Source organism: Peromyscus maniculatus, chromosome 4, assembly GCF_049852395.1.
Source record: "Peromyscus maniculatus bairdii isolate BWxNUB_F1_BW_parent chromosome 4, HU_Pman_BW_mat_3.1, whole genome shotgun sequence".
NCBI classification, from domain to species: Eukaryota; Metazoa; Chordata; class Mammalia; order Rodentia; family Cricetidae; genus Peromyscus; species Peromyscus maniculatus.
Genome location: NC_134855.1, coordinates 94,628,515 through 94,772,693, shown reverse-complemented (window position 1 = coordinate 94,772,693; position 144,179 = coordinate 94,628,515). Strand labels below are relative to the sequence as shown.

Sequence of the window (144,179 nt, the reverse complement as noted above, 5' to 3'; positions counted from 1 at the left end):
CTATGTGTCAGTGAAAAGCTTGTTGTATTTCATTCTGATTTTAGAACAGTCTTCATGAAAGACAAGTTTATTGGGAGAAAGTAAAAGAAAACATGCAAAGTAAGGAAAGCAAGCAATCTGAAGCAGGACAGGAAGACTGAGATGTAAGAGCCCAAACCTTCAGTGTAGAAAATGTCAGAACAGTTCTATTCCCTGGGGACCCTGGCCCAGATTAGAGTAAACAGAAAGCCAATTCCATAGACAGGAACCCATTGATCTGTGCTTCAACTTAAATAAAATAAAAAATTAAAGAGCTTAAGAAAACAGAGCATGTAGGAGGGTTAAACACAAGCCAGAGGAAGCATATCTTCCAGGACTCTGTCCACCAATCCCCTGGGAAGTTTGAATGATGGTGATCAGACTAGTTTTACATAGTAAAATGTACTAGTCTACATTTTACAACCCCTAATGTAATAAAAATGTGGCAATAGTAATCAATAACGTGCCTAAACCATTACTTAAACACAGATGAAATGGATGGGATTAGCTAACACCATCTGAACTCAGGGATCAATCTCGACATCACACCACAAGAGACACCCGGCCAGTGTGGACTTCCTGACATGACACAGCAGGAAGTACATAGCACTGTGACCTAGGAAATAATCTTACAAACTATGACACTGGAATATGACCTGGCTTTAAGGATCTGCCTACTGGAAAACCCAGGATAAAGAGAAACATGATGGATGCTATCTTGGGGGGTAATCAGCAAAATTGGGATTTAATGAATCAATATGAGTAGCCTCATATAAAGGAAACTTACCACCAGATGCCATCTGAGGACCTAGCTTGAATTCCTTAACCAAATTTAAAACCAAAACCCAGTTATAAACAGGCATCTATGAGACCCAAAAGGAAATTTTGACATTAAAATATTGGTTTTATGACCTTAGTTTAAGCAATAACTTTTTTAATATGATACCAAAAAACAAGAAAATATAGGGCTAGGGAGGTGGCTTGGCTGGTAAAGTGCTTGCTAGAGACATGAGCTGAATCACAAAACCCCACACAAAGGGAGAAGAAGAGAACCAACTCTACAAGGTTGCCTTCTGACCTCCACATATGTATGTGCTGTGACACACACACACACACACACACATTTTTTAATAATTTAAAGAAGGTATGAATTCGAGTTCACCAATATTTAAAACTTGGTGCACTAAAATATTAGCACACATCTTGGAGGTGAAATAAATCCACAGAATAGAATAAAATGTTTTCAAATCGTATCTGACAGGGCTGTGAATCCAAAATGTATAAAGAACCGAAAATGAGCAGTAAAAATACAGTTCAATAAAAAATATGCAATAAAAATGGACAGCAGAGTTCTTTTCAAAAATACTTATATAAATGAATAATGAACACCCAAAAGATATGCCTGCATATTCAATAGTGGCATGGATACTATATGAGTAACCAACCACTATCTAATTGGATTGAAGGCCTACTGCAGGAGTAAACTCATGCTTTGTATTGTAAGCTCTTGTGACTAGGTGTTGTATAATATTAAAGATGTGCTACATTTGTTTATGTTGTGGAATATTTGTTTAATGATGCAAAGATGTGTTGCATTCTTTTGTGTTGCATTTGTTTAACTCTGTGAAGCTGTGTTACTGTGCCTGCCTAAAACACCTGATGGTCTAATAAAGTGCTGAATGGCCAATAGCTAGGTAGGAGAAAGGATAGGCGGGGCTGGCAGGCAGAGAGAATAAACAGGAACAGAAGAAGAGGAGCAAGAAAAGGAGAAGGAGAGGAGGAAGCAAGGAGCCAGCTATCTAGTCCCACAGTCAGACACAGAATAAGAAGGAAACAATAGATATATGGAGATAGAGAAAGATAAAAGCCTACAGGCAAAAGGTAGATGGGATAATTTAAGCTAAGAAAAGTTGGCTAGAAACAAGCCAAGCTAAGGCCAGGCATTCATAAGAAAGAATAAATCTCCATGTGCTATTTAGGAACTCGTTGGCAAGTCCCCCCAAAGAGTAAAGAGTGGAAAAAAAACCCAACTACAACTAGGGAGCTCATAGGCCATAGGAGTGAATCTACTACTAATATTTTGCTAACTGGACATAGTGCAAACAGCCTTTTAAATGCATAGATTAGTAGAGCTCTCAGTCATCATCAGAGAAGCTTCAAAGTGCAGAGAATGACTGTGGAGTGCTGAGCTATAAACAGGACATCTATTTCATAGTCTCCCCTCAGTGTTCAGGGAATATCATGGGAGAGGGGGTGGAAAGATCTGAAGAGCCAGAGGTTGGGGAAGACTCAGGCAAAATAATGTCTTCTGGACATGACAGAACCTCTGCACTTATGAACTCACGGCAGCTGTGGTTGCCTGCACAAGACCTGAGTGTATATGCTCAGAGCCCAATAAAAGCCAGGAGTGGCAGCACTGGGTAGAGCAGAGAGAAACAGTGAAGCTCACTGGCCAACTAGTCTACCTGACCATTGGTCTCTAGTTCAGTGAGACAATGAGCCTCATAAATTAGGTGTGGGGCAATTGAGGAAGACATCAACCTCGTTTAGCCTCCCAATGAACATGTACACAGGTGCACACACATGAACATGTAGGCACACATGCAGCAGCAGCAACACACACACACACACACACACACACACACACACACACACGAGCCATCATCTCTTGGGGAGATCTATACGGTATTTGTGATGACATGATGATGAGCTCCAACTCAGCCGGCAATAGGTGATAGTGCTTGGGAATGGCGAAAATCCGGATGAAACAAGACTGGCCTTGAGTTCGCCTGTGTTGAACAGTAGGTGTGAAGTCCATAGGGGGTTGTTAGCCTCTCCTCGTAACTCTTCCATGTGTTTGTAATTTTCCATAGCCAATGGTTACAGTCAACAAGTTGGTTGCTGTCAGGGCACAGATGAGTTGGACTGTGACAGTAGTGGCACAATCAGAGCATGTTCGACAGAGGCAGAACCTGAAAATCTATCTAAAACCTCCTTTTCACAAAAATCCCCAAGGAGGAGGAAGAAAAGTGAGGACGGTGTAAAACAGGAATCTGTAATTTTTAAAAAGTTGTTTTCAGAGCTGCACAGGAGAGCAGAGAATGATGTCCCCAGCCAGCCATGCTCTTCAGCTGAGCTGTGAACTCAGCTGACAAAGAGAGACTAACATGAGAAAGCCCACACGGAAACACACATGAACTCAGCTGACAAAGAGAGACTAACATGAGAAAGACCACACGGAAACACACATGAACTCAGCTAACAAAGAGACTAACATGAGAAAGCCCATACTGAAACACGCATGAACTCACATTGCTCATCACCCACAGTCAAGTCCGCCTCGGGGCTTGTGACTGGGGCTGTGCTTTCCATGTGTTTGGATAAGTGTGGAACAACAACGACTAACCACAGCAGAGCCTGCCATTCAGGGGATGCTCTCTGCTCATGCTCAGTTACATGAATGTGTGAGATGAGGGAATGGATGCAGGGTCTCTTCCTCTCAAGTATGCTGTTAGCTTAAAATATTCACTTAAACTTTAAAAATACCCTCTTTGCTCCATCTCCTTGTCTCTTCTTCACCCTTCCCTCAAGTATTTGATCTCTTTATTGCCTTTTCATAGTTCTACATTTTCCCAAAGTGTCCATGTAGCCAGGATCATACAGAGTGTGGCCTCCTCCAGCTGACTTCTTCAATTCAGTAGCATGCCTTCAAGCCTCCTTTACATTTTTTCATGATTTCATAGATCATTTATTTCAAGCTCTGACTAATATTTCATTGTGCGAATGCATCACAGTTAACTCATCCACTTATCTACTTGAAATGCTTCCACGTTTCCAAAAGAAAGAACACAGCTAACACAAACAGCCATATGCAGAAGTTTGTGTGGACACTTGTTACCTCCTGTGATAGTTTGAATGTAATGGCTCCCAAAAGCTCATAGGGAGTGGCACTATTAGGAGGTGTGGCCTTGTTGGAGGAAGTGTGTCACTGTGGAGGTAGGCTTTTGAGGTCTCATATATGCACAAGCCACACCCTGTTGCAAGGTATTTGCTTACACTGTGTGAAGATATGTCACTGTGGTTGGTTTAATAAGAAGCTGAATGGCCAACAGCTAGGCAGGATTTCAAGGTACAGAGGATGCTGGGAAGAAGAAGGATGGAGACACCAGGACTGAAAGGAAGCAGCACGGGCAATACAGAGTAAATGTAACCAAGCCACATAAAAGAACATAGATTAAAAGATATGGGTTAATTTAAGTTATAAGAACTAGTTAGAAACACGCCTAAATTATCAACCAAGATCTCATAATTAACAAGAAGTCTCTGTGTTGTGATTTGGGAGCTGGCTGGCAGGACAGAGAAAGACTCACTACAAATGGCATCCAATGTGGGAGAACATATTTCCACATAAGACCTGAGAAAGCTCAAAAAAGGTTCCAAATACAAAAGCAGAGCCAAACATGGCTTCCTGGTCCTGCAGTCTCTCATGAGGGCCACAGTACAGAGATATGTCTCCCAGCCACTGTCTGTGGGCTTGAGCTGCCAGGAGCTAAACTGCACAGCAGTGTAAGATTTTGCTCATGCAGACAGAAAAGGTTACAGATACATAGTAAAGCAGGTTCAGATGGAAAAATAAAACCTCTAAACAGGTTACAGTGTGTTTAACAATGTGAGCAGGCTTAAGAAAAGAGAAAAGAAAAGAAAAAGAGTATATACAGTTAAAATAATTAAGTCTTTAAAAAGAGTAAATAATTAAAAAAAGAATAAGCTTGTGAAGATGGGAAATACATAAAGAGTCTGGATCCTGTATGTTATTGTATTATCTTTGAATTTTTTTGATTGCTGATAAACAAGCAACAGCTGCTGGGAGACATGGTATTGTAAAAGGGACTGCTAAAATAAACCAGCTTAGAAACTTTAAGAATGCCTTCACTTTAAAATGGAACTCAAAAAATGTATTGCTTTGGGGAAGAGGTTATGCTTTTGTTTCCACAGGAAACTAAAGGCTGTGTACTCATTCAAGGTCGATATAGATCAGATTTGATTGAAGGAGACTCTCTGAAAATCTAGTTATAGATGTAAAAAAATATACCTAAAAAAAAGAAAAAACAAAACAAAACCCTATAAGACAGGTGATGTGTGTGTATAATATATATATATATATATACACATATATACACACATATATATATATACTTTCACATATATATTTACCTGCTCAAACATAAAACAAAAAAATCATCTTTGGCTTGTGTACAACGTACAGTCCATACTTATATTAATGCAGATATCATGTATGTTACCTTTGAAAGTTAGTTTTCAGAGCAGGGGACCAAACACTAATAAAAATGTGTGCCCCAGGTGATCCAGCCTCTCAAAGTGAGTCTGTTACAGTTTCCTCAGAGTTCTGCACCTGAATAGCTTCAAGGCTGCTGGTTGAGATGGTCCAGCCTCACAGACTATTTTAGCCAGGACTTGACTATTTTCCTAATTTTCTCAGGGTTCTCCAAAGATTTCAGTACCTACAGACAACAGGAAGCAGTCTAGAGAAAACAGCACCCACATTCCCAAGAGGTCGTTCAATGGGTTATGGATTGTCATCATTTAGGGGGGTGGTTACAAGTTGTTTTTAATAATGGTCAGGAAAAAAGCTGAACAAAGATTCAGGGATCTTGTTCTGAAAAGAAAAGGGGAATATAGAAATGATAGGCTAAAAGGGTAAGTTATTGAATCTACTTTTAAACTAAAAAAGCAACTACTAGTCTTAAATATTTTACATTGGTATGGATTTTTGTATACTGATACAAATTTAAGGTTATTTTTGTTAGAGCATACTGTATATATGTTTCTATTCTTGTTTAAGATATTGTACCTCAACAGCTCATTTAAAAATGTAATGTAAAATTTTAGCCTTTGAAAGCTATTTAGGATAATAAAGAAATTCATCTATAATAATCAAACTTGTAGTCATGTTAGAAATGTTTTCAAGATTAAACAGATATACTTAGATAGATAGATGGTCATCAAACACTTCAAAGACCCACAGAATATGGCATTTAAGATGTTTAATAACCTGACACTTTTCATGACTGTGAGACATGTCTGCTCCTGACAGCACCAATTTACTTCAGAAAGGATGATGGGCATCGAAGGAACTCCATATGGAATTTGCTTTCAATTTGGCAAAACTAGCCATTTGGGAAAAAACTGTTCATGTGTTGAATGCTCACCATATGCTTGTCCAAACTGGACAAGCCGGACACAAAGGAAAGAGGCTGCTGAATTTTACCAAGATAAGGTAGGACAGGCCTTCAAAGCTCCTGCTTCAAAGAAAAGTCTTTCAGATATTCTAGGCCTGTAGGCCAAAGATGGATGCCCCACCATTACAGAGGAATCTTGGGATATCTGTCCGGGCAGCCAAATGTCTCTGTCATTTCTTAGTTTTGAAAGTTGCTTGCACTGCACTTCCTGTTTACTCAGGTAATATTATATCCTTCTGGGGTCTTTGATGGAATTGAAGACTAGATTGTTGCTGGAGGGCTTCTCTCCAGGTTCCACCAAACCCCGCAGTCCCACAATCCATGTATAAAATAATCACTCAGATGCTTATAATACTTATAAACTGTATGGCCATGGCAGGCTTCTTGCTAACTGTTCTTATATCTTAAATTAACCCATTTCTATAAATCTATACCTTGCCACGTGGCTGGTAGCTTACCGGCGTCTTTACATGCTGCTTGTCCTGGCGGTGGCTGCAGTGTCTCTCCCTCCTTCTTCCTGTTTCCCCAATTCTCCTCTCTCCTTGTCCCACCTATACTTCCTGTCTGGTCACTGGCCATCAGTGTTTTATTTATATAGAATGATATCCACAGCACTAGATAGTTATAATTATACTTTTCCTTAGTTATGATAGAAGGTAAATTAAGTACAAAGCTTTGGACTCATCAAGATAAGATAAAAAAAAATGGAGTATTTTCTTTGAATTTGCCAAATACATTACATTGTAAGTGTAATTCTTATGTCATCATTGTTCTTATTGTATGTAGTTGTACTATGTCAGAGTTAAAAATCCTTTCCTTTTTATTTAGACAAAAAGGGGGAAATGTTGCAAGACATTTGAGTACACTGTGTAAAGATATGTCACTATGATTGGTTTAATGAAAAGCTGAGTGGCCAATAGGTAGGCAGGATTTCCAGGCACAGAGGATGCTGGGAAGAAGGGCAGAGATACCAGGACTGAGAGGAAGCAGCATGGGCAATACAGAGTAAATGTAACCAAGCCACATAAAAGAACATAGATTAAAAGATAAGGGGTTAATATAAGTTAGTTAGAAACAAAACTAAGCTATCAGCTAAACTTTCACAATTAATAAGAAGTCTCTGTGTTGTGATTTGGGAACTGGCTGGTGGGACAGAGAAAGACTCACTATAACACCCAGTGTCTCAGTTCACTTCCGTTTGCCTTCAAATCAAGATGTAGCTAGCACCATGTCTGCCTGCATGCCGCCATGTCTCATCATGATGATAATGGACTAAACCCCTGAAGCTGTAAGGCACCTCAATTAAATGCCTTTCTTTATAAGAGTTGCCGTGATCATGGTATTTCTTCACAGCAATAGAAACCCTAACTAAGACACTTCCTTTGGATTGTCCTTTTATAGGCTAAGAGTATTTTTATATTTAATTTCAAAAAAGCCACCAAACTATCTTTAAAAAAAAAAGTTATTCTATTATGTATTCCCATTAGCACTGAATAAGATTGCAGTTGTCCAGGTCCCCGCAGCATCTGGTATCATCAGTGTTTTGGATTCTTGCCATTGCCATATGTGTGTAGTGAATCTCAGTGCTATTTAAATTTCCATTTCTTTAACAACAGATGATGTATCTTATTGTTGAGTTTCAAGAGTTCCTGTCTTTAAAAGATTTAGTTTTACTTTAGGTATATGAGTGTTTGCCTACAGGTATATATGTGTACCACATGCACACCTGGTGCCTACAGAGGTCAGAAGAGGGTGTTGATCCCCTGGGACTGGAGTTACAGGCAGGTGTGAGCTGACATAAGGGTTCTGGGATTCAAAACTAGGTCCTCTGCAAGAGCAGGAAGAGAGCTCTGTGTGTATTTTGAACAGGTCTTTTCTCAGATAAACCTTCTGCAAGCATTTCCTCCCCGTGTGTCACTCATCTCCCTCTCTACAGTGTTTCCCCCGCTCCACCCCCAAGCAGAATTTTTTGAAAGTTAATGACATTTAGCTCACTGGTTCTTTCCTTCATGGACCTCAACTTCAACGTTTCATCAAGAAAAAAGTCATCAGCAAACAGAAGATCACTAGCTGCTCTCCCATAGTGCCTCTTAGGAGTTTTATCATTTTGTACTTTACAATGAGGTTTGTGGTCTATTTGTAGTTGTTTTTGTGGAGTATAATGTCTTATGTCTAGGTTTAGTTTTTACCTTTGGATATTCAGTTATTTTATTGCTTTGCTCCTGTATAAAAACAAACAAACAAACATAAAACCATTGGCTTTATTTCATGGGCCTGTTTCTGAACTGTATCTATTGTATGCATTGGTCCACACAGTCTTGATTATTGTTGTTTTCATGTGTCCAATGGCTGGGTAATGTCAACCCTACTTCAGTACTGCATTGTTCTTCTGCTTTGGGATTCTACTGGTTGCTCTTAGGTCTTTTCCTTCTCCACATAAACTTTATGACCAATTGTTGATATCTACAAAATGACCTACTTGGATTTTGATTGAGATTGCACTGCTTCTATAAGTCAAATTTGGAGTATGATATTTTCTTCTTAGCCATGAAATATCTCTTCGTGGATTGTCTCTTCGTTTATTTAGTTCTCTGATTTCTTTCCTTCCATCTTACAGCTTTCCCAGATGGATCTTGTGTGTTTTTCAAGATTTTTACTTAAGTATTTTATATCACAGGATACCAAGACAAATGGTATTTTGTTATAAGATGCCCAGGACTTCTGAGAGCAGGAGAAGCAGTCTTCCTTAGGGATGACTTCCCTCGTTGTATATCCAATACCAAATGGTCAGTCCTGAAATCATATACATACAACTAACAGTAAATGGACCCAGCTGGTTATATTGATTTATTAGGCATTTGTGTATATACATGCAGCAACAACAATTAAAGGAAAAGAGGCCATGAGTTTGAGAGGGAGCAAGGGGGGGGCGATGTACACAACAGGAATTGGAGAGAAGAAAGGGTTAAATGATGTAATTACATCTTAATTTTTAAAAATAAAGAAATTGAAAATTCTCTTTGTTCTGTGACATAAATAGCATTAAAACAGAACACATGGACTAGAGCTTTAGATGAAGTTCCAAAGGAGGAAATGTTTCATCAGTAGTTCTGGGCATAATTGTCTTTGAGCCAGTCAGGTTTTAAATACTTCAATGAAACGTGAATTAATCTGGGGGCCAGAATCATTAAACAAAGTAATTGAGTGGGTAAAAAACATTGTCTAACATTTAAAGATCTTTCTGTTTCTCTCTGGCACATGGGTGCAATACCACAAATCTTACAAAGGCTCGGAGAGTTTCCCCACTACAGACCTTAGACAGAGCCGTATGGGTTGTGGATGAGTAGAAGGTAAAGGACAGTGGGCAGACAAAGACAGCCAAAATCCTAGGTCTCACCAAACTGCAGTGCTTACCGGCTTTTGTTTTTGTTTTTCCTGTCTGGTATTCCCTCAGACTTAAGAAAGGTCTGAGCAACTGAGGAGTGAGCACTGGATGACCAGAGAGAGCTAAACACAAACCCAAAAGCCTTGTATGCTTAGCCCAGAAACAGAAAAGGGAACTGCCCAAACTCAAAGAGGATGCTGCCCCCTTCCTCCCCTTTCTGTTTTCTCACACCTGCACTACCATGACAGTAATGATGGAGGCTGTGAGGCCACAGAGCTGAACCTTCTTTTGCAGTCCAGGGAGATGGGGTTCCAAGAGGATGAGGCAATCAATCACACACCCTGTCTCTCTCTTTGCCCCCAGTCATCTTCCCCAGGTGGTCCCATGGGCAGGTAACTAAAGCCTCAGCATCCTGGCAGATGATGATATAAGAAGAATTCAAGAAAATACAGTTCAGGAAAATGATGACCCCCGCCCCCATGCTGTTTTTGAACCACTGGGGTAACTGCCTAGCTGCAAATGCATGGAACTAATCCTCATCAACCTTCCAAAGACATGGGGGGGGGGGGGGCGGGAGATGGGATGATGGATGGCTACCTAGACTACAGACTGACCAGAAGGTGAGACCCATACAGGAGAACGAGCAGACTGACTCCAAAGAGATCACAGGAGGGAGTTGGCCAATCACACAACTGTTTCACAAGCAGACAGAGCATGCACTAGTCAGGTGGTAAAGCTCCTAACAACATGTGCTCGAAAAGTACTTATTTTCCACGTAATAATTTTAAAACAAAACATACAACAACAGGATGGCCAGTGTTATGTCTTAAGGTCCTTGGGCGCAAGCATCAGAAATACCCCAGTTCACTTAGGCAGAAAAACATTTTGTTTGAAGACTACTTATTGCCTCAGGGAATTGACAAGAACAGAGAACTAGAACAGCAAGGTGATGAAAGATCCTGAGGAGGACCTCTCACTGGCCTTGTCATCAGGGCCACTCAGTTCCAAAGGGCTGCTCAGGCTTGGCCTTCCAGGGCGGGAGGGTTGCTGGATGTTTGGATTTCCATGGGGATGTCCAGAAGGACTAGGGGACAAGTGCAAACCAGAGAGATGTTTCCTTGTCAGCTGTCAAAAAAAAAAAAAAATAGGTAAAATACAACCATCGGCCTGTCCTACAGATGAGAAAAGCAGTGTAAAATGCCTAGAACGTGTGCTCCCGACTGCCAAGGAATTGCTGGAAGAGGCTCTGGCCTCCAGGGAGCTTCGTACAAACCATGGTGCCCCGTCTGAAACAAAGAAGGGAAGTAATTTGAAGCAGAAGTTCCCATTTGTGCCTCACTCTGCAGTTAAAACAAACCGTAACCCAGTTTTGTTTTTCTGTTTGTCGTTGTTGTTTTTTTAACAGTTTGGGGTTTTATTTTGTCTTGGAAATATGAACAATAATTTCTTTTTCAGTCTATACTGCCTCTGATATATCCCTAAAAAAGCAGTATTTGAAGATTTTGGCCACATATCCATCAGCAATATTTTTGAGGCTCGGTCCTTGCATGTCTATGTTCTTTTGTAAACTATGTCTACTACAATATTCATTCATTGTGTGTGTTCTCAGTAACATGTTAGAAAGAAAATGTTCAAAAACATTCACACAGTACAAAATCACCATTTCCTTAGTAAACTGCTAACGAGTCAGTTGATGAATGTGCTTCCAATATCTGGTCCTACGTTCAAATGATTTTTAGACTTGATGCTAATAGCTGCTCTAATTAGAAAAAAATAAAACAGACATGTAAATCCAAAGGTGAAAACTTCATCTTTGGCTATGTTCATTAAATTACAAGGATGGGTCTTGTTTTTGTAAATCCGAGCTATGCAAATGCCAAGGGTTTGGACGGTGGGAGTGTAGTGGAAAACTGAGTAACTTTCCATTTATGCTGCTGTTAGGCAAAGAAGGAGAAGACGTTACATTGTTTTATTTTTAGCAGATGGCTTCAAGACTCCGGTAACTTGTTTTGTTTTGTTTTGTTTTGAGCTAGAAAGCTTAAATATATTAGAAAGCTAGGAGCCCTACTGTTCAAGGGTTGGGCAGATATAAGAGTTTATAGGAACTAGCCTGGCATGCGAGAGTTCATAAGAGCTCGGCAGTCATGGGAGGCTTTGGAGAATGTCTTAGTTAGGGTTTTTATTGCTATAAAGAGACACCATGACCATGGCAACTCTTATAAAGAAAACATTTAATTGGGGTGGCTCACTTGCAGTTTTAGAGGTTCAGTCCATTATGATCATGAAGGGGAGCATGGCAGCACACAGGCAGATGTGGTGCTGGAGCTGAAAGTGTTACATTTTTACAGGCAACAGGAAGTCAGCTGACACACTGGGCGGTGTCCTGAGCATAAGAAACCTCAAAACCAGCCCCCACAGTGACATACTTCCTCCAACAAGACCATATCCACCCTGACAAGACCACACCTCCTAATAATGCCACTCCCTATGAGATTATGGGGCATCAATTACATTCAAACTACCACAGAGAAGCTAGCCTGGAATGGGAGGTTTCATAGGAGCTAGCCTGGGGTAGAAGAGTGGAGGCTAGCCCAGCATGGAACAGTTTATAGGAGCTAGCCCAGAATGGGAGGATTCATAGGAGCTATCCCAGCATCCTCTGCAGTAGTGAAACCATGACAGGATGGAAGTGCATTGGATGGAAGGCCTTTGCAGGTTGGAAAGTGCCTCAGCAGGGCAAGTTCTGGCTGCCCAAGCATGGGGACCCATGCTGGAATTCTTAGCCACCACCTAAACATGGGTGTGGTTGTCCCCACATCTGTACCCCAGCACTGGAGAGTAGAGACGGGAAGATTCTGGAACTCACTGGCCAAGCAATCTAGCCAATAGGTGAATGTCAAGTTCAGTGAGAAACCTTACATCAAAAAAAAAAAAAAAAAAAAATGAAGTGGAGAAGAAATCCAGTAAAAAAATCCATCTTCAGTCCTGCCCTTCAAGTACATGCAATGTACATTTTACACAGACACATGAATGCATGGAAACCCATCTGCACACATACAGCACCTAGGCTCCTTTGCAAATTTCTTTCTCCATAGCACTTCAAAAAAAAGTGGGAAAGAGGGCTGGGGGTGGGAGGAGGGAGGATGGGGGATCTGTGGATGGTATGTGGAGTGAGTAGAAAATTTCTTAATAAAGAAAAAGAAAAAGAATGTGGCTCCTGTCTCTCTAGTAGACTTCACTTTTACCTTAAAACAGTAGATTCAGAATGTTCTTTGACAGTCTGCAAGGGAGCATACTATCCATAAGTATATGACAGGGAAAATGGCAAACGCAGCAAGTCTATTTGATCTTTTATTAAGTAAAAACATTTATACTTCTTCTTCTCAGTGAAGCTTTCCTTCCAGCTTTGTTGCATGGGTTTCGTCAGAAGTATTTTCCTCTATACATGTTTAAAGAAAAAAAGTAAAATAAATTTCAAACTGAAGGCATCAGGAAGTTCATTGAGTGCGGGGAGGGGGGGGGCAGGCAGTGCAGTTAGACCTGCTTCTCTCTCTAAGAAGAACCAGGCTGAAAGGGTCAACAAGCTCTCAGCTCTGCTGACTGTGATGCTTGAGGCAGTAGAGCCTAGGGGTAAGCTGGTGGCTTGGCTACTGTGGTGGCTGTGCTGGTTGTCAATTTGAGTACTTCTGGAATTAACTAGAACCCAAGCAGTGAGGTATACCTGTGAGGAATTTCATTTTTCTAATTTAATCATTTTAAGTGGGAAGGCCCACCCTTTAACCCAGGTTTTTTTTGAGGTGAAAAGATACACCTTTGATCCAGATCTTTTGAGGCGAGAAGAGCCACCTTTAATCTGGACCATACCTTCTACTGGCAGCCTATGTAGATGATGTGGAAGAAGGAAGCTCTCTCTTTTTGTCTGCTTGCTCCTCCTGTTGATCTTGCACTCTTGTGTCTGTGTGACAGCATGGAGCTCTTGACCACAAGTCCATTCCTTCCCTGGCATTGGAGCCTACTTCTTTGGGATTCCAACATATAATGAAGACCAGCTGAGACATCCAGCCTTGTGGACTGAACTGGACTCTTAGACCTTCTGTTGGTAGACAGCCAAAGTTGGACTAGGCTGACCACAGCCTGTAAGCTATTCTAATAAATCTCGTGTGTGTGTGTGTGTGTGTGTGTGTGTGTGTGTGTGTGTGTGTCTGTGTGTGTATGTGTGAATATATATGAGATTATATATATGTGTATATGTGTGTATATACATACATATATAATGTATATATGTATATATACATATATGGTGTATATATGTATATGTAAATACATATATATACTCATTCTGTAAGTTCTGTTCCTCTAGAGAACCCTTACTAATGCAGTTACTTTTCTGTTGCTGTGATAAAATATCCAACAAAAACAACTTAGGAAAAGGAAGGTTGATTTTGGCTCACAGTTCCAGGATGCTGGCCCTCATGGTGGGGAAGGCATGGCAAACAAAGCTCAAAGCAGCCCACATCATCACCAGTCTTGAATCTGAGATGGGTGAATGTACAACGCAGCTGACCTCCTATTTCTTTTCCATTTGTTCTGTTCAGGACCACAGTAGGTATGTCTTCCCACATTAAATAACTTAATCACCACAATCCTCCATAGGCATGTCCAGAGGCTTATCTCCCCAGTGATTCTCCATGCTGTCACACAGACAGCAATAACTATCACAGCTGGATTAGCCTTCTCAATAACTCAAGTCCAGCTTCCAATCTTTCCAATCTCTATGTGAATCAAGGTGATCTCTAACTACCACCCTTAATTGCTTCCACTTCTACTTAAGCAAAGGCTACCTTGTTGGAAGAGGAGCACATAAGCCAGAGATTGAGACAATCTGATCAATGTCAGTCTTATTAAAGAATTACTAGGTCCTCAAGAGCAGAAAACATAATCAAAGATAGAAGAATGTAGGCAGAACATTTTGTCCCACCACTCAGCTCTGTCCCACCAGCCAGCTCCCAAATAACCACACAGAGACTTATTTTTAATTACAAATGCTCAGCCAATAGCTTAGGCTTAGTAATAAGCTCTTACAGTTTAAATTAACCTATATTTCCTATCTATGGTGGTACCACATGGTGGTACCTTTCTTTAGCACAGCATGTTCATCTTGCTTCTCCCTGTGTCTTCTGGCGACTCTGCCCTCCTTCTTCCCAGCATTCTCTCATTCTGGATCTCCTGCCTAACCTCTTCCTGCCTAGCTATTGGCCAGTTGGCTATTTATTAAACCAATGAGAGCAACACATCTACACAGTGTACAAAAGGATCATTCCACAGCAGAAGAAAGAACACATGACAGATATAAATGTACAAGGGATCCAAATAATGTGGTTATTAGCTATGAACTTAAAATACATATGACTAACATGCCCGAGTCATTAAAAGATAACTCTGAAAATATTGGCAGAGATTCAGGAAGCATAAAATAATCAAAATCTGGAGGAAAACACAAGTAAGACTTCAGTGAATGGACTGAACACCAAATTAGGGACAGCTTCAAAAACTATAAGCTGGATGTAGATCAGAGGGAAATGTTTAGACTGAAGCATGAAGAGATGTCCAGAGACACAGAGTGGAGAAGAAAAAAGGGGGAAGAAGCAGAGAGAAAATAGGTAGAAGAAGAAACATTTGCAAAGAGAATGAGCTTCTGCATGCTGGTGACGGACATGAGACTTCAAGTTCAAGCTGCCTAAGACATCCTGTACAGGCTAATGCATCTTTCAACAGGTTTTACTGGTACAAAATTCACCTCACTAGTGGTAACTGGTGGCTCTCTGTAGAGGTCTGCCTCGCCCATCTTTAGAGAAGCCAGTGAGTGTTGTGTGGAATGTGTTTCAAACATCTAATTGTGCTTGTGAGTCCCGAATCTTTTCTCTCGTCATCTGGGTCACAACGACTATCTCCTGTCCATGGTGGCTGCCTGTCCAGAGGCTTTGTATTCACCTACAGTTTCTTTTAGGTTTCAATTACTCTAAGCAATTACACATAAAGATTCACACAAACAGACTTTGTACATTTCATTATTAAAACATTCCAGGGCAAACAACAAATATACTTGAATCTGCTAATTCAGAGCAAGCGCAGCAGACTTTTCTATAAAATGATAGAGTAAATATTTGAGCTTCCTAGGGCACTTACAATCTCATTTGTACCTATAAAGCAGCACCATCATGGCACAAAGTAACCTCATACAGTCCATAAGCTATAGGCATGGCTATGTCCCAAGTTTTATTACAGCCAGTATTACAGATGGGCCATAGTTTACCTGCCCTTAATTTAACTGAATAGCAACTTCCCACTCTATAGAATTTGTTATTATTATTATTTTTTTTAGATCTTCACTGTAATGGTTAATTTTTCTTGTGGATTGGATACCTGCAGGATCACCCAGGGGAGGAATCTCAATGAGAAAATGTCTAGATTGGCCTGTGAACAGATCTGTGAGTGACTGTTCTTAGTTGGGTTAGCTGAAGTTGGAAGACCCGCTGTGATTATGAATAGCATTGTTTCCTAGGCTGGGCTTGAAGGGGAAGAGACCTAGGCAGGCAGGCAGCAGACCACTGCTCTCTGCTCTTGACTGGGGAATATAATGTGACCAGGTGTTTCAAGTTCCTGCCACTTTGTTCTCCCTGAAATGATGGACTGTCGCCTGGAATTGTGAGCCCTTCCTTTCTTAGTCTGCTTTTGTTGGGGCCAAATTATCACAGCAGCAGAAAGGAAGCTAAGGCATTCATATTGCCAGCAATATCTTCTAACATCACAACACAGATTAGGCCATTGCCAGGCTAGTCTCTATGAATCATTTCTGACATATTAATATAGCAAAAGTTTTCCAGTGACAATTTTTTAAATATTCTATTAATAGAGGAGCATATTTTATATGTTCTTTGGGTTTAGAGATACTGAATATGCTGTTGAATTGTGCATTTCAGAATATAAATTTAAACACAGCTGAAAAGAATGTAAAGGTTTCTCATTGTGTTGGATTGCAAGTTTTTACAGCTTAATCATGTTGGCAATATTTGAAATAGCAGTGCAGGGTGGAGTCATTACTGAGGATGAAGAACACACATTCATACATGAAATGAGTTCCTAGTCTTTAGGTCTTTGGGTTGCCTTTAAGGTACTCCATAACATTATTGAATGAAAATATGTAGTGACATCCAGTATAGTCTTCTATCTTCAGTTTCCTTACAGATATCTGCAAAGCTCTTTTGCACATTTCATCAAAGCTTGGGTTTTTTTTTAAAGCTAAATAATACTATCTGTTAGCTTGGTTCCTATGTAATGTGACCAACTCTCCTGCAGATCTCAGACCAACTCTCCTGCAGATCTCACTGTCAATAAATATTTGGAGCACATGATTTTTCCAATTTTCAAATTTAAAAAAAGGGTGCATGAAGGTTCCATTATTTTCTTCTCCTCTAAGCCAGTCATTATTTACTGTCTGGATGGCTTGTCTTCCATGCCAACCACAGTTCGTCAGAGCAGCAGTCCCCTGCTCTTAACAGACAATCCCTAACTTACATTGTTACAAGGGCAGAGTACACTCAGCAGAAACTGTACATCAAAAGCCTACATCACTGTACTGTCCTGGTTTCTTCTCCTATGGCTGTGATAAAATATTTGACCAAGCAACTTATAAGAGAGAAAGGGTTTGTTTCAGCTCGCCACACCGCATCCATCAGCAAGCAGAGAGGAGAGAGGCTCACATGCTAGTGCTCAGTTCACTTGCTCCATTTTATACAACCCAGGATCCCCTGTCCAGGGAATGGTCTCGCTCATTATTAAAATAGTTTTTCTAGCATCAGTGAATATAATCAAGATACACCCCCCGCAACACACACACACACACACACACACACACACACACACACACACACACACACACACACACACACAGGCATGGCTAGAGACCCATCTCCTAGGTCATTTTAGATTCTGCCAAGCTAACACCACCAACTATTGAAACAACCATTCTGGGTTTCATCTCAACACACGTATGTCATGAGAAATTTGATATTCTATCCTAAAACATGTTTTATGCTCTTTGTGCTTTGTAAGTTTTGCCAACTCCAGGCTAGTGTAAGAGTTCTGCATAAGCTCAAGTAGGCTGGGTTAAGTGATGGTATTTGTAGGCTGGATGTATTTGCACCAGCATAGTTTCAGTTTATAATGGATTCATCAGGATATAATCCCATCACAAGTCAAAAGGTGTTTGTAGTGTTTGCATCTGAGAATTCAAAAACACTTGACTATATCCTTATGAGTACTGAAGTGATAGGCCAAAGCCCTCTCCCTACCTGGACTATTAAAGAATATCTAGTTCTGTGGAATTCTTTTTCTATTTTTAAGGAATTTTAACCACCCCCCTCTTCTCTCCCTCACATCCCCTCTCTGAGTCCACCTCTCCCATTTTCTTTCCTGACCCTTCCTAGACCTTTCCTGCTTCAATGAGAAGGGTTTTGAAGGTTAGGGAATGGGAACAATAAGATGTACCTGGTATCCCTGGGTGTGTCAGAGGACCGTTTGAAAATTATGACAGTGAGAGCAGCGTGATGGTGGGCAGAGGACCAAAGGAGCTGAGTGGGATGGAGGAAGACAGAGTACGTGAGAGTGTGATGTAAATCTCTCACTGCTAAAGGACAGGTATAAACAAAAGGGGAGACTTGAACCCTTCATGGCAGACTGGAGAAGAGCTGGTGAATGGCTCAGCAGGTAAAGGCACTCACTGCACAAGCCTGATGACCTGAGTTCAATTCCCGGATCTCATAGTGGAGAGAGAACAGACTCCAGAAAACTGTCCTCTGATCTCTGATCTCCACTTGTTCTCTGTGGCATTAAACACACACACATACATACACACACACACACACATACCAATAATAATAATAATAGTAATAATAGTAATAATAAACAAGTCTAAAATAAACAAAAAGAATGAGCTTGAGCTTTTTTATTTGTATGTTTTTAAAATAGGTAGGCAGATGGATCTAAAGATAATAGATATTCAGCCAAACTGACAGATGGATGTAAATGCATGAGCATGTGTGTATGCATATGTACACACCTGTGCAGGGCAAAGGCAGACAACTACAATACCTCAGTAGCAGCTCACATCTAGTGCCTTTTCTAATAGTGTCCTCCATTGAAGCAAATTGGAGACTTGGATGGGAAATGCTGGAAACAAGCCTGGAATATCTATGGTGCTAGATAGTAAGGAAGTGCTCAGAGAACGGAGGGCATGTGATCACTGATTGGCCTGTGATGGGAGCTCTTGGCACAGGCTCAAGTGGACAAAATTGGGGGCAAAGGAACAAATGATGGTGATAACAAAGGGCGTCTTAAAGCCCCTTGAGGAACCCCAAGTCCACACTTATATCATGGTGTGAATAATAAGCAATTACAGAAAGGGGGAGCTTTCAGCTCATAGAATAACAAACGCAGGTAGAGAAAGGCATGAAAACAAGTAGGAAGTAGGGGAAGGCTTGATTATTGAATAAATAATGGTAAGTTCAGCAGCAGCAATAAGGCAGACACATCTGGGCAAGCCAAACTGTATCTACTAGACAAACACAGGGCAATGTGACCATCAGCAAAGCCAGTACTGGTCATGGATTCAATCAAACACATCAACTGTGGTGCAAGCTAGGATTTATTTACTCACTTCAAGCTTCGCTGGTATCTTTGTGGAGCTTGTGAGAACCCACCTCCCTCTGTTGGGAGTTGGCACATAATGGAGAAGAGTGGAGAGCATTGCAGCGCGCTAGCATCTGGGGCTGAGGACATAGCTCAGTCCACTTGTCTAGCACACATCAGGTCTTGGGTTTGATCTTCAGCACTGAATAAAAACTGGCCATCGTGGTGTATGCTTGTCATTCTAGCACTCAGAAAATGGAGGCAGGATGAGCAGAAGTTCAAAGTCATCCTCAGCTTCACAGACAATTCAAGGCCAGCCTGGACTGAGACTTTGTCTTAAAAAGAAAGAAACAAACAAAAAAGCTAGCATCTGGCATCAGTTAATACAGGGCCACCACACACAGGTGAAGGTAAGCAGGGGCAGAAGCCGCCTTCATCCCCCTTGCCAAGCAGTTTGCCTTGGTGGGCAATGGTATCATCGGGAGGAAAGAACGTGGCTTTCTGAAGGCCACACTGAGAGCGGCAGGCTTGTGATGAAACAGCCTTTACGGTGACAAGGTGGTGCGCGGTGGCCCTAGGCAAGAGTGGCATTTGAGAACTAGTCTCCCTGAGGACAACTTCCCTGATGTGGACAGCTATAGTAAGACTGTCAGAATGACAGAGGCGCCAGCAGGGAAGCCTGTGACAGCATGAGAGAGACTCCATGAGCTGGACCCTCCAAGTGCAATGACATGACAGCAAAATACAAGGACCCTGTCCTAAGCAGTCACGGCCACTGGGAGGTGCATTAGCCTCACCAAGGGCTCACTCACCGTAATGAGGGGGTGGAAAGCCCTGTTTCCAGGAAGCGCTTTCAATGTGGCTCAAGTCCGCCTTAGAATTGTATTCAAGTTTGTGTCCCAGAGGTGGGAATGGACTGAGATGTAATAACCACACACTATCCTGCGCCCAGGGACTCACAAATTCTCAACCCCCTCAGGATGCTGACTAACATCCTGCAGTGGACACTCATGGGTTCTAGCCATGGGATTCTGGGGAGTTACAAGCTAAGTGAATGAATGCTTAGAGGCAAATACACCTTTGCCTCTAGATGCATTTCAAAAAGGTGATTTATGCCTTTTCAAGGACTTGTAACACAGAACGACTAAAAACATACTTAGTTGCTAAGATGTGCCTGGCAGAGGGTTGGGCAGTTGATTGGAAGGCAGCCTTGTCACTCACAGTACCAGTGACTTCTTCACTCAAGCCCAGATGCATGGCCTCCCACACTTTCCCACGCTGATGGCATACAGACTTAGAAGAAGCTGTTCTCAGACTCACTGCATGGGGAGTCTGACTTCTCGGCTTCCTCCCTGGTGACTTCCCAACTTGGCTTCTGTAGGAAGAAGATCTGCTTTTCTCCCAGAGGAGGCCAAATGTCATGACAGGGGAAAAAAAAAAAAAAAGCTGCTAGCAACAAGGAACCCCAGTGCAAGAGCAAGAGTAGGTTGGACCCAAGACCCTGACTAGATCCTTCTACTGGAATGGAGAGGGGGGGAAAAACAAAGGGTTTCCTAATCTGATTCACTCACTCAAGAGACTTCTCATTCCAGTAGCTCTGCATGCCTTCCTTGCTTCCGTCCCCACCCCTGTACACCCCCTCACTGCTAGTTCTGCAAGTCAGTGAGTGATAGGTTAGCATGGTGTTCATCCCATGGTGTCACCTAGCAACGTGCTGTTCATAAATAGCCACAATCATCTCTTCTCCAAAAATGGCTAAAACTTCTCTTAAAGGCATCAGGAAAAATGCTTAGCTCTTTGGAGCTGGTGTGAAATATTCCCATCTCAGCCTTATTCCCAGCCTTCCTCTTCCTCTGCTCACACTGACCTCCCAGTATGTTCATTGTTTACACTTGGCCTTTTTTTTTTAATGCATATTTCCTCCTAGGAGCCACATCGCAGCTGTTCATGTAAATCTCCCAGTTCTGTTGCAAACTTCATTGAGCTAAAAAACAACTCAAAAGCCAAAGCCAGCCCTTTCTAATCTTGACCTTTTGCACTTGAGAGGAAATCACACTGAAAGGAGTAGAACTAGAATATTAACTCTGAGAAAGAGTTGCCTCTGGGAAAATTAAAAGTGTAATAGATGTCCAGTGCTGTCCGGTGAGGGATTTCTCTTTCTATTACAAGTTGGAATTCACAATAACACAAAGGGTCCACTGCCAACCATGTCGGGGCACACCTGTAGTCTCAGGACTCAGGGGGCTGGGGTCAAAGAATTGCACTGAGTCTCGCCTGGGCTATATAGTAAGACTGTTTTTAAAAAATAGTAAAGGTAGGGTTGCTTCCATTAGCTAGGTCAATATGTAATAAAGTCTAACTAATATTTCCAATATGCCTTTCAGGGTTGCCTACAATATTCCAAATACTGACCTAGGTAACAATACAAAAATGGATGAACCTGTGCTGTTAAGTTAAACGTATACAGAGAAATGTGGGAGATTTCTCACTGCAAATGGAATAAACAATACTTGAGACAAATATCATAAGGAAGTGTGTCTTACGTTTCTGGCTTGAACAATGTGGTAGATGTGGGTGCCACATATTACAATAAGGAGGACCGGGAGGTGGAGGATGAATAGGAGTCTCCTTTGGGGTGCATTGAACTTGAGGTGTCCTGGAGACATCTGTAGAAGTCAGGGTCAGACAGGAAATGGATGCACCCCACACTAAGTAACTGAGCAGAGAGAAAGGAGACCAACCCAGGGTGACCCCAGGACAAGCCAAAGTAGAGTGGGTTGGCCTTCTAGCAGTCTGAAGGAGTAACTGACACTGGGGAGCACTGACATCAGTAGAGGAAACCACTTCTCCTAATAGAAGTTCCTCAACTTCCCATCTCTTGGTTAGGCCTTCCAACAGGCAGGGTTGGGATTAAGAGGGGGTATCAGGGTGGTACGGTTATATCATAACAGGCAGGAAGGAGATGGACTGAGAATGATCTGGAGGAAAAAATGGAAAAAGATCAGAACCACAGCCAGTGTGGATAGGAGAAGGGGGCAGTGGTTAGGCAAGCCTGAGAGTTAGGAAAGGGGTCTAAAGCTGGACATCCTGGAATTCTTTAGCTAATGATTGGCAAATAAAGCCATGTCTCCAGATGAAGTCACTCTGAGAAGACAGAGGGCTCAGGCCTTCACATGAGGACATCAAGTCCCTAGGTAGCATGAGCTAGCAAATGGCGCTGAGAAGGATCAGCCAGTTGAGTCTGAAACACCACAAAGCTCCATCTTTTCCCCTGGGACTTTCAGAAAGGATTTGGTCTCTGTGATGGTAGAGTGTACTCCCTCATTTTTTATCAACTTGATATAAGCTAGGTTCATTAGGTAGGAAGAAACCTCAGTTGAGAAAATGCCTCCATCACATTGGACTGAGAGCAAGTCTGTGGAGGGCATTTTCTTGATTCATGTATAAAGTCTGCAGTTTGGATGCTCAGAACCCATGTAGAAGCTTCACAGTCCTGGCAGCTCACCTGTAATCCCAACACACGGGAGGAAGAGACAGCTGATGCAGAGTAAACTGGTTACCTACCTAGACTATTCAGAATTGTTGAGTTCCATGAACAGTCAGAGGCTCTGCCTAGATAAATGAAATGGAAAGCCATTGAGGGGGATAACTACCATTAACTTTGGGTCTTTGCATGCAAGTGTACACAGGTGTGAACACACACACACACACACACACACACACACACACACATTCAAAGACCAGGAAAAAAATACCTTTAATCAGAACTCATAGAGTACAGTAAAAAAAAATATATGGATTCCTTCCTCACAGTTGTAGTGAGCTGATTTAGCCCAGGCTCATGATTTTTCTGGCCATTCTCAGGTAATTATTCCGTGACTACTTGATTATTTTCTCTTTTTGTTCTCTTGTATGGGACTCCAATCCAGCACAAGGACTAGTGGGAAGATGCAGTTTCCAAGCAGCGTTTCCAAATAGGTAATCAGCATGCAAAACTAGCCCTGGGCCTAGAGGAACAGTTAGGTCCTTCAGTCTCCAGCACCCCTCTTGCCCACAATACCAGGCATCCAGTGATGGCACTGCCCTCTAAGTGGGTATTGCCACTGATGAAAACATAACCTATCACTGTGGGTGTTCTGATCTTAAGAGTACTGTGTCTCAAAGGAGGACCAAGGAAAGAGGAAAATGCCTAATACTATGTGTTCTTTATTTTTTAAGGTGTCCCCAGGTTTGCTGAAATACTGCAGAGCTGCAGGAGAGGTTTGAACAGCTCCACGTGGTGTTTTGAAATCCATCCCAACTGTAGGCTGACTGACCTGAAATGGGATCGACTGTCAGAATCCAGAAGCTTCAGCCATTTCCTTGGTGTCAGGATTCTACCTTAATGATCTCCTGATCCAGGCCTGAGACCTCAGGAACACAGTTATCTCTTCCTCCTTTTGCAACTTGGTAGAAATACCTCCGAAAGGACCTCTCTAAGCCCACTTTATCAGATGTGTGGCATGGCCTGCTATCTTATTTGGGAGCTTCTTGACAGACATAACGGCAGTTTCCTCACAACTAGAGCTTGTTTGTGTGGAAGATGATACCCAGGTGCATACAGTACCTCTCAATGATGACCCAGGATACCCTCATAGTTTTGGTGTAAATGTAGTCCATGTTGGCAGGTCCTGGTACTGTTTTATTTACTGAGCTCTTGTCTGCTAGGGGCCAGGGGGATAAACCTGAACTCCTCTCAGACAACTTAGTTTATGATTATTAAATAGTCACAGTCTTTAAGAGTCCAGTGCACACCCAGAGCTGTGAGCAGGCATGACTGCTAGCCAGAGCATCCTAGGAAGGCTTTCCAGGGGAGGGGATGTGGCAACTGCTTGAAGCGCTGATGGGGGAGGTGGTTAGGAGCAGCCAGCGGTGGCAGCTGTCAGGCGTGGAGATCTCATGTGCCTTGTGGTGGGAGGAAGTGTGGGCTCAAAGACTAAGAGAAGGCCAGAGGAACAAGCTGCAGGGCTGAAGGCCAAGAAGGGTGCTGTGTCCCGGCGGCCCCAATTAGAAGTTGTGATTTTGCCCTATGAACAATGAGAAGCCACCATAGCAGATTTGAAGGTCCAGAGAACAGATTAAGAGACTAGATAAGGCACCCAGGATGCAGGAGCAATAGACAGATGCAGAAGTCTGTCCTGAGCTGAAGTCTTGAACTAAAGGGGTGGGACTGAGCCTTCTATTCTTACACCCTCTAGAAAGAATGTTTTCTCAGCATATGTTCCCTTTGGGCTAGCATGGGTACAGAATACTCATTTTTGTTTAGGAAATAGGGAGCTGTTGAAAATAGTATTTCACTTTTCTATATAGGCATGGCTTCATGTTCAAAGCATATTCACATCCAGCTTTTCATTCTGTCCTCAACAAAATTTATCATTTCGACTCATCCCTTATTTAAAGATCCTTGCATTCACAATCTTGATCCTATTGCGATGTGTATTTCCGGGCACATCATCAAAAACCTGCAGCTGCTAAGCCCATTATGAAATCCTAGACTCTCTGAGGTTTGAGGGAACATTGGCTCTCAGTTACTACCATCCCACTTATTTTGCTGAGGCCCAAAGAGCTAGCTGGAGGAAGAACGGGGGGTTCCAGTGAAGTAAAACAAGCACAAATCCAATCGATACTCAGGCTTCCTAGTAATTACTGTATGATTTTCATGTTTGCTTTTATTTCAGTGCTTGGGACCCAATGCAGAGTCCTGTATAGTCAGTCTAGGAAGTTTTCTTCTACTGTTTATCTCAAGCCTCTCAAAGGAGTATTTATTTGTTTATTATTCTGTGTGTGCATGTCACATGTATGCAGACACTGGTACCACACATGCATGTGGAGGTCAGCAACCAACTTTTTTCTTTACATGGGTTACAGGGATCAAACTCATGATGCTACACTTGCATGTCAGGTGTTTTTACCCAGTAAGCCATCTTGCCAACCCTCATAAAGGAGTTTAGAAGAATTAAAATGACAACCACGGGTAGTATATGTATGCTTGTACACCTGTGTGCACACGTATGGGAAGACACCAGATGAGGTTAACAGGGCATCCTCCCCTATTGCTCTTTAGAAATAGTCTCTCGCTGAACTTGGAGCTCAGTGATTTCTTCCATAGGCTATTCCACCCCTGCCCCTACACTGAGGTTAAAGCTGCATGTGGCTACACCTGGGTTTTGATATAGGTGTTCACTCTCAGGTCCTCATACTACAGCAAGTGCTCTCACCCATAGAGCTGAATGGCAATGTTAAGACTTTAATGTAGCTCAGTGTATCCTGATTGTGCTAACATGACAACCCAGTTATCACGTCTGACAAGGATATTATCTCAGTCATCAAGTGAAGTGTGGCTCAAGGCCATGCGTAAGACGCTTCAAGATGGAAGTGGCCCAGTCTCCTCATCCTGCCTCTCCAAGTGGGAACCAGTGCACACCAAGTACTTTCCTCAGCTGTCCTGCCTCCGAATTCAATGCCAGGATAAAAACATCCAAATGGGTGGAGTGAGCAGGTAAGTCAGAAATGTCTGCTCTGGCAGGGACCCAGGGCAGCTCTTCTGAGAGAGACTAGAAAGTTGCACATTGCCTGGAATTTAATGAACACCAGAAGCCTGTTCAATAGAGAGGAGAGGGTGGGCCGTGCACTCAGGCAAACAAGCCAAACTCCCTAGCCTTAAAATCAGCCTCAAAACTCCTATGATGAGCTAGGGATGTAGCACAATGGCTAGAGTACTTGCTAAGCATACACAAGACCCTGGGTTTGATTCCTAACACTACATAAAACGGCGTGGTGGTGTATGCCTGTAATCCCAGAAATCACAAAGCAGAAGGAGCAGTGTAGTCATTCTCAGTTGCATGGTGAGTTCGAGGGCAGCCTGGGATATGTGGGATCCTGTCTCAACAAAAACAAAAAATGGCTTGGAAAAGTCAGTAAAGTGCCTGCATTGAAAGCACAAGGACCTGAGTTCATATCCTCAGAACCCACATAAAAAGCAGGGGGTGGTATGGTGAGCAGATGGAGTTCTGAACTTGGCTAGGTCAGGGACCCCAATGCCTCAGACCCCTGGGAATGGTTAGGCCTTCTCCAGATGAGGCTCAGAAGAATGGCAAAGCCTCTCCCTGGTCCTAGTACGGATGCAGACCCTGTGTGTAGAAATTGCCAAGCACAGCTTCCCCTCTCAGAGGACTGCATCCTGAGGCTGCTCCCTGAGACCTCCTACTGAGATCAGCTAGCCTAGACCTTCCCCCTACCTACTGTGTATAATAAATTGGCTGAGTTTCCCTACTGCTGCTGGTATACCAGCTTTAGCACACATGGCCTACCCAATCCCAGCTTCTGAGTGCATACACCTGTTATTTCTTCACTCCATGTTACCCCAGTTTGGTCAGTTTCTAAGCTGTGCAGGTAACAGCAGAACACTCCTGTAAATCTTGGTGGGGGAAAACAGATTACTGAGGGTGGATTCTGGAACCTCACTGGCCAGGAAGCCTAACAGAATCTCTGAGGTCCAGGGCCATTGAATGATCCTGCCTAAATAAATAAGTAAATAAATAAATGCAGATTTCCATCAAAGACGTGTCAATCCTGAGTTATTTACATGTATGCATGAATAGCCACACACGTGTACACACACACACACACACACACACACACACACACACACACACACACACACACTTTTAAAAAGAAATCTTTAAAAGCCTAGGCAGTGAGTGCTTTGTGGGCTGCTGAGTCTGCCACAGCTACTCAGAACTCCTCTATGGTGGATGTACAATGCAGAGCATCCTACGAACACAAATACACATTCTACAACGCCAACTTTACAGACGCTGGCATTTGAATTCTAAGCCATCTTCATGTCATAAGCTCATCGTTTCTCAACCACATTAACATGTAAAAAACCTGAGATTGCAGGCAGAATGGAAGCAGGTGAGCTAGCCTTGGCTGGCAGGGTTGTAAAGAAAGATGGCCAGTCTGGTTGTCTGCTGGGAACTGGAAACATCGGTTCTGTGCTCAGGAAAACTGAGCTACCACTGCAGAAGTGGTGCCACTGTGTTTTGTGGTTGATGCCCCTCAAGCCGGTAGTATTCCTCCAGTGTGTGCTGAGTGGGGAGCTCAGTCAGTAAAGCACTTGCCTTGTACGCAAGGGACCTAGGTTTACCTGTATATCCCGTGCGTTTGTTGTTTGCTTTTTAAGTGTGCTGTAATGTGCTTGCTCCACGGCAGTCAGCCTAGCTTACCTGTCCACTTCCAGAACAGTGAGAGACCTTGTCCCCTCCCCCCAAAAAACCATATTTTTGGATGATGCCTCAGGAATGATGCCCAAGGTTGACCTCTGGCTTCCACATGCAGGAACATATATGCACCTGCACACATATTAGCATGTACACCCATGCACACCTGTGAATGTACACACACACACACACACTTCCACCTATTTTCTCTGGTTCTCAATCTCCTTGTTTGTGCTTCCTTTCTCTGATCCCCACCCCATCCTCCCACCCTTGCAGCTTCCAATTGTAAGTAGAAAGGTGTGAAATATGAAGCACACTTTTCTGTTCTATTCATTCATACAAAAACTGCATGAACTACTTTATTAGTGATATCTTGTTATTTATCTATGCATTGGCTTTAATACATGGAAGTGAACCATGAGGAGAAAGAGACAAGAAACTGAACTCCATGGACCATTATTTGCAAACAAGATGGTTTGTACCAGCAAGCAAGGTCAGTTTCTCTAAAGACAGCACTCAATAGATGGCTAGAAAGCCCAGTCTCCCACATCATGAATGAAAAAAAGAAATAAAAAGGACATGACTGCTCCTAGGTATGGTGGAGATTTATTGCAGATATGAGGGAATATGGAGATTTATTGTAGATATGAGGGAATAAATAGCCAGAGGCAGAGAAAGAGATATCTGAAAGAATCTAAAGTGACATGACCAACAGACTGAGCTGGGCCATGTATATGTGGGGGATAGGCAGGAGCCAAGAGGTCAAAATGTAAACAGGACCAGTGTAGACAAAATGGCTGGCTTATACAAAGAGCAGTTGTGGGGAGGGCAGCCCAGTCCCTGGGGGTAAAGTTCAGGGGAGGGGGCAGGGCGTGCCAGCCAGCATCTGCTTTGATGTTAACAGGCACCTCAGCCTGTTGTTCCGGGTTGAGACCTAACACACTGTATGCTTACTTTCCTGTTTACTAGGGTCTAATCTGAAATTCTCATCTCCTTTCCTTACTTTCTTTGGCCTTATTAAGCTACTCCTTCTTGGGTTTATTGCTTTGGCGTTTCAATTAGGGCTCAATTTTACTTTCTTCTTTTAAAAATTAAATGTTAAAGGTACAACATTTTCTGAAGTACTGCTTTGGCTGTACCATACATGTTTCGATATTTGGTATCTGTTATTATTCAAGACCAGCCCTGGTCTACAAAGCAAGTTCCAGGACAGTCTGGGCTGTTATACAGAGAAACTGTCTCAAAAACAAAACAAAACACAAAACAAAGATAATTAACTTCTTCCAAAATTTTACTATTTGCTTCATGTTCATACACACACACACACACACACACATATGTATGTATGTATAGGCATATATATGGGGGTCTGTCTGAGGACAACCTGTCCTTCTACCATGTGGGTCCTGGATATAGAACTCAGATCCTTAGGCTTGGTGGTAAATTAACTAACCCTTGGTCCTTTAACAACTGAGTCATCTCCATAGTGCTAATCTTAAATTTTTATTATAGGTCTAATTTATTACTTTTGCAGTGTTCTTAATGTTTCTTGTGTGTGTGCGCGCGAGTGTATTCCTGTGTGTGAGTGTGGGTGCACAAGTTTGAGTATGGTGTCACAAGTCAGAGGTTAGGTGTCTGTCCCCACTCCCACCTTGAGACAGGATCTGTTTTGTTATTTCTATTGTGTATGCCAGGATAGCTGGCTCATGAGCTTCCAGGGATTCCCCTGCCTCAACCTCCCATTCTCCTAGAGTCCTGGAATTATAGGTACATGCTACCATGCCTGGCTTTAGAGAGCAAATGAGTCAGCACCCCCAAGGCCTTTAATATTTCTTAAATATTTGAGATATGTCTATAACGTAGCCTTTTGAAATTTATTTTATTGCCCAATATAGTTATTTTTGTAAATTTTTTGTTTGAAAATAAAGTATGCTTCATATTTTTAAATGTTTTTATGTATATCCTGCACGTATATATATGTACCATGTGTGTACAGTGTCTGCAAAGACCTAAAGAGGATGTCAGATCCCCTAAAACTGGAGTTACAGGCAGTTGTGAGCCATGTGGGTTCTGGGAACTGAACCCAGGTCCTCTGCAATAGCAGCAAGCACTCTCAACCACCGAGCTACCTGTCCAGTGCCATGCATTCATTATGGACAGGTTTATTTTGGCTCAAGAGTTCAAGGATACCATTCATCTTTGTGTAGAAGTCACAGCCCCAGGAGCTTGTGCCAGCTGACCACACTTTCTCTGCATCAGGAAGTAGAGGATGAATAAATGCTAGCTTTCCCCTTTTACAGTCTGGGACCCAAGACCATGGAATGGTGCTACTCAGTTAGGGTGGGTCTTTCCACCTCAGTTACTCTAATCTAGGTAACTCTTCACAGATACTCCAGAGGTTTGTTTCCATGGAGATTCTAGATCCTTTCAGTCTAGATGGTAAATCTGACAATCAAGATTAACCAGCAAGCAGGGAACAAATGAAAAGCCTAAGAAAAGAACCATTCACTGGAAGAAAAGGGTTTCAGATCTTCAGGAGATAAGTCTCTACGATAATATGTCGGCCAGACCAATAGATTAGTTGTTGGGTGCCTGCTTATTGTGCTCAGGACAGTGAGCTCCTTCTCAGAAACACAAACTTTAACAACCTTCTCTCTCCAGAGGGAAACGACTTTAATCAATTGCAGATCAAGCTGCAGGAAGTAATGGATGAGTGCCCACATTTGCTAAGCACAATAGACTTGAGGTTGCACTATGACCAGGAAGCAAACAGAAGCCTCTTTGTTAGCTCCTAAGGCATTGCACAAACATGGTACAGAGGCTCACCCTGACTTTCTACTGTCACCTTCGAAACATTCAAAGCATAATTCTTTTAGTGGCATTAATACTGAAGTCAGGAAGGATTTAGTTTTATTTATGTGTGCGCCTGTATGGATGTGTACGTGTGTACAGGTGCCCACAAAGGCCAAAAGAGGTTGTCAGATCCTCTGGAACTGCAGTTAGAGAAAGTTGTGCATTGCCTGATGTGGGTCCTGGGAAACAAAACTAGCTTAAGAGCAGCTAGTGCTCTTAACCCCTGATCCATCTCTCCAACCCTGAATAGACTTCCCTCTGAAACCTTAATATTGCTTCAGTGTGGACAAGGCAGAGGTGAAAGAATGGAAGAAGCACTTACGTAAGTGGAGGGAAAACAACAACACCTGAACCTAGAATGCGATGGGAATGGTGCACACCAGAGGCTGTACTGATGGGAGCTGTGCACACCCGAGCCTTATTCTGAGATGGGAGCTGTGCACACTTGAGCTTTACACCACTCCCATCTCAGTGCAAGGCTCAGGGTGATGACTAGGCCAACTGGATGGCAGCAGTGCAGCGGTCCATCGAGGCAGAGAAGAGCATGGACAAAGGTCTGAGGGATGAGGGCAATCACTGAGAACTGGAGCATCCTCAACTTTCTGGAAGAGACACACTTGGGTAATTCAGCATCTGGTTTAATGGAAGGCTGTTATGATGCAACGCAATGGCCTTGCAGAAATCTCTACATTTCCTTGACCTGTTATACTTGTCTAAAGAGTGCCTTACAGTCCTGTGTCCCGAGTGAATCCGATGACTTCCTCAGCATCTCATTAAGTAACTGGTCTTAAACCGCATTTTCTCCTTGCAAGAGCATCACATCATTTGTAAACATGTTGCTTTCATACTTTAACAAGATCTATTAACTAGCAGGAAGTTCATGACTTCATTGTTCTTTTAAATTTTAAGGCAGAGTAAAAACACCGACTCACCACAAAAGGCCTTCTTGGTATGAACTGACATTGCCTGAAAAAGCTACATCCATGTCATAGACTCTACAACTGACTAGAACTTTGTCATTATGGAGACTTGTAATTTTGCAGGCTGAGAATCAGAATTACCTTGGGCTATCCTGAATTCCTTCAGTAACTTTATCATGCCTCCTCTGTATCAGGTAAAACCTTTGGAATGTACTAATTTAGCAGATTATTCTACCCCGAAGCTAAAATATGCCACCAGATAGCATCTGAGACCTTTAGCAATGGTTTCCTCCCACTACAATTCATGTGTTCAATCAAGGTTCCCACCAGTGTATGTGGGGATTGCATTTATGACTAAACATTTGTTCTGTGACCATAAAAGCTTATGCAATAATTTCCACAGCAGAATGTGTCATTCAGGATAACCTGAATCCATGTTCCCAGGCTATGTTCACTCAGACCTGGCTAAGATAAATCTCTCGTTTTCCTTTTGGCATAAGAGCTGTGTGTTTTGCATTGCTGTGGCCTTCCTTAGAAGGACAGAAAGAGAGGTGGGCTGTGTATGTATGTGTGTGTGTGTGTGTGTGTGTGTATATATATAATATACTGTTAAAATTCCTTTTTATAAATTCTACCTCTACAGACTAAGTTGAAAATTATTTTTAGAACAGGAAAAAGTAGGGAAGAAAGTATGGAGGACACAAAGATCTAAGATATAACAAACTTTAAAAAAAATCAAATTGATGGTTCCAATCTGACAATGAGTTAATAAGTAATGGAAATAAAGTTAAACCAATCTTCAATTGATCCTGTCCTTCCTTCCTACTCATGCATAGCCTCTTAACTGTTAAAAATTATTTCCTTAGTACAACCAGCAGCTCTGCGGGAAGAGGGACAGTAATCTTGCCATGTTTAAGTAACCCTGCCCCCACAACTCTACTCTGGTTCCAAGGACAGGCTTGTGGGAAAGATGACAGAAATGGCCCACCGTTCTTTGAGGGGTGATGAGGGACTCACTGGAGATCACCGTTTTTCTTCTGCCTCAAGAGGAAGTATCTGCCATTGCTCTGGTGAAAAAGAATCCCTCTAGGGAAATGTCACCAGTGAGTAATTCCACACTAGACTATGTCTAGCTTTTAAAATAAGAAAGTGGCCAGGCCTCAAGGATTCCCCTGAGCACCACTGCAATTCCATGTTCCCACTTTTCCGGGACTCTCCATGCCTCAGTTAGAGGGCTGAACAGGGGTCCAGGAATGAATGGGAATAGAAAAAATAACTGCCTCATGATCTAATTCTAGAGTGAACACTTATTTCACATGACCCTTTTAATCCTACGAAGTGTGTCTGAACCTGTCATAGACAGACAAAGTGCACCAGGACTCTAGAGTCAGAGACAAGGGTTCAGACCAGGGTGTTCACTCATGGGACCTCAAGAGCACTTCTTAACCTCCAGAGTCTCCTCTTAGGAAAAAGGACCCATACATTATAGTTAAGTAAGGATTAGAAGTGACCAGGTATAGGGTACTTCATGGAACAATAACATTCTAGTTATTCATGTTAGACTTAATATTACAAATGGAGTTTTGAACTATCATTTATTTCAAGGATCTAAAAACTCAGATATCAGAACGATTAATTTTAACTAAATTCACTCCAACTGTCAGACATTGACAGATTTTTAATTATTTATGTGCAGGTATGTGTCTGTATGAACGTATGCCGTGTGTGTGTGTGTGTGTGTGTGTGTGTGTGTGTGTGTGTGTCTCCTCCATAATCAGAGAGTGCATCAGAACCCCTAAAACTGGAATTACATATCATTGTGAGCAGCCTGATGTGGATGCTGGGAACCACTCAGGTCACCTGAAGAGTTAGCAAGCACCTTGAACCCCTGAGCCATCTCTCCAGCTATCTGGTTGCTTCCTTAAGGAGTATTATTGTATATGCCACTATATTAATCGCATCACAGGAACCCAATTTAACTTCACTGATATAAAACTGCTCTTATACTTGGTATTGACCTTATGTGAACAACATAAAAAACTTTCTTAAAGCCTATAAACAAACATGATTTTGTACCATGTACAATCTGGGTATAGTTCATTGTTCAAATGACTACAACTGTAACACAATAACCTAAAAACATTATTTTGGTGTCGTGATAGTATCACAATTGATACTGCCCTAACAGTTCCCCCTTGTTTTTGACATAATACAAAGGCCAAGTGGTTAGTGTGTACGTACACACACACACACACACACACACACACACACACACACACACACACAAACACACATTTATAGTTTGTTAAACATTTGCCACACATCTTTAAGGTAGCTAGTAACTGCAGCATGGGTACAAACCAGCAATTATGTAAATTAAATAATTCTCTGGATTAAGGGTGAGGTCATGAAGTCGAACTGCAGGTGAACTTTCAGTTAGAGAATATGACTCTGAAGAATGAAACCCCACTTCAGACGAAGGTGCTTAGCCCGCCTGCTTTCTTCTCTAGCGATTACCATCTTACACAGCATATGCTCTGAAGAAGTAAGAAAAAGCCCTTTTAAATTTCATGATTGGTTTAATCAGGTAATTCCAGGAGAAGGGAAATCACTGAAACAAATCGTCTACCATCTGATAAGTCCAATTACATGGTATGATGGAACAAAAGCAGTTACAAACTCGTATGTGCATATTTACATTATATACTCACAACTCTCAAGCTAGTTGACTCTATGTGGGGAGATGCATTAGGACAGCAGTTAAACAGGCTTCCACTGCTCGTTAGAAAGGATGCAGTTAGGCTCCTAGTGGGGGTAATATACACGTGAGGCACTTCTGAGGTCAAGGAAATAGAAAGCAAAACATCCTACACACTGGAAATGTTCACACAAAAACTTGTGTATCTTTAATACAAAGGCTTTCGACTAGATTATTCTTGAAAATTTTCAAACACTGACAACTTTTTCAATTCTAGCTTTTGGGACAATGGGTAACGTTAGTATACCAAAGCAACTGAAAGGTTTCTAATGGTCAGGCTGCTAGGCCACAGGGACCTTGATGTCCCTTGTAATTCTCCTTTCCTTCCCGCCCACTTTTTGGTTTGTATAAATCATCTCTGTCAGTGTGTGCAAGTTCTTAAGATTTTTAGTTTGACTCACCATAAAACACACATGGCCCTCATATCATTTATAGCAACTTCCTAGTGTTTCCTCTAATACTTAGAAATGTGATTCTGGAAGCCCAGTCAAGAGTAAGAGCAACATTTTAGTGATGAATTGGTTTTATCCGTTAACTAAGGTTCTCCAAGTTATTTTTCAGAAAAAGGTTACACTTGCTCAATGCACTGTTGGACTACAATTAAAATTACTTTAAAAACACATTAATCGAAGTTACACATTCCAAATATGATCAGACACTCAATTTCAACAGAAGACCCATAAAACTCTCTACCTTGCCCATTTAGAGGAAAAGTACATGTTTTCTGCACTCTGAAGACTGACAGGAGTATGAGAAATACCTGTGTGCCACTTCATTAAGGGGAGAAGGAGAGAGGGAGAGGAAGAGGATAGCTAGGCTCACCCAAGGACTTAGATGGCACTATACACATGAATTCAAAGTGCATTTGTATCATTTCAGAAGCTCATTTTAGGCACTGCTGAATAACCAATGGAAATAGGTAGTTTCAAGTTTTTCCCTTTAAATTTAAGCCCTGTCTTATCATCATCATCATCTACTTAGAAACACACACACTCTCTGGAGTTGTCATGAGAAAATACAGGCAATTATGTTTATTTTTTAAAAATTCTCCCTGACTGGCACTGGGAAGAAAATAGGAATACCATTTTGGTAATGGCTTCTCAGTTAAAGGAACTGGTTGTATAACTGCTTCAGTACATACATAAGTTTGACTGCCAGTTCCAAGTTTCAATAAATATTTTAAAATAGGATATGTAAGAAAAAAGTGCTTAAAATCTTCCAGCAACCAAAAAATGCATTTGAGGAAAGATTTATTTACATTCCTTTGAGCTGTTCCTTACCCCTGGTTTCTCTGGTAGGCAGTGGGCCACCCTCTGAACAGCCCTTTACAGGGCAGACACCATCTCCATCTCTCGGCGCTGGTCTAAAATCCTCCAGCAGGTGGCACTGGAACTCCACAAGTATTCCTGCTCAACAAATCAAAGGCTTCCCCCGTAAGCCACAAGAATCACTTGAGAACTACTGATTCTGAGCAAACAAGCCCACCAGGCAGAATTCTTTCTGGTCACACCATTCTGATGATTTTCAAAATTTACTTTTACTCTAACAGTTTTGTTGAGCCATCTGCTTAAACTTTAGACACAAGGGGAGTTTTAAAGGAAACGCCCAATGGCAGTGCCAAATCTGTACAGCAAATGAGAAATCATTCCCAAATCCACCTCTACGTGCTTGGGAATTGTATTAAACTGTCCAACTGATTTACATAGGGACTCAATACTACTATATCATCAGCTACTTTTCTGGACTGATTCATATATGCTAATTACAAAAATCCAAGGTGGAAAAAAAACCCAATTTCATTACCATAGTTTTTAATGAAGAGAAATGTTTAAAACTGTAAAGGAAAAAAAATGGGAACAGGATGGCAAAATCTTAGCAGCAAAGTGGTTAAACAAACTGAAAATATTAATGCACAAACATTAAAATATTAAAGCATGTATGTTGCATATAAAATACAGTAGAGAACCAGGAGATGCACTATAGTGACTAGTGCTTAACAGAAAAATGATTAATTTTGTTCTTCCCAGAAGTATATACACAGTTCACTTCCACGGCATTTCCTACATAGCCAGCAAGTTATTTTCTTCAGTTATTCACACCTTGCTCCAACCTGAATTATAAACTCCATACTTACAAATATGAATATTCATTCAGAAAGAAAACCAGTATTTCTATTTCAACAATAAAAAGGAATTTTAAAGTTAACAGTCTGCTCTAGGAAACCAAGTTTATCTGAAAATGTCAGGGATGAAGATCATCTGTGTAGCAGCCTCCAAATATAGAAACAGTAAAAATAAGACTTAAAATTGCTGCTACAGTGTCCGGTTTTGGATTTAGTTCATCCAATTGATTTTTAGTACAAAACTAGAAATAACCTCTTCTTCATAACATCTATAGTTATCAATATATTTTTCTTCTTTTCAATGTGAAATAATACTTCAAGATGATCTATATACATAATGTTGTCAGTTCAAGCTGTCATATAAATATAAATGCTTTCTTAAAAAAAGTATCTTACAGACAGATAGTGTTATATATACATTGCTCAGTTTGATCTGGGGCAAAAGAAGAAAGCTAACACAAGCTGAAGCGTGACACATAAAGTAACGGTACAGAAATGACACTGAAAACCTGTGTGATTTGCTATCACTTCAGAAACTTTAAGCAAAGGGGAAAAAAAAGGCACACTGCTCAAGTGTCAAGGGAGTATTTTCAAAGAATCCCTCAGATGGTTAGAATTTTAATGTAACATTTAAAAAAAAAGATAATTTGACCCCAAAACACTTTTAAATGGTTTGTTGAAACATATCATCATTCTGTAAATCAAACATCCCATAATACAAATGCTCTGCAACAGGATGTGATAAACAAGATCTTCCATTCACAATGGCGGATTAAATACTTTCCTGGGAGAGTTCTGCATACATTTTAATGCAAAGTAACTTTGCTCCTGGCTAGCTGAAATAAAATGCAGCTGAAAAATGTTATTGTTATGTAATAATAAGCACAGAGGATTAAGCTTAAAAAAAAAAAAAAATCAGTGAAACAGCTGTGTACATTCCGGTTTAGCAGAATGATAAATGGAGACTCAAGAAGAAACTGCTTCACACTAACTATCCAGTTAATGCTCCTGCCTTGTAAAACCTTTATGAACAAGGTTAAGTTTTTTTGAAGGAGGAAACTCTGAAAGAAAACAACTTGCTGGATGAATACCACAAAAACAGAACAACTAAAAACCCTCGCTTTCCCTTCTATAGTTACTCAGTCTCTTGATATAAAAATAAGTGTTACGTTTCCATCAGAACATTAGACAATTACATCTGTGCTTAAAAAAAAAAGTTGGTCACTCAAGGCTATTAGAGTATTTTAAAGAGTTTAGAGTTCCAGAATGTACAGATAATAACTCAATATAAACTGCAGCCAAAGAAAAATGAGGATGAACATATCAAATCTTTCACATGGATACAAACATTATTAACTAGATGAGTTAAATACTCAAAATACATGGAATGTGGTGGTAGATATATGCACATCTACCTCAGAACTAGGAAGGGCAAGAAAAGTTTAATATGTCATAGTTCGTACCTTACATTTAGTTAAATATAAACATTTGTTATTTATACATAAAACTGCTTTCAAAAAACAACTAATAAATGATTTAGTTGTACTTGTTTTCTCTTTTAATTTCCAAGTATTAACTTTTCTGTACTGAAATCAACTGTCTCTTAGTGCACTTTTTAGTTAATGTCCTAAAAAATTCGTATCTTTAAAAAGTCCCGTCACCTAGTGCATAAATATAAAAATGCCAAAATTAATCCCTTTTAGTTGGATCATAATCTATGTTGACCTGTTGTAGTCAATAACCAGAAACGACTTTCTTCTGCAAATGCTCTATGATCTGTCCCAGAACATGCCATGCACTCAGGGAAACATCGGCACGGCTGGCATCTGTAAATCACAAGAACTGACGAGTTCTGCTTCCTCCAAGCATGGCCCCAATACCAGGCAAGATTCCATACTGCTTGCCAACAGCTTCCACAAATCCAAGTTAGCTAATTCCTGGAGATGAAGATTTTAAGCTCGTGTTGGCCCTGGACTGCTTCACCCAGCAGCCTTATGTTTCCCACCACAGCACCCACACGCCTCACCACAGCGATGGCACATTCTCAAAGGGACGTAGCAGCACATACATGGTACAATGAAGGACAGAGCTACCAGGGCTAACCATCTTAGGCAGAACTTGTCATCACTAGTGTCACATGAACAAGGGTCAGAAAAGTCTCCCTCTGAGTCTGACATACAATGATACAGCATGCTCTCTGCACAGAGCATGCAACTAACTTGATATATGCATCTTTTAACAGGATCTGGAGCATCCTGGCATTTTCCCCTGCCATTTTCTTCATGATTAAACCTTTCCTGGCAGTACACGCAGCGAGAACGTTCCCCATCCTCTTTTCTTCGTTTCGACTTAAATTTTAACGAGGGAGGCTGTGTCTTAAATACCACAGAGTCTTTCAGGGAACTTAACTTAGTTTCATCTCCACAGTGGTAGAGATAGTCTGATTTTTTACTGTCTTGTTTAGAAAATGGAATATTGGAGTCAGTATCGTCTCTCTCCAAGTCATTTTTCCACATGTCCGGATGTCTGTAGTCTGCATACCGACGTATTAAGATATCTCGAGGATTTATTCTGACAATCTCATCCTCATCTTGAAAGCTGACGTGTCTGATTGACTTCAAAGGGACCTAGACAAGATAAAAATTGCAGAAAGGACTATGACAGTTAATTTTATGTCAATTTGATGAAGCGACCCTATCTAGGGATTCATTCAAGGAGCTCTGTGAAAAAGTTTTGGATGAGATCAACACTTCAGCTGGTGGACCATATCCAGTCAGATAATACCTAAAACTGAACTGTCTCTCTGGCATGGCAAGATGAAGTTCTGCCAGCAGGGAGCCTTTGTACTCAGGCTCCAGTTTTCCTCCATTTCCAAACCAATGGCTTATCTGTAGATGGTGGGTTATTATTTCTCTCCAGTACTGGAGATTGAGCCTAGGATCTTGTGCCTGCTAGGCAAGCACTCTACCATTGAGTTACACCAACTAGTTCTTTGCACTTTGTATCTTGTTATAGGACCTCACTAAGCTATCTAGGCTGGTCTTGTGTTCTCATTCCTCTTGCCCCAGCCCCTTGCGTAGCTGGCTTATAGGTCTGTGCCATGAGACCTGGACTAGATTTTGGATTTATATCCCATTACTGTAAAAGCCAATTCCTTAAAAGGTCCACCTACTGGTTCTATTTTACAGTTTTTTAAGTGCCATAGAGCTGGCTGCCATTGTAGTATCTTTAAAAACATAAACAGGTAATGATTCCTGACTAGAAATGTTTTATGACACGTCAGAGCCTCAGAAACTACTAGTAGAAAACGGCCTATAAGGGCCTGCTGGTGAGGACTAGGACAGAAACAAGAACATGCTATTGGACACTGGGAGAAAGAAAATGTAAGTGACAAGATCAATCAGGTTTGGTACACTTGGAAGGTAGAACTTGGAAGTAACAATACTGAGCAGAAGTGCTGAAAGTGTGGCACAGTTTTCTTCTTACTGTTTACAATACCGTGTATGTATGGCAGGTGTGTGGGCGTATGTGTGCGTGGTTGTGCTTGCACACAATGATAAAGGACTTCCTAAGCAAAGTGAAACTAAAACTTTGGATAATTCTCAGCGCACTTTTATTGCAAACAATGGGGAAGTGGAGAGGATATCGGGCACATGGCTGGATAAGGCCAAGTGCTGCCAACATGGACTAAGCAGGTAGTGCAGGATGAAGACAGAAGGTTTCATCTCTGGGTCTCTGCAAAACAGGCCAAGAGCACTGTGTGGCTACAGGCATAGTCCATCTTTCCAGTAAAGAAGCCTGACTCTGGAGGTAGGGCTGAGATGTGTTCCCACAGTTCAAAAGGGAAGGCTAATCTTTTATTGCAGCAGGCCATGCTATGGTATTCTAGGACCCTGATGTTAATACTGATACTAGGGGTGAGGAGGAAGCAGGGAGGATCACCAACTCAAGAGGGCAAGAAGAAACAACCACAAAACCAAAGATGATTAATTCCAAGTCCTAAAATGGAACTAAATTCTTATTAGGGTTTGGACTCCCTTAGGATGAACTATGGCATCTTCATTTCAGTTTCTCAGTTCTGTAATGGGACTGACTGTCTATTTTATACTCTACACTTTTCCTAACACTGTATTCTAGAAGCTATCTTCTGTCTGGTTCCACAGGATCACAGCTGGAGGGGAATTTTGTCTCAAGATGAATCTTTTCCCAGGGGTTATCTACACTTTGTTGAAATGATAATTTAAGACTTGGGAATCAGAGTACATGTTGGAGTGGGACAAGCCTTCTGGACCCCTGGATGCAAGTGCTATTATTATTCTCTATGTGAGAAGGGCACGTGAAGGCCAGAGTATAAAGTGAAGGATGCAGTACATAAATTAACAACATGAGTTCCTGTTTTGTCCTACTCTGATGATGCAGAGTCAAAAGCCACTCAGGCTGAATAGAGCCTACATATAGAGACACAGCAGATACATACTGAGTAAGTCCCATGTACATTTCACTCAAGGGAAATTAGACCTGGATGCTGAGCTGCTGTGTTTCAGACCAAGAGACAAATGACCATTACTTACCCTATTTTGGGACTTTAGGCTCCCACACTCCTTAGATATTTGCCTCTGTACATATTCCATACTTCGGCTCTGAATGTCCAGGCCTTGCTGACTGAACGGCATCTAAAATTCCAATAATTTCTATTTTAAGTGACAGCAGTATAAATTTCTTACTTTAAACAAAACCAAGTAACATACATTTCAAGCCTTTACACCTGATAGGTTGTAAAATCATGCCTAACCAGCCTCTTCACCACCGCACACACCAAAAACCCGTTTGGATAAAAAGCAGAATCAGGCTAGGGAGATAGTTTAGCAGTTAAGAATACTTGCTTCTCTTACAGAGGACTTGGATTTGGTTCCCAGCACCCACATGATGGTTCAAAGCCATTTGTAACTCAGCTCCTGGGGATCCAAGCTGTTTTCTGGCCTCCACAGGAACCACACATGTATGTTTGCTATGCATGTATGTTGTGCATCACACATGCAGGTAAAACATTCATACACACAAAATAAATCTTTAAAAAATAAAAGGAATGAAAAGCAGAATCACTCCCCATTTTACTCTTGGAAAGAATATCCTGTTGTTGTAAAATGCATTTAAAATCCAATTTAGCAAGTAACATCTTGCACCAAACAACCCCCCCCCAAAAAAAAAAAAAAAAACTACCACCCAAACCAAACAACACAGAAGATAGGTATGGTGACCCATGCCTGTAATCTCAGCACTTTGGAGGCTGAGAAAGGAAGATCACTAGAGCTTAAGGATAACCTGGACTAGAAAATTACAGTTCTAGTCTAGCCTGGGCTACAAAGTAAAATCCTGTCAAAACAACAAAAATGGGAGGGGCAAGGCACAATAATCACAATGGGTTTTTTGGAGTGATAGAAATATTATGGAATGGAGTAGAAGTGACTGCACAATCTTGTAAATATATTAAAACCAAACTTAAATACACTAACAGGAGAGATTTTTTATGGTATATGAATTATGTTTTTAAAAAAGTGAGGGCAGTTAATGTCCTGATAAGATTTCTTAGCTTGAGTTGTAAAGAACATGAAAACTCAATAGATTGTGGTTAAAATTTTATCAGTTTACTTTTTAGAATTTTATAGTAAAATTAGACATAAAAAGTAAAGAATATAATGAACTTCCATGTTAATCATCATCAGTATTTCAATCATTCTGTATTCTTTTTATTGTTTTACTGAAACATTCTGATCTAAACCCTGCTACCCTTAATAATTAAAGTGTCATTTGAAAACAGCAACACACATGTGTTCTATATGAAGTATGAGGTTTATAGGTAGAACATATAAGAATTCAGGAATTAACAGTGAAAGAGACCAGTATGGATTAAAAGTTCTGGTAAGACTCCATGAAGGAAACAGAGAATAAACTATTTGTTAAACTATTATAAATAGGGGAACATTACAGAGAAGGAAGTAAGAGGGAGACTTCTTGACTTAATATAATGACCTCAACTTAAAAAGTACGTAGTCTTAATGGCCAAGGGTTATAGCTCTGGGGTAATGCATTTGCCTAGCACGTACAAAGCCCTGGTTTCAATCCACGGTGCTAGAAGAAGAAAAAAACCCCAAACTTCCTGTAATAGTTGTTTTATTTTGCTCTAGGAATAGACTTTACAAAGTAAAAATGTCCATTTTCTCTTATTATCTCGATTTTACTATCTCAAAAATCACATATACACACTCCATATAAACACATACACATTCTGCAACTATCCAAGTTAATGGACCAATAACATAGATACTGTTCCCCCTGTGACCTGTAAGTAAAGAGACAAATGGACAATACTGCTTTTACACTCATTTAACAAAGGTGTTAAAAGAGACATTGCAATTAAGTGCTGCTTTTGAAAACACTGGGAATACATGGTATTTCTATTATCTTTAGGATAATTTATCAGCTCAAAAACCAGAAGATACTTTTTCAAAAGGATTCTACTCATAATGGCAACAAAATAGTACAAAAGAGTAAATCTGACATACAATTCCTTTTCTTGAAGAAAATATAAAATTAAGAGAAACAGAGGAAGAACTATATAGAAGGATGTACCATCTTCACGAATGACACCAAAGCCTCCCTAAGCTAATGCACTGATTCAAAACAACTCAAATATAAAACACAAAGTTTTCTTTTTAAATCAAACTTAAACTGAACAAGCTGCTAAGTTAGGACACTTGCTGAACATTAACATTTCTTACGGAGATGGAATCTAAAGATGACAATGTGGTACAGAAACAGACAAAATGGTAACAGATCTTATCAGAAACACTAGAAACAGACCCAGACATACAGGTAAGCTTGGTATGTGACACTCAGGACACTATGAACCAGCAGGAAAGGCTCCAATACAGGGACTTTTGTATGTGACACACAGCACTGTGCACAAATAGGGGAGGCTCTAATAAATCAGTTCTATGCAGGAAATAAAAACAACTGGAGCTCCACTACAAAAGAAAACATATCGAGCTGTGTTAAGGACAAAAGTCACAAAACTTTCACAACAGGGAGGAAAATGGCAAGATAAGTACAGAGAGGAATTTACTAATTAACACCAAATACAACACTGATACTACATTAAAAGTTAAAATCCTTGTTTATTAAAATAACAACCACACACACACACACACACACACACACACACACACACACACACACACACACCAGGAGCCACAGACAAACCTCAAAAAGGACTAGCATTCAGAGCACACAGCAAAATAACATTTAGTTTACTACTCAATATGAGGTTTGATATGACAGCATGTTCTTAAATAATTTATCAACAATAACAGCTATTTCCAATTACTGGAATTTGTATTGATCAATATACACTCCCTATGCACAAAGCATACATTACTTACGTAGTCTAACTTGCATCTTCTTAAACTGAGTAGTGACCTCATGAGGTCACATATTTAATATAATGTAGAATTCGAAATAACAAATAAAATTAAAAAGGTAACAGCTGGGGGTTTCCGAGGATACAACCAGACCAAAAAAAAAAAAAAATTAATTCAAAATCAAACCTCATCAATCTGGGGTGATTCTGACAGCACTTACCCACGCTCCCACTTCACCGCAGCCTGAGTCTAAATACACACAAGGCAACATTGCATGGTACACGCCTTCAGGTCACACCTAGGAACCCTGCCTGAAACGTTCTGGCTTAGACCGAAGGCTGTGTGGTTGAACGGCAGTCTCCTTACTGTACAAAAAGGCTTCCTGCACTTCCAGTATCACAGTGGTTTAACTGTGAAATGGGCTTTATTATTTTCCTGCTGCCATTCCTCAGCATGTACCAGCACTCTATCTTTAGACTGTGCCGTTAACAGTATTTTATTTCAAAAGTTGCTGACTTACAAGAAAGTCAAATTTTGGTAAAGGATTGATTAGGAGATTTACCTGCAAATTTCTGAAATGACTCTAAACATATACCTGCTATTTTGTATTTGTGAGAAGTGGCATTCTCAGCATTGACAGTAATAAATCAAAATATTGATCAATTCAGAATTTTTTTTAAAGACACACAATGTTTTGCAGTATTAAATATGCACCTGAGGCAAGGTTTAATTTTTAATTTTATGTTTATAAGTGTTTTGTCTATACATATGTTTATGCATCATGCATGTGCCTGGTGCCTGTAGAGGCTAGAACAGGGCACTGGATCCCCTGGAACTGGAGTTATAGCTGTGGGTCCTATATGGGTTCTGGGAAGAGGACTGGGGTCCACTGGAAGAGCAACCAATGCTCTTCACCACAAACCACTGGTTTATTTATGTAAAAATCTTATTAGTGCACACGTTGCATTTGTCTCTGATAAATTTAAATGTTGCCAAGGAGCTGTTTTAAAGTTGACTTACAAGTTATCATTTGTATACCTATTTTATATCCATACATACCCATGGTCACACAAAAATTTCTTATGCAAAGGAGGGTTGCTAGAGGGGAAAGTTTAAGAAGGGCTGGACCAATTTGTCATGGAGTCTTTTACTGCACACCAACATCAAAAACCCACCTTTGCACTCCCTAAGAAACTCACACATGCAAATAGCTGGAGAAAAGAATGATCAAGCCTGGCAGAAGAAAAAGACAAAGTGTAGAGATTCAGAAAAGCAGAACACTAAGCACATGAAAACCAAAGTAACAGGGGTAAAGGTAAGGAGCAGGCTGGGATGCTTCTGGGTTGTGTGGTGGCTTCTTGGGTGCTCCTACATTTCACAAACCTCTGATCATGACCTCAATTCATAAACATTATCTTGTTCATGGTAAGAAAAGCAGCTATAATGACTTTAACGCCAGTTGGTTGAACTAAGCCTTCACTGAGTATTATCATTTTCAAACAATGTACTTATCTATACAAACCATTTAAACAGCCCATGGAACACTAAAGGAGCCAAAGAAAAACAGTGACAACGTCTGTAAGCATTTCTGGAGGGAAGACTCGAAGCTAGCATTGGGGACACGTTCCCACAGAGCTCGCTTCTGCAAATCTCCTGGATATATGTTTGTCCACCTCTTTTTCGGACCTTTTTAAGGATATATGCACAGGATATATGCACAGGGAATCCCCTGAAAGAGAAAATGCTCTCTCTCTCTGAAGGCAGAACTGTTTAGTACCCAGAGAAAGGAAGACATAAGTAAAACAGCCAGGCCGGTTACAGTCTTGACTTCCTGAAGTTTAAGGTTCTGTTTTAATTTTTAGCATTTCATATAAATTTCTAGATATATTTAGATTATTTTCTTCTCTTCTCCTTCCAACTCCTTCTGTGTCCTCTGCTACTCCCTCTCAAATTCATGGTCTCTTATTCCTTAATTGTTATTGTTAAATATATACACATAAATTTAGAAATACAACCAGCTGAGTCCCTTTGATACTTCTCATGTGTTTGGGATTAGCTCAGCAGGGGCTTGTTCCTGAACTCTCCTTCTCTCAGGAGCCATTAACTGCCTACAGCTCTTCATCGAGGAGTGAGTCCTTATGAGAACTCCCCTATGCTGGCATGCCAACTGGTGTTCAGTTTTCAGGTCTTGCTTAGGCAGCCATATTGTTGACATTTCACAGCTGCAGCTTCTCTCTCATATAGAGAAGACACTATCTCACAGCAGTTGTCCTAGTTTTCTGGCTCTTTAATCTTTCTTCCATGTTCCCCAAGCCTTATATCTGTGGGTGTAAGAGTAAGTATTTAAAATACAGTCAGAAATTAAACTGGTTTAGGAAAGTGGCAGTAGGGGGTTCTTCTCTAGGGCCTGTGAGCTTTACCAGCCACAGAGAGTTGGCCAACTCCCCTCCTACTCAGTGGACCCAATGTCCAACTAGACGACTGTTGGTCACTCACTGAATACAAGCACCACTATTGCATCTTTCAGAATATTAACATCATTATGGGGGTGTCACATCTAGGTATGTCTACTGAGTACTTTTCTCCCTTGGCAGCTTGCATAGCTCCTTCAAGTACTGTGAGAACTAGTCCTTATAGCTCTAAGCTCTATAATGCAAGCCTACTTTGCACATCTTGAGCAAACACCAACCTGATGTTGTAGAAAACAAGGAAACCAACATGAAAATGAAGGTCATGCTACTACACTGTACTGAGAAATAAGGCTCTTTGTGTCTTACCACACAATCTTGTGTCTTCTGGAAGAATTTATAAACATGGCAGCTAAATTTGGTAGCTATAAGTAAGGTAACATTCTAGACTTTATAGTTCAACAGGGCAACTGTCCAGTCCTTTTGAAAAGGTAGCTTCTCTGCTGTAAAAAAGGATCCGTCATTAAGATAACTCTGAAGCAGACAACTAATTATTCAAGCATATTAATTCCTCTGTTGAACACTTATACTCACACCAAGAGGTTTTTAGTGGTTGCCCAGATCATGAACTAGTACATGTAGAATATGTGCTAAGATGATAAGATACTGGTTATATAATCCTCTTGGATTCTGATTTTTATGTATCATTTCCTCAGACTGAAGTATCTGAATCTTAGAAAAGGGGCTTTAATTTAGTTATTTTGAAAAACAAATGAGGTTTCTGCTCTGCAAACTAAGGGCTGGATTCTGTACTGTGGGATATTCTCCATGATGCCTTTCAGATTATATCCAAATACAAATAGTATGGAATCCTAACACCATTGTGCTGAACACAAGAGTGTTTTACTCTTGGTAAGTATGAAAGCATCATCGTTTGTGGTGATACTATGTCCCCCAATATATTGAGCACCCTAATAAACTTATCTGGGGTCAGAGAACAGAACAGCCACTAGACAGACATAGAGGCCAGAAAATGATGGCACACACACCTTTAATCCTAGCATTCTAGAGGTAGAGATCCATCCGGAGCTCTGTGAGTTCAAAGCCACACTGAAAACAGCTAGGCATGGTGACACACACCTTTAGTCCCAGGAAGTGATGGCAGGAAGCAGAAAGGTATAGAAGGCATGAAAACCAGGAACTAGAGTCTGTTAAGTTTTTAGGCTTTTGAGCAGCATTTCAGCTGAGATCTATTCGGATGAGGACACCAAAGTTTCCAGTTTGAGGAAACGAGATCCGCTGAGGAATTGGTGAGGTAAGGCTAGCTGTGGCTGGTTCTATTTCTCTGATCTTTTAGCATTGACCCAATATCTGACTCCAGGTTTGTTTTTATTAAGACCTTTGAAGATTCGTGCTACAATCATCAAATGCATAATTTTGCATATTAACCCCTCAACAAATAAATGTATAGCTTTAAAGGAAACAAACCCATCACATTTAATTCCTGCTGAGACAGTTACTATCTAGCTCTGTCTATAATCTTGGAGATCAGGACACATTTTAATGATAAGAGACTAGGAATAATATTGTTTTCTTTATTTAACAAAATACTTTCCCCCATGTGCTTTATATATCACATTTTGTCACTGTAGTTTCCTAACTCCTGGAGGCAGATTCTAGTACTACCCAATTTATAGACAAAAAACAAAAACAAATCCTGAACTATGAAGATATTATAAGGCATGTACCCAACAAAGGACTTGGTTCTAAAATAATGCAAAGAATATCCCTGCAATTCAGTAAGAAAAGGCCAGGCAACTCAATATGAGACATGCAAGACTTTTTAGGTTCTTTATAAGAGAATTCCACAGGAAAACAGCTGCTCAATACACTAGCAATCAGGGAAATAAAACTTAAAATCACAATAAAATACTAGTTATTTCTACCTAGTGACTACTTCAGCATAAAAGAAAAGAGGTAGAGTAATACCAAGTGTCCCAGGAATTGTCAACTACCTGTGGGAATGCAAATGGGACAATGACTTCGAATTGTTTTTGAGTAAAATTGACAAACCATATAAATGTTCTGTGTTTTGTCTCTGGTGTTTGTATAACCCAATACACAACTGTGTACCCAGGTTTGTGAAAAACACACTTGATAAAATACAAGGTGATTTCCACAGTTTGAACATTCAATAATCTGGTGCCGGTTCTCTGCTTTTTTCCCTTTGTTTTTAATATGTTGTGGTTTTCTTCCAGATTATATATACACCTTTGCTCATGGTGTTCTCTGTAATGGAAACTGCATGTCTCTTCTTGAAATCCAATGTGGAATTTCTAGCTTCCTCTATGTAACAGTTATTTGGAGATAGGTCTTTGGCTGATAGTTAGGTCATGAGAACAGAACTCCTGATCTGACAGAATTAGTGTCCTTGTTAGAGCCACATCTGTCTTTATTTCTATCGTTCCCAACCAACTGGGGACATGGCAAGAAGGCAGCAGTTGGCCAGCTAGGAAAAAAGGCCCTTACCACAGCCACTCCAACTCCCTGTCATTCTAACTGCTAGAGCTATAGGATAAAAGAGACAAACAAAAACCTTGCTGTTTCAGTTACCCAGTTCATGTTGTATCACAACAGCCTGAACTATGATACTCCCTCCTCCCTGTCTGCAGCACTCACCTTCGCATCCCCATGCCCTTTTACAGAGCACTACATTAACTTGTCTATGGCCATACCACCCTGAATGCACCCAATCTCGTCTGACTAACATTTAAGTGTAAATCAATACCTTTTCTGGGTTTTGTTTATTTTTAACCTGGTCAAGAACAAAGGGTCTTGGTGTTCTTCTGTGGCACACCAGTTTATATATGCTACACATACGAATAGTATGCATTTCCTCACCTGGCTGCCTTGCAAGTAGACTCTTCTGGCATTCAGATCTTCAAAGGGTAAAGGTCTTATGTCTGAGCTTCTGTAAGGCTCACTGGTAACAACTGTCTCTTGCTGGAAAAGGTGATCTTTCACTAGGGAACGAGAAGCGTCCTCTTCAGTGGTCTAATGGGAATAACATCAACAAAGAAAGACACTTCAGCACAATGAGTAAGTCTATGCCATTACCATTGCTATGAAAGGCGGCAATTCCCTGAACTCAAAAGTACACAATCTGAATGCCATGCCCAAACAAGAGGAAATTTAGAACATTTAAACTTCATGAACACCGACCTTATTAAAAATAACACAGAAGAAATGAAAGGCTACTGTTTCATAGAGATACAATGATAAAGCCTTTAACTACATTGAGAATAATACAAATACATAGGTGATGAAGAAATTAGAAAGAAAATTCAAGTAAATATAACAATTTGCAAATTAAAAATATAAAGCACACAGTAAAAACTATACTGATGATAGATACAGTGAACAGAAACATGAACAACAGTGGTCCATGACCATGTTGAACCTGTTAATGACTTACACTTAATTAAACGTTTCATCAGTCACCATAGACTTAGGTGAGGAAATATACTCGACTAGTGATTGTCACTTAAGACATTATTTCAAAATACCACAAACAAAAATGTCTATAATAAAATAAATGTGACATAAGAGAAAAGTAGCAACTATGAGACAAAGTCCTAGGTGTTTCCATTTCTTTTCAGTGTAGACGATACCATGTGCTACTGTCTCCATTAATGTGTAATTATTTGAGAAGAGATTTTGACAGTCACATAGAAATGGCTGAGTATTTTCACTGACTCAAATTACCCTAAAATAATCTGGAATAATCATTATAGTATTAGCAAATTTAAAGGTTCAAGATGTACATTTTGTTTCTTAAATAAGTTTTGCAGTTTGCTAATGTTACTTCTAAAATAAACAAGTAAATTACATAAACTGACTAGGATCTTTTAAACTTTATTTTTTGCTCTAGAACCACAGTCTCCAGCTATTTCATTTCTCCAGAATACAATTTTCTAAATTACAAAATAACTGTAACATCTAGTAACACCGTTTACATGAAAGCAGCCATTACAGCAGGAATCAAGCAGGTAAAGATTAAAATATACATGAGGACCCACTGCCAAGTAACGCTAACCATGTCAAAACCAGTTAATTCAAACAAAACAAAACACAGTTTTAAATAATTCCTTATTGATAAAAAATGCAGTTTTAAAATCAATAAAAAAAAAATCCTTAGTAAAAAACAAAACAAAACAGTTAAGTCACATTGTGACCTAACTCTCCTAACAGTTATCCCAAACTATTACAATTAATGCTAAATTATTGAAAGGAAGCTGGCTAAACACTGTTATTCGGCAAACATTTTCTGTCAAAATATATTTGAAAATTGGGAAGAGCAAAAAAAAAAAAAAAAAAAAGAAAAAGAAAAAGAAAAAGAAAAAGAAATAAACTTGTTTAGCTGCTGGAGACCTTCAAAAACAAACTACCTAGCTACCCACAAACTGAATATCAGACAATATAAAACACAAATGGCGAGCCGGGCGGTGGTGGCGCACGCCTTTAATCCCAGCACTCGGGAGGCAGAGGCAGGCGGATCTCTGTGAGTTCGAGGCCAGCCTGGTCTACCAAGTGAGTTCCAGGAAAGGCGCAAAGCTACACAAAGAAACCCTGTCTCGGAAAAACACACACACACACACACACACACACACACACACACACACACACACACACAAATGGCTAAGAAAAAGGACCTCGGAGGCTTTGATTCACTCATTAAAATATATAGAAAATTTAAATGGTCAGCCAACTTTTTACTATAAATTTGGTACAGTATCAGCCTTAGAGCTGGTTGGGATACTTACAAGATAAAAATTTTAATAAGCATAAGTTGCAGCAACAAATAATTATAAGGTAATTATATCTTTAAGATAACTTCTTTGATTGTGTTATGTTTTACTAAAGTATAGCCTAATTGAGAAGTCATTTAGAAATTCTAAATTAAAGTTGGGCATGTAGCTCAGGGTACCAGCACTTGCTTAGCATGAACAATGCCCTGGATTCCATCGGCAGCACAACAAGGAAGCAACAAAACTTTTTGTTCCGAACAATAAGCCTTACTTAAACTATGTATCTGTGCAAACACAAAACGGTTATATAGCCCAGTGCTGACTTGGCTAGAATTCTATACTTCCGTGAGCTGAGTGACAACTGATGAATTTTTAAGTATAGACTTAAATAGGTCTCAGCCAGTAAAACAACTAAAGCATCATTTGGATGTGAGAAATGACCAAACAAGGGTCTGAAAAGTGCTATGCACACAATGTATAATAAAGCACGTAATACTTATATATTATGAAAATGTAACATTTTAGACAATCCCGAACCAGGGGAAAGGTTTGATTATTTTTAGGTTGTTAATTTCTTTAAAAAAAAAAATTAGGTTTATGCTTTCCCCCTTACTTTTGATAAAGAATCTTAGTATTTTAAAATATAATACAAATACAGTCTACCAGTGAACCAGTCACTTTTTAAAAACCATAATGTATCTTTTCCCTTTCACCTGATACAATGGACTGCAATATTCTACACTCTTGCCTGAGATTTCCAGATTGATGCAGAGTAACTCTCTATGTCCATAAAATGACTTTGTAAACATCTGAGCCTTTCCAGCCACTTTCCAATCTATTTCCTCTTCTCAACACCCACTGTCTGACTGAAAGCCCCATTATTCTTCTTGCTTATCTCATTTTAGTGTGATTCAAAGTGATCTTTTCAGACTTTGGCCCATCATTTTTCATGAAGAGTTTTTGATTTTTTTTTTTTTTTTATTTATACTCAAAGTCCTATTAAGAGTCCCAACTACCAAGGCTGTAAGAGACTGGGCAGAACCTCCAGAACATTCTCCTAAGGTAAGTAATTACACAGTCCACAGGAATGCACTGCAAAGTTTAATAAAGTTCAATTTTATCTTACATGCAAAGAAATGCACATTGCACTTGCTCAAGAATTTTATTTTTGAAGTTATCACAAATTACATTTTTGAATAATGTGTGGCTAGATTATATTCAACAAGACAAAACCTTAATTGTTAAATATATATACATATAAATATATATAGTAGTTAAAAACTGTATGCTCAGATTTTGTCACCTTATAAATTCCAAAAACTTCTCTAATTCTGTTGTCCTAACATCATAACAAACATTTTTGTATAATGTTTCTAATGTCAGTTCATTTTAGAATTGGCCACAATCAACTATTCTGTTTAAGAGATCTCCTCAGGTACATTTTTGATTAAGAATAAACTCAGTCCCCTCAGGGGCCTCACTAAATATGTAGCCCTAGCTGTTCTGGGACTCATGACATCATTTAGACTGGCCTTGAACTTACACAGATCTGTCAGGCTCTTGCTCTCTAGGGCTCAGATTAAAGGTGTATGTTTTATGCTTCCCATGCTTCCCTTAACTTTTTAATTCTGTGCTTTTCTAAGAGTTTTGTCTAGAAACATCACTAATATATAATATTCTACTTAAGCAACCTCAATGAAATAATTGTGATGAAACAGTAAGAAAGGAACATAATAATGTCAAGACATATCTGGCAAAAAATGTATTATAAAAAAAATCAGTCCATGTGCTGGCTTAGATAACAGAAGAGCATTCCAGTGAAAAGTTCATTTGACTTAAAGGTACTTTTAAGTTTGTAGCGATTCTTTACTGTAGATATAGTTTTGAGACAATAAGCAGTAGTTACACAGTTCTTGCTAACTATATAAATCTTCATCTAACCCTTTTTGGTAAACCTATTTCTAGGATTCTAGCCCAAGATAACACTTAAGAAACATGAACAGAAATGTATGTGAAGTGTGGACAATCAAACTCAACCTAAGAAGCATCAGAAACCTTCAGAGCCATGTGACAATGTGTCTAAAAGTGATGCTGTGTGCACGACATGCAAACACTCCGGGAGGGAGATAGGTCTGTCCACTCACCTCACGCTCAGAAACAGAGCCTTACTAAAAGTAAAGCCTTTCAAACTCAGCATGTCACCAATTTGTCTCTCACAGTCTGAAAACTATTTTTAGACAAGTGCTAATTGAAAGTTTTTAAATCATTTTGGCTATGGCATCTCATTTTACAAAATGATTAAACTGAGTACTTCTCAATAGTGAAAAGATGTGAGAACATTTAAGTTCTGACCAGCTGGTTTTTCTTTCTGCCCTGAAGCATGGCACCTAAGGTCTTTTCTTTGTACAGTCTCAAGTATGTTGTGAGGCATATTTTGTGGTTATATCAATTAAGATTATCTTAAGATATGTTCTTGGGAGAAGTTCTGCCTTCTCTGATTGGAAAGACATTAAAAATGACACCGAAACAAATACAAACTGGAATTAAGAAACAAAGTAACCCCTACAAAATCTTAATTGCTTCACTGGAATAGTCTAAGAAAAGAAACCAAATAAAAGAACACAGTGGTTAAGGTTTTTAAGTCACAACTTTAAACTTAGCATTTTTCTTTAAAACTTCTTTCTTAAGTAACAACTATGTTTGTGAACAAGAGAGGATTTTAAACCAAATGATGGACCTGTTCTGAAACTAGTCAAGGACAGTTCTCATGGCAGGAGACAGACACTGAGCTGCTGAGAGCAGGAGGTGCTCACTCTGCCACCCAACAATCTTGCATCTAACAATGATGGCCAAGAATGGGATCTTAATATCTGCTGGATAAATTAATGAAGGAGATTCCTGCTCTGACATTTAATCCTTTCAAGATACTAATTTAAATTTGACATTTTTTTACTTCTACCAAGCTGAAAAAATTAAAGAAGAGGTCATATCCTAGTTGTCATTACAAATAACTGTCATAAAGTAACTTGTAAAAAAGTAAGTAACGCATGGGTCAATGAAATGGCTCAATGGGTAAAAGCATTTTGCCTCCAAGGCTGATGACCTGAGCTCAACCCCTAGAACCCACATGGTGGAGAAACGGACTGATCCTCAAAAGTTGTTCTCTGATTCCTACAAGTGTACTGTGTGGCATACATTCTCTCTCTCTCTCTCTCTCTCTCTCTCTCTCTCTCTCTCTCACACGCACGCACGCACGCACGCACGCACGCACGCACGCACGCACGCGCGCCCATCTCCCGACTCCCAATCATTTATTCTCCAAAACTCTGGCATATTATCACTAGATAATCTATATACCATTAAGGTAAATTAAGGTTTTTGTTTTTCAGTTTCAAACCTGAACAAACTCTTAGAACAGTGTTTTTTTGGGGGGAGGAGGGGATAATGACTGGTTCAGAGTACTGGTACTTTCACCCTTCCAGAGGACTTGGTGGGGGAAGGGGTCAGGGAGGACATATCCTATTCCAAGCACCTACATGGAGGCTCACGACCACCTGTGACTTCAGTTCCAAGGGATCTGATTCCTTCTTCTGGACTACTCTGGCACTGCATGCATGTGGTGTGCAGACAAACACCCACACACATAAAATACAAATAAGGACGCTCTTTTGCTGTGGAACAATCCATTTGTACAGTGTGAAGATCTATTGCTGTGACTAGTTTAATATACAAGCTGACTGGCCAATAGCTAAACAGAATAAGGCAAGAAAACCAAACTGAGAATGCTGGGAAGGAGAAGGGCGGAGTCAGGAGTCACCAGCCAGATGCAGAATGAGTTTGACACACAAAATGGGATAGAAGTAAAAACCTTGAGCCTCAGGGCAGCACATAGATTAATAGAAACAGACAAAGGTGTAAGAGCTAGTTAGTAACAAGCCTGTGCTACTGGCTGATCATTTACAATTAATACAAGTTTCTGTGTTGGTTATTTGGGAGCAGGTGGTTCAGGGCAGGAAAACTCCACCTACACTCTTTCTACTCATCTTAAAGAAGTTAGCTTCTCTGCTCATGTACTACTTGCTGTATAAGACATCTCCACAAAACTCAACAACTTAAAACAATTTTCATAACATAAATTGAATCAGAAATTTGGGAACATGGATATACAAAAGTAAATAATCTCTACCATTAAGCCAAATTGTTCATTGGAATGTTCTTCTGTTGTACAAGCCCCATTTTAATCAATACACAATAAATAAAGATTTCCCTCAGTGTGTGAGGCCTTATCCACATAGATGATGTCCTGAAGAGAAAGGACTAGGGGTCTGGAAAGCCAGTTCAGTGCTCCAGCAGGAATCTGACCAGGTTCCATCATGCCAGTCTGACCATTTGATAGATTTTAGACTTCCAACCTCTACAACTTCACGAGTCAATTCCTTATAAAAACAAACCTATAGGCAGTGGTCCCACTGATCAGGAAGACTAGGTAAATAAAGCATTTTTGAAATTTGTGAGTTATTAACATGAATTCTAATGACTTCCTAAAGATGTTTATGTTGTGTAACTCTTTTCAAGCCAAACTACTTACTTGTAAATCATTTTCTCCTCCTTCAGCCTCATTTTTTGATGCTGGGCACCCTAAAAAAAAAGAGGTTAAGGTTAATTAAGCATAGCATTTACATATATTTTGCCTTAGATTTTAGTATTAATGGTTGACTGTGTCATTATAAAGATTAAAGATTGATTTCTGGGTTGCTTGGCAACAGATTCAAACACCACACTTGTAGCTGTTCTTTTAGAATAATAAAGTGACTTCTTCTATCATCTCTTGGCAAATTTCTACTTTCTTTCAAAGCTAAGCAGACTAGTTGTGTTCTATTTCTCTGGTTGTTTAAGTGATGTCAAAATGTGACTAACTCAGTATTTCTAAATTGTGTGATCCAGGAAACACGAGCATTCAAAAATCAAGATTTCAGTTGCTCAAGTTAAAAAAGAAGTCAGTCTTGACTTATTATGGGCAGTCAAGGCTCCACTGACTGACTTGTCATACCCATGTCTGCATAAGCTTTTATGGTGTTGAGTGTCCTTAGTTACAATAAATTAATGTAAAATGATGTGTAGTAGTCGAGTATACTGCATTTATGTTATGACACATAGCTAGCATGAAACAGGCATGAGATGAAACATAATCCTGGTAAAAAGTAGTTTATTCTTTGGGATAAAAAAATATATATAAGTGACAGAAACTTACTAAGTTCAGAGAACTTTGATGATGATATTCAATGTTTAACAAGACAGGCTGAATACAGCAATAGTAACCTGCTTAGGCAAGTATGCATTTCCTCCTTAAACATAAACTGGCACAATACTGTGAACCTGATTTACTCCATCTTAGAAAAGGGAGTATTCTCTTATAAGTGTATAAATACAGACTTTAAAAAAAAATCAATTCTAAATTTAAAATATATGACTTTAAATTTTAATAGTTATGAATAATGATTTTCTCTTTAAAATACTTGTTTTATAAAACTTAGCTAAACAATTAGAATCAACTGGGGAGCTTTAGAAAATATGCCAAAATCAACCAGCTTCATACACTACCAAAACATACTCAGTATTAAGCATTTTCAAGTTCATATCCAGTTTTCCCATAAGTAGTTTATTTCTTGAAATTGTTCTAAAATACCCCTTGTACTTCTCTACTTTCTGTCTGCTTGCTTTTTCAGATACAGTCTCATAACCCAGGAAGATCTTGAGCTTTCAACCCCCTGCCTCAGTCCCTGAGCACAGGACTAATAGGCATGTTTGACCACACTGAGGGTTATTACGGTTTGATTTAGTTACTCTTAGCAAGTTTGTTTCTATTATTAAAGACCTTTTCCTTCTCGATTAGGAGGGAAAAAATGGTTATTCCCTCCTATGAGAAGAAATGGGTTTTAATGTACTTTCTTTCTGTTTAAGTAAACACACACCAGAACTATGGGAAAATAAATTCTCCCATTTAAAATCTCCATGTTTGGGGCTAATCAGCATTTAACAGACTGGTAAGATATAAAAGGGGATAGATGAGATTGCAGTCTCTGCCAAATCTCAACAAAATCACAGAGTTTTATACCTGAGTATGTGGAGTATACATATGTTTGAGTATTACCAGGTTTCTTTGTATCTCATTAAAGAGAAAAGAGTGTGTACCATGACACACACTGCTGACAGGCTCTTCACAGTACAACATTCAACTGCTATCGACTGCGACAAACATAAAGGAAGCCAAGCAGCCTTCTCACTGCTCACTACTCTCTCTACTCATTATGTCCTTCAAAGTGTGGTCACAGAACACAACCGCTTACTTGATTAAAGGACAGCAATCACTTCAGGTTAATGTTATGGAAAATATCTACTATATCTATATAATGTGTAAACATTTAGAAAATGTTTAGAAACCACAACAAAAACCCTACCTTGAGAAATATCCTCTATAGCTCTTCGAATGCCTCGATCAAAAGCCCTGGCATCAGCAGGACTCTGAAAGGTAAGGCCGAACTTCTTGTCATCGATCTTCCAGTGGTGAAATGTGGGAGTGACCTTATTATAAATGAGGTCTCTTTTAAGCATACATTCCAAAACCACCTGCCAAAAGTCAGGTGCCAAAGTTAATGAACACACAAAATCCATCTTATGTAGCTATTACGTAAACATTGAATACTATAAATATAATGAGTATTTTTAAATAAATTGAGATATTGAAGTAATCTTCACAAAGTCAACTTAATAAAGGGACTAGGAAAGGATTAAAGAGATCATATAAATTGTAAACAAAATGTGGGTTATGCTATCATTTAAAAGAATAAACACAGTGCTGCATACAAAATTTCCAGAAGAATATAGTTAAAATGGTTTTTGAGAAAACCTGGGAAGTAGACACAACAGAAGTGGTAGTAACAATGTAACTTTTAAAATCACTCTCCCTTTCCCTTGTGTTTCTGAGCATCTAACAAGTGCTCCACTATTAATTACGACTTCCAGCCATTCCTTTGCTAAATTTCTTGAGACCCATTACAGAAGCAGATCAAATACCTATTTGCCATTTTAGTAGCTTGGTTATAAAACCTGTTTCCCCCTCTTTGAGACAAGGTCTCACTAAGAATGTCTGACTGGCCTGAAACTTCCTAGGTAGAACAGGCTGGCCTCAAACTCACAGACTGCCTCTGCCTCCCAAGTGCTGGGATTAAAGGTGTGTACCACTATGCCTGGCTCTGGTTTGGTAACTTTTCAAAGCTCTAGCTTCTTCATTTTGAAAATACAGTAACAGTATTAAATACACCTTATAATTTGTGAATGAAAGTTTCGTAAAATTTGTGGAATACAGCTTTGTTTCTTCGTATTTTATATTTTCTGAAATGGTTTCAGGAAATAACAACAATAGGTAAAATGCCTTCCTCCTTTTTACTTGGGTTATCTATTTTTAACATTCGCTCTATACATTCTAATGTATACAATTTATATTTTATTTCATTTTTGTTTGTCTATTTTTGCAGTGCTAGGAATTGCATTTAGGGCCTCACACATGCTAGGCAAGTGGTCTACCACTGAGCTACCTTCCGAGGCCAATATTTTTGTTTATTTTATTCTGAACTGTAGCACGAAGGTAATTATATGATGTCCCTTTAATTGCTCTTTATTCTTGGGTGTCTTTCTTAAGACAAGACTGTTCTTGTATGTAACACAGTGACCAACATTAACATGGAGACAATATTCTTACCTAAGTTCATATTCTAATTTTGTCTGATAATAACATTTTAAAAACTTTCAATACAGGATTCATTCCATGATCACACATTATATTAAATCTCTAATATGGGGGCCACTCTCCGCCTTTGTCTACCATGATATCCACAGAGTACTTTCTATCACATCAGCTATCATTATTACTACACAAAAGAAAAATTACACATCTTAGTTATTTTAAGATTACTCTTTAAGGCCAAAAGAAAGCAATCAAAACCCACCTAAATAACACTCAGATCATACATTCTACTTTATTTCTTCCCACTAGTGATAATGACTTCAAACCACTTTGTTTCCTAGTCTGCTCATTCCAGGTGCCCCTAAGACTAGGAATGCCACAAGAACAGAACTTTGGACTTAGCTTTTTGACAGATTTCTGACCCCAGAGCAACATGTGCTATGCATATATACACACACATTATATGTTAAAAAACAGTGGTGAGATCTGAGCATCTCCTCACCACTGCCCTCTATTCCAGCTATCTCCTTCATTGGCATGCCTTTTCCACACATTGCTAACAATCTCTTCAGACAGGGTAACTACTCTGCATGTGAAATATTTTCTTTCTATTTTTTTTTTTTTAAAATAAAAAGCATACTTTGTTTCAACGTTTACAGTCTTCCCAAAGCTAGGATCAAAACCAAAATCCTAATCATGGCTCCTTACAACCCACAGATGGTTCTACTCCATCCATCCTCATTTCCTACCCTCTTCTTTGCTCCCTTTACTCATCTGACAATGACTCTGGAGAGACATTCACAAAGTACAGGTCACTTTCTTTGCCTATACTTTATTAATACTTCCTACTTTAAGATCTCAATTCACAGCCAGGAAGTGGTGGTCTACGCCTTTAAATAAGTTCAAGGCCCCGGTCTACAAAGTGAGTTCCAAGACAACCAGGGCTACACAGAGCTGTCTTGAGTTCCATCTTAATTTTAATGCCTGAAAATATTACTGAATTAGCTCGTTAGATTTTCTAAAATTAGTACTGTCCAGCTGTTTCCTCTTAGGTAAAATCTCAATGTGATGTACACTACTGTCCACCACCAGTTTCCAAATGCGGTCTTCTCAGGGAGATATAAAAAAAGGAAAACAAATTTTAAAGATGAACCTGAAAGAATACTGAAGAATGGAAAGAATAATGATGCAGTTTTTGGACACACATGAATGCTTATATAGAAGAGAGTCTACCCAGAATTGTGTAAACACAGAGTTCATGCAATATACCAACAGGTACAAGGGCAACATACTAACTAATTATGAACCAGAACTCAATTTGTTTTTACCTACATACTACGAATTTACTTGCTGATACTTCACAATACATTTAATGTAGCAGAAAGCTTCTATTTAGGAAAGGGCTATTATGGTGGTAGCTACTAAGGGTTTAAGAGGAGTCAGTAGAACAGAAAGACAAGCTACCTATTTATTATTACTACCCCACAACGAAAACCTTTGTAGATAATATTCAGTGTATGCCCCTGAGGATGTGTTCTATCAAACAATGGTTACATAAATCTCAGATCCCATGTCTGAGTTAAGTAATTTCTTTCCCATTTAAGTCACATAAATTACAAAGCTGTTTCACATTTGACTGAAAGTAACATTAACTGAGGGAGACAAGGGTGGAGGAAGGGAATAGCAGGGAGGAACTATAATTATTGGAGCTTCTTTATAAGAGAAGGCCCTGCATACAGGAAATGAGTAATTCCAAGTTGTATTAAAACTATCCTAAATCCAACTGCCAGACATCATAAAGACATGTTTTAAAACTATAAATAGTTTAGTTTGCTTATCTCGCCATTCATAAATGCAGTTATAGCTTGAAATGCAAGGCCAGGAGCTGGATCTGTGGGCAAAAGTGTTTGTGGCACAAGTGTAAGGACCTGAGTAGACGATCTCCAGAACCCATGTAAAGATGAGCATGGCAGTGCACATCTGCAGTCCCAGGGCACCTACTGTGAGTTAGGAAACAGGCAGGAGAATCCCTGGAAGTTCTCAGGCCTGCTAGCTCGACATATTCAAAGGCAAAACTATGAAGACAAACAAGATGGAAGGCAAAAAGAATGTTGTCTGACCTCTACAAGTGTGTCTTGGGATGTGTATACCTGTACACGTACACACACACACACACACACACACACACACACACACACACACAGAGAGAGAGAGAGAGAGAGAGAGAGAGAGAGAGAGAGAGAGAGAGAGAGAGAGAGATTGAATGCTTCAAATATATGTCTACCTAATTTCATAACTCAAAATTTTTTTCCAAGACTTACGTTTAGGAAATGGGTAAATTTCATCAGGTCCCCTTGATAACCTTAATTAATGTGTTAGTGAGACAGAAATACACACAAAAATACAAATACACACACACATAAATAGCCTCATCCTCATTTCTACCCCAAAGAAAAGCTTATATTAATATAATAAAATATAAAAAGCTATTGTATATATTAACACAATATTAAATCAATAAAAAGAACTTTTAGAGAATACTTTCCTAAAATATTTTGACAAGAATAACCCCCTAATTTGTGACTGATCCACTTAGAATGTGGCTGGTTAGCAAAGATCAAATTAAAGAGCCATGTTTTAAAAATCACATTACTATTGTTTTTAACTCGATCATTAACAAGTACACTTCTGTTAGAAAGTAAAAATATATTATCCCTACTCTGTTAAGGTTAAACAGATGTTAATTATAAAAAGTATATAAAATTCTGGTATTGCAGAATATTAGTTGAAGATGTGTTTATGCTGTGGAATATTTGTTTAATGATGCAAAGACGTGTTGCATTCTTTTATGTTGCATTTGCTTAACTCTGTGAAGCTGTGTTACACTGCCTGTCTAAAACACCTAATGGTCTAATAAAGAGTTGAATGGCCAATAGCTAGGCAGGAAAGAGAATAGGCAGGGCTGGCATGCAGAGAGAATAAATAGAGGGAGATGAAGAAGAGGGAAGAGAGAGAAAAGGAGAAGAGAGGAGGATGCCAGGGGCCAGCCACGCAGCCAGCTACAGAGTTAGAAAAAAAGAAAGGTATATAGAATAGAGAAAGGTAAAAGCCCAGAGCCAAAAGGTACATGCAATAATTTAAGTTAAGAAAGGCTTGACAAAACAAACCAAGGCCAGGCACTCAAGAATAAGTCTCTGTGTGTTTATCTGGGAGCTGGGTGGTTGGTCCCCAAAGAGCAAAGAGTAAAAAAACCAACTACACCCTGGAATTTAAAAAATTCTACTACTACCAATTTATTAAAACCCAGTATTAAAGGGAAAGAGGAAAAACGGAGTCTCTGTGCTATTAAGCAGAGTTAAAGGAAAGTGGAGAAGGATGGTATATTAGCTAATTTTCTCACTGCTCTGACAAAATACATGAGAAAGATAAATTATAAAAGATAAAGTCTAAGGAGGTAAGGCATATCATGGCAGGAAAACACGGTGACAGCAGCATGAGGCGGCTGGTCACACAGCCACAGTCAGGAGGGAGTAAGACGACAACTTGAGCTGTTTGGTCCCTTTTTTTCGGCCTGGGTCCCTAGTCCACAGGTCGGTGTGCTCCACATTCTGGGTCTATCTTTCCTTCCTCCTCAGTTAAACCTCTGTGGAAGCACTCTAGAGGTCCAGAAGTGTGTGTCCTCAGTGATTCCAAATCCAGTTAGGTTGACGAAGATGATTATTCATCACACAAAAGTTAATGAGCATGAATATTTTTAGTAAAGTGTCCAAAATAACAATATCGAGTTATGAAAAACAGAAAAACAGAAACATAACACACTCCCAAAGCATGATGAAAGATGGTGAAAAAGAAATTTGGTACAGTAACTTGTTAGGTCTGTGGGCCTTGCACCCAAGAGCAGTTGGATCCCATTCCATGTCTACCACTTACTGTCCAGCTTACTTTGAAGAATTAACTGAAGTAACACACAAAGTATTCAGAGTGGTATTAACTGTCAACTTTATAGAATTTAGATTCACATGGGAGATGGGCCCTGAGCAGGCTTGTGGTGAGTTATCTCGATTACATTAATTGAGGGAGAAGATCTATCCTAATTGTAGATGGGGCTATGCCCTGGGCAAGGATCTTGGACTGTATAAAATGGAGAAAGTGAGCAGAGAACTAGAAAGCATTCACTGATCTTTGCTTCTTCAACTGTGAAAAAACAGATTTAAAGTTGGAAGGGTAAAGTTGATTTGGACAAGACCATTAAATTTCATCTGCTACCCACATGCTAGAAACAAATGCATGAAAGATGGTCTTTAAGGTGTGTAACATTTAAATGTTTATCCACAGTATAAAATGTATCTTGACAAAAGAATCTCAGACTGCATTCTCTAGGATAAAAAGTGAAAATAACCCAATTCTCTAGTGAACTGTACAACTACTTCTAAATGCCCAATGAATCAAGGAACTCAGCAAGGGAATCAGACAACCCTAGGAATCAAAGAGGAAATAACTACATAGGAGTGGAGGGCAGTGCATGAGGGAAGAGTTTTGCATATATAAAGGCCTAGGTTTCTGGAGAGCAGGAGGCAGGGGGTGGTATCCTATGTGGAACAACCAAAGCAGAATGTTTAAAATGAGTTTGTACCATAAAACACTAGCAGATAAGAAAACCAGGAAGCAAAAAGAACTTGATGTCAAATGTACAAAATAAATATACTTTTTTTTTTTTTTAAAGAATTTAAGAGATCTGAAAAGAGACTGGATGACTGGTCATAAATACAATTCCTGCCAAGGTGCCATAAGCCTTCTTGCAGACAGAGGCAAGAGCAGCACTTCGAATATACACAGAAGGGAAGACTGTAGGACCTACAATCACCCTGAAGAGAGAAGAATCAGTGGGAGGACTCCCTCTCCGGGTATCTCTGCTGCTGATGCATACAGCAGCGTGGGATGCCGCATCTGCAGAAAAACTGGCAAAGCAGAAGAATGAGAGAGAACCTATGAAAATGTGTTTATCTCATCTTAAAGGGAGACAGAAAGGTGATTCAAGGAGGAAGGACAACCTTTTCAACAAATTGTGCAGAGAAAAACAGAGTATTAACATTCTGCCCAAAGACAGAGAATCTTAAGTATCACACTAACTAAAAATTAATCTAAAACATAAAATACAAAACGATTAACACTTGTAGGACAAATTATAGGATATAGCCTCAGAAACCACAGTCAAGAGAACAGTCTGTGGATTTGACACTAAAACTGCAGTCTACTAAAAGAAAAACAGATCAATGAACGTTACCAAAAGTTAAAGCTCTGTAAGAGCCTATTAAATAATGAAAAAGAAAATTATAGGCTGGGAGAAAACATGTGCACAGCATATATTTCCACAGAACAAGTATTTAGAATAGAATCAACATTCAAGGCTCAACAGAAAGAAAGTACCCTAGTGAGGAAATGGGCAAGACAACAAATAATCACCAAGAAAGGAAACTATTAGCTACTAGGGAAACACAAATGAAACCAAACCTACAATGACTTTCTCACTAGGTACCTAATTACTAAAACTGAAAAGTGAGTCCATGCAATGCTGACAAGAATGCAAATTTAACACAGCATGGCCACTTTCAATATAAGTTTGGCAGCTTCTTATATCATAAAACAAATGATCAGCGGTGGTAGTCCATGCCTTTAATCCCAGCACTTGGGAGGCAGAGCCAGGCGAATCTCTGTGAGTTTGAGGCCAGCCTGGTCTACATAGCGAGATCCAGGACAGGCATCAAAACTACACGGAGAAACCATGTCTCGAACCACCCCCCCCCGCGCAAAAAAAACCCAAAAAACAAAACAAAAAAACCCAAATGATTATCACAAAATCTAGCATTTTTGATCATTTATCCTAGAAAAAGAAAAGCCATGTTCACAAATAAATAACTGTATGGTAAAATGTATACAAATGCTCACAGTAGCTTTATCTATGAAATGGTCCTAGAAGAACCTAAAAGTCCTTCATTAGTCAAAGACTAATATAAAAATAAACTATAGTTAGATTACAAAATACTAACAATAAAAAGGCCAGATTTTTTTTGTTTTTGTTTTTGTTTTTGGAGACAGGGTTTCTCTGTGTAGCTTTGTGCCTTTTCCTGGAACTCACTTGGTAGCCCAGGCTGGCCTCGAACTCACAGAGATCCGCCTGGCTCTGCCTCCCGAGTGCTGGGATTAAAGGCGTGCGCCACCACCGCCCGGCAAAAGGCCAGATTTTTAAGGCGAGTTATGATGAATGAAAAACAGACAATTCTGAAAGGTTGCATACTTCCAATTCCACTTTTATAGCACTTTGGAAATGACAGAAATCATAGAAATGATCCACAGAACAAACAAATCAGTGCTTGTCAGGCTAAGAGTGATATGTATGTGGTTATAAATATTAACAATGAGTCGCTGGCTACTTTGTATCGTGCCTGTGAATGTTAATTTATGTGCTTAAACTCTACAGATCTAAATACAATAAAAACTGACTAAAGATAAAACAGAAATCTGAAAGTAGTTGTCTGTATGAATATTCTAGTATAATACATACGGTTTTAGAAAATGTCATTTATTATTGGGAAACTGAGTAGAGGATATACATAAGATCTCTTTACATTGTTTTTATAACATTAATAATCTAAATTTGCTTTAATAAAGTTACAGTATCTATGGGACACATTCTAAATAGGATTTCATAAATATTAGTAACAAATTCTGGTGGCAGGTTGAGTAATACAAAAGTGCTATCTATGTCCACGATACAGGGTAGCTCTCCAGGTAACATTATACTAGAAAGTCTGTAAATTCACAGAGACAACAAGGGTCCTTAATCATTATTCAGAAAGATCGACTCAGTACCTAAAAAAGAAAAGTTACATGAAGAACTTTAAAAGACTTCAAGAATGGTAAAAGGAGATGTGATTTTTATGTATAAATGAGAAAGATTAAATGAATATACTCCTATGTCTTAACGATAAACCACTTATACTTCTCAAAGAATGAGCAAAACACATTCTACAAGAAAGTAATAACACTAAACTCTCTATATACAGTTATAATAATATAAGAGAGTCTGTTTGCTCAGAAATCTACTAGCCAAGAGTTAAGCAGGAAGCTGCCTGGAAATGAACTGAGTCCCTGCAAATTCCTCTGCTGTAGCTCTAACCTCCACTGTGGCTTTCTTTGAAGAGAGGCCTGTGAGGGAGTGACAAATGTCACATGGGATGGGACATACAGGGCCTAAGTCGTTAGGAAGCCAGTGTCCTTGTAATGAAAGAGATAGTAGCACTCCTCTCTAGGCCAGAAGACTGGGTGAAGAGTCCGCCATGGAGGAAGTGCCCTCATCAGAAACATATGCAGGCGATACCCTTGATCTGACTCTGCGACTCCCAGAACTTTAAAAATATCCATTTTTGTTGTTGAAGCCATCCAATCAATACTGTATTATGGCAACCTGAGCAGGAAGTCCAGAACATAGAAAGACAACAGGAAATGATTAAATACAGATAGGAGTGACATTAATTAACCAGCGTGGATAGTCAGTTTACAATTTAGTCTGATGAAAGTAGTGGAGAAAGCTAGTATTCAGCACCAATAATTTCAATTGAAGATTTGGACTTGAATTCAGTAATTAAGAAGGCTACAGAAGTTTAATAGCCTGGACAGAAGTGTAGCTCAGTAGTCAAGTTTTGCCTAATAAATATAAGGTCTGAGTTCAATACCCAACAAGACAAAAAAAAACCAAATAAACAGTTCAAAAGGAAACAGAGTATATCAGAATGGGAGACCTAGTCTGAAGCGCCAGTGTCAGGCACTAAAGAGAAAGATGACGTCAACATAACTAACAGGTGTGACACACCATACCAGTACAAATCATTTCAATATAGCAGAATCCACAGAACAAACTGAGTAACTAATGAACTGACTGGTGATAGTCTTTTAAAACACACAATTCAATCTTTAAAAATGTGACACACGGGCTAAAGAAAGGTCAAAGTATGAAAGGTGAAGTTGTCTCAAAGAGGAAATAAGGGCAGCCAGAAGGGTAACTGGCCAACAACTCCCAATCCTAACTTTCAGCAACCAGGTACCACAAGGCTCCAAAAGACAGCAAACAGTAAGAGTAATGGTAACAGGCAGGGCTTTTCCTCTTCAAGAGGTATCAGCTACATTAAAAAATCAACTGCTTTAAAACTACTTCTGATAGAAAGTCACAAAACTTATGGGTGTCCACAAAGATCCTAAAGGTGTAACTGACTTCTGTATCTGTGGACTGACCCTGAAGTTCAAAGGTAATGATGGACTGGTTGAACAGTGCTGGCGTCTGTCCCAATTCCATTTATTCACAGCAAAGCTGATTTTCTCAAAGTACTCTATCTCACCCAATTCTATTTTTGGCCTGTGGCAATAGAATGCAAATCTGCTCTCTACCATTACCTAGAGTCATGTGAGCATCTACTTACAGTCTCCTTTCTACAGAATTTTAATTAAACTTTTTAAATACTTGTTTTATGTGCATGAGTGTTTGCCTGCATGTATGTCTATGTACTGTGCACGTGTGTGTCATGCCTGGTGCACAAGGTCAGGAAAAGAATCTCCCAGAAGTGGAATTACAGATGGCTGAGAGCATCCATGTGGGTTCTAGAAATCAAACCTGGGTCCTCTAAAAGAACACCAGTGCTCTTAACCCTGGGGCTATTAGTTCCAAACTTGTAAGAGTAGATATATATTGCTTTAGCTGATCTCTAAGTACTCAAGCAATAACATGAAAATAACTGAGCCGGGCGTTGGTGGCGCACGCCTTTAATCCCAGCACTCGGGAGGCAGAGGCAGGCGGATCTTTGTGAGTTCGAGGCCAGCCTGGGCTACTAAGTGAGCTCCAGGAAAGGCACAAAGCTACACAGAGAAACCCTGTCTCGAAAAACCAAAAAAAAAAAAAAAAAACTGATGGTCTATCCTTGAGAAAAATGCAGCTAGACAGATGAAAACAAAGCTGGTGAGGGCAAGATCGTTTTCTTTTGAAATAAGAAAAGAAAAATAAGATTCTCCATAGGAAAGTTATTGGTAAATACAAAGGATTAGTAGTTCCAAGCTTTAGAAGGTTTGCAATGGTAAACAATATAGATGCTACAAAGAACTGAGTAAAACTGGGCAATGAGAAAAATTAAGAGTCTTATCTATGGCAACATAAAAAAGATACAGAGGAGGATGACAGAGACAAAGTACAAATAAAAGCCCAGTTGAACAAGCAGAGGTCACAGTTAATCCCTAGGTGAATGACTATTGTTAACAAATATTCTGATTCCACTTACCAAATCCAAAAAAAGTCCAAGATTTGATATAGCATACTATCCAAAACTAACATCATAATTGTATCCTACTTTAAGAATGCTCAAGCTGTGGAAACCTAAACATACAAACTAAAGTATAATTCATCTTCACACAAATGTTACCCAATCTTTTCAGTCAACCTGCTACTCAACTTCCCGACCAAAAAAAAAAAAAAAAAAAAACCTTCCTACCTTTCTTCTAGCACTGCTTAGCATATTACTTATTCAATATTTACTTCTCTTTCAGTAGAATGTATATCCTCTAAGAACAGAGATTTTCATTTACATAATCCCAGTTCTTTTAACTGGTTTGGCACAAGCATCTACTGACAAACTATGTGTTACATGGTTGGAAGGACAGTTCACCTTTAAAAATGTGGTATTAAAACAAGTTATAATATATGGATTCAACAGGCTCTATCTGGGAATACGTGTGTATATACAAGTAAATATGTGCATGTGATAGCAACTGGTGAAAAAGAAGGCTATGAATTAGCGGGAGAGGTACATAAGAGGGTTTAGAGGGAAGAAAAGAAAGGAAAAAATATAATTCAAATACAATCTCAAAATATTCTAAGCTTTTAAAATGTAGTTATTAAAATGATAGGCTGTATGATGTTGCTTTTATAGTGATAGAAAAATTCACCAACTTATTGCCCAGCACAGAATGAATGAGAAAATAATTTACAAGACAAGAAAAATAAAATCAATGCTGATGAATATTAATAAAAATAATACTAAAGACAGAGGAATTTAGTGAGCTTAGGAGAAAATTACAGGCAAAGTAATTGAATAGGCATTACATTTCAGGGCAAAGGAGGAATGTTAGGAAACTACAGAGTCCCAAGTGGAATAGAATAGCCTGACTACCAACCATATCAGGAGAACCTGCTGGGAAGAAGACCAGAAGGTCAAGAAGACAGAGAGCCCTCAGGAAGGATAAGAAGGCCCAGAGGTGGAAAAGCTGATATGGAAATATAGGATATGGATATGATAGGATAAAAGGGTGGATTGTTGAACCTACTTTTAAAGAGCAACTTGCTTAAAATGTTTTACATTGGTATATATTTTTAGTTTATTAATACAATTTTAAAGTTAATTTTGTTATTCTGTGTGTGTGTGTGTGTGTGTGTGTGTGTATTTCTACTCTTGTTTAAGGTATTATGTTTATGTAACTCATTTAAACTAAAATGGATAATTAAGAAATACAGATTAATAATTAGTCTTCTATGATAGTGAAACTTATAGTCATGTTAAGTTTTCTAGGTATACATAGATATAATTCAATTAGGTAGGTAATCTTCAAACACTTCAAAGACCTACAGAATATGGCATTTAAAATGTTTTAAAAACTTAGACTTTCTGGACAATGAGATACCTGGCAGCACCAATTACTTCAAAGAGGAGGATGGGCATTGAAGACACTCTATATGGAGTTTATCTTCTTCTTGGCAAAAATAGCCATTTGGGCAAGAAACTGTTCTTGCCTGGACTGCTTGACAAAATGTATCGACTAGACATGCAGGACCCACAGGAAGGTGACCACTGAATTTTTCAAGGCAAAATGGTCATTCAGGTTCCTGCTTCGCAGAAGAAACTGCCAGACATTCTACAGGACACAAAAAGAAATGACTAAGAGACTCTAGGCCTATGGGCTGAAAATGGATGCCCCAACATTGCAGAAGAACTTTAGATGACTGTCCAGGCAGCCAGCTTTCTATCATTCTAGATTTTTGGAAGTTGCTTGTAATGCACTTCCTGTTTACTTAGGTAACATTATATCCTTCTGGGATCTTTGATGTAGATGAAGACTAGATAGTTATAATTTTCCTTGGTTATGATAAAAGATAAATTAGATATGAAACTTTAGACTCACAAATATAGGATAGATAATGAATATTTTCTTTAATTTTGTAAAATACAAATAGACTAGATATTGTAACTGTAATTCTTGCTTGATAACTGCTCTATTGTATGTCATTTTACTATGTTAAAGTTAAAAACCTTCCTTTTTGATTAGAAAGAAAAGAAGTGCTGTGGAATGTTGTTCTGTATGCTGTGAATGTGTGTTGCTCTGATTGGTTGATAAATAAAATGCTGATTGGCCAGTAGACAGGCAGGAAATATAGGTGGGATAAGCAGACAAGAAGAATTCTGGGAAGAGGAAGGCTGAGTCAGGAGTCATCAGCCAGACACAGAGGAAGCAAGATGATGTGGTAGAACTGAGAAAAGGTACCAAGCCATGTAGCTAAACATAAATAAGAATTATGGGTTAATTTAAGCTAAGAGCTAGTCAGTAATAAGCCTGAGCTAATGGCCATACAGCAGTTATAATTAATATAAGCTTCTGTGTGTTTATTTGGGTCTGAGCAGCTGTGGACCAGGCAGGACACAGGAAACCTTCCAACTATAACGAGTTGCTTTGGGGAGCAACTGTGAAGGTCAGAGCTGAAAGTGAAAGTCAGAGGCTGTGATCTGCAAGGTACAGCATCAGCAGAGGAACTACTGTATGTGGGCGGCACTCAAAAATAAATAGCACAACACCTCTCCTCCCACTTCTCCACTCTTCCTACCCTTGATATTCAAGTTCACACAACAGTGTCTTTCAGGAGACAGGACTGCCAAGAAGGCCTAGCCCTAAATAAAAGCTAGTAAAGTTCTTCAGTTTCCAGTGGCGCACACTCCTATAGTACGGCCATTGGACAGTGGAGTAATTCAGAGATATCTTGGGAAACTTAGCAGGAAATTCATGCTTTGTACTTTTACCAAGTTCAACCCAAAGTAGAAAGACACCAGTGTTTTAAGATTTCCCTAATATAGAAAGGGGGTCAGTGTCATTTTAAACGAAGTGATGGGCATTACGTAATTATTTTATCTTCTTCCTGGGAAATACTCTCATTTTGTCATGGTCTCCAGAAGACAGCAAAAAGCCCCACTTTAAAAAATATTTCTGTTGAAGAAATGAAAAACTATTTTAATGAAACATTATTTTTATTAATTGTTTATCCACTATTTATTAATTCTAAAAATAATTCCTTGATCTCCTCAGCAACTTCCCACATTAGAAACGTGTGTCTTTTTCTCATTTCAAAATTACCTTAGTCAATTAATGTTTACATTAGTAACTATTTTCTAACCTTCTTGTTCTTGTTTTCAAAGTACCTTAAGCAATTTTCCTGTTTTAGGAAGGTCTCACTGTATCTTCCTCTTGCCATTGTATAATCTTTGGGAATCATAACAAGTAATTACAAATCAAAGGCTGGAAAAGTCAGTCTTCTGTTAAAGCAAGGCTCTGTTTACCACTTGGGGGAGGAGGCTAGCTTTCTTTAATTCAAGAGTCTTATAGGCATCCTTTAATATCACCTAGTATGTCTCTCAGTCAGCAGTGGCCTTCTGCAATTCTTCCTACTATTTATTTTCTTAAGGGGCACAAGTTCATTCAAGAGTCTAAAGAACAAAAACTTCACTTCTATAATTCAAAGGGACTGAACTCTAAGAATCAGCCCACAAAGGAGTACAGGATAGTTTCTAGCAACTACCTAATTATCACATGGAAAACTATTAAAATAAAATGTTTATTTACTAGGAAAACCTTTTAAAAAAGTAATTATTAATTTAGAAAGAATTTGTATATTTCCAGATTTGAAGAATAAGGAAGCCTTTGAGAAAACAAAACCAGACCCCCCTGTCCCCAGGAGTAGGGGGAGGAAGGTATAATAAAAATCAATCAACAAAATAAGTCATAGAAATAGACACTGTCATCTTAGAAGGCCTATTATCTCTTGATTTCAATATTCCTGTCTTCTTTGCCTTGAGACTGTATACTTTAATATTTTCAAGATATACCCAAGAGTTATTGCCTATACCTTTGTCCCTAAGTCCCCATAACCTAAAATGCTTCGGTACCGTAATCTCTGAAACAAAATTATTGCAACCTTCCAACTGAAAGCAATGTCTCCTTGAGGTCTACATCTGATCTGCTTATTATCCCTGCATCACAAGCAGACAACAAGTGAAACAACAGATGCTTTGATGCCTGGTCAGTACTTCTGGCAGAAAAACCTATCTAGTTCACTAACCATCACGGGTGGTCCTCTATCCCAGGAAAGGTTCTCTGCTTGCATATGCACACACTCTCTCTTTTCCTCTCTCCTAATTATCTGATTTCCTATTGTTGAAAATAAGATTGTCTTCTGAATACCAGGTTCATTTTTTGTAGTTGTATGTTAAAGTCACATATTGAACACTCACTGTCTCCATCAACCTGAGCCACTTCAGACCAGCTTCACTTCAAATTATACTGTTTGGGTCCTTAATTAACATTATGTAAACCATCTCAATTAATATATTCAAAGTTTAATCTTATATTTAGGTTATCTCTTACTAGCAAATATCCAATTTTTATTCCATATTTGACTTGTATTTAAAATATTACCAGAGGTACCACAAGAAACATCTTAAATCCTTCCTCTTTACACAGTTTCTAAAATCTACAACTTATTTTTTAAATACTTAATTAACAAATTAGAAACATTATACTCTAGGACAGACTACTTACAACAGCATTATGGTCGCTACTTAGCATCTCCAAGCTTAAAATATGCAGACACCATTCTATGTGTGTACAGAACCACTTTTACACTTGATAAGATGACACATTCAATTTATTATATTTTCCTCTGATTCCAACTGGAGTTTTCCATAAAACTGAACATATTCTAGTTAACTGTGTTCCATTGTGTCATGGGTACCATTAAGAAGTAATTATAAACCCACAAAACAGTGGTCTTGGGAGGATTTCAAGGTGATTTAGGATAACTCTAACCATGGGAAAAATTTGGGCAAAGATTAGTTTAGCAACTTTCTAAGCTATTGAAATGATACATCAGTAAAAAACATGATGAAATCCAAATCCCAATCTAAAATATAGTTGCATTCAAAATGTTCATGCACAAAAGAATTATTTAAAACTCAAACATCTCTGAAAAAAGTAACAGAGGCTAAATATGCTTATGAACTCATCTGCAAATATATCTAAAGGGATTTCTAGTTACTTAAGATCTTAAGAAATTTTCAAGACTCTTTCTATTTTGCTTCTACATATATGCTCTTTCCTTGATACAGAAATGACCCTAACATAACTCAGCTTCTCAAATGTAGTAGTTTTTGGCTCTCAGGTAAAATGAGAATAAGCCTTCCAGACTAATTAAAAAAGGACAGTTAACATCAAGTACTAGACTACCATTTTAAAATCTATCTATAAAAAATACCATATACAAAGGTGGAAAATAAGGAGTGGCCTATAGGTAATCTTATGTGGCTAAAAAAATTTATGGGGAACTAAGAGAGAAAACCTGAGATCCTAAGAGTCTAAGGCAGAAGAAGTAAGCAGTTTCTCTGCAAGGGACTACACACTTAAGGCCTCTGTGGCTGCTGCTAAACTGTCTTTATAGCATGAAAACAGTAACAAACATAAATGAATGACTTCAGCCAAACTCCAAATAATTTGTATGGGGCTGGAAAGATGGTACAGCACTTAAGAGCACTGACTACTCTTCCAGAGGACACAGAGTTCCATTCTCAGCACCCACATGCAGCTCACAACTACCTGTAACTCTAGTTCCAGGAGATCCAACACCCTCTTCTGGCCTTTGAAGGCACCAGACAGCATAGAACTATGCATTCTAGGCTGATCTCAAACTCATCATAATCCTCCTGCCTCAGCCTCCTAACAATCAAGGTTACCATGAGCCACCATGATCAGCTTTCATCAACTCATTGATAGTGTTTAAAACAAACAACCCCCCCCCATTAGCTCATGGACTGAATAAAAAACAAATAAAAAGAACAGGTGGCATGCCTGAATCTGTCCTTCAGACTAGGAGTTGCTGATCTCTGGCCTAATAAACAAGGAGAAAAGTGGGGGAGGCTAGAGAGCTATTCATGAACATTATGGAGTTAATCGAAACAGTAAAGCAGGAGCCCCATGCGATATGTATACATTACTGTCAGATCCAGCCAGACACATTCGCATATTGCTGTCTTTAACATAAACATAAAAATGACTCCCAAGAAATAATCGAGTCACAAACAAAATTAACTAACTCTCACATAAATGGGATACCAGTTAGAATTTTAAAGAGAAGTCATTTCTTCAGAAAGTATCCTAAAATTATAGTGATAGCTACATTAATCATTACCATTTTGTCCCTGAGTCTCTCTCCACGGATAAAAAAGTCCGCACAGCCATTCTCTTCCTGATGAGGGACCCTGAAGACAGTGACGCTGCTCAGTCCGCTCCCTCCGAGTGGTAGCCATCCGCCACTTGAGTCATCTCTGGTCATTACCACAGCTCGCACTTGCGCATAACTATTACTAAAACAGATGCAAAGATCAGGAATTAGTGTTTCCATAAACAACAAGAAAGCCAATGTGTTGGTCTTGTTTAAGACGCCAAAGGCCACAGTAATTACTATGTAGTAACTAGTATGTTTATTACTTACTTCCATAATAAGCCATAGGAAAAACCTAATTGAAAGGGGGAAATCCACAAACTGAAGGTTGTTCTTTATTTTGAAGGATCAACTTATAATAAGACTACAGGACTCCTATTTCAATTCATCATTTGGTAGACAGAGCATATCTGGATCACCCTGTACATGTGTGATCATAGACCCCAGAGAGAATTTGTCACCTTGCCTCTATGTTTTCATTTGATGCAACCTTTCAACAAGGACAAATTACTGCTGTATTTATTTTAGCTCATTTAATTATTTCTAAGTTCCGAACTGTTCTGGAATATATTATAAACAAAAAAATTGAAATAAGCATGCTTAGACTTAGAAGTCCATTTTTAAAAATTTCTACCAATGAATGGAGAGCCTACATAATTTTTATAAATCACAGAGGGATATTCTATTTATTCATTAATCAAACATACCTGTGGACACCTTTCATGTCTTCATTTTGCTAGACTCTACTCTTAAGAGACTAGTTCCATTTCAAATTGCTCTCCCAAATTAACAATGAATTTACATAAAATCTAGGATATTCACTTAATGCATTAAATATCCTATACAAGTGACATGTAGCCCTCAGTTTAAAAACTTTTACTGACTATTAATAAACCATTTCTAAGTCTGCATAATAAATCATGCAGACATAGAAATGTATACTGGATACAACTTAGATCTGTGGATAATTATAAATATAAGCTGAAGTTCTACACAACAGTTCTATACCTCTTAATGTATCTCGGCATGCTCTAAGCTGCTTCTTGTCATTCCTATGGTACTACACTTGTCCAAAAGTCCTTCCCTTGCTTCTGTTGTTTCCATTATTTTTCTAATTTTTAAAAATTATAAACTCTAATTATAAGATTTATTTATATTATTTCCCTCTTCCCTTGTTACTCCCCCCTTCAACTCCTCCTGTGAAAATCTTTGTTATTTCTTTTATTGAGGTAACTTCATACACAGTACCATGCATCCACTTCAAATACACAGGCACCACCAAAGTCTACAGATGTGTACATATGCAGCTCAGTACAGGTGTTTGTGTCCCTGCAGAATGCATTGCTATCTAAACCCAGGGTTTAGGGTATGCAGCAGTGGAGAATTTGGGTCAGAAGGCAAACACGATTGGGGTGATCAACCTTAAACTCTTAAAAGCTACCTCATTCTTTCTCCCATGTGATGGCATAGCTAAAAGAGGGTCACCTATGGTCCTGAAAGTGAACCCAGACAGACAACTTAATCTTCATGTTCTCACCCTCCAAAAGTGTAAAAAAGAAACGATTGTTGATGACAATCCATCCCACCTATGCTTTATTTTGTAGATGCACAAATGGACTAAGATATGCAGAACCACCATGGAAATTTAAGATATTTCCGCCACACCAAAGAATCCCCTTTGCCTTCTGTTTTTATTTATAACATGTAGACAGTTTGGCCCATGCTAAGTTTTCATATAAACTGAAGCAAGTAGTATTACTATCATTATACTTTTTTAACTCACTACACTGTTTTAGTGTATTAGAGTAAACTTGACTAAGTAGTCCCCTAGTTGAATCATTATTGATTTTTTTTTCTTACACTGAGAGAAATCTGAATCATTCCAGTTTGTAAGCCATTAGTCAAGTTCATATACAGATCTCTTTTTCTATAATCCTGTTTTTGAGACAGGGTCTCATACAACCCAGGCTGGTGTAGAACTCATGATGTAGCTGACAAGGACCTATACAAGTCTGTAATTTTTTTTTTTTTTTTTAGACAGGGTCTCACTATGTATTAGCTGACTTCAGACTTGTTTTTTGTTTTTTTTTTTTTAAAAAAAGACTTGTTTATTTATTATGTATACAGCATGTATGACTGCAGGCCAGAAGAGGGCACCAGATCTCATTACAGATGGTTGTGAGCCACCATGTGGTTGCTGGGAATTGAACTCAAGACCTTTGGAAGAGCAGTCAGTGCTCTTAACCTCTGAGCCATCTCTCCAGCCCCTACAAGTCTGTTATTAGCAATGCTTTCATTTCTCTTAATTACCTAGAAATGCAATTATTAGGTCACAAGGCAGTTGCATGTTTAACCATATAAAAAGTTAGTAAACTGTTTCCCAAAGTAGTTGTAATCATACATTTTGTCAATGACAGCTTGTGTTCCACATCCCTACTAATATCTAGGGTTTTCAGTATTTTAAATATTACTGTATTGTGTACATCATAGTGCTATTTGTCAACTATTCTTGTTTTTTGGAAGATTAATGAGAGCTAGCGTCATTTCATTTGGCCATGTGCTTATCTTTTAAGTCTTTTCATCTCTTTCTCTTTTTTTAAAGACAAGGTCTCATTGTGTAGCCCTGAGAATGAGCTATGTGGAGCAAGCTGGCCACAGATTCAGAGATCCACCTGCCTCTGCCTACTGAGTGCTGAGATTAAAATTATGTGCCACCATGCCCAGCTTGCTCATTTTTAAATTAATTTTTAGAAGCTCTTTGCATATTCTGGACACAAGTCTTTTGACAAAGAATATTACACTGCCCGGTACTGTGATTAAGAGTGAGGATTTGGTTGACTATGATGGAACACACCTTTAAGCCTAGTACTTAGGAGGCAGAGACAGACAGAACTTTGTATGATGCAAGCTGGCCCCATCTAGTCAACGTACCAAGTTCCATGTCAGCCAAGGCTACATATAGTAAGACTGTCTAAAAAGAGCTGGGCGGTGGTGGCGCATGCCTTTAATCCCAGCACTCAGGAGGCAGATGCAGGCGGATCTCTGAGTTCAAGGCCAGCCTGGGCTACCAAGTGAGTTCCAGGAAAGGCGCAAAGCTACACAGAGAAACCCTGTCTCGAAAAACCAAAAAAAAAAAAAAAAAAAAAGACTGTCTAAAAAGAAAAGAGAAGAAGAGGAAGAGGAAGGGAAGGGGGGGGAAAGGAGAAAAAAGAAACGTGTAGATTCTAGTCAAACGTCCGTAAGTTGAATCTAGGTTTGGCTAAATACCAGGTCTGCAACCTTTGGAAAAATACCAAAGCTTCTGTGCCTAATCTTTGAAGAAACAGCACCTATCTTTATTACAAGTAAACAGTGCCCAACACATAGTAAATGCTGTATTTAAGTAGATGACAAAAAACATTAAACTAAAGTTGCCATTCTGGTTATCCAAAACCAGACAGTGATGACTTTCTATCGCTAGTCAACAGAAGTATATAGAAGCTCTGATGGCATTCGCTTTACAGGGAACCACTCGGTGTCTATACTTTTTAGTACTTAGTTCTTTAGTCTCTTGCCAATCTTCCCTTAGAACTGCTCAGAGACATAGGAGCACAAAGGCTGCATTATTAACAGCTTCTCGAGGCTAGATTCTTTAAGGTACATGAAGGAGTTCTTAAAGGATTTTCTTCATTCTTGTTTTTAATGTAAAACCAATATGGTACCAAAACTTCTGATCTCTGCTCTCTATTTGAACAACTGTTTAAAAGTATTCATTCACATAAAGTAGAAGAATTAGCCACTACAGCGTAATACAAGACTTATTTCTAAGTGAACAAAGACTTATTTTCCATAGATCTGGAGACTAGAAAGTCCTGGATCAAGAAACAGGGGACCTTTTTTATCTCCTTACAGTTCAGTTCTTTTGCTCCAAGATGTTGCTCCTTAAACTCTGTGATCTCCAGAAAATAACACTGGCCCTAAAAACTTCTATATTAAAGGCTTTGTGTTCAGCTGATACCACTCTTAGGAGCTGAAACTTTCTAAGTGGGACTAACTGGAGGAAGCATGTCACAGGAGCACAGTTTCAGAGGACACACTGAGATCCTTGTTCCTTCCTCTTTCTGCTTCCTGGCCCACTAGGAGTTAAGCAGCTGTTAGATGGTGAGTTCTCTGGCATATGATCTACTCTACCACAGACCCAAAGTACCTGGGCCAATTGATCATCTACTGAGATCTCTGAAACTATGCCAAAGTAAGATGTCTTCCTTTAAAGCTTGTTTTCTCATGTAGTTTTCAAAGCAATGGAAAGATGACTAGCACAGACAGAAAAGTTAACTGGTTGGTACTTGGAAATAGGAGCTCCTAGTCACCCAGTCATCTCTCAGCCTCACACCCCACACACATCTGCAACGAACTGTAAAGCTCTTGAACCATGTATGTGCTTTCTTTTCTAGAGACAGCAGAGTTTTAACCACAACTTTTCAATTAATGTAAGGACCATGGCTACACAAAACAGAGTTTCTTGGACTACTCTAGCTTCTCCCAGGTCTAGCTCGGAAGTATTTCTCATCTAGCCTATCTGTAGCTATGCTTTGGCCGACTATCTTTTTTTTTTTTTTTTTTGGTTTTTTTCGAGACAGGGTTTCTCTGTGTAGCTTTGCGCCTTTCCTGGAGCTCACTTGGTAGCCCAGGCTGGCCTCGAACTCACAAAGATCCGCCTGCCTCTGCCTCCCAAGTGCTGGGATTAAAGGCGTGCGCCACCACGCCCGGCAAAATAATTTATTTATTTTTATTTATTTGTTTTGCCTGCATGTATGTCTGTGTGAAGGTGTCAGATCTTGCAGTTACAGACAGTTGTTAACTGCCATGTGGGTGCTGGGAATTGAACCCGGGTCCTCCGGAAGAGCAGTCAGTGCTCTTAACTACTGAGCCATCTCTCCAGCCCTTGGCCGACTATCTTAACATTTGTAAAATAAATTATTTTCCGAGTTTTTCTTTCCTCTCTGCCTCTTACTCTAACTCTTCTATAATATACCAACTGACACACATCTTATCTTTATGTGAGCTTACTAAAAGGTTTACTTAAGTTTCTGGCCTCCAAGCAACAATGTAACAAATTTCTATTGCCTTAAAGACACTGGTTCTCTGGTAATTTGTTCCAGCAGCAGCAACAACAGGAAATGAATACAAAAGCATGAAGAAAAACCTTGAGGATATGAGAGTAATCTGTATACAGGAGAGGAAAATAACCATTTTCCTACAGCAAATGATAATTAACTGCCCTTCTTACCCACAAATCAAAACCTTCTAGAATTCTATAAGTTGTATTCAGTACAAGAATTAGGGGTGTGTGTGTGTGTGTGTGTGTGTGTGTGTGTGTGTGTGTGTGTGTGTGTGTGTGTGTGTGTTTTCCCCTGATGTGTGCTTACAATGGCAAATGGCAAAGTATTTTTGTGTTTTCTTTTTACTTTCCATTATGGCATATTTCAGGCACACATTTGTCATTCAAATATTAAGGCAGACACTAAGAGAACCACATTACAATTCATTAATCTATTCACTTAACTAGGGAACACTGCTTATATGTCATGTACATAAACAAAATAGGAAACTATGTTCCCTTTTCTGTAGAGGCTTCACACCACCTCTCCAGTAAAGACTTAACAAACAGAAATTACTAATATCTCCTTTATTTGGGATGGGGGTAAGACAAGATCTCATATGTAGCCCAGGTTTCTCTCAAACTTGAGGCCTTCTCCGTCAGTTCCTGGGTGCTGGGGTTATAGGCAAGTACCACCACAGATGACTTAACAGTCAATAATTAAGCCTTGTATATATGCTCAAGATTATTACTTGCTACAGCAATAACAGAATGCAAAATGCAGTAAGCTTGGAGGGAGACTGATTTGTGTTTCATCTTTCTCAAAACCTTGCTGTACTAATCCTAAAGAAGGTAGTTACTTTCCCACTTGAATAAGAAAATTAATGATTGAGTATGATTAGAAAATTCTAAGTCCAAATTACTCTTCTGTACTAGTAAGTTTAAAAGTGAAGAAACAATTCCCATAGAGTAACCATCAATCGAAAGTCCCAAATGGCATTATGTTCAATACCAAGTCAAGCCTCCTGGCTTTCCAAAATCTATGGTAGTGAAATCACAGGCCTAGGAGGGAATTTCCTGTTGTTTGTCCTAAGGATTCACAGACAAACTACCTTCTAAATAACTGTGTTTATACACATAGACTAATGCAGCTCTTGGCTTTGGTCACAGAAGCCTCTTTCTGAAGTAGATGAGTATTTAAAGCAGGGACCCATAATTGCTGAGAATTAGTGACTGCTGAATACTCACTCCAAATGGTATATGTATGCCATGTCCACTGAAGTCCAGGAAATAGAGCAAAGAACAGCTGGAACGACTATGGGAAGTGAAAAATGGGGGAGGGGTAAAGGGGGGCTTTATGGAGACAATCATGTACACAGAGTAGCAGTAACTTCCCTCTCAGGGAAAGGGAATCACTCTGAGCAAGGAAAGACCAGAGGAGAGTGGAAGAATATAGAGACACGAGTGTAGGAAGGGGTCAGGAGAGTCAGCAAGCAAAGAAAGACAGGGAAAATAGAGGATAGTGGAGTGTGAATAAATGTAATCATAGCGTATTGTATATAAGCTGATACTAATTTTCTTAAAAAGCAGAATGAGTAACAGGTACTAAAGTGAACTCAAATAAGATAGGATGTTTATATGCATATATCTACATGTTCTAAATGCCTGTGTGTTCTAGTATGGTTTCTGTTGCTGTGAAAAAACACTGACCAAAAGAAACTTGGGTAGGAAAGGGTTTATTTGGCTTATAGATTATAATCTGCCATGAAAGGAAGTCAAAGCAAAAACTCAAGGCAGGAACCTGGAGGCAGGAATGAAGCAGAGACCATGAGGGGAAGCTGCTGCTTATACAACCCAGGACTAATCTGCCCAGGGTTGTACCACCCATGATGAACTTGACCCTCCCGCCTCAATTATGAATCACGAAAATGCCCCACAACCATGTCCACAGGCCAATTTTATAGGGACAACTGAGATACCCTCTTCCCAGGTAACTAGCTTACTCCCTTTATTTTCTTCAATCAGATTCAGGGTATCTGGCCTTGTGTTGAGGTCCTTGATGCCATCTGGAGATGAATTTTGTGCAAGGTAATAAATATGGATCTATTTACATTCTTCACACATTCTATACATCTAGTTTGACCAGCATCATTTGTTGAAGATGCTGTCTTCTGTATAGTGTGTATTTCTGCCTTCTTTGTTTGACCAATGGAACTGAATTGAAGACCCAAATCTAATTTTTTAACTGTTTCTACATCCTAATTTTTTAAATGATTTATTTTATGTGCATTGATATTTTGCCTGCATGTATGTCTGTTGATGTCGGATCCCTGGAAGGTAGAGTTACAAACAATTGTAAACTGCCATGTGGGTGCTGGGAATTGAACCCAGGTCCTCTGGAAGAACAGCCAGTGCTCTTAACTGCTGAGCCATCTCTCCAGCCCTACATCCTAATTTTTAAAACTACATTTTGAAGCAAAAACATCTAAAGTTTTAAAGCAATGCCACCAGTTAAATATGATAACCTTCGGCTCTCCCTATCTCGTTTTCCTGGCCTGTAGAGTAGGGTAATGCCTACTATCACAGTAATATGAGAAATAAATGAAGATACAATGTGAAATGCTTAGCACTATGTGTGCTCATACTCATGTGGCTAGTAAATCTTATAATGATCTGATTAAATTAACTTTCTATGTTAATGTGAGCATTCTAGAAATGTCTCATTTTGTATTCACTATGGTTTTGTGGAAGAAACCCAGGAGGTAGTGTCCTTCTCAAAATTTAAGATTATTAACTATAGCTAAGAATCAATAATTAATTTTCTAAATCTGCCACAAATTGTTTATATTATAGAATGGAAACACATCTAACCAAGTCAGGCATCTGCAAAGTCCTCAAAGAGGAGGATAACTCATCTTTTAATCTGAAGAATGAATGGAAGTGTTGAATTATCTTTTTAGAATGAACTAAACTTCTGACTGACAATATCATCAACTTCCCAGAGTACATAGTTAAAAACTATGACAGCTGGCATGTGATGTCCATAATCTCTAATCTGAAGAATACAGCAGAGCAATCGTAATCTCAACACCAATCTGGGCTACATAAGATCCTGTCTTTAAAAAAAAAAAAAAAAAAAGACCAAAAACCAGAATGAGAACCATGGGAGATGGTTGAGTCCAGAGAGTACGTGCCACAAAAGAGTGATGACTTGAGTCTGCATGTCTAGCACCCATGTAAAAAGCCTGGCATAACAGGTCACCTGTAACCCTAGCACTGCAGAGATGAAGAAAGGAGGATCCCTATGGTTAGATGACTACCCAGGCTAGCTGGATGAGTCGGCTCCAGACTCAGGAAGAGATCGTCTCATAAAATAAGGTGGAAAGCAATTAAGGAGATCAACCGACACTGATCTCTGGCTACATATCTAGCATTCTCAAGACCCTATGTTGATCCAGCATGGAGAAATGATGAAGGGAGGGTGAAAGAGATGGGTAAAGAGATGCCAACATTAATACTACAATTCAGGATGAAATAAAAGCATTATACAACAGCACAGTAAGATAAACTGGACTATTACACATGCCTACACAACAAACCACCACAAACAAGGTGATAAAAAAGGTAACAAAAAGTAAGCAGCAAACTGATGGTAGCAAAGTATCACACACACTTTACTGTTGCTTCTGATATAAAAAATTGCCAACTAAGTAGTTTAAGACAACACACATTTATACAGCTCTGTGATTTGGAAGTTCATAGTTTCACTGGGTAAAAGCCAAGGCACTGGCAATGCTGCAATCCTTTCAAGAGGCTCCAGGAGAGAAATAGCTCCTAGAGGCTGGTAGTATTCTTCAGCTTACAGCCCCTTCTCTCCCGTATGAATCTTCCTGAAGTCACTTGTCTCTGATCACCATCCCACAGTTGGGAAAGCTTACCACTTTTAGAAACCTATGGGATTCGACTGAGCCCATTCAGGTAACCCCAAACAAGCTCTCCACAGCAATGCTACCTGCAGTCACACTTTCAAGGCTGTGAGCATATTTAAGAGTTTCCAGTTTAGGGAAAAGAGCCTTTTTGAGGCAGGGGAGAAATGAAAGATATATTATTTGTTCTCTTTGCCACAAATAACATAAGCAAGCAAGCAAACAAGCAAAAGGCATTCCTCTTAAAAACTCCAAAACCCTATAATAGTATGAAATTTTCAAGAAACAAACTTAAAAAGTGACAAGAAAAAGAAAAGGCAACTCCAAAAATCAGTAAACAAGGAAGATAACTCAGTTTGTGAATAACACCCACAGGCCAGTAAGTAAAAAAGAGTCTTAGTTATAATTAAAAAGATGCAAATTAGAGATGACCAAATATCAGGACGTTCGCTAGCTCAAGAGACAGTGAGAATATGAAAATATAAATCAGTATGGTAGATTTTAAAGATAATTTATGAATATCCATCGAACTTTAAAATGTGAACATTCACAATTCAGCTGCTCCCTTCTTCCGTATGTCCAGACCTACTACTCCCTACATAATACAAGTAAGTACGCTCTGTCAACCTGGAAGGACTGGTGGCTCTGTTCCCACCTATTTACTACTTATAATAGCCTATAGCTCACTCACTTGCTCCAACATAGCCTGGTATTGCAGTCTTTTCCACACTCCTTTCTAGAACACACAACATGTACTCCTTCTAAAGGTGCTATGCACATCTCATGAAACAAAGCAGCTGTTCTATGGAAACTGAAGGGGCAGCTCAGTGTCTTGCCTAAAGAAAGGCTGATGCTCTCCTGTGGGATATGTAAAATGTAGACATTTCCTAAGAGAGAAGCTAGGAAGAGACAAGCAGGAGAGATTATTTTGCAAATGTTTCCATTAAGTGGGGTGTGAATCCAAGACTCAGATAATGGATATCTGATGGCTAGTGTGGTTAATAGACTTACTAAAAAAAAAAAAAAAAGGCAGACACCACTTCATTTTTCTAACACAGGTTAATATAGCTCTCTGAGAAATTCCTTTTTGCCAGCTAAGAAGAAGGCACACAAGTCTATTCTCATTTCTGTTTCTAGTAAAAATTATATTGCTCAGTCATTATTACTTGGTATTATCTGTGTTACCAAAGACATTAATGACAATTGTGGGTTCATGGGTAGGATGAAATAATACTTTTCTAGCTATGTGGAACAGCAGCAAGAACATTTGGTGACAGGTCACTGTTCAAGGAGATTTGTGGATCATCCTGAGAAGGGAAGTCCTTTTCTCTCAACATTGGAAGATGGCTTTTGCTAAGAATGGAAGAGCAAAACCTGTTCCATTTAATTGCTAGGACTTCTGAAAACACTGTGAACCCTTCTAAGGTTCTGTGCATACAACTTCATTTAGCAAAGATGAAAAGCACTTACTTTTCCAACTTCATCTAGGGGCAAATACTTAGCTATATGCATGCTGAGAGAGCCCACATAACATCTTGGCATTTAATGGTAGGTAAGTGAAGTAGGCTGTAAACTGCCAGCCTTAAGGGTAATATAGTCAAATTTGGGGATACAAAACAATACGGAGTCAGTGGCAGGAACCCAGATTCATCAACAGACTAACAAGGAAGAAAACTGAGTATGTTCACATAGAGTATTAAAAAACCACCATCTGGCCAGTCGGTGGTGGTGGTGGCGGCGGCGGCGGCGGCGGCGGCGGCGGCGGCGGCGGCGCACGCCTTTAATCCCAGCACTCGGGAGGCAGAGGCAGGTGGATCTCTGTGAGTTCGAGGCCAGCCTGGGCTACCAAGTGAGTTCCAGGAAAGGCGCAAAGCTACACAGAGAAACCCTGTCTCGAAAAACCAAAAAAAAAAAAAAAAAAAAAAAAAAAAAACCACCATCTGACTGTCCTAACTATGACCAACACCTGAAAGTCTTAGAAGTACCTCCAGGCACTCAATAAATATCTGAGTGAATAGGGGAAGATGAGAGTAACAAAGAACAGATAAAGGAGACATTAAAATGGTTAAAATGCTTCTTATAAAAACCTTTCAAGAGTGACTCTGGCATGTGGACACTACAAGGTGACTTACTCAAAATGAGAATTCAGTCGGAATTTAGCACTCCTCAGTGGTGTGCATACAGAGTGACATAATGCTCCTAGAATTTTATCCACAGAAGGCAGTTTAGAAACTTCCTCTTAAGAGGCCACACTAGTCTGGAAATAGAAGCTGTGAGACTGTGGGACCTTTGAAATTTTAAACACTCCTTCCTCTTAATGCAATATAAATCGATTTAATTTTCACTGAAAATTTAATGTCTTGCAGTAGCACTGTCCAATAACAAACAAACAAACAAAAAACAATTCAAGCTACATAACTAAAGAGAGCAGCACTGAAAATGGTGACTACATTACTCCAAACATAAACACCAACAGACTGAGTAAAATGTGCCCAGAACCAACTCTGTTAGAACTGTAGGTACAGTGACTAAGCAAACACCAAATCAAAGAGAAGAGAAAACAAAACAAAAAAAACCTACCATCAAGGCAAACCTGAACTACATTAGTAAGTTCAAAAAACCTATGTCACTATGTCAATTTTGATGACTGCTCTATAATTACAAGAATATAAATTAATAGGTACAATACTGGAAATTTATTTTAAAATGTAAGGGGAGGGGCTGGAGAGATGGTTCAGCAGTGAAGAGCACTGGCTGTTTAAAGGAACTGGGTCTGCTTCCCAGTGCCCACACGGCAGCTCACAACCCTCTATAAATCCAGGACCAGGAAATCTGACACATTCTTCTGGTTTCTGCAGCACTGAACACATGAGGTACAGACACATACACTAAAATAAAAGTTCTTTTAAATCTTTAAATTTAAGGGGACAGTACAGAGAAGGACAGCATTCTAATGCTTTTTTAGGAACTGAAGTACTCATAAACAAATATTCTTGCCTTCTTTTTGTCCTGTAGAATGCTCTTTTCTCCTATATAAAAATTCATACACATTCTCACATGATGGTTGAGGCTATGAAGACTTCTCGTTTATGAACTTTAGGCATTTAACATCTATCTTACGGTTTTAGAATTCCTGTGATGTCATCTATCCACTCTTAATGGATTGTTTTCAGCTGAACTAAATAATCAAATAACCATCAACTTGAACCAAGCAAGACTTCACAAAAAAGAAAAGAAGAACCTAGATGCTTTTTTATTTATTTATTGGCACTTTTAGCTCTTAAGTTACAGTTTGGTGATGATGAAATGAGCTCCTGTAAACAGAGGTAGGTAAAAGCTGAGTTCCACTGAGAAACCAAAATATCTGTTAATAATCCCACAAACAGCTTCACGTCATGACAAGGGAAGAATGTTAACTCTGGCTTTCCACCAAGCATAAGTCAGCCAGTCCTACCAGTCCCACACTGTTCATCAACAGTCAAAATATCACCTAATAACAGTGCTGACAGTCCAGACAGCCAGAATTAAAATCCACTCAGTCATTTTCCACAAAACAATGGATTTGCTTAACTCTTTATCGCTATCTAGAAGGGAAGAGCCATTAAACAAACAGGTACTTTCTTACAAATATACCTTATTTAAAGAAGTACTTCCGCCGGGCGTGGTGGCGCACGCCTTTAATCCCAGCACTCGGGAGGCAGAGCCAGGCGGATCTTTGTGAGTTCGAGGCCAGCCTGGGCTACCAAGTGAGCTCCAGGAAAGGCGCAAAGCTACACAGAGAAACCCTGTCTCGAAAAAACCAAAAAAAAAAAAAAAAAAAAAAAAAAAAAAAAAAAAAAAAAAAGAAGTACTTCCTTGTGCAGTTCACTTTGTTTTTTTTGTTGTTGTTGTTGTTTTTCGAGACAGGGTTTCTCTGTGTAGCTTTGCGCCTTTCCTGGAACTCGCTTTGGAGACCAGGCTGGCCTCGAACTCACAGAGATCTGCCTGCCTCTGCCTCCCGAGTGCTGGGATTAAAGGTGTGTGCCACCACCGCCCGGCCTGCAGTTCACTTTGTTAATATCAGTTTTCAGAATATATTTAATGATACCCTGTCCATGTATGATGCATTGATAAACACCAGTAGACGTAACTAGTCAGTTCTCACACATAGATTTTTAAAAATTTTTAATATTCACTAATATTTATTTATTTATTTGTGTGTATGTGTCTTTGTGTAGCAGTTCCTGTACCACTGTGCATGCCTGGAGGTCAGAGGACACCCTACTGGGGATCGTTCTCTCTTTCAACCACATAGGTCCAGGGATCAAATGTCACCAAGAATGGCAGAAAGTGTTTTTACCCACTGAACCATTTTGCCAACCCCCTTTTTTTCTTATGGTGACTTATAAATCTGATAAATCATTGCTTCTTAAAAAAAAAAAAAAAAAAAGCCACTGGAAGAGGAAAAATAAGAAAAAAGAAAATTGTAAAAAAATATACTCTGAAATAATAGCAAATATGTATCTTGGATCTAAAAATGGAGAGCAATTAGAGAGTTCACAGATGTGACCAGCAGAGAGCCAGCACCCAGTAAGTTTTGAGAATGGAAAGCAAGGATACACACTCCCCTGAATCAAACCTTCCAAGGACAGTCTGGTGGCTGATCTCGTTTCCAAAAGAAAAGAGATCCCTTTGAGTACTACACACAATCTCTTCTGGCAGTATTCTCTGGCAGACTACAATAATAAAGTTTTTCTTGCAGTGAGATATCCTTAAATTAACTCTTCTATTTTTCCATACCTATATTAACACATAAGTGTACCCAAGTCAAAGGATAGCAAGTAAGTCTCAATATCTCAGTGGTAAGACATATGCCCATCAAGCCAGCAGTCCTAAGTTTCATTCCCCAGCGCACACACACACAACACACACATGCACGCACGTACACACAAAAGATCTTTGAACTTCCTCCCAGATCCAATCAAGAAAATATATTTACATTTACACATACTCTATCAAAACACAAAAATAAATCATTTTATCTCATTCTTCAGTGTTCTGGGCTGCTGGATTCCTTTGGTGAAAAAGTTAGAGGACTCTCCTAACTCACTGATACACAAGTATCCATGTACAGATACAGTATACAAATGCCAGCCAGCCATTTTACACATCCTCTGCAATTGAGGTTCTCAAGCATAGCAAAAACACTTCAAAGAAAAGGTACTTATTTGTAAAATACATTGAACTTCATTTTAAATTTGCCTCTAGCTAAGGGTTGTTCACTGACCACCACCTCATCAGTTTTAGGTTCATAAAATTCTTAGAGTACCAACAAAGTGTCTCTTCTCAGTGTTCAAGATCTTGGAATTGAGTTCCACTGTTTAATTAATTTGTCTGTTTTGGTTTATTTGCTAATTCCCAAACCAAACACACCTAAAGGGTTAACCCTGACTTAATGAAAAGGTCGGAGAGTGGGGAGGGGATGACTCCCTGAAAAGAAGGAAGGCACTTTCACAGATAAAGAGGCAAAGTGTGCCTGACAGACTAAAACTATAGATGGATACTGACACCATGGGCACTGACTTAATTAGAAATGTGGTGCAAGATATGTACATATGCACTATCCAAGCGTGAGCTGGATGAGTCTAAACAAGAAAAATGAATTCAACTGAATATAAATTTTACCAGTAGATGGCCTTATATGTTAAAAAATGAAATTATTCTAGGCCTCAATGCTGGAAAATACGATTAAAATCTAAGAATAATTACACCAAAAAATAGACTCAAGAAAGCTTGGAATAACCAGAAAGCACAAACAGAAAGGCAGCTAGGAAGATGTTATTTGAATCCTGGTACTTTTTTAATGGTGAAGCCTGGGAATACAGCAGTGTCTTTACAGACAGAGCAAAAAGGTAGAATTCTAACCCTATTCCTTTCAACAAAACTCAGGCAGAATAAGCATTAAAAGACAAAGGATGAGACAAAAACTACAGGAATCAGATAGTCTCCAAGACTACAAACCTGTAAAGACTGAGCCCAGCAGGGTGAAGAGAAGTTGCTAGCCCAGAATAAGCAGTCAGCATAGTATTATGGTTTGGATCACAACTGTCTCCTGTAGGCCACGTATTATAGGGCTTGGTCACCAGCCTGGGGAGCTACTGAGAGATGGTGGAAACCCTCTCCTGTCCTACACCCTTCGTCCCAGGAAATGAGCAGCTTTGTTCTGTGACATGTTACTCTCATCACAGGTCCAAAGCAACTGAGCCAAGCAGCAACACACAAAGATGAGTGAGTGGCACATGCACTACGAACATCCATAGGTAGTAACAGGAAGCCTGAGTGACAGCGCCTCGTCATATACACTTGCTATTTTTTCAACTGGACAGTCAAATTCACTCAATCTTTTTAAATAAAATAATACACTAAGGCTCTCTTGTTAAAGGGCTTGCCACACAAGTTAAGACCCAAGTTTGGGTCCCCAGAAGCCTGTAACTAGGTGGGCACAGCAGTGTGCACCTGTGATCCCAGCACTGGTGAAGCAGAAACAGGAGGCTCATTGGGTCTTGGTGGCCAGCCAATCTAGTTCAGTCACAGTGAGCTCCCAGGTCTGCAAGAGATGCTGTCTCCGGAAAAAAAAAAAAAAAAAAAAAGTGAAACTGACCACTGAATGTTGACTTCTGGTCTTTCAACACATGTATGTGCATATACACACAAAAAACAACACATTAAATACCAAATACCTGCTGTGGGATGGTCTGTATGTCAAATGTGTCGCTCTGATTGGTCAATAAAAAAAACACTGATTGCCCAGTGGCCAGGCAGGAAGTATAGGCGGGACTAACAGAGAGGATAATGGAGAGAGCAGGAAGGCGGAGGGAGACACTGCCAGCCAACGCCATGACAAGCAGCATGTGAAGACGCTGGTAAGCCATGAGCCACGTGGCAAGGTATAGATTTATAGAAATGGATTAATTTAAGGTGTAAGAACTAGATAGCTAGAAGCCTGAGCCATTAGGCCAAACAGTTTAAATAATATAAGTGTCTGTGTGTTTATTTTATAAGTGGGCTGTCGGACTGCCGGGGCTTGGCGGGACCCGGAGAGAAAACTCTCCAGCTACAAATACCCAAGATAAATAAGACACAGTTCCTCTCCTCAAAGTACTCACAATATAGTGAACTTTAATAATGTAAGGAGAATAATGTTCTGAGGTGATTTATTCTGATGGAATTATTCTATGTATTTAATAGAGGCTCTGGAAGTAAACCTGTGAGAAAGATTGTAAGTCAGGCTAATTTTTTGAGAAATACTCCTTTTAAAAATCAGTGATAGGAGTCACGTTACACAATATAGGTGGGTAAATTTAAAATGTAATTAAAGTCAAGACAATGGTTTTGTTTAAAATTCAGAAGTGAATCCTATGTTTAAGTATAATTTGAATGCAGAAGCAATAACAAACTGACACAATAAATGTGAAACACTCATTTCTTCAGTAATAGGGACGAATGAATTAGTTTATAAAATCCAGATTCTGGTATCTTTTGATCAATCCAAATCACTTTAGAGTCTGCTTTTTCAAAAGAACTAGTCGCTGTAAACATCTGAATTTTCTCAGTGGCCTACATACCTGTAACAATGTCACAGGTCTTAACATGAACAAGAAACAGTAGCTGTAAGTTGGATAACACTTCAGTGCTAGAGGCTCCAACCATCTGATGCAACATTTCACTCCAGATGCTGCCTTGTAGGAATGGAGGCGCAGTATTGGGAAGGTTTCAAACTATTTAGAGAAGTTGGGCATCTTGCTTATGTGAAAGCTCCTGGTTTCTTGAATGGTGGCTCACTTAAATGTGGAGGACCATTTGCACTCCACTTTCCAGACTGTCTTAAGGTAGCCAGTAATGATTCTTCAGCACAGTAGAAATATACATGTTTCAGCCATTTTTACTTTGGCATGAACCTGGCTATAAGTTTTTTGTTTTGTTTTTGTTTTTTGTTTTTTTGAGACCAGGTCTGATACTGTAACCCAGGCTGGTCTGGACCTCACTAAGTAGCCAAGCTGCCTCAAGACACAGCAACCTGACTCCAGCTAATTACCTTTTCTAAAACTACAGAACAATAAAAACTACATAAACCTAGCACACTTCAGAATGTATAGACAACGTAATGTAAACAAGAAGCTTATCACTCTATCCCAATGACTTACCTAAATTTAACTCTAATGACTTTTTTTCATTTCAGTGATGAATATTTAACCTTTCAATATTAAATCCAAAACTTAAAGACCCCAGCAAACTCATTAGAGGGTCTACCTTCTTACTACTCCCAAAGCCCCCTCACTGTATTTCAAACACACATCTTCTATTCCTTAACAGTTTTCTTCTACCCCAGTTGTCTCCACTTGATTACCCCAGAATATGTAATTAATTGGATGCTTGCTTCTTCAGTATCAGTTGTAGTCCTCCCTACAGTAACACTGACACCTCCTTGACATCCTAATACTTATGCCTGAGATAATCGATTTAAATATTTTTGTCCATCTCCTAGTAACATGGCCAATAATTCATATAAAGTGGGCCTTTCAACTGTATCCCACACAGTATCATATGGGAGAGTAGATGTTCAATATGCAATCACTGAGAAAATCAAAAGAAAGTACGAGAAGTCCTAACCTTCATCTCAGTTCATTAGCATGTTATGTCTATCAGTCTCTATGAAGACAGTAAAATATTTTGTGAAAATTTTGTCCCAAGAAAAGAGAAAATTTCAATATGCAATATTGATCAGTAAGTGTTGTAATTAATTCAACCTCCATTCCTAAAACAGCTGCTAGAGTGCAACATCTCCCCTTTTTTAATAATTTATTTTTTAAATTTATTTTATGTGCATTGGTGTGAAGGTGTCAGATCCCCTGGAACTGGAGCTACAGACAGATGTGAGCTGCCACATGAGTACTGAAAATTGAACCCAGGTCCTCTGGAAGATCAGCCAGCGTACTTAACCACTGAGCCATCTTTCCAGCCCCAGGAACATCCATTTTTAAGGTTAACTTTTTTCTGTGGGAGGGAAGCCTAAGATTCCAGAAGGACCTCTAATAATACAGAGCAGTTAAAGAATGTATATTTTTACACGCCAGTCAAAAGCCATTCAATATGGAAATGTCTCAATTTGTGTCATTCAGAGAAAAACATCTCTGATCTTAGAGACTCAATCTTTCCAGGAACCAGGTGCTCTGTATCCAAGCAGCCAAAGAAAGAGTAGAATATTGCAAGAAGGAGCAAAGGGTTCTCCTGGTAGAATATTATCTTAGACAAAGACCACAAGGCAAGAAAATGTCTAAGGTGAGAAAACAATGTTGTAAGATACAAACAAACCAGTGGACACATGGTAAATATAAAGCTGCTCTTTACTAAGAAAAACACTTTTTGAGCAGGGAAATGTAAAATCTACACTTAAAAAAGAAAAGCACTGTCTTTCAGAGTAAAGTAAAAAGTGGGGAGGGAGCCAAGTGAATGAAACACAGCTGAGAAATATAAATTTAGGAAAATAACTGGAAAAAAAGGGTTAGACAAATCAAACAGCATAAAAGCATACTCTGTGCTGCCCAGTGTGCTTCTGAAGCTTAAGTCTGTAAGTTGTACTTCTATTCATTTTTCAGTTGACTCTGATCTCTGCAGTAAAGGCTTGTCAGATATTCTAAACAAGAATTAATGGCATAATCACCTCCACTCTACCCATCACCCCATGTGGCCTGTTCCAGGACAGCATTATAATACATTTGCTGTACATCATTGTTACGTTCTGCTATACCTCTCACATCAATGTTCTACGGCAGGAAACCTAAGATTCCAGAAGGACCTCTAAGGACAGAGAGAGGTACAAGCAGGTACATTCTTATAAGGCAGGCAAAAAAGGGATACTCCACTCCAGCAGCTGTCTTAAGACAGGTATGTTGGCTGAGTTAATATTATAACACTGCACTGATTAATTTGTAAGCTCACAGACCCTCTTTTAAACTCAGAGTGTCTGGTAGAAAATAAACGCTAAACAAAAGTTTTAATTTTAATAGGGGAGTGCTTTTCTTGAGTTTTTACCGTATACGCTACACATACACAGGGTAGGGGTGGCAGAACTTGCCTATCAGGCAGCAGGAGTAGAATAAAGATATAGTATTTAAAATACTGTAGTCCAGATGAAACAGTGAGGTTCCTCAAAAAAACAGCCCTTAATATACATGCATCATAGTGATCTAATGTGTTTATTATGTCACTGATTCATAAATGCCATCAAATTGTTTGAATACATTTCTCATGCCAAGGGCTAATAATAATAATAACCTTTACAACAAAACAAAAAAAATGAAGAGAAAACTGCAGAAATGTAGTCTGGAAAATATATAAATGTATCAAAGTATTTAGTATGAGACTGCAATAAGGCATATCAGATCTGTGGAAAACAGAATGTATGTTCAGTAGTGTTAAAGTAAAAAGCAAGCTTTCTGGAGAAAGAGCTAAAATTAAAATGTAATTATTATTAGAAATGTTCATAACTCAGAAGTCGGAAGCTGAAGGATCAGCTGAAGGTCAGCACCAGCAGCAGAGTGAATTTGAAGCCAGCCTGAGATACATAGACTTTTTCAAAAGAAAAAACAAGCAAAAATAGTATTAAAGACAAGCAGAGAAAAAAGGCAGTTTACAAGATGAACATCACGTGTTCAACATCACTAAGAAATCACTGAAGTAGAAATTATTTACAATTGAGATGACTTTTTCAACTAGTGAAATATAATAACAGTATCAGTACAATCCATTCTTCTACACAGCTTATGAGAATGCAGGTATAATTTGGCAACACCCCCTCCCCAAAATACATTTAAAAACTATACACACATATACCCCTCAGAGCCAAAAATTTTACATCTAAAAATTAATTCCATAAAAACAGAGATATACTCAAGACTATGCACAAAGCTATGGATTGCAGTTTAATAAGGAAGGGAAGCAACTTACTAGAGGCTCATTAGCCAGAGACTAAAAGTAAATCTTGTGTAACTAAGTGTTATTATGAGGCACACTGTATACAAGCTGACACAGTAAGTACGAGGAAGTAGACTTTGAAACAGTAGGAAACATCATGATCTCAGTTTGAGATAATTTCTACAAATGGATTTGTTCCTAAGGAAGAGTCACAACATATCGTGGTGGTCAGAAGATACAGAGGTTACTTTTTTCTTCTTTCACAACAGCAAAAACAAGGAAACAAAATAATCTGAGCTCTAAAAATATTAAACTGTCCATTCGGCATTGAAGATTTTAGTAGCCTGTTATGCTTGGGAAACTGGGTTCAAGACATGTTTAATTCTGACAATAATGCCTACTGACAAGACTGCGTCTTGTATAAGAGCCAGAGCAAGGATTCAAATCCCCGTCATCCCGGTTCTGCTCTGTGCCTTAATTAGATGTGCCTACAAAGGAGGATTCATTTACGAAAGTAGTCTTTGGATGAAGTGGATATTCTCTATTAATTGCAGTTTTATTGATGTAAGTATAAGCACATAGCACCTATTGAAAAAAAAATACAATTCCATAATCATGCCCCCAAACATTACAACCTCCAAACATGTGATTGTACTCCACAAACATTCATCTCCAAGCGTTTACCATTCACAGCTGCCTTGAACCTCTCACTAATCCCTCAATGTTCAGCTACTCACAAGTTCTTGGAATTCACTAGATGCTGCAAGATCCTTTGTAACAAGGATCAATACAGGCTTCAAATCAGCCTCATGATTCCCATACAAAGCAGCAAGAGAAATGTGGTTTAAGAGCAAAAAGGTTTGACAGTGAAGCACTTAAACACTACCAAACCACGGTTTTTACTCAGAAGGGGAAAGGTGTTTGGTGTGTGCACACATGCATGCGCGCACACACACACAGGCATCACTAGGGGAACAAAACATTTAGTCTTTCAACTTTTCATTTCTGAAGTTTTAATGACTCAAAGATTACACTTAAAGGCATACAGAACACACTTTCCAAGCTACCAACAAACAGACACAGATAATTCATTCTGAGTATTTTCAGGACCCACAAATCAAACCACTCTATTATTGCTTATCTGTTTTGTCAACAACTTTTCTATCAAATAAAACTGGAGTGAATCAAGGATATTAAAAAAAAAAACTAGAAAGAATCAAGGATGTTAATCATGACTTCTACATCTGAATAAGAAATTTTTAACACATTCCTTAGTTGTATTTATAGATTGTGTAGATTATGTTGTAAAGCATTATGACTGCAGTAATGCTAATGCCCGCCAGATTATGACAATTCCAAAAAGGTCAAGTTGATTTCTTAAAATAAGTGAAAGCTATTCTATCCACAGAAAAATATGCAAACACACACAAAAATTGTATGAGGTTTGAACCCAGGGCCCATGTATGCTAGGCACAGCCTCTCTTTCTCCTGCCCCTGAGCTACATGAAGAACTAATACTTGCTGCCTTATCAATGGGTAAACATTTCCTGCACAAGTCTACAAACAAGAGGAATGGAATTTGGATCCCAGGCACCCATGTAAATGCCAGGCGGATGTCGGGGCATATCTGTAATCACACCACTTCAGAGGTGGTGACAGAATCCCTGGAACAAACTGGCTGGCTAGATTAACCTGACTAGCTGAATAGGTGAGTTTAGGGGTCAGCAAAAGACCCTGTCTCAGTAATAAAGTGGAGAGTGATCAAGGAAGACACTGGACACTTCAACTTCTAGTGCACATTCGAACTCATACTCCCCTCAAAAAAGAAAAAAAAAAAAATCAAAACCAAACCAACAAGCCTGTGGGCAATTTCTGTGGCACAAACCAACCCTACATGCTGTTCTGTCAGAAACAACTAATGGGGGTCAGTTCATTTTTTTCTCCACTTATAAATTTCAAGCTGTTTCTCTAAAGCTAAGCATTGTTTCTTTTTTATACACACATTTTCGGAGAGTGGAAAAGTGAAGAAACAGCAGCATATTAAGTATAGAGGGCTAAAAGCACAGACCCTAAGCAACTATAAGGAACCTTAGAAGACCTAGACCAACTTGACACAAAGCCCAGCACTCCATTTTGAAAAAAATTCAGATGATCAATCTTCTCTCTATGAAACTTCCGACTTCCTAAGACAATCCATTCCACCCTCAGACAAACCACATCAGGAACTTAGCTTCTGGCTCTACACACAGAACCAAAGTCTGCTCTCTTCCTTTAAACTTCCACCTGCTCAGTCTACTTTTACTCTCAGGAACAGAGTGTGATTCATTCTTACCCTGTGGAAAAAATCAGGAGATTCCTACTATCTGGAGCTAGTTCACTGACAAGTTTCCTCAAAGCTCCGTTTGATGAGTCCTGCACCTTGTCTTCATCTACTCTACTTTCTGAATATCACAGGACACTAAATAGAGGCACAGGTAAATGCAAAAATGAAAACAAATTTAGTATTGTATGTTTGTGTATCGTATTTACACATTAATTGAAGATTCTAAGCCACGTAAGTACACAGAAAATGAAATAATCACAATCACCACACCACCCACCTGTACTAAAGCACATGCTTAAGAAGAAAATGGCATAATAAACAAAACATTTAACAGTGTCTCCAACACGTACATGCATAGGGCAAAAAACTACCAATATTCAACACAGCCTTACTCAGAGCAAGCATGTAAATGGTTTTAGAATTGCAATGGCTATTTTTGGATTTGAAAAAGCTGTATACATTTTAATATATTTTAACTAGGCTGTGTCCAGGAAAGGCAAAAACCAAAATTATTATTAAAGCAAATGTGAAGTTCAGAGTGGTGGCGCATGCTTTTCATCTCAGTACTTGGGAGACAAAGACAGACAAATCTCCTGTGAGTTCAAGACCAGTCTGGTCTATATAGTGAATTCCAGGACAGTCAGGGTATGTAAAGCGATTATGTCTCAAAAGAAAAGAAAAGAAAAGAAAAAGAAAGAAAAAAGAAAGGAAGGAAGGAAGGAAGGAAGGAAGGAAGGAAGGAAGGAAGGAAGGAAGGAAAGAAGGAAGGGAGGGAAAATAGGTAAATGTAAGGAAGAAATATCAATATCTAAGTGGTTAAGTAGAACAAACCCTGCCTTAGAATAGGAGTCTAAGTTCATAGCCCAACTCTTATTACAACTCTATCTGGATTTTCTGAGAAATATCTTTAATTTCAGCTTAGTTTTCTCCATCTGTAGTGTAGGCTAAATAATACTATGGACTTACTCCAAAGCCAATGAGCACAGCTGGGAAATTTTTAAATACAATTCTCCAATAAAAAGAACCAGTGCTCCCTAGAAAAATGGTGACTCCAAAGCGAGGACAAGCAAAACATGCACTGAGCCTGTACATTTGTGATACCAGAAAGGAAGGATCCAAAAAATGAAGAGTTATCAAAGGGACAGAGAAACCAACATGCTGGCGCTTCCCAATGGCCAAGTTCAGGGACACTGAGCATAAAAATGCTGACAATGGACCGAAGTCATACTAATATAAGTATTCATATTAACCAGAAGAGAAGCCCTTCTACCATATACCAAATTATTAAAAGAGAGAAACTAGAAAAATCATTTGGCAAACATCACAGTAATTATTGTAGATAAGAATTATCAACAAATGAAAAAGTAGTGAATATACACAAGAAAACATATTTTCCAGGCTTCAAAAATCTCTCCAAAAGCTGGTTATTACAAAAAGAATATAACAGTTAAGAAACCTGGCAAACATCTTAGCCAAATGTTCAGTTCGTCTCACCAATCTCCTGATGAATACAGTCCTACCACTTTCTAACATGGTGCTGGTGCACACCTTGATTTGAGGAACATTCTGCAAATACCTGCCCAGTACTCTTCAGGCAGTGTCAAAATCATAAAAAGAGAAATCAAAGAGCTGTGTCAGATCACAGGAGACTAAGCAGAAATAACAACTTATTGCAACATACAATCATGAATTAGGGCAACTGGTGAAACTTAAATAGTATTGATAGATATTAGTAGTGTCAGTAGACAATATTGTCTATGTGTTAACTGTTTCATTTGGCTATGCAAGACACTAACATTTTTGAATACTAACTGAAGATATGTGCATATTATTTGTAAACTGATCCCAAATTTTCGAGGTCTAATATGTTTCAAAAGAGATACTATTTCCCTAACCTTACTGAACTGCTTTGATATTTTGGCAAATAAAAGTATTAGCAGATCTCAGCACGTGTTTCTGATTCTGATGCTCCGAGAAGCAGACACTTGCTCTTTACACCCTTAAGTCTATAGGAACAACCTGAACTGTCAACTGTAGAATTCTAGGCTTAAACCAAGGGCATCAAAGAATATTTGGATTCCTACTTTAAAGAGGGAAAAACATTTTTTTAAAAGAATTAGCTTTGTCAGTGAACATAAGATACTAAAGTATTCAACTTTTATGAAGCAAAACAGCAGTATGAGTAGCTATAATTACCAACAAATGCCACCTATCTTCCAACAGCCCCCCAAGACAACCCTTGAGCATATGTAGGTAGACAAGGGAAGTAATGACAGATGAGTATATTTACCTCACCTCTTCCCTGTTTCTACCTTCACCTTTTATCCATAAAGTCTTCAGTTTTCAGAATAACTGAATGGAAAGGGAGAAGTAAATACCATTCAGTCTGCTCATGGTCAATTAGAGGAGTATGCAACTCCAAACTTGTTCTTCACCTCAAATAACTTTTTGTCTTCTGATCAGAAAACAAAGCTTTTTAGAGCATAACTTTGAGAGCAGCACATCTCACACTCTTACATTAAATGCTGGCCCAACTGCGCTAATTGTCATATATTAATAATTATAAATTAATTCACTTCAAAGTTCTTTCTAGTGAAGGAGTACCAGATAGTGTGTGTGTGTATAATAGTATAATATATATATATATATATATTATAGTATAAATATATATTATGTACATGTCACTCATAAAAAGTTTCACCCACAACATATAAAATATAAAGGTACAAAAACACTACTTCCACAGTACTCATTTGTTCTTTTGCTCCAAGCTATAACCAATACTTAAGCTTTTAACTTTTAAGTAAGACAAAATTTACCCAGCCATATGAACTTTAAGATACTTCAGTCATCAAGATTGAAGTTACATATCATAAGACTTCTGTTGTGTGATATTCTCATCTACAGAATATGGTATTAATGTTTTAATAACATTAGGTTCATTTTTTTTTTTAATGACAATGAGACATGTCTGCTCCTGGCAGCACCAATCTACGTCAGAGAAAATGATGAACATCAAAGAAACTCCATATCGAGGTTACTTTCTTTGTGGCAAAAGTTAGCCACTGGGCAAGAAACTGCCCTTGCATCGACTGCTGACAGTTGCTGTCCAATTTGGACAAGCAGGACACAAAAGAAAGTGACTGCCAAACTTTTCCAAGACAAGGCAGGACAGTCCTTCAAAACTCCTGCTTCACAGGAACAGATATTCTAGGCCTGTTGGCTGAAGATGGATGCCCCAATGTTAGAGGAACCTTTTATGACTGTCCAGGCACCTGGCTGTTTCTGTCATTCCTTAGTTTTGGAAATTGTTTGCTCTGTACTTCCTGTTTACTCAGATAATATTTTATTCTTCTCAGGACTCTGGAGTTGAAGTCTAGATAGTTATAGTTAGACCTTTCCTTGTTACCAAATTCAAAAAAAGAAACTCACAAAAGAGGTGTAAAGCACCTAAGGTTGAGAGACATAAAAAAAGTTTGGGGTTGGTAATCCAAGTTAGGATAGAAAGTGAAAAAACTTTGGTCCCATCAAGATAGGATATATAATGGAGTATTTTCTCTGATTTTGTCAAATACAAATGGACTGGACATTGTTAATGTAATTCTTGCCTATATATATTTGTATATAGTTATTGTACTTACTGTATATAGTTTTTCTATGTTAGTTAAAACCTTCAGTTTTTATTTAGACAAAAAGGGGGAAATGTGTGATATTTTGACTGTGTTCTGACAAATAAAGCTTGCCTGGAGTCAGAGAGTAGAGCAAGCCACCAGCTGACCACAGAGGTTTGGAGGACTGTAGACAGAGAGGAAACAGGAAGTGGTAAGGCAGGGCTGAGAAAAGATCTACATTCAGGAGGATCAGTAGAAGTAGGAAGCGACTGTGGCTGCTCCCTGTTCTCTGATCTTTCAGGTTCTTACTCCAATATCTGTGTTAGGGAATATTATTTTAAGGAGTGTTACTTCTGTTTACCTATTGCATTTGTTTAACTCTGTGAAGTTGTGTTACTATGTCTCTCTAAAACACTGGTGGTCTAATAAAGAGTTGAATAGCCAATGGCGAGACAGGAGAAAGGACAGGTGGGGCTAGCAGGTAGAGAGAATTAATAGAAAGAGATCTAGGAGTGAGAGAAGGAGGAGGACATCAGGGGCCAGCCATCCAGCTACACAACCAGCAATGGAGTAAGAAAGAAAAGTATATAAAAAAAATAGATAAAAGCAAAAGCCCAGAGGCAAAAGATAGATGGAATAATTTAAAGTTAAGAAAAGCTGGCTAGAAATAAGCCAAGCTAAGGCCAAGCATTTATAATTAAGAATAAGCCTCCATGTGTAATTTATTTGGGAGCTGGGTGGTGGGCCCCCAAAAGACCAAAAACAAACAACATATTTGACTTCCGATTTTTTACTGATAAAGATTAATTAGATTAACACTTCAGAACTGTAAAGGTAAGTGCACATGAAAAAAATGTCTCTTATAAATTATTTCATTTCAACACTTTTTCTAATCTTGGGGGAAATTGTACAACCCTCTCAGTTAAATCTTTATCTCCAAGCCCTACAGTACAAAGAACTATCACTATTTCTAATAACTGGGGAGAACTGCTTGAGAGAATGACCCAGGCTCTATTCAACTATACCCCCAATACTTACACCCAGAATACCACAGTATACACAAACAAAAAAGTTAACTCCTTTCCTTCCTCCAGTATTTCATAAAGGCTCAACAAATGCTTGCTGTGTTACCTCACTCAGTGTCAACACTAATGACTGTGCCAACCCTAGAAGCAGTACAAAATGTGGAAGGTGAACTATATTTGACTAATAAACGCTACACCATCCTCATTTCCATCTGTATGGCTACTCCTACCAGCCAAGCTCTTTGGGTCTACTACACCAAAACATTTAGTGACCTCTAAGATATGGAGAACTTACATAATGGCTTTCAATTAAAGGACATTTCCTTACTAAAGCAGATCTAAACATTTTTTTAACTTGACCTGAATACTTTAATGTTAATGACATTTAGATTATCATACACAGCACAGGGATAATCATTTATTAATAGGTTCTAGCATTTTGCCATCCAGTAATAAATTCTTCTAACACTAACATTAGCATTTATCACTGTGAAATTACTTTAAATAACAAGTAAACAAACAAGAATCTGGTGCTATAGAGCTGGCTCAGCGATTAAGATTCCTTACTGCTCTTGGACAGGGCTGGAGTTCGGTTCCCAGCACCCATGTCAATAGGCAGCTCACAATCACCTGTTACCCAGCTCCAGGAGATCCAACGCCTCCTTCTGACCTCATTAAGCTCCCATATACAGGCATACAAATAAAGATAAAATTAAAATTAAAAAGGAAGAGAGACGAGAGATAAAGCAAATAAACAGCAATACAATGCAATTTGCAATTATCAACTGAGCACCTAGAAAATCATAACAGATGACTGCCTTCATAAAAAAATACCTCAAGGAAACAACCAAGAATATTAACAAAGCAGTCTGACTGCAGGGTGTGCACAGCTTGTCGGGGGTGGGGGTGGGGGGGTGGGAGGGGAGTGTCAGTGCATTTCAAGTCCACTCCAAGTTGGTTTTTATAATTTTTATAATATATGAAACAATGCATATGTGTGTAAATCGCTTCAGATTTTTAAATTACCTAAATGGTTAGTCCACAAGAGTAATTAACTGAAAATAAAATTATATAATAGAATAAGTCTTACTCAACTGTTTCACATTTTTATAATTAAAAAAAGGCAAAGTAAGACAAATAATATCTTGAAATTAATGATGCAATGAACAGGAGAATAAGTCAAATTACAAAACAATTAAAACCAAAGTGCTAGAAATCATCAGAGCGATCTTACTCATCTTATCATCAGGGAAACTGAGTCTAAAAATGGGTTTTCAAATGATTACATATCAGACAATGCTTAATACTTTATGGACAGAATGAACTGCAAGCATTCACTATGATGAACAAACTCAAATAACCCCAGGAAAGAAAATACAGTGTGTTAACAAAAGGAATATGACATAGCAATACCAATGAATTAAAAACTGCATGTTAAAAATGCTTAAATACTCTGGGCAGTGGGTGGTGGCACACATCTTTAATTCCAACACTCAGGAAGCAGAGACAGGAAGATCTCTGTGAGTTCAAGGCTAGCCTGGGCTACAGAGTAGAGTTCCAGGAGAGCCTCCAAAGCTACACAGAGAAACTCTGTCTCAAAAAAGGCTTAAATATGCAGCTGGAGAGATGGCTCAGTGGTTAACTGTGTAGTGATCTTATAGAGTTTAGTTCCCAACATCCACATCAGGCAGCTTACAATTGCCTGGAACTCTTAGCTCTGAAGAATCCAACACCTACTGGCTTATGTAGGCTCTGCACTCCATGTACAACCTCCTACACGCATATACATAATTAAAAAGGTAAAATGTTTATAAAATAGACACCACAGATGTACACTATAATTTATACACTACTGGAGTTTTTTAAAAATCAAGGTGTGTGGTCAACATTTAAGTAAATACATTCCTTTAATAGAGTTCAAAAAACAATGAAGCACTATTTAGGCATACTGTGGGATTTTTAAATTATTTGTAGGCGCATTTCGTTTGCAGGTATACATATGTGCATCACAATTGTGCTGGCACCCATGGACATCAGAAGGGGGCACTGTAACCCATAAAGTTAGGGCTGGCTGTGTGGATCCTCAGAACAGAACCTTGGTCCTCAGCAAGAACGACAAGCACACTTAGCTGCTGAGCCATCTCTCCAGCCCCTGGGTGAGATATTTAGTTACTTAGGGACAAAGCAGAGAGTAGGCTGGCATCAAACTTGTGATCCTCCTGCTCAGGCTCTCTAATGGGCTTACAAGGGGTGCACTACCTCACCCTGCTCCATTTCCTGATTTTTAAAAGAAGACTAATGGTAAACACCAGTTAAGAGTTAGTTCTGAGGAGAAAAAAAAATGATAGAAGAGCTGGGCAGTGGTGGCACATGCCTTTAATCCCAGCACTTGGGAGACAAAGGCAGGTAGATCTCTGTGAGTTTGAGGCCAGCCTGGTCTACAGAGTGAGTTCCAAGATAGTCAGGGGTACACTGAGAAATTCTTTCTCAACTAAACAAAACAAAACAAAACAAAAAAAGGAATAGCAAGAACTAAAATGTAAAAAATTTAAAGGGAGCTGAAGAGATGGCTCAGTGGTTAAGAGCACTTGTTCTTACAGACGACCCAGGTTCAGTTCTCATCACCCACATGGTGGCTCAAAACCATCGGTAACTCTAGTTCCAAGGGGTCTGATGATGACACCAGGCACACACATGGTACACATACATGGATGAAGGCAAAACACTTACACATGAAAGAAAGAGAAAAAGAAAGGAAGGAAGGAAGAAAGGAAGGAAGGAAGGAAGGAAGGAAGGAAGGAAGGAAGGAAGGAAGGAAGGAAGGAAGGAAGGATGGATAGGAGGGAGGGACAGAAGAAGGAAGGGAAGGACAAAGGAAGGAAAGAAGGTAGGTAGATGTGGGCCACAATTTAAAAGAAAAAAAAAATTGACAGAAGCACATGAAACAGATGTTACACATTCTTGCTCGTTTGCTGATCGGATTCTATAAGGTTATTAGTCAAATATTTAAAAATAATAGACTGCAGAATTCTATACAAGTGTCAACGATAACAGTATGAAACAAGAAGTAACTAATTCTGTTTTGAACACCTAACAAGGACTGAGGGTTAAGATAATCTGTTTTGGTGCAGAACGAAACAAGATAATGCATGTCTCACATAGCAAAGCATTTGATCCATGTCAGTCACTGATCAAAGTGATAAAATCTACCAGGAGTTATTTTAGAATAAAATATTCGTTTTTAAACATTAAAACCTCTCCAAGAGTGATGGCTCATACCTATAATCCCAACATTCAGGAGACAGAGGCAAGAGGATCAGTTGCTCAAGGTCTTTCTCTGCTATACAGGAAATTCAACATGACATCTAGACAACATGACACCCAACTAATAAAAAACAGAATCACTTCTCATGTTAAATAACCCCTTTTTTGTTTCCCCAAGCAAAAACCAAATTTTAATAGTTGATGTTTTTCTGTCAGCTTAGTGGCTGCACATGACATTTTCATTATTGTCTGCAGCCCCAGAGCCCAACAGTCAGCACCCTACCAACCACTCGGGCCAAGACCTAATAGGGCTTCTGGTCCCAGAGCCACAATATGTAGGTTTAAATTAAGTCTCCATTGTTCTATTTACCAGCAAAGACTTGGAAGTCAGATGTGGGGGGTGAAAACCTGCTAAAACTGCAAGAGATGTGGTCTCTTCCCTCACCCCAGAACCAAAAGGAAGCTCAAACTTTAGTCCCAGCCCTTTCCTTCCTGTGTGTCTTCTCTATCCAAATTGCTGGCTTCTCTATGCCTAATTACATCAGTTACTTGCTGGCTCCGCCCCCTGATTCAAAGTAAACTTTATTGACAGTCTGGAGTGTCACAGTGCGATCAAAATATTCACAACAAATAGTGACTATCCCCAGGGCAAACCAATGGCACAAGAGGGTTTTTCCTTACTTACCAATCAAAATCTCCTTTTGCTAGATCAGTACGCCACCAATGTTTTGACATTTACTACTTTCATCAACTTTTTGGATGTATGTGTCAAGAATCTCCAAAGTATGATGTTCCAAAATAAGGACAGTTCAATCATTCATAATTGACTATATGTATCAAAAGTCATGAATAGGTAATGACATTTAACATAGCAAATGGACCATGCTTCTCTATCAGACAAAGGGTTTGTATGAGTGCACACATACACATACACACACAAGCATATACAATATAATCACTTGTTAACCTTCTAAGATGAAATGTAAACATATCTATAAACATCAACATTCAACACATACTAAAAAGGACTAACCTTAGTTTAATACCGTTTTTGCAAAACAACTAAAGTGACCTACTTTCAGTGACACTTCTACATTTTAGAAAAGCTATACCTCAAGCTTTCTTATTAAAGTGTAGAATTGTCAACAGCTTTAAAAAGAATGATACAGTTTTCAAGGTATTTTTCTGGGATGAGATTGGAAATACTCCAGATTTGTGTTCAATTCAGAAATGGCTATTAAAACCATGATATTACAAAGTTAGCTCCCTAGGAACTCCCACCATATTCCCAAGTCTCCTATTTCTGACCTAAGGCCATCAGTTTTGCCAGCATGGAGGCCTTTCTTCAGCTATGGAAGTTTCACTGCAACTTAACTTTCCCGAGCCTCAGTTTTCTCACCTTTATGAAAGGGCAAAGTAACAGCAATGACATCTACTAAAAGAAGTAGTTGCTATGAAGCCTAAATCTACATCTTCCTCAAGCACTCTACCACTGCGCTATAGCCCCAGCTCTTCTGCAAACTAATGCTAACAATCTTTCAAATATTAGTGGTAATTTAATTATGTATCTGGAATCATACAGCACTAAAAATACAAAATGAATCTAGGATATTTGGAAACAGTTTTCACTTAAAAAACAATCAACAGAAAAAATATCAATTATTATTAAAAGAAACGTATGTTCTTTGGCAATCATCATCCTTTCACAAACTTTGACGGCTTCTGGCAGGAGTGGGGGGGGGGAATACTCAGCTTTCTTTAAGGGTCTGGCCACTGGGAGTCTGACCATGCTCCAGTGGGCAAAACAAATTGGACTTGGCTTTTTTTCTTTTTCTTTTTTTTTTTCTTTTTTTTTTTGTTGTTGTTGTTGTTGTTGGAGGGCACAAAGGATGGACATGGGAGGACTGGCAGTGTGATTAGGGTACATTATGTGAAATTCTCAAGTAATCAATAAAAATATTATGTTGGAAAAAATAAAAATAGATTAAGAAGCTGGGGAGATGGCTCAGTGAATAAGAGTGTCTACTCTGCAAGCATGAGGATCTGAGTTCAAATTCCTAGCATTGCATAAAAGCTAGGTATAGCCACCTTATATATAGTCCCAGCTACGGAGGACAGAGAGAAGGATCCTTGGAGCTTGCTGGCTGACAGCTTAGGTCCAGGTTCAGAGAAAATAAGGTGAATAATTAAACATCCTTCTCTGGCCTCTACAGACACACACACACACACACACACACACACACACACACACACACACACACACACACACGGCGAGGCAGAGAAACAGAAAGGCAGGGAGATGCTCTCCTGGAATTTACTATGCAGCCAAGTTCTGTCCTAAAATTTGCAATTGCCCACTTAAAATCATCTTGCTTCAGCCTCCTGAATGCTAGGATTCCAGCTGTACACCAACCATAAAATGTTATTTGTAATAGTAAAGAGCTGGAAACCTACCATTCATTAAAGAGAAAATAGCTATGTAAGCTTTTGGTACAATATGATGATATATTGCAGTATAAGTGAGAACTATTAAAATATGCATATAAAACATAGTCTTTATATTAGGTGTATCAATTAGGAATGAATAAATAGTTCTATTGCTTTTTTGCCTCTTATTATAATACAATTTAACAATAACTTTATATGTACACTAGAAACACAAAATTATATTCACATAAAGCTTATGTATATGAAAGGTCTGAAAGATGTTTGCTTTTGTTTAATATCTCTTTCTTCAACATTAATTGCTCCTGTCAGTAAACCAAAGTCAATTAAACGTGTCCATTTTACTTTCTTTGGAGACAAGGTCCCACTATGTGGACCACACTGGCCTCAAACTTAAGAAATCCACCAGCAGGTGCCCATCTTGCTAGTATTGGTTTCCTTCCTCTTCCCGATTAGGTAAATATATTCAAGGCAGGGTAAATTTGAGAATAGGATGATCTGAAGTTAATCAGTAATTACAAACCAAACTATCCTTTTCCTTTGATATGTACTGGAGAACAAACAACACACATTATATAGGTTGTTCAGACTCAAAGCAATACAGTCTGTGTGTCTCTCATCAGTAAACTTTTTGGTCACTAAAGCTGTTTGCTCCCTTGTAAAGTGTCAAGACTCAGGAAAAAACTGCCAAGGAAACAAAGGGTGGCTAAAGGTCAGTCCATTTCATTCATCCCCTCTCTTTTTTTTAAAAAACATCAAGTTGAACAATATTCTGGTTTCATGCATTTATTAAGGTTATTTGTAGCCGGGTGGTGGTGGCACACGCCTTTAATCCCAGCACTCGGGAGGCAGAACCAGGCGGATCTTTGTGAGTTCGAGGCCAGCCTGGTCTACAGAGCAAGATCCAGGCGCAAAGCTACACAGAGAAACTCTGTCTCGGTGGAAAAAATGGTTATTTATTACATGGTCTTGACTTCTGCCTAGTTTTTTTTTACTCAACAAGCCTGATTTTAAGTTCTGGATTTATGTTTATTCAACCTTAATTCATCAATAAACTTCAAATTAGTTCCTAAACCAAGTATATGGCTATCTATCCAAGGAGGTTATTTCTGAATTAGCAAATTAATTATCTCAGAATAGCAGGTTGAATATCAGAACTAAAGATAATATATATTAATTTTTTTGCTACAGTTTTCATGATCAAAATTGGCTGCCTATATAGAAGCTGACAAACTCTTTCTTGGCCCAATTAAAGTTCTAACAGAACTTTGTAAACCAAGTTTACAGAAGGGTGAACTTCTGGCTAGCAAATCTCTCTCACCACTAAGAGATCTTAGCTGGATCGCAGCTTACAAAACGTGAGTGTTTATTACCTCTTGAAATAACTGAAACTGAAAAGGCTCACTTCTCCCATGAAAGTCAACTTCTGACCCCTGTACAATGATATAAACTGTTAGGAAGATGGCCCTTTCCACCTAAAGAGGTATTAAGACTGTTTTCTTTCTTTTTTTTTTTTTTTGGTTTTTTGATATACCGTTTCTCTGTGTAACAACCCTGGCTGTCCTGGAACTCACTTCATAGACCAATCCAACCTCAAACTCACAGAGAACCACCTGCCTCTGCCTCTGTGTGCTGGGATTAAGGGTGGGTTCTGTATTTACCCACTCTTTCCTCGATCTTTGACCAGAACATGGATGAAAATGTTCACAATACATTAGTATGATTTTGCTTGTTAGATAGAGGCAGAGGTAGGCGGATCTCTGTGAATTGGGGGCTAGCCAGGACTACATAATGAGACATGGCCTCTCTCTAATTTAAAAAAAAAAAAATTGTTTTTTTTTTCATTCCACTTATCACAGACACAAATTTCATAGACCTAAAGACTTTAGTTCTAGACTCTTGGGGTACGGTTATTCCAAACTTGTCACAGAACTATATCCAAATGCTTGGGAATACTACAACACTTTACCTGTGTTAACTTCTGAAACTAAATAAATATGCTATTAATATATTTTGATAAATGGCCAAGTGAGAATGACTTTGTGGTGTTCTTGGTCATTGAGTAAAGCTTAGAAACTGGCACAATGTTAGTGTGTTCCTTATGGAACTCCTCAAGTCAGCATTTAAGCCTAGCAGCTTTTCACTTTTCTAACTAACCCATGCTAATGAGGTAGGATGGTTAACTTCCTTATAATCCCCAACTAACTAGCTGGGGTTAGCAGATTATATAAACCTGATGAATCCCAGAAGCTGGGATTTATAGTGGGACCTCATTTCCCAACAACAACAAAATGGTTAGTCCAACAGATCAGTGTAGCTAGAGTTTTCCTGGCCCTGCCTGGCCCACGGTCAGGACAACTCTTTCTCACCTGCCAGTCCCACAGCTGCTCAGACCCAACCAAGTAAAGACACAGAGACTTATATTACTTATAAACTGTTATAAACTGTATGGTCATGGCAGGCTTCTTGTTATCTAGTTCTTATATCTTAAATAACCCATTAATAGAAATTAACCCATTTCTATTAATCTGTAAGTTGCCACATGGCTTGTGGCTTACCAGTACCTTACATCTCACTTGTCATGGCAGCGGCTAGCAGCATCTCTCTGCCTCAGCCTTCCACTCCCCAGAATTCTCCTTGTCCCACCTATACTTCCTGCCTGGCTACTGGCCAATCAGTGTTTTATTTATTAACCAATCAGAGCAACACATTTAACATACAGAATATCCCACAGCACATCAGTTGTCTGCATTTTATCTTTTAATACAAAATTCACGTGTTTACTTTACCAAGCTATCAGGCAGGATTTACTTAAATATGACAAAAATAATATAACAAAATTAGCAAAATCAAATGACCTAGTGTGTCTACCATTGATAACATCAAAACAAATCACACACTATTAGCATCAAAAAGGCCCATAATGCTTAGCTCAAACTCCTTCAATTACAAAGGAGTCAACTGTGACCAAGAGAGGCTATCACTCACACTTGATCACAGAAGCAGTTACAAAAAAATGTCTGACACTTTCAAGTTCAATGTTCTTTGTATTATACCACAGTGCACAAAACAGTTAAAAGTTAAATAGATATGCAAATGACTTCTGAATAATCACTTTAATTCTATTTATAATGCAGTATTTAAAAAAAAAATTCTAGATACCTTAAAACATTTTTTTCTAAACAAATCATTTCTACTTTACCACCCAGCACATTTTAAAGAGTTTGAATAGAATTTCATTCTCTGCATTTAAAACTGACATAATCCTCAAAGACATATGGACAGACATTTCAAAGCCTAAGTATTCTCATATACTAAATTTTCTTTTGTATATGGTAATTTAATAAAGAATTAAGACATGATATTCCTAGATTACCTCAAGGAAAAAACAAGATACTGATAAATAAAAAAAAATTCAAGGTCAAACTAATACTGTTCAAAAAAAGAAAACCCAGAACAAACTAATTCTAGTATTAGACTGGTAAACATCAAAGTATGTCATACACTGGACATACAGTAGCCACTAAAAGTTACATTCTAGAAAGATAATTAAGGGACTGGAGAGATGGCTCAGTGGTTAAGGGTACTGACTGCTCTTCCACAGGTTATGAGTTCAATTCCCAGCACCCACATGGCAGCTAACAACTATCTGTAACTACCAAGACCTGACACCCTCACACAGACATGCATACAGGCAGAACACCAATGCACATAAAATAAAAATAAATAAATTAAAAAAAAAGATAATTAAAACACAGCAAAATATTTACATATATTAATCTACCAAATTATCTACTGTGAAACTCCACTCCAGTCAGAAAGGGTGTGTGTACATGTGAATGTGTATAAACATTAGTTACATAATTCTAAAATAAAGCATTTTTCACAGTGCTTGGCACAAAGTGAAAAATCCAATATATAAACATCATCATCAAAATCACAGGTAAAGGAGTATCCATGAAATTACATAAAAAAAAATATATATAGTCCTTGTTATCTCTTGGTAGCACAGCAAATAAATTATTCATCTCTGAACTATAGTTTTTGTTTTTGCATGGGTGGATAAACTATTTCTCAAATTGGCAATTTTAGTCCAAATGCAACTCTTTGGGAAGGCTGGAGAAGAAATGCAAACCTCTCTGTATGACCCTTCCCAACACTTAGTGAGACGGACCTACTAGTCAAGTTCAAGTTACCCTAATCAGAGTAAGGTTTTCAGTCTTTCCCCTTGGATACTACTCAGTCACCACCAGCAGCATACGATTAATTAAGGGGCCTATAATTTTTACCCCTTCCCCATCAATGACCTTCTTTATTCCTAGCCAGTTTCTCATATTTGGCACCACAGAGAAGCTGTAAAAGGAAGAAATTTTCAAATCTTCAAAACTGATAAACAGATAGATAAAAAATGACTACCCTTTTGTTGATACAATGCATAGCTCAGAGGCCAACACAGTGATTACTCCAAAAGTATCTATGATAGTTTTAGGTCTCAACTATTATTTCCAGAACTGGAGGAAATCTAACATGTCAAAAATGAAGCCAATTTTGGCCTTACGAAATAAAAGGGTAAATTTTTAAAAGATAACAATAATTCTTCCCATAATCTTTCAGCCTATTTTCTAACAAAACTAAATTATTCCAAATGCATAAAATCACACACACACAAAAAAAGTATATAATAAGCATTATGAAGTAATGGGCAATAAGAGACATAGAAATGAGTAAATGATTAATGACTTTAAAAAATCTAACTATAAGTATGGCTCAAGTACACAATGACACAGGAGAACAGACTGTTGGGAAGCATGGCACAATTGAGTCTTCTAAGGAAAAATTATTTCCACAAGATTTTTTTTTGAAACTTCATTTTGAGCATGCTAGCATATAGTTTAAAAACATATAATTCAAGACCAGAAAGCTTTCTATGGAAAAGGAGAAATGAAGTTGGAAGCAGATGAGCTAGCATTGAACTCCAATGAACTCTAAGCAAATTTTACATTATGTATTCATGATATCTACACAAACATATATTACTTGAATAACTGCTACAGAGCTTCCCAAGGTTTCTTTCCATATGTGTATAATGTATGCACAGACATACACATATATAAGACAAATGAAAGAAAATTCATATACTCGCATACTCCCACTGTGAGGTAAATTTTTAATGATGCACTAAATGATATAATCACAAAATTTGCTTTTGACGGGAGAAATGGTTCTAACTCAGATTTATCTCAAGTGATTCAATTCTAATTAGCCTCCTCCAAAATTACTGTAATCCCAACTTGATATTAAAAAGCCCAGCACACTGACATGGCAGGTGGTTCTGGTTTACTTAAGCACAATAAACAAAACTCTTGGTTTTTCAGCTATTTCACTCCTCCGAGTGCTCTGGCCAGATTGGCAAAAGGTACGTAGTATGATATTCACTCAACAGCAAATCACAAAGATCCTTAGGTATTACATAATATATCCTTAAGTGTTCAAAATTGTATTTAAAAGGCTAACTCATTATATATAATATGGTACATCTTTATTCAGTTTCTGCAAAATGAAATTTTACCTTCGAAAATAAAACCATGTGTGGTAGTTCCTTTATTTGTGGCATAAAGCAGTTTATTTACTGTCTTTTAAAAATTCATTAAAAAATGCTTTTATTACATTTATTTGTGTGACTGTGTTGGACACGCAGGTGCCACATAGGTCAGAGAACAACTTGTGGGAGCAGGTTCCACCATATAAGTCCCACAAATGGAACTCAGGTCACCAGGCTAGAGGGTGTAAAGTGAGTTTAGCAGTTGAGCCATCTTACCTGCCAAAACAATCTTATTTTTTAAACATGAATTTGAAACAGTCTAATGCTTCCTCCTAGTCTCATTCATTTCCAAATTTGACTTCTCACTGTTAAGACAAAACTGTCTACAGAATTCGTCTTCCACTAATTCTTGATTAGATATGCAATCTCCTCAGCTATTTATCTACCAAAAAAAAAAAAAACTAAATTCAAATAATGGTTCAGAATGAGGATTCTAAAAGACCTTATTATATTTCAGTACAATGGCTATCTATTAATTTTTAAAGGTCAACACACTCTTCAAGAAATTAGTGATTTTCACCTTCTTTCAAAGGCTAAAAACAAAGAAAAATGAAGCAATAAAATGTTAAGTACAATTTCTACTGTAAATCCCAATGAACTATGGGTTAAAGAAAAAAGGAAAAAATAATACAGGGCCATTTTAAACTATACCTAAAACACGAGGGCACTACTGTATCTCTTGCTTTTTCATAATGTATGATTACAAATAATGAATTTCCGTTTCCAAACTTCACCTCCTACGTTAAAGATGAGATATACAAATGACCAGATTAAAATCGACATTCCAAGAAATCCACTTTGTGGTTGAGCTAAGGCACAAGTAAACAATGTCAGCTTTTGCAGCAATGATTACCAGATGATCACAATCATTTTTCCAACGTTAATTAAAAAAAAAACAAAACTTTTCCTCTATGAAGAACCTTTCAGAGAATAAATATGTGCTAAAATAGATTACTCTTTTCCTACCCAAACTAATATCACAAGGCTCCTGGGGAGCAATGTATTAATAAGGCAGGATATATTTGTGAAAACAATTTTTAAAATCTGGATGAATAATTTCCAAATTGTTCTGTTTCAAAGCATCAATATCTTGAGGATTAAAACCATCGGAAATATTTTTTTTCATTTTAGTGCAACAAAGGCTCCATCCACTGAGATCATTCTCACACATTTACTTGCACTTTCAATTTACTATAGTACCAAAAAAAAAAAGGCCCGTTTGGAAACAAGCTATTATATGCCTGCATTAGTCCACATCCCATGGTTTGTTCCTCAGCCGCAGCAAGGCAATACTACTTTCTACACTATTAAACTGGTAAGACATCCTTGCCCATCTCTAAAATAGATCTTAAGATTTTCTGCCAGCTGCTTTCTTCCAAGATACTAATAAAAGTTCCAGTCCTTCCCTTCAGCATTTTCGCAGTTTTTCTCCTAGCCCAGTACTGAGACAGGCTTCTTGATCTCGCTCAAAATAGGTCTAGTCTGCGGAAGGCAGTGACAGTGTACTGCACTGTGAATGGACAGCCAGGTATTTTATGAATGGAGGCGATCACGTGATCCCAGCACCTCCCCGAACTGATATTTCCCACATAACTGTGTCAACATTCTGAGAACTGGGGTAGTTGTTTGTGTGTTCGTATGTTCTAAAATTTAATCTAAAACTTCTAATTCCCCTCACTTCCTGAACTCAAAAATCTACGTAGAGACAAACAAGCTTCGAATGCTTTTCTTAGGAAACCCTTTCAAGTTGTCCAAGGTGATGGATGTTTAATTATTTTTTTTTTTTATGAATGAAGTGTGCTATGCAAATGAGGGCGATTCACAAAAAAGAGAGAACATGGCGGCCACTTCTGCTTCTAGACTGCAGGACTGCAGCAATCCACCTCCTTCCACACCCGTTCCCTCCGAGTGTGCTTTTCAAAGAGGGGGGAACCCTGCTTGGCATTTTTCTAGCTGTTTTATGCTAACCGGGCTTCAGCACTGGCCTTTAAAGCCTTCTCGAGGAGGTCCGACTTGAGGAATGTACTTTATTTAAAGGAATGCATCCTCACTTAACTCTTCATAATCCTCCAGAAACACACAAAACTTGAACTCAATTACAAGAAAACGGATGCCAATATTCTGCCCCAAATTAACTCTCTTCTCAACAGGAAAATCTTACAGCACCATTATTCCTCCAAGCGGCTGCTACGTTAAAGCAAAACGTTTAAAAGGCACAGTGCTTCGTTTGGAAAAACGTTAAGGACAGCCCAAATAAGCAACAAAAAAAAACTTAAAGTCATGGAATGCTCTAGATGAAACTGATGAAGTCACCAACGCGTTCGGCAATGTAAACGGTGCTTTATCACGGACGAAAGCCAGGCACACTAGCATTCAAAATTCTCAACCGCTCTGTTCTTGATGAAGACAGGTTCAATATTCACAAAGGTTAAAAGAAAAAAAAAAACAAAACAATAGCTCGACATCGCCCACACTCCAGGTGTCCTTAATCCTATTTAATTCTTAAAATGTTTCCCTAACCCTATTTTTTTTTTTACTAGGATAGCATAGGTCATGAGTTTAAAAAGTGGGGCAGGGGGCGAAGGCTTAATCGGCATTTAAGAGTCACTGAGTCATCGAATTAGGATTCAAGAGCAGTTTGCGGCAGGAGGTGCTCCCACACATTAGTTTCCGAGCGAAATAGCTGTAAGGGGAGGATGGCTCGGTGGTCAAGGGGTTGGGGTGTGTGTGTGTGCAGGAGTGAAGGGCAGGCAAAGGGTACTTTCTACTCCACTTAGAGCCACCCCGCATTACTCCGTCTCGGAGACGTCCGATGGCCCCAGCGCCTCTGCTCTGCCCTCGGTCGCCTTTCCCAAGCAGGGAGGCGAATGCAAGGATGGGAAAGGGGGGGCTGCCATGAAAGAACACGGCCCGACAGACACCCATCGGGCATTCTATCACCTCCCGGGCGGGACGGGCTGGGGGAGGGGGCTGCCCACCCGGCTCCCCCAAGCCAGGGCTCGCTTACTCGTTGTCAGAAGTCGCCGTCTCCTCGCTCATCTTTCCCTCACCGTGATCCGCTCAGGAGATGGAGGAGCAACAGCAGGCGGGGAAGCAGCGGCAGCGGCGGCACCGAGGGGCGGCGGGCGGCGGCGGCGGTGGCGGTGGCGGTGGTGGCGGCGGCCGGCGGGGCGCACGGGCAGCGGCTCGGGGGCCTCACCATGGTGGACGCCTCACCCGGAGCGGCGCCCCGCGAGCCGGGCAGCCCGGCCACCCCCGCAGGGGGGCGGCGGCGGCGAGCGCGGCCGTGGCGACCCCAGCGGTTCGCTGCGCCGAGGCCGGGTGCGACGCCGAGACGGCGCGGGCGAGCCGGCGGGCGGGCGAGCGGGCGAGCTGCGGGCGCTGGAAGGGACGCGGCCGGCAGCTGAGGCGGTGCTGCTCTCAGGGGCGCGACGACAGGAGGGCGGCGGGGGCCGGCGGGGGGCAGCCGAGCGCTGGCTGCGGGCGGCGGCGCGGTCCCGCCGAGGTGCCGCGCACCATCTCCCGCCTGGCCGCCGGCTGCCCGCGCGGCGCGCCCAGTCGGCCCTCAGGGGCTCCCTCAGGCGCGCTCCAGCTGGGGGGCCGCAGGCAGGGCGCGAAGCGGGCCGTCCGAGCCCGAGGGCGCAGTGCCGAGCGGCGGCGAGGAGAGCCGAGAGCAGCGCAGCTCCGCGGGCCCGCGACTCACGCCCGCGAGAAGGGAGCCGCGAGGGGGGCGGCGGAAGCTCTCACGCCGCCCGCTCCTTCCGCCGCGCGAACCGGGGGCGCCCGCGGGAGAGGCAGGCGAAGTAGTCCCTCGCGACTTCTGGGGCGGCGGGGCTCGCGCGGGAGCCGGCGGGCGGGCGGGCGAGCGAGCGGGCGGGCGGGCGGGCGGACGTGGGGCGCGGCTGCGAGCGGGCGAGCGGCGCGGGGCCTCGGAGGGGTGGAGGGGGGAAGACCTCAGAGCCACGGCCCGCAGGCGAATCACTGCAGCGCGAGATCGTGGGCAGCATAACAAGTTTCAGAAAAGTAGTTCCCTCCTCCCCTCGCTTCTTCCCAAATCGTCGGGCAGCGGGAGCGGGGCGAGGAGGGCGGCGGAGGGATATGCCGCTGCACCGCGCGCGTGTGCGTGCGCGCGCTCCAAACTCTTGGCACGCCGCGAAAGGGGGCGGGGGTGGGAGCTGTGAGCAGAGCTGCTCCGGGACTGGCATTGTTGCGACGCGCAACTCCCCGTTACTCGGCCTGGAATACCCAAGTCGTCTGTACAAACAGCCCGCGTACACCGTGTGTTCCGGGAAGAAATCAGAAGGCCACTCGGTTCTGCTCAGCTCGCGTGCACGCGCGCGCGTGTGTGTTGTGTTTTCCTTGCAAAGAATGGAACTGGCATGAGTTCATCTCGAGTTAGTGGGGGTTACAGGCCGGGACTGCAAAGCGAGCTCCTCCTGCTGTCCCTCTAGTTGCATTGCTGCAGTCCCCTTGCTTCTTGCACAAGGGAGTGAGAAGTGTGTGTGTGTGTGTGTGTGTGTGTGTGGTGTGTGAAGAGTTGATTTGAATACCTCGCAGCGCGATTCTCACTGAGCAAACAGCATGCCATGCAAGGCATTCATCTCTGAAAGCCGAGTGCTTGTTAATGGAGAACGGCTTCCATTGAAGCCCGGGGTAGGCGGGTTACATGAATCTGGCGCATCCAGCAGCACAGGAAATAACTCCCGCTGCGAGTGAGGTTGCATAACTATAGCGCAGGAGATGCCTGTGTAGCACGGACTCAGCCGAACGGAGGCGGAACGATTGTTGGATAGGCAGCTGTCACGTTTGCATTGTCAGAGGACAATGTATGCAGTCGTCCAAAAAGGTCTTTTTTGCATAAGAACCTTCTAGGGTTGAGGGCTGGAGCCTGGGATCTTTGTGACTGAAGGGCTAAGAACTCCGGGCTCTATAAAATTATCTCTTCTCCATCTACGAAGTCAGCCTATGTACAAGATGGCCTGGGGGACTGAATTCCAAGCGCTCCCAAGCTCCCGTCACGTCTCCCCAGGCGGTTCTGCTCTAGGCTTCTCACTTTGTTCTCAAGTTTACATGACCCCTAGGGAAGGAAACTTGCAGCTCCAGCTACCTTGAGGGATATAACAATTCCAGAGGAAGAAGAAAATGAGAGGGCCTCCCAAGGAAACCGACACTCTCCTGCCAAGGGTTTCCAGGAAGCCTCAGAATTGCTGCTCTCCGGATGAGTACACACTGGTGTGCTAACAAGATTGTGCGCATAGGAGTGCCTCAAACATAGAAGTATGTTTGAGGAAGGAGTGAGAGCGCTAACCCAGCCAGCCGTGCACAAAAATCCATACCGTGGATTACTGAGGTTTCTTTATATAACTGCCTTCCGGCCACGTCTGCCGGGTTGTTCTTCTTCGGAACGAGGAAGGAGCAGTCGTGAGGATGAGAAAGAGAAGTGAGTGGAGCCTGGGATGAGAGCTCTACCCCGTACCATTTTGAACTTGATTGTGATATGAAGAACCTGAAACCCGAAGTGCTGGTGCTAGTCTGTCCTCCAAGTACAGCCACTAACTTGACTTGGGCTGCCACTCAAGTTAAAATCAATCTGGGCCCGACTGGCAAGGAAGGGCCCATAATTCCAGATAATGAGAGAGATGAGACAGGAGGGTGGCAAGTTCATGGTCTGCCTGAGTTAGAGAACCAGTTCAAGACCACCCTGGTTATCTTAGCAAGACCCTGTCACAAAATAAAAAATTTACACTAAAAAGAAGCCAAAGAGTACCTGGGGAATATACATGAGGTTCTGGGCTAAGTCCCCAATACTGAGGTGGGAGGGGAGAGCTGGAGTAGGTCAAATCCCTCCTAGACTGTTGGTATGCAAGTCACTTAGACTCTGCCGAGTGCTATGAGGTAACAGCACCTGTTTCGTGGAGGTTTTACAGGGGTGACTGGGACAGCAACACACATAAAGAACTTAGAACAAATTCAGAGGTGAGAGCAGGTCCAGTTCTCACTATGATTTTGCAAGACAGAGGTATAAAGCCCACATCGCGGTGCTGGCATGTGAAGGTTAAATGTGAAGCTCTCGGTAGTGTTCATTCAACAAATAGCCATCTGTCATCTTCTGTGGACCCCGGCAGACACATGACCTGGCCCTCGGTAAGCCTCCAACAGTGATAACCATCAGAGTTATGATAAAGGACCAAGTTGGCCATGTGCAAGGCAGCTTTCACTTTTGAGCCGGCGCAGCTGGCTGAGGCTCCTGTGCAGCACAGAAATAATCAGACTCAGCTTTTGGGGAAGATGAGAAAACTGGCTTTGTTTACCATACACCAAGCAATGTCCCCTCCACTGATACAGAGAGAGAGAGAGCTTACTGAAAGGCTCAAAATGTGGTCAAAGTAAATACTCCAGCTTATTCTCTGCCCTATGGATAAGACACGGTGGCCAAGCCATCAACTCCTTTTAGTTAGGATTCTTCTGTGTCCATTTTAAGAGGACGTTTGTAGTTCTCACAACTTACCAGTAGTTGATGATGTTACATATATGTGTGGGTGTGGGTGTGTGTGGGTGTGAATATGTATATATGTATGTGTATATGTGTGTATATATCCCTGGTCTAGGCCCGACCTATATAAAATATATATCTTTAAATATTATAAATAATATATAAAATGTATGTGATATTATATATTATATATTTATGACATATACTATAATATAAAGTATATTTTTTAACTGTGGAACAGAAATGATCTTACAAGGATGCTCAGAGCCCAGCATCTGGGTCTCTTGATGTATAAGAGATAAGGCAATTGACTGGTCAGGGCCCTGGAGGTGGCTCCAGCATGGGGTTTGTTCCCACATGGCTGAGAAGGGCAGGCAGCCCCACTGGTCCCACACTGGTGGTGATGGGTGTGTGGTGATGTGTGGCAGGAAGCCTCTGCTACTGCCGGCTCTTTCAACTTCAGCCCATGGTTGTAGCTAGAGTTTTCCTGCCTGGCCCACAGTCAGGACAAATCTCTGTCACGCGCCAGTCCCGCAGCTGCTCAGACCCAACCAAGTAAACACAGAGACTTATGTTGCTTACAAACTGTATGGCCATGGCAGGCTTCTTGTTAACTGTTCTTATAGCTTAAATTAATCCATTTCCATAAATCTATGCCTTGCCACATGGCTTGTGGCTTACCGGCATCTTCACATGCTGCTTGTCATGGCGGCGGCTGGCAGTGACTCTCTCCTCAGCCTTCCACTTTCCAGAATTCTCTCAATTCTCCTCTCTGTTAGTCCCGCCTATACTTCCTGCTTGGCCACTGGCCAATCAGTGTTTTATTTATTGGCCAATCAGAGCAATTTGACATACAGACCATCCCACAGCCCATGGTCAAGGACATTGGATGCCTCCAGGCAGAGTTTGCTGCTGAGCAGGACTAGGAGCAGTTCCACCAGCCTGGGAACTGCTCTTAGTCTTGGTGGGTGAAGTGGGCGAGTTAGAACCGCTTCTGTGGAAGTCTGATTTAGAGCCTGCTCCTCAAGCCTGGCTACCAGAGGAACAAGAAGCCCTTCAAGAGGAGCTTAGTGATGACCTCGTTTACCTGGTTGCATTTGCAGCCTGTTGTCATACGGCTTTACCTCAAGTAGTAGTCTCCAAAACGGACACCAACTAATGATGTTACCCAGTCCATCTGTCCAGAGGTTCTGCCTGCAAGTCCACAGACTTGCCCCGTGGGACCGTCTTTGATGACCAGGCTGTGGGGTGCTGTAGACCCTGCCCCTGAGTTGAGAAACCAGGCCTCCACCTAGAAACGCAGTGTCTGAACAGCAGAGATGGACTTGTTGTGGTCTGGTCTTACAAAACTATTTTTTATATTGAAATCTTCCACTATAAAGGTGTTTTCCTCAAGTCTTCTGTGAATGCTGCTTTTTGTACTTCTTTACCAAAGTGCTGAGGCTCAAACTCAGAATCTGTGTGAACTAAGCAAGTGCTGTACCTCTGACTCTCTCCTCAGCCCTGTGACTGGGGAGGCCGGTTTGTAACATGGCCAACAACTCTCCTTTTTTTAGAAATACGCCAGGTCCTTCACAGCCTTCCTCCCCTTTCTTTGCAAGCACCTTGTCATCCTGTCTCCTAACACATCCTTAACTAAAACCACTGCTCTAGCCAGTCTGCCTAAAGGGGCAGACTCAAACGTATGTGACATACTAAAGACATCACGGTGGTACCTTAAGTTCCAGCTCCGTATACTTGCTACTAGCCAAGGATTCTAAGGCTAAGTTCAGGTTCTTCAAGGGAGGGGATGTTTGTATTTTTCCCAGGTGGGTCGGGGAGGGGGGCGGGGTGGTAGAAGGAGGAGGGCCACAATTGCTGGATCCCACAGGTGGCTAGCTCTCTGTACTTAGTCCTGGGCTTCTTAAAGTTAGCCACACCCATTTAACACCAACCAGCTAAAGGGGAGTGGCCGCAACCTGAATATTTAAGTCAAAGGAACCCTTCCCTCCCTAAGATGCTTTCTGTTACATTTGTCATACCAACAGAAAGGAAACTGGAGTCATTATGAGTAGTGCCAAGAGCCAAAGAGAGGAACAAAAACATGATTGTCAAGTGAGGCCAGGACAGGATAATTTCCGAAAAGCTAAGTCACAGGTGGGTTCTAAGTTTCGGGCAGGTAATTGTCCCAGTTGTGTTAATACATTGCTTATCATCTCAACAGAATCTAAGAGACATGTCTGTGAGAGGTTTTCTAGGTTAGGTAAACTGAGGTAGAAAGACCCACTTTAACTTTAACCCTCAAAAGTTAGGGTCCTGGACTGAATATAAAGAAGAAAGCTAACTGAGCACCAGTACCCATCACTCTCTGCTTCTTGCTTATAGATGCAATGTCACCAGTTGACTCAAGTTCCGGCCACTAAGTCTTCCCCGGCAGGATTGGCATAGCCTGATACTATAAGCTTTGCTTTCTTAAACTGTTTCTCTCAGGGTGTGTTGTCACAGCAGTGAGAAACACAGCTCATAGAGGTGACGAGGATGGCAAATGGTGCCCTCTCCTCTGCCCTCACCCGTCTTCCCACTCTACTCCATAGGAACCATCTCTCCTATGAACTCAGAATTTGTCTTCTGAGGTTCTTTCCTTTTTGCCTTTACTGTTTATACATTATTGTTAACAAATTAATGACCTTTTTTGCTGCTTATCTTTTTTTATGAATGTATATTTATTTCCTCGATTAAACTTTAAGGAACTTGAAAACAGAGGCTCCGTTTCCTGTTTTTTGTTTGTTTGTTTTTTTCCAGTGTTCTTTTCAGCAATGGTTTTAGATAATAGAGCTTCCAAAGGTAGAAGATTGTGCTGAGGTCTTATCTACATATAAAAGTGAAGTTGTGTTGCCTGGTTCTGGGCTGAAACCAGAAGTTCCTCACACTTCCCACTGTACTGGAATATATGGTGGTTCAGCATTTCACAGGCACTATGTCTGGTACTCTTCACTCTCCGCAGCAGCAGATCTTTGCACACTTGGCAAGCCTGAGAGGAGAGAGCCATGCCAACCCGCGAGGTTCTCTTGGTACTTAAAGGATGAGTTCCCTTCTCCTCCCCAGATCCCCCCACCAGCACTGCTCCTTTGCGGTTGTCATTCATCCGAGTTTACAGTTTGATTAGTTCTTAAAGGACTCTATTTTCATGTTGCAATATGCTTTGTATAATCTCTCTCTCTCTTCCCTTTCTCCCCCTCCCTCCCTCCCTCTCTCTCTCCCTCCCCCTTCTTCCCTCTCCCTTTCTTTCTTCCCTCCAATCCCTCCTTTTTTCTCCCTCTCCCCTCCCTCCCCCCAGTTCTTTCTTCCTCTCTCCTCCCTCCCTCCCTCCCTCTCTCTTTCCTCTTTTCTGTGGTATAATCAATCTCTTGGCTAATGAGCCCTACCCCGCAGTGGAATTACTAAACAGTAACCACGGTTCTAAATCGTTCCCTTGCCTCTAGCGTGGGTCTCTCTTCTTCACTGAGTTTCCGTCTTTTTCCAAACTAATGTAAAGTATGAAAGGCAATTGTGCTATTTTCTTTTTTCTCCCTAAGGACTGCAATTGTTAGTCTGGTTGTATCCGGTATGTGTGGAATCAGTTTACTTTTAATGCTATAACTGCCTTTTACAGGAAGTTTCCACAGGCTTCAGATGAGGACAAGGGAAATGATCAGTCTGCGATTTCCTTTCTGTTCAGTGTAATCCTAGCAGGGAGGATGCTTAGCAGAGCCTGTGCTGCTGAACGGAGCACTCCCCTCTACCACTGTCCTCCCAGATGGCTGCAGCATTCCTACTCTGGAAAGGTTATATTCCCTTATAACGGTCATGAAGGGCTGAATATGCATCACAAGAGATTCCTAAGGCTATGTGCATGCAATGCAGATTTATTAATGGTTTAAGAAAAGAGTCTAGGTAGTTCTCAGATTTTTGTTTTATAGCATCGACTTCTCCTTTAGTGAGTAATAATCAACCTTTGTATAGGATCTTAGTGTCTTTTAGGACCTAAACTTCTGTGTCTTTGCCTGGTAAGTATTATTACTATCCATAAGTTACAGAGATTTGGGATTGAAAATCAGGGAGGTTAAACTACTTGTCACGGGGTTCTACAAGTAGTAATGATGTAGTTGGAGCAGGAAGTGAAATCACGTGCTTCAAAAACCTCTCTCTCTCTCTCTCTCCTATGTGTTTCAGTATTTTATAGAATATTTTGAATATAGGCTCCTAGATAGGATATGCTTCCATTTTGAGTCATTGTTCTTTTTTTTTTTTTTTTTTTGGTTTTTCGAGACAGGGTTTCTCTGTGTAGCTTTGTGCCTTTCCTGGAACTCACTTGGTAGCCCAGGCTGGCCTCGAACTCACAAAGATCCGCCTGCCTCTGCCTCCCGAGTGCTGGGAGTCATTGTTCTTTTGGATGATGGTTTAGCAAGAGAATGCTAGCTTTAGATAAAAGGGGATTAAATTCCTTGGTTGTTATCAGTTGCCTTCTATGGGTCTCAAGTTTCCTTATGCCATCAGCTCTCAGGGTGGACCCCAGAGACTTCTGAGGTCTCTTTTATAAATTAGTAGTTAAATTAGAGCCTTAGCAGCAAGCATCCTTCCATCAAAGGCAAAAGCATCTGGGTATCTGGTGTCTTCGGGTGGTGTTAGCAGCATTAACAATCATGGTGGCTGGAAGCCATGTGTGGCTATTTATTCCTGGGGATATTAGAGACATTTCAAGTGCTCAATAGACACATAAACTTAGTGGACAGTCAGTATAGAACATGTCTATTATCACAGGAAGCTGTCTTGGACACCTTAGAGTGTAGATGTGTTGCTAAATATAATACAGGGACTTATTTTGTTATTAAAACAGACATATAACAATGATTATGCCTTCAAATGTGTTATTACTGGCTTGAACAGGGACACTGGATTCCCTCTCTTGTTATCCTATTATCTATTCATTTCCACTCACTAAAGGTGAAAGAGAGGATAATTTCATAATTAAGGTCTTTAATAAGCCCACAGGAGGTATCTCTCTGTTGGGGAACAGAAATTCACTGATTTATTTCTTTTATAAAAATACTTAAAGCATCCATCCTTGCTACTCAGAGCTGCAAAGCATCACCTGAAGTTTGTTAGAAATGTCAGCTCCTAGCCTCCACCCCATCCTTACTGGATTAACAATATTCCCCAGAGAACTCATCTGCACATTGGTGTTTATGGAAGCCCTCATGCAAAAATGGATCTGTGGATAGTAGTGTACTTTTGCTAACACCGATGGGAACATTGCGTCTCACACTTGTCGGACTCTGAGAATACAAAAATGTGAGGCAATCCCATCACGGATCTGGCTCCTTTCTGGTCCCTCCAAGCAGAGCCTTTGCTCTGTTGTTCTTTGCCCTCTTATTTGCAGTCTATGAGTCTGCAAATAAGTCCCCATTACCTTGTCTTGCCTCACCACTGGGTGGGACACTACTTACCTGGTTCCCTGCAGCCCTGGACTCAGCTTGAGAACTGTGCCTCTCAGTGAAGGTAGAGTAGGCAATGGACCTCAGGGGGCATCTGTGAGGGATTTTTTAGGTTGGGATCATTGATGTGGGAATGACCACCCTCCGTGTGGATGATACCATTCCATGGACTGGGCTTCTGGGTTGCATAAAAAGGAGAAAGCTTGCTGAGTACGGACAGTCTCCTTCTCTGCTTCCTGACGTTGGGTGCCATGTGACCAGCGGCTTCAAATGCCTGCTGCCATGACTTCTCTACCATGACGAACTGTGGAGCCGTGAGCTGAAATAATCCCTTCCTTATGCAGCTGTTGTCAAGTTCTCCCTCTACCCAGCGATATACAGTAGAGCTAAGACAGCCCCTTGCATCCTTCTTCTCTCTAAAATTTACCTGACTCACAAACAAACAACAAAAAAGCCATTCTTCCCCCCACCCCCCAGCTCCCTCTGCAATATTACTTACAATTTAACTTGGTCACTCATGGTCGGGTTTGTATAACGCTTGGTATTTGTAACACAACTCATTTGAAGTTTCTTACAATTCTACATGTTGTTATAATTGTCAAAAAACAAAACAAAAAACAAAAAACAAACCTTAAAGATTCTTCATTTACATGCAGCATTGCTATATGTAACAATTCTTTATCTGGTGGACAGGATGTGTGTGTATATATGTGCAGTTGTAAGTCAAAACCATAATGTAGATGTTTGATGGACAGAGGTGGAAGCTAGAAAGGAAATACTAGTATCTGAGGGAAAAAATGTTATTTCTTTGGAGTAGCACCTTGTGCTATCTAAACGTTTTCTTTTTAAATGTTTATTTGTGTGTTTGTTGGGGTGAATCTAGAGGTTAGACAACTTGTGGGAGTTCTTTCTTTCCATCGTGACAGTCTCAGGATTGGAACCCAGATCATCAGGCTTGGAGGCAAGCTCCTTTATCCACTGAGTCATTTTGCCTGACCTTCCTTTCAGTTTGAAATGTTACCATAGTTATACTTAGGAATGAAGAGCAGAAAAAAGCTATCATAACAGTCTCTATGAGCCAGCCAAGTGTGGTGGTACATTTCCATAATCTTAGTGATGGAGAGGCTGGAGCAGAAGACCTACCTTGTATTTGGGGCCAGCCTGGACTACACAGTGAATTCCAAGCTACCCTGGGCTACAGACTAAGACCTTGTTTCTTAAAAAAAAAAAAAAAAAAAAAAAAAAAAAAGACTATGCAAGATTGAAAATTGAAATAGTGCTCATGGGTCTTGAAGCTAGAGAAAAGAGGTGACTGCAAACGCAGGGTGTGGTAGGATCCACAGGGCTGCTTCACGTCCTCAAGGAACCCCATACTCTTAGGAAGATGTGCAGACACAAGGCAAACATTTAGTCAATAAAAGATGCCATGTGACTAAATGCCTAGAAGTAATAAGTTAACTATTAGGACTTTCTTCAACTGAAGCAAAGTTTTATTAATATCCTCAAATGTGTCCATTTTGGAAATTTATTGTGTTCCCCAAAATATTGTGCACCCTAATAAACTTATCTGGGATCAGAGAACAGAACAGCCACTAGATACAGAGGCCAGAAAATGGTGGCACACACACCTTTAATCCTAGCATTCCGAAGGCAGAGATCCATCCAGATATCTGTGAGTTCAAAACCACACTGGAAACAGCCAGGTATGGTGATTCACACCTTTAATCCGAGGAAGTGATGGCAAAAAGCAGAAAGGTGTATAAGGCATGAAAACCAGGAACTAGAGTCTGTTAAGCTTTTAGGCTTTTGAGCAACAGTTCAGCTGAGATTCATTCTGGATGAGGACTGAGAGACTTTCAGTCTGAGGAAACAGGATCAGCTGAGGAATTGGCAAGGTGAGGTGGCTGTGGCTTGTTCTGTTTCTCTGATCTTCCAGCATTCACCCCAATACCCAGCTCCAGGTTTGTTTTTATTAATAAGAACTTTTAAGATTCATGCTACAAATTTATTTTATTATTGTATGATGCGCTGTACTATTATATAGTAAAAACACTCATACAAACTGGACGTGGTGGTACATGCCTTTAATACCAGCAGGCAGGTGGATCTCTATGAGTTTGAGGCCAGCCTGGTCTACATAGCAAGTTCTAAGACAGCCAGGGCTACATAGAGAGACCCGGTCTCCAACAGAAAAGCAGAAAAAGAAACCTCATAAAAAGTTGAAAACAAATCATTTACAAGCTAAAATCTCCAGTTCTAGTGAGACCTGGCCAGTCACCTCACCGTAAAGAACTGCCTTCATTCTCCTGAGACTGAACGTTCAAGCAGACACTGGCTTCCCTTTACACTAAAGAGCCACCTTCTGCTCTATAGCTCTTTATCAAAGGCCCTACAACACTTCACACCCTATTCGCCTCCTGGGCTTCAGCCAATCTTTGTTTATTTCAAGTTTCCTTCCTTTGTTGCCCTGTCCCAGACTTCCTTCTGGGTCCCCTGCCAAGCCATGCCACATCCTTTGAACAGTCTCTTTTGACCTGTCTCATTGTGCTTACATATTTAAATCTTCTGACTGCTTCTACAAAATGACTGTTTTGGAAAAATAAAATTGCTTTCTGCAAATATTTGGCCCAGCCCACATCTTAGCACTTTGTAGCTATTCTTGTTTTGGGCCATGAAACTATTCTCAACTCCATTTACTTAGTATCTATATTTAGTTTGTCTGTCATTTTTATGCTTTTCTAAAATTTCAATATTCAAATGTATCAATTTGTTGTTGTAAGAACTTACAAAGTGAGATCCGATCTGGGATAGGCTTTTGTCAGCAGTCAACATGACTGTGATAATTCACTACCCTTGGGAGGACAGCTTGGACTTTGTAACTGTATCTGGGGAGTTCCTGTGCACTCAAGTGAAAAGGTATCACGAGAAGGCCCGACAGGCTTCATCCACATTTACGGAATCTGCACTACAACAACGTAATAGAATTCATTGTTATAGCATGAGCACAGGTGTGTGTGTGTGTGTCTGAACATGCAGGTCACAGCACACATGTGGAGGTCAGAAGACAGCGTTAAGGAGTTGGTTTTCTTTCCACATTTCTGTGACTTCCAAGGATCCAACTCAGTTCGCCATGCTTGCATGGCAAGTCCACCTGCCTGCTGAGCCATCTTCCTGGTCCCCATTTGCCTTTTACTTTCGGTAGATCTAAAATATCATTTACTTGAAAAAGTACTTGTGATAGCTCATTTAGTTGTAGCAACTACCATGCCTTGGCTCAGCATTTTTTAAAAATTATTTTTACCACTTTCACTTTTAATACATATTTTACTTTATAACACTGAAGTATTCATTAGTAAAGTACTCTTCTGAAAATATCTGAGCCACCTAGACTTTACTAGCGAGCAGTATTTTGGTTTAACCCTCAAAGGACTGGCTTATCTTTATAAACTCACAGAAGATCTCATCAGGAGAGTTTATTTGTTGAGATATTCATTTTAAATACAACGTTCATATTAGAGATGAAGTAAACACAGTCCTTGACTTCAAGAAACTTGTAGTCTAGTGAAGACATTGAGTGGTTAAAGACTGTAAGTGAAGAGCTGAGTGAAGCATCATGGGAGCACCAGGCTTGGCATCACAAAATAAAGAATTAACAGTAAGTCACCATGAAGCATTATTGTGAAACATAAATAAGAACAAGGAAGTGAAAAAAAACAGCCTTGAACTTGACTCTCTCCATGTGTGCACAGAGAATGTGAACAGAAAAGTGCTGACTGCTGTTGGTGTAGATTCAGCTTCCCAGGGGCCAGCCGGTGCCCAGAGATCTGACAAGTGTGTGCTTCTCTCTTCTGCACTTTGAGACACCAAGGCCACACCACTGAGTGTGAGAACATCATGGTTCCCTCCCCTCTCCCTGCCCTGGAGAATACCTACCTGTCTGGTACACACAGTCACCCCTAAGTGTGGACCTTGCTGGCTCGTTTTTTTTTTTTTTTTTTCAGCTATATTTTCTGGCAGGTTTTTTTTTTTTTTTTTTTTTTTTGGTCACTTTGGTCCTTTTGAATTAGAACAACAATCCACTAATCTAGTTAGTACCTAAAGACCCAGAGAAAGTAACCTTTTACATAATTAAATGTGTTTTGTTTCGATTCCTAGATCCTAACTGCCTGCAGTTGTCTTTTGCATTACTTCTGAATGCTCAAGGCCACCTAACTGCCTGGCCTCTCCAGCACCCATCCCAGGGCACTTTGCACTGCATCTTCCCTTCTCTTTTCTGAGTGCATGTAAAATTTCTACACTACCTATATCTTTGTGGGGTCTCATTTTATTCTTTAAAAAATGTTCTAAAAGTTTCTAATGCATGTTCTCGATATTAAATTAAGGAGCCAGGAGGCCTAAACTGGGCATAGTGACCAGTACTTGGAAGCTGAGGAAGGAGGATTGCTGCCAGTTTTTAACCAGCCTTGGGTCCATAGCAAAATCCAGATCTAGCCTCAGGTGTGGGCACATTTGAGGCCAGACTGAGACTCTGTTTCACCCCACTCTCCACCCCCACCCCAAAATAATAGAAAGAGACCAGGAATCTTACATCCTAATATATATTTTGTTTTCCCAAAATATCTAGACTGCACTCTCAACAATGCTAGTAGATGGAAAGATCACATGCTGTGGACTAGAAATCTGAAGGAAGCTCATGTAAACCTGAGACATCATGTGTAATTCTAAACAGTAACTCAAAAAAAAAAAAAAAAAAAAAAAGCACAAAATAATATCAAATGGAGACATCACAATGGCTTCTACTCAGATTGAATGGACTTGGAGTCTTCTATCCTGTGGTGCTTAGTGTTAACTGTCAACTTGATAAGACCCAGAATCACTTAGAGGATACGCCTTTGGTACAGAGTGATGGACTGACTGTCTGGGTTAGACTCACCTCCTGGCAGATCTGAAAGGAATTATCTTGATTAGGTTCATTGAAATGGGAAGGCCTGCCCACAATGCCCCTGGCTGGGATCCTGAACGGTACAAAACAAGAAAATGAGCTGGGCATAAGTATTCCCTGTTCTCGGCTGGCCAACTGCAGATGGGAAGGAGCCTGATGCCCCCGGCTTCAGCGGCTAGGACTTTCCAGCCATGATAAACCAGATCCTGGAACTGTGAGCAAAAAGAAACCCTTCCTCCCTTAAGTTGCTTTTCTCAGGATGATTTATCACAGAAACAGGAAAAGAAACCAAGATACCTGCCCCCTAGGAATCCCAGAGAGCAAAGAAAATGATACTAAATTGCTTTTGAAATTAAATAAAAAAAATTAAAACAAATATTCCTTGTAAACACTAGGAATTCTGTCCGAAGTTACTGCAGAGTCAGAGAACACCAAGTTTACACATCTCCAGGGCACTACTGTTAGTAGTTGAGAATATAAATGTGCATGCAGTAAACATGGGTTTGCTTATACCACTATTGTACCACGCACGTGCATGCTTTATAGCAGTGTTTATTCTTTTAAACAATTATATGGTAGTTTGTAATGTGGTTATACAGTAAGGTAGCTGTTGTGGAATACTATTTTAACTACGTAAAGATGTGCTACATTTGTTTATTCTGCAGAATATTACTTTGACTGTGTAAAGGTGTGCTACATTTGTTTTTGCTGCATTTGTTTAACATGTAAGAATGTGTGTTTAATTCTGTAAAGATGTGTTGCATCTGTTTCACCTTGTCTGCCTAAGGCACCTGATTGGTCCAAAAAAAAAAAAAAAAAAGCTAAATGGCCAATAGCTAGGCAGGAGAGGGACAGGCGGGGCCACCGGGCAGATAGAATAAGTAGGAGGAGAACTCTAGGCTCAAGATAAGAAAGAAGGAAGAGAGAAGGAGGAGAGAAGCTCTGAGCAAGAAGCCAGGCAGACACCAGCCAGCCAGACATGAGAAGCAGTGAAAGTAGGATACACAGAGGTAGATAAAGAGAAAAGGGCTAATTAAAAGGAGCTATCCAGAAACGAGCCTAAGCTAGGCAGAACATTCAAAGTTAATAATAAATCTCTGTGTCATAATTTGGGAGCTGTTTGGAGGCCCAAAAGAAAAAGCCCGATACAGGTATCTGCATCTATTTATTGATCTGTTTCTATATCAATCATTGCTCATTACTAGGTTTTATTTTTTTACTGTGAGAAACAGCACTTTCATAAAATTTTGTATATTTAAAGTATACTCATACTTAAAGACAAATATTTCTCTCAGAAAAAATTTATATAAGTGGCATTCCTAAGTTAAAAAGAAAGAACAACTTTCTTTCTTTCTTTCTTTCTTTCTTTCTTTCTTTCTTTCTTTCTTTCTTTCTTTCTTTCTTTCTTTCTTTCTTTCTTTCTTGACAGGCTCTTACTATGTAGCTCACGTCTGCCTCAGCCTCCTGAATATAAAATACTACAGCTGACTTGAGAATAAGCATTTTAATTGAAGATAGAACTACATGGCCCTCCCTCTAAAGCATGTTTTTTTCTTAAAAAAAAAAAAAAAAACAAAAAAAAAAAAACCAATGATTTTCTCATTACTACTGAATGACAGTACCATTTTCTCTGTCACACACATAAAGGATATTGATCTCTCTTCGTTTTTATTAATGTGGCACCCTACCCAAATACTCTATTTCTGTTTTGTTTTGTTTTGTTGGTACTTCCCTAATCACCAGTTTTAATGTCATTGGCATTTCTTCTTCATTGAGCGTCATGATTTACCTGCTTCTCATCTATTTCTTTGCCCTAGTTTCCTGTTCTGTATCCTTGGCTTATAACAAAGTAGCCATAGTGACACTTCTTACTCTAATCTTATTTAGGATGATGATTTTGTGGTATTGGGGATTGAGTTCAGGGCCTTATCAGTGCTAGGCAAGTGATCTACAACTTAAACATGCTCACAGTCCCTATGAAAACACTCATTTATTTTATGCTATTAGTAGAAGGTCATTGATTTTGTTTTCTGAGAAAAAATAATGAATACATAAGGGTATCATTTAGAAAGGCTTTTCCAGGTTTTATTTCCAATATTTAGTGTGATTTCATGTTTTGCTTTGGGCACACAGAATGCACCGTGCATTGTAGTCACGCCACAATAACTCTGCTTATTCTCCAGGAAGGAATTCAATAGAGCTGTTACAGGTACATTTGTTGCCCCAGCACAAAGCTGTTCAATCAACTCCTAGGAGCAAGTACCCCGATGTCTTCTTTCCCAAAGCAGAAATGAGCAATAACTCTCCAGAGAGGCACAAACAGGTGGGTGTTGCTGGACTCTGCAAGTGTGGCGCATGTTCTCTGCTGGTGGAAAGGAAGATAATAGTTAATGTTGTTGGATGCTCACCACCTGCCCTTGTCCAGTCCCCCTTGCTTCATATATGTCCGTGGTCGTCTCATCACAGAGAAGTACTCTTGGCATCGTCCTCCTTTCAGCAGGAAGGAAATGAAAGCGGATGGGGGTTAAATAAGCTCGAGCTGGTTTCACAAGAAAGTATCAGAGTCCTGATTCAAAGTCAGGCCATCTGGTTTCATGACCACAATGCTGGGTCTTCATGACCAGCGTGTACCTAAAACAGTATCAGAGAGGAAAGAAACTATAAAAAGGACATAGACAGAGACGAGAAAAAAGTGAGGGTCGAGGGGGAAACCAGAAGGGAGAAGAAAGTAAACGGTAAGAGTAAAGAAAGAAATGGTGAGAATTCCTTCTCCCATCCTAGACCACCGACTGAACCCATGGCTAACCACACCAAGCTCAGCAAATGTGCTACACTTTCAAGTTGGTTTTGCTCAGCCTCCCTGGCCCTCAGCACACCCATATGCAGAAATCCTTCTTCCACCTCGAAAACATCCCTCAAGCTTCTCACTTCACCGTACTACAGCTCCCAGAGCCATCATACAGTTCAGAAATGGGTTTTCAGGGGCTCACTAATTCATTGGACCCACTTATTTTAAGCACAATAGAAAAGATAGTAGAGAATCATTTCATCCAAGTGGCCCTCAGCCGAGAACAATTCCCCTCTGCCCCCATCCCAAACACACATACACTCATACACACACACACACACACACACACACACACACACACACACACACACACACACACACAAAGGACATTTGGTGATGTCTGGAAATATTTTTAGTTGTCACAGCTCAGGGGCTGAGTGGGAGGGAATGTCACTGGCATCTAGTGGGAATGTCCAGGGATACTCCTAAGGACAGCCTCTCACTGTAGCAAGTTATCTGGCTCAAGATGTCAGCGACAACATGGTTGGAACCCTGTTTTCTGAGAGAAAGTGGTACCTGGGCGCTCTCTGATAGGATGGAATCTGTCCTAAAACAAAGTCTAGAGGACACACACAGCTTCTTTTTTCTTCTATCCATTTTCTATTTTCTTTCCTTTCAACTCCTTCCTGACTGGCCTTAATTCAGACCATTCATTTAAAAAAAATACACAATAGAAATAGTATACAGGCTTAAGCCAATGTATTTGGGTGCAATTTCTTGCCAGAGTTTTCTCTCTTTGGCCACGGAATTCTTTGGATAAGTATTCTGTGAATGATATTATTTGAATGTCTCTTTATAAAGCCATGGATTAAAATGAAACACAGCAGATGTTGAGATAACAATAGCAAAAAGGAGAAGCTTTATTCTGCTTAAACTATCTGAAGAATAATTATTACTCTCAAATTAGACTACAATGTTTCTTACCTTAACAAAACTTTACAGATTTGAATATTTCCTCTTATATATCTATTAATGATAATCTACAATATTTATATAGGGAATTATTTTACATGTTTAATGGTAGTAACTGAAATTTATATACTACTTAAAATTTTGTGTGCTACATATTCTGTTCAGTCCTACATGCATTAGATCATGAAGCATCATAAATCTTTTTAGTGGATATGAAAACTAAGAACTCAGGTGAGGGATTTACTCAAGATTGCATAAGTGAGTCGTGGTGGTTTGAAAGAAAATGGCTTCCAAAATGAGTGGCACTATTAGGAGATGTGGCTTTGTTGGAGAAGGTGTGGTTTTTGTTGGAGGTAGTGGTCACTGTGGAGGTGGGTTTGGAGGTGTCATATATGTTCAAGCCACACCCAGTGAGACAAACCACTTCCAGTCACCTACAAGGTAAGCCAAGGACACTTGGCTCCTTCTCCAGCACCATGTCTGCCTGCATGCCACCATGTTGTGTGAAACCCTAACTAACACAAATAAAAGGCACAGTAGGACTTGGATTAATGTTCTCTGGGTCTGGCCAAATCTAATATTAACACAATCTGATTCTGCCTGTCCCAAGATCATTCAAAAAAATCAACTATATTCCCATTGTAACCTTAAAATAAGTAAACAAAATCAAGGTACAAATACTATAAATACATTGCTCTAGTAATATATTATTTTAATTGTAAAAGAACTCTAAAGTAAAAGTTTTAAAAATGAATGCAATGAAGAGCAAATAAAAAGTTCTAATATTTTTTCCCCCTAAATTTCAGTGGATATAGCTCTGTGTACCCCCTGAGACTCTTCGAGCCTTTTCAGAAGACCACTGGAGTCTTAGGGTCATTTGTTCTTTGTTGCATGCATCAAATTAGGACACAAGGCTGTGTTTCTTCGGAGGCCCCATTAAAAGTGTCTTCTTGTCTGATCAGTGACAGATGCCAATCACAGTGCAGACCCACACATAAAGACAAATGAGCCAGTAACAGGAGGCTATGGTTCCCATCCATCAGATAGTGCAGCGTGGCAGGCAAGCAGGGCTGTCTCTTCATTACCCATCAGGAGGAAAATTCAGATCCACCACATGACAGCAAAAGTCGCGCCCGCCGCGGCCTCCCCCCCCCCCCCCCCCCCCCCGCTTCATTACAAAGGCCTTTATCTCAGAGTCCCAATGAAATAGGCCTCTAATTCCATTCCAGCACTGCTTTATATATGAGTTGTTAAAATATGTAGTCAGCTCACTAGCTGAAAATGCAAAGCTCTTCTACTACACAATCAAGAAACCGTGTAAGCATGAAGGTAAATCTTGGGGGCATGAATCGTTTGGCTTACCAATTTCAAAGGTGTCAATTCTTTGCTTCCCTTTCACTTTTTAGCAAGACCTTTTGTGGAGCTGGAACCTGTTGTTTCTAGCCCGGGACAAAGATATGGTATGGTGAGCGCAGTACTCATCTCGAGCCAAAATTGAAGGGGACAGCTAACAAATATTTTAATTCCCCTTTAAAAATAAAGAGTAAAGTTTAAATAAAATACATGAAGCCAAGTATCCAGATTTTAAATAGTGACAGTGAGTGCGCCTGCCTCCCAGCTTCCTTGTGGAAATAGCGGCTATCCTGCCTGTTTTCTGTCTACCTTTCGCATTCAGGCACGATAACACATCCTTTAACTTCCTGATGGCCTAACTTAATCTATAGTTGTGGTCCCCATTCTAGGAACTCTCCTTTGGCCAGACATTCTTTATAAGTTTGTTTCAGTTAAATTGCTTCCAGTGGTGCGGAATGCTCCTGTCTGGCTACCCACTAAGCCTTTGCAGCCCTTTAAGTCAACTCTTGGGCGTGATAAAGATGTGTGAATATTGGGCAGAAATATTTTCATCTCAATTAATAGATAGTTTATTGGCCAAGTGGCTGATTTAATTTTTGGAATAGGGAGCCTAATATTAACATAACGATTTGGTGGGATCCCATGACATAAAGGCCAGAGACACACCAGTTCTCAGATTCACCTGGGATCACAAATCTGCAAGTGATTCTGTCTCACTACTGTACCCGATGTCCTCCTTCCCTCCTTCCCGGCTGTGTTTACCACTTAGATCAAACTGCTGAAGGTGACTACCAGTTAGTTGCAGCTTGGTACAGTCTCAGCTTCAGACACCAGGAAGAGGCCAACAGAACCTCTTCAGCGCTGGTTCTGAAACTCCTTGGAAAAATCTATTGGCTCAGTTTGGGAATGCTTCTGCCTGGACTAATACTGTCCCTGGTCAGTCAGACTTGACCAATGTGGTGGTAAGTTGTGTGGTCCCGCTAAAACTGCACAGATGATGGAGTTGGATGGGGGGGGAGGGCAGGTCCTCTGCTAAGCTAGAGCCTGGCAAACATAACTACCCCTACTTGCCAAAGACATCACTTAGTCCAGGCCCTTCATGTAACCAATGATGAAAGAGGCTCAGGAAAGTGGGTTCCCCAAGGCCAGTGAGAAAGCCAGAACTGGTTCCCAGTTGTCCTGAGGGCCAGTTCCATGTGTTTCTATTCAACAGACATCCATGAACGTTCACTGAGGACCACACCTGGTTTCCGGAAACACCGGCAGCAGAGTTTCTTATCCTGGCCATACTGCTTCTTAGATCAAACCAGTGCTATTCTGCTTCCCCTTATTCACAATAGTTCCCTCCTCCACCCCCACCCCCCCAAACCTGGCCAGAGGTCGGCACTCAAGCCAACACCTCACACATGCTTAGTCAATTGTTCTACCAGTGAGTTGTCGCCTCAGTGCTAGACAGTCACTGCTGCTGCTTCTCCTTCTCCTCCTCCTTCTTTTTCCTCCTCCTCTTCCTCCTTCCTCCTCCTCCTTCTTCCCTTTCTTTTCTTTATATCTTTGCCATAGTCCCTAACCTTCTGTATTAACATTGTCAGGAGATGGTCATACTGTTTCCACATGCCAATTGACTCCAATATCAACTTCTCGAAAATCCACATTGAAGAGTGACTGACTATAGCCACAGCCATGAGAGCCATAGTAAAAAACCTACAGCAGGCTTTTGGAAGGGTGAGGGTATTTATTTACATCATGTGAGAGGCACACTGTACATTGAGAAGAGGAAACACACATCATTATTAGTAATTATTATACCCCATTTAGTGCTTTGCCTCAAAGAAAGAACATTTATATTTAGAGATTGCAACTTCTTAGAGAATTGTTTAGAAGGGTCAAAAGGGAAAGAAAAGACAAGGCCATATAGGAAATCAACTCTTGGTTTACAGTCAGATATCATGCTTTCCATTTTCTAGCTAAGTGACCTTCAGAAGTTCACTCAGCTTCTTTGTACCTTATCTTACTAATTTATAAAATAATAGAGACTGGATAATATGTACTGAAATTGCTTGTAGTCCTCACTCCACTGTGTTCTTTGAAGGTTTTCAGAAGCCACGTAAGTAGAAATTTCATCCCAGTTTCAAAAGTATCCTTTTTCATAACAAGAGGTTATACAGTGCTTCATGTCTAGATGAATATGGCCTGCACTTCACTCTCTAGACTAAATGCAGTGGCTTGGTCTCTGAATATCAGTACTGGAAAGTTTTGTCCTTCTTTGTCCCGATCATATAAGAATGCCTCTTTAGGTGGCTTAAATTTACCTTCCATTGGCTTTACATAGATGAACAGCAAGCCTCCAAGTGACTCTCTGCCCAACTCATGGCTAAGGTATTTTGAAGCATAAACCTAATTAATCTTACCAATAAAAAACAGCAGTCAGATATCATGGTAAAAACTTGAAAGAGGAGCAAGGGAACAGCCACAGTCACTTCCTACCTCTCCAGATCCTTCCATCAAAAGGGCCGAAATCCTGTCTCCACCCCACTTATCACTTCTTGTCTCCTCTCTGTAGAGACCTCCAGACTTCTATGGTTAACTAGTGGCTAGCTCCACCCTCTGACTCCAAGCAAGCTTTATTTGTCAGAACACAAACAAAATATCATACAACAATATTACAAATATGTGAGGAATATAAGCTGCAGGTCTCCACAAATGGCATACAACAGAAATTTCAGAAAAGAAGGATAAAAAGATGTCTTAGTTACTTTTCAATTTCTATGAAAAAAACACCATGACTAAAGCAGCTTATAAATGAAAGTGTTTAATTTTGGCTAACAATTCCAGATGGTTAGTCCATGACAATCATGGTAGGGAGTATGGCAGCAGGGAGGCAGGCAGGGAGGCATAGTGCTGCAACAGAAGCTGAGAGCTTACATCTTGAAACATAACTGTGAGGCAGAGAGAGCTAACCAGAGATGATATAGAAAGCTCACCTCCAGTGACTCACCTCCTCCAACAAGGCCACACCTCCTCATCCTTCCTGAACAGTTCCACTAGCTGGGGAATGGGAGGCAAGTATTCAAACATGAGCCTATGGGAACCATTCTTATTCAAAGCACCACAGAAGAAAAGACATCTTATCCCCTCATTGGACAAGACTTCTGTGCCTCACTACTTACATTTTCTAGGTTAGCACTAACTTCTTCATAACTTGGCAATTGATTTAAATAGTTACAATTCTGTTTTTCCCATATCAGAACATTTTTCTATCTGGTATCTGCTATTTTATTTGAAAAAATTCTTGAGCCCAGTAATTTCATATTACTGTGTTCCCTTGACTACAGCTATGCCTTGATGGGTCCTGGAAGAGACAGCATGTAAAATGTGCCAGTTCCCAGAGACAGCCAACGTCTCTGCCGCTCAGTCTGGGTAGACATTCCTGGAAGCAACCACTCAGGAGTGCTACTTTTAGAAACAATAGCAGCTAAGATCCGCTGCTGCTGGAGCCAGGACACAAGGCTTTATCTTTCCTGAGTCTCTTGGCTAAGCTGCTGTTTGAAGGTGCTTACTGAGCTGATAGTTGAGTGTTAGTCTCCATGCAAAAATATAACCATCAGGGGTTTTCAGTCATCAAAGTATGGAATGACCTCAGAGCTAATCTTCTGGCACAGCAGGCCAGAAATGGGCATCCAAATCCTTAAAATACATAAAATTTTATCTCAATAACAAATTGTCCTGACCACGTAAACATTTAGTTCCAGCTAGTACATAGGAAACATTCAATGAATATTAATTATTATTATGAAGGGAGGACCATGTATCATAATTTATAATGGTGAAAACTTAAATATCCCATACTTACACACATACACACACACACACACATACACACATACCTCAGTACATATAATACACTGGTAGGTAGCCACTAAACAGTGTGCCAATGGTGCTGAATTTGAGGGTGCATCAAAATTAACCAAAGAACCTGTTGAAGGCGAAATCATCAAGCCCCGCCCAGGATATTCTAATTATTGCTAGAAAGATCCATAATAGAAGAGATTAGACCTCATATAAACTCAATAAAGAAAACATTAATTTTGCTTAAAGCATGATCCTTTAAGTAAAAAAAGTATTGGCTTTTCTTAACTAAACATTGAAGAGCTGGTCTGTATGTGTAGCTTAGTAGCATGATGCTGCTTGCTTAGCCAATGCAAGGCCCTAGGTTTGATCCTACATACCACCAAAAGAACAAGAAGGAAGCAAGGGGAGAGAGAACTGCCAGCCATCAATAGTTTCTTGTTCAATCAACCTTCATCTTCCTACAGTCCTGTATTTAAAGGACATTGTAAGTCCTTCAGGTCATTGGAAACAGACTTGATTATTATCTATATGTTATTCAATGAGGTAGTGTCCCCTCCCGTATTGATGTCATTATAAAAAGTGTCCTTCACCTTCTTATCACGTCATTCCCTCTCTTTGCCTTTGGATAATCCTCGCTACTTACTTCTTATCTATCTCTTTATAGAAATGGCTTTAGTACACAAATAGTATTTCTTCTGAAGAAAGCCATCCAGAATGAGATTTCACTCTCAGGATGGTCTTTCAGTCTGCTTTCTCTGGGGCTGTTTTCACAGTGAGTGCATTGAAGGCAGAGGGCAGGCTGCAGGTGAGCACTGTGAAAGGATTTCACATCCACCTCCAGAGGTTGTCCTTGCAGCTCCAGCCCCAAGGTAAATAAATGCCTGTGCACCTGTAGTTCGGCTTGCCCAATGCAAGGTATGAATTCAGAAGTGACTGACACAGCACAGGTATTTTTCTAGATGACACCATGTGTCTTAGGGTTTCTATTGCTGTGAAGAGACGCCATGACCACAGAAACTCGTATAAAGAAAACATTTCATTGAGGTGGCTCGCTTACAGTTTCAGATGTGCAGTCTATTATCATCATGGTGGGGAGCATAGCTGCATACAGGCAGACATGGTGCTGGAGGAATAGCTGAGAATCCTACATCTTGCAGGCAACAGGAAGTCAACTGAAACACTGGGTGGTATCCTGAGCATAGGAAACCTCAAAGCCTACCCCCACAGTGAAAAACTTCCTCCAACAAAGCCATACCTACTCCAACAAAGCCATACCTCCTAATAGTGCCACTCCCTATAAAATCACGGGGGCCAATTACTTTCAAATTACCACACCATGCTTCAAAGAGCACCATGAGCATGCCATGCATTGATATGGAAGATTCCAAGAGATTTTTTTTTGGATGCTTCCACTGTATGCCATTGTTGCCTGAGATCATAGGACCAATACAGAATGATTCAGTAGGAGTACTCATATACTGCATTTTAGGAAGTGTGTTGAAGTCCTAGTTTTTCTTAGGAAACAACTTCTCTAACAACTGAAACAAGAATGTAATGCTTATTTGTGTCAAGCATGGATGGCTCTGATCACTTTCCCTTAATATTGAGTTACTTGCTTCTCTGTAATATTAATCATCTAATTTCATTTATTTATTTTTTCTTTTGTGAGCGTGTATGTGTGCATATGTGTGTCTAAGCACGTGGAGGCCCAAGTTGATGTCTGGAATCATCCTCCACTGCTCTTTCAATTTATTCGTGGAGGCAGAGTCTCCACAAACCCAGAACTCACTGATAATGGCCAGTCTGGCTAACCAGCTGTCTCCACCTTCTGAAGCTGGAATTATAGGCAGGTTGCCACACCCACCTGCTATTTCTGTGGGTTCTCTCTGTAGATGAGCATGTATGTGGAGGCCAGAGGCTAGTGTCAACTGTCTTCCTCAAGCTCTCCTAACCCCCTTACATTTTGAAGTAGGGTATTTCTCTGAGCCTGGATTCATGGACTTGGCTAGACTGGCTGGACCGAAAGCCCCAGAGATCCTATTGCCTTCAACTCTCCAGTGCAAGATTACAGGTCTACACCACCCGGATCTTTCCCCAGGGTACTAGAGATCAAATGCATGCCCTCCTGATTACCCGGCAAGCATTTATTTACCTTTGCTTACTGAGTCATCTCCCCGGCCCCTGGCCCTTCATTTCTTAATAGAATTGCTTCTGAAAAATTCAAGCTTTGACTCAGACTAAGAAGAAGAAAGTGAGTTCCTAATAGAGCCAAGAAGATCTATGGAGAGCAGGGTATTGTGGAGAACACCCCAAGTACAAAATAAAAACAGAAATACTGCCTAGCAGGGAGAAGAACGTTCTAGAGGGAGGAAGTGTGGAGATGACTGAGAAGTGTAGACTCTCAAACTGAGTTGGACTCACTGGGATTTGCCAAGGTGGACTTTGCTTGAATAGTCATTGCTGGCCTCACTGAAGTGGGGCTCTTGGCCTGGTCAGTCTTATTCTCCATTAGGACTATTCAAGTAGTTTCAGGCCCCAAACCCTATCCATATCTTTGATAACTAAGCCTTAGAGCCTGAGAGTTCTGGGTTGATACTTCAGCTCTGATACTTATTAGATGTGTAACCTTGAATACATTCCTTAACCTCTCTAACATTCCTAGTCTGTGCAGCGATATCACATCGTCTCATTGTGATAATCAAGTGAGCTAATATATGCACATCATTAGCATAAGAGTGGGGACAAATATTAATTACATTGCAGATGCTATTATTGTTTATCTTTTTACTCCCTAATTACCTGTTTATGCAATTTAATAAGAATTTATTGGGTGAGCTCTTTAAATGAAACACATATACTATCAATCAGATAGAGGTATATTTCAAATAGAGGTGTATTTCTTTCCAGGGGTTTGAATAATTTTAATGTCCTAACTTATATTTTATATCCAAACCAAAAAGAACAATACAGAAACATAAAAATGTATTACATAGCTTCTACAGTAGCTAGCATAACCTAGTGACATACATGCTTGCGTTTTTACATTAATGGAATATGATATTATTTGGTAAGATTTTGTTTGTCTATTTATGTATTTAGATAGGGTCTCACTGTGTAGCTCTGGATGTACTGGAACTCACTATGTAGACTAGGCTGACTTTGAACTCAGCCTGTCTCTGCCTCCTGAGTGCTGGGACTAAAAGCATGTGCTACCATCGTGGCCTTTGTTCGTTCTTTGGAAGGGTTAGTTTCTACAGAGATAAAATAATTAGTTGAAAATGGAGTAATTTAGTTTAGTTGTAAAGACCACAGGAGTATGAATGCTCTCAGTGCCCTGCTCCTCAACCATGAACAGGTTTAGGAGTGAATAAAGCTAGGTGGCAGGTAACTGTCTCTTGGTGACTTCATTATTACACTTTAGCTAAGTAAATATTATGTGTACATATGCCATACACTAAACATGAGGGATTCAAAAATCAGGGAGTCATACTGTAACCCTGGAAAATAAAAAACAAGATTGTAAATGTGTTGAGCACACGGGGCACTGTGCTTTTGAGGAATGTGACTGTGCTCATATTACTACAGTCTAGGGTCTCCTCAGTCTGTCTTGGCTATAAAATCCTGTGCTTACATGCATTTTTCAGATTGCGGGTTTATTCAGTTAGGCAGATACTTATTTTTCATCTTATGAATGACAGCCAAATTTCATGCCCTAGAACCAGGAACCTGGGTGAACCATTTGCTAGGACCCTGAAAACTAACTTTCTCTGTTGCACAAGCAGTTGTTGTAATCAAATTGGCGTCATGCCTAGAGCAGGCTGTGTGACTCAGTGACAGTTGCAATCAGAGCGTGGAGCTGGAGACAAAGAGGTCATAGATCAGGAAGTCACAGTGAGGATGGCCAGCAGGGGTTGAATGTTTTGATGAGTGCAGCATTGTTGTTGTTTAAGAATTCTTTTAATATCATTCACTAAACACACCTCATCCTGTTTCGTTGCCTGAAATTTAAACAAATTTTGGTGTCTCAAATACTTTGATCAATTCTACAAGGTCATTCTATACTAAAAGCAAACTTCAAACATTGAAATAGCCATTCAGCCTTTCCGGTGATTCTAGATCTGTGGTTCATAGGTTTAAATGCTTACTCTTACTTGAATCATACCTGATTTTTAAAGTCCCTTTGATTTACTATTCACCCCAGGCTAGATTAAATGCTTTATAATTGGTTTAACAGAATTGATTTCCAAGAGAAATCGTCAAGCCAGCATTTTCCCATGTTTCAAAGTCCATATTTTATTTTATTAAACAATGAAGCTTCATCTCTATATCTGGTTTCTAAGAGTTATGCATGTACATGGCTAGCAGTCATATATATTTGCATTGATTTAATAACTATGATCAACTTAAGGGAGATGCATACAAAAATGCTAAGAAATGTAAATGAGGATAAGACATAAGATTTATAGCTCAGTGTATTCCTTTTTATTATATCATCTATCTGGCACTATAAAGTTAAAATGCTTTGATAATAACAGAGACATCCTAAATTGCGGTTGAGTTGAACTTTGGTAACATTAGGTGTCTTAGTGCATTTGTTCTCATATACAAATATCCAAGGCTGAGCCATTTATAAATAGCTGAAAGTTATTTCTCACAGTTGGAGGCTGTGGTAGTTTGAATGTAGTTGGCTCCCATATGCTCATAGGGAGTGGCACTATTGGGAGGCGTGGCCTTGTTGGAGGAAGTGTGTCACTGTGGGGGTGGGCTTTGAGGTCTCATATGTGTTCAAGATACCACCCAGTGAGACAGACCACTTCCTGTTGCCTGCCAGATGTAGGACTCTCAGCTGCTTCTCCAGCATCACATCTGCTTGTGACACTCTGAGGGAGCCCCCTCAATGAAATGGTTCCCTTATAAGAGTTTCTGTGGTTACGGTGTCACTTCTCGCAATAGAAACCTAGCTAAGACAGAGGCTGTAATTTCAAAATCAAGATGTATTTGGTCTCTGGTTTCTGACTCCAAAATGGTGCATTGAACATTGTACCTTCACTTGGTGCAAGATGCCAAAGCAGAAGTTGGATGTTCTCTTGACCTTCATTCTGAGGACCTTCATCCCATTCAGGATGGAAGATCCTTCAGGACCTAGTCGACTCCTCAAGGCCTTGCCTCGTAGTGTGTTCCACTGGAGATTAAGTTTCCACATGAATTTTGGAGGGATACAAACATTCAAACTGTAGTTTCAGATAAAGACAAATATAATAAATTTAGGACAAAAAGGGAGAAGAGTCCAAGATTCTGAAGTAGCATCTTCACATGAGTTTAAATTATTGCGGCTTGGGGAGCAACTGTAATACTGCTGTGGGCTTAGACGTTGCAGTGTATTGCCTGAGAGGAAACTCAGAATCAGTGGGATGAATAACACTGATGGGGTTTGGGGTCAGACGAGACCCTGGTTGGTTCTTATTTTCTGTCTCTTATGTGGTCAGGAACGATTTACTTAACCTTTGAGACTCAGTTTCTTGATACTATCTACCTCACCTGGTCTGATGGTTATAAGACCAGAGATAAAGGGTGTGTTTATCCACTGATTCCCATATACTAAATAACAGCGGTTGTGATTAAGTCATTATCTCTGTATCAAAACAATCACGGATAGAGGAAGCTTTGCCAAACTCCTACTGCATCTGACTTTTCCTTTTCTCATTAATCGGGGGACAACTTGATAAGTTGTCCCTAAGATAGAATGCAGCCAGCACTAGAGGAAAGACCAGCCCGGAGTCTTGCTCCCCATGTACTTTGCACAACTGAGAAAACGAAGCCCATTCATTTAATTTACACCAGTGCTCTTGGCACCAAGGGAAGCCGTCCTCCGAAAGAAACAGAC

At 39.9% G+C, this 144,179-nt stretch overlaps 1 protein-coding gene and 1 pseudogene across 1 annotated transcript; both read right to left on the bottom strand.

The window, feature by feature from the left end:
• Window positions 1-18,565: 18,565 nt before the first annotated feature.
• On the bottom strand, window positions 18,566-27,845 carry LOC143272965 (small ribosomal subunit protein eS17 pseudogene; annotated as a pseudogene).
• A 6,098-nt stretch (window positions 27,846-33,943) lies between these two features.
• Window positions 33,944-115,592, bottom strand: Spred1 (sprouty related EVH1 domain containing 1). The gene is made up of 7 exons (XM_042275936.2): window positions 115,453-115,592; window positions 74,184-74,358; window positions 57,357-57,525; window positions 55,487-55,536; window positions 48,992-49,144; window positions 40,836-40,937; window positions 33,944-38,891 (listed from the first exon to the last, which is right to left on the bottom strand). The coding sequence occupies exons 1-7, from the start codon at window positions 115,482-115,484 to the stop codon at window positions 38,244-38,246; spliced, it is 1,329 nt and encodes a 442-aa protein (XP_042131870.1). The 5' UTR covers window positions 115,485-115,592; the 3' UTR covers window positions 33,944-38,243.
• Window positions 115,593-144,179: the final 28,587 nt, after the last annotated feature.

Coding starts and splice junctions, on each gene's coding strand:
- Spred1 (XM_042275936.2), bottom strand. CDS start 115,484: ATGAGCGAGGAGACGGCGACTTCTGACAACGA. Junction 55,537..57,356: donor TATAGAGGATATTTCTCAAG/GTAGGGTTTTTG, acceptor CTTTTTTTTTAG/GGTGCCCAGCATCAAAAAAT. Junction 49,145..55,486: donor GAGGAGAAAATGATTTACAA/GTAAGTAGTTTG, acceptor TATTCCCATTAG/ACCACTGAAGAGGACGCTTC.